The 144179-nt window shown below is 43.4% G+C and overlaps 2 protein-coding genes across 3 annotated transcripts in view; both read left to right on the top strand.

Moving 5' to 3' along the window:
* Window positions 1–50878, top strand: part of bicdl2 (BICD family like cargo adaptor 2) — a 53170-nt gene extending 2292 nt beyond the window's left edge. Inside the window, exons 2-12 of one of the 2 annotated variants that reach the window (XM_084320046.1) lie at window positions 9814–10106; window positions 11007–11199; window positions 12726–12873; window positions 14089–14304; window positions 26610–26726; window positions 28450–28596; window positions 30879–31031; window positions 33962–34036; window positions 44910–44992; window positions 45510–45624; window positions 48012–50878. In XM_084320046.1, the coding sequence (XP_084176172.1) occupies window positions 11126–11199; window positions 12726–12873; window positions 14089–14304; window positions 26610–26726; window positions 28450–28596; window positions 30879–31031; window positions 33962–34036; window positions 44910–44992; window positions 45510–45624; window positions 48012–48182 (1299 nt within the window). In that variant the 5' untranslated portion in view covers window positions 9814–10106; window positions 11007–11125 and the 3' untranslated portion in view covers window positions 48183–50878. The remainder of the gene's footprint in view (window positions 1–9813; window positions 10107–11006; window positions 11200–12725; window positions 12874–14088; window positions 14305–26609; window positions 26727–28449; window positions 28597–30878; window positions 31032–33961; window positions 34037–44909; window positions 44993–45509; window positions 45625–48011) is intronic. The other variant, XM_084320047.1, reaches the window with a different exon arrangement.
* A 16616-nt stretch (window positions 50879–67494) lies between these two features.
* Window positions 67495–140250, top strand: LOC311232973 (dixin-like). Its single transcript, XM_084319818.1, has 18 exons — window positions 67495–67559; window positions 75839–75968; window positions 77013–77138; window positions 80010–80238; window positions 95117–95193; window positions 95400–95488; window positions 96440–96523; window positions 96985–97038; window positions 99830–99880; window positions 100791–100895; window positions 102033–102086; window positions 107887–107952; window positions 109821–109967; window positions 113223–113280; window positions 127607–127703; window positions 132390–132498; window positions 133125–133186; window positions 137873–140250. The coding sequence occupies exons 1-18, from the start codon at window positions 67497–67499 to the stop codon at window positions 137970–137972; spliced, it is 1701 nt and encodes a 566-aa protein (XP_084175944.1). The 5' UTR covers window positions 67495–67496; the 3' UTR covers window positions 137973–140250.
* The last annotated feature ends 3929 nt before the right edge of the window (window positions 140251–144179 follow it).

Here is a 144179-nt window from a genome sequence, read left to right as displayed (position 1 = left end):
TAACCAAGTTCTGTTAGTTAGGGGTGACGCTTGGCATCACTACTGCACTATCTCGCATATGTGCACGCGCACTGAATAAAGACCACAAATGTACCTTTAATCCCAATATTTGTCTGACCACACCCCTCATCAGCTTACCTTCATAAGCAGGTGTGTGGTCACCTGCTCTCCTCCTTCCCAAGCTTTCACCATAAGGTGAGATCAAGGGCTGCAGCGGCCGTCTGATGCCAAGCGTCACCCCTAACTAACAGAACTTGGTTATAGCCATAACCTAACGTTCTGTTCCGTTAGGGGCTCTGCTTGGCATCACTACTGCACAAGGGGAGGCCAAGCGGAGCCGCTGGCTGACAAATACACCCCGCTGACAGCCCCCCACAACCATCAGAACAGGGAGGGCCGAGCCCCCCCGACCCCCCCTAATGGAGGGCATCCCCCCTATTAGGGGCTTCACGGGAGGGCGACGGACCCGACCGTGCGAAGAGGCACTCAAGCAACTCAACGCACAGGGTGAGCAGACCGTGGCTTGACCCCACGACTACACACACGCACAACCCGCATGCCACCCGGGAACGAACGGAGGAACAACCTCGTTACTGCCCCCAGAATCACGGGGCCAAGGGCAAACCCAACCCCGTGGCAAGGCCGTAGCAGCGGAGCGCGAAGGAAGACCCAGACCCACCAAAAGGACTGGACTCCCTGGAATGGGGGCCCGGAGAAGTCCATGATGCCAGCATCAAGACCCCACCAGGCGGGCACGTAGTGCCCCGCCCCCCACATCGCCAGCGTATTCGGACAAAGGCCCCTCAGTTACTGCACCTGGTATTCCCAGGCGGAATCCCATCCAAGTACTAACCAGGCCAGAACCTGCTTAGCTTCCGAGATCGGACGAGATCGAGCGTGTTCAGGTTGGTATGGCCGTAAGCTGAGCGGGCCCCGTCCCCCCCAATAGTACACCGCCTGGCACACTGACCCTGCAACAGGCAGTCAGCATGGCCGTAAGCACACAAAAAAGGTTAACCAACGGAAGCAGGCAGCGCACCGGGGAAAAACCAGGCAACAGGCTATTAACCCTAGCCTGGAGACTGCGGACGAGACAGGCGCCAGAGGGGACAACTGAACACAGCCGCCCCGGCGGAAGGAGCGTAAGCTGGCGGTGTTGCATGACCAAGCCTCCATTTAAAAACCCCCACCCAGAGGGGTCGAGGCAGAGAAGGCTGACACGATTGGCAGACGTCATGAACGTGCAGGGGCACCCTCAAACGGTGAACCCGGGAGTTGACACTGCTCCAACACACCAGGGAATCAACCACCTCGGTGTTACCCAATGCGGTGGTTGTTCCTATAACCCCTCAAGAAAAAACTCCAAAACACACCTGCGGGTATACACCGGCTATACCGCAGTACAAGTGTTTCAGTTTTCAAAAAAGGGTTAACCCAGGCCTACGGGTCGACGAAACATTACTTCGGACCGGGCCTGGCGGTACGGGAAGCACAGGGTCACCAGAGGAGGTCAAAAACCACCCCCACAGGCCCCTCTTCGCCATGCGTGAGAGAGGAGCGAAAAAGAACGGAGAACCAGCCCCTAAGCACACCGTACTTGGTATTCCCAGGCGGTCTCCCAACCAAGTACTAACCAGGACCAACCTTTGTAGCGGCCGAGATCCGACGAGATCGAGCGTGTACAGAATGGCATGGCTGTAAGCCATTACGACAGTGCTGAGTAAAAACGTACCCAACCAGGGTCTCCATAGCGCTTAACCCTGTGACACCCGGACCGACCTGGCATTTTTCCCCCTGAAAAAAGCCCAAGTCCCTCAGGGTACCAGAACAGCAGATCTGCATCCCCGGCGGACAACGGGTTCAACTGATCCGGACCAGCGCGACCAGAACCAGTCCCGTGCCCTAACCACGCCGACATGCCTACTCCAGGAGAAGGGCAGATATGCGTGTCGATCTTAACATGAAAAGAAGGCGCCACCCAGACGTTCAGGCGAACCGCGCCTGGTGGCCCACCCCAAGGGCGTGAGACCCCTCTACATATGTTCAGATCCATTCCGTCATCATCCCCCAGACATGAACGAGAATCCGTCGAAAAACCAACCCAGGTCGTGGGATTTGGTCGTCGGAAGAGGAAAAACCCCCATCTCAGTTGCTTTATAAAAACGCTGTTTCAACCACAAGCAACCAAGGCGTGCCAGTCAATCGCCTGTTTACAGCGAGCTAGCACTATACGTGCGTCGGGACACACCCCCATCAATGAACAGGCTATTTAGACCTGTCATTGAATCCCCAAGGCGCCCAGGGGAACGACAAGCGGGGTGTGACACTCCCTAACTCCAACACTTCTGGAATAGAAAAGAAGGAAGCATCAACAGTATGTATCCCAGTCTACACAGCCGGGGGTAAAAAATGTTCACATTTTTACATCCCACCACCCTCCCATAGGAAGGAGACGGGGATCCCCAGAGAGACTTCCCACGCGAGCTGTACAGATTGAAAAGAATATATTGCACCTTGAGCCATGTAAAAAATGGTTTTAGGGCTCTCCGGGGAAGAGGCACTGAACCCATACACACTCAATAATCGAATTGAATCGAATAAATATACAATAGAATAGGACCCTTCTAGAGGGTCCACTCACTTTGACAATCTGAGGAGGAAGGCTCTGTACTCTGATGGAGGCTCCCTCACATGGAAGAAGGAGTCCGAACTCACAGAAGGCCCGAATAGGCGCTTGGTGAGGAGGAGCCCTGACCACCCCCCTGAAACAGATCCATCACATGGACCCGAACAGCACACGGAAGTCCTACCAACAGAGACGCGCACGGTGACGTACTCTATGGCGGGGGAATTCCTGCGGTGCACACGCCCAATATACCAGGCCGTGGGACCAGGAAACTCCCTCCCCCCCCTCTGTAACGTGCCGAACCGCCACGTGACGGGAACCTTGAAGGACAGGGGGTGTACCCCTGACCGACAGAAACAAGGGGGAGAGGAAATGTTACCAGTTCACCCCTTTACGACCCCACACCCATGATACGATGTAATGACAAAAAGAGAATATGACACAGTCATAGTCAGCTCTATGAAGCGTTTGACAGCTCCACACAGCGCATGAGCTAACCTGCTATCTGATTTTTACTAAGGAAAAAACACAGAATAGAGAGGGCTCTAAGAGCCCCGGTCCAACATACACATGTGCTTCTGTGGCCAGTCCAACCCAGTTGTAGGTCACATGACACACACAACCCAACATCACCTACAAAAAATGGCAAAAACACTCAACAGAGGAACGCCGTTTTTCACAATGAGAGAATACATCATTCTCGATTAGTATCGGCCACAGGCCTTGCTAAGCACACACGACAGCGACCAAACCATCTTTTCTTTTAGGAAAATAAAGTTTCTCCAGCTGTTTTAGCACAACCTCAGCAATCAAGCTAAGGGTTACATCGCATCCCTACCACACAAAAGACACAATTAGTGCACAACATGTCTGATAGAAGGATGAAAAAGTCCCCAGGGAACCGGGGGGAAACACAATCCTCTTATTTTACCCTCAATACGGCCAGTTAAAACAGGAAACCCTGTTAATATGTGAACACACTGTTCATTGTCATCACAGGCTGAGAAAAGAACATTCTTTTACTCACTTGTCACCAAACATAGCTTCATAGGTTAGTTACCTTAGTTGTGAGTACACGGTACATATAAACACCATGATGTTTCTCACACAACAACCAGATCATTACATCCCGATTTGCACGGAGAAGCTAACTGCCAGTGACAAAAACAGCTCACACATAACCTGCGTCGTATTCCAAATGCATTGCAGCAACACACGTTTTGGGAAAAACATCGTTATTCACAATACATTTAGAAAAGTAAAACCAGAAGACGTGTTATAAGGTCTGGTCAAACCTGTTCCTACCCGGAACGTAGATCAGCGAAGTGCAGTCACAGACACCGTAGGAACACAGCCGCTCCTGTGTTGTTCGAACTGGGCAGCGTCGCCGCTCCAACCCGCACTACAGTCCTCTTTGTTGATGCAACCTTGCCGTCCTGGCTCAGGGCAGGGTCGACGAAACATCCCCTGTCAAGGATGACGTCGTAGTCAAGAGTGTAAAACATGTTAAAATCAAAGCACGTTCAACAGAATAGCATCAAGCTAACGGCCGCTCCAACCGTTCGGGCGCTACTGCTCCTGCTCGCGAGACGCCGAGCTAACGGCGCACGCGACCAGAAGCGAGCTCACGGCGGCGCGCGAGAAGCTAAAGCTACCCCGCGCCAGGCCATGGCCTATAGCAGCAAGCTAACGTTACCTAGTGATCACGACATGCTAGCACCGCAGCTAACAGCTGACTGGCTAACAGTAGGCCCACTAAGCAGGCCATGCAGCGATCCCAGCAGGCTAACGCCGCAGTTAACAGCTGACCGGCTAACCGTAAGCTAAGCAGCTATCACCTGAACATGTAAACAATGACATAACACTCACCCAGACAGGCCGCCGTTCTGAACCTCTCCTCACTTTTTAAGAGACAAGAGAAAACAAGATGTCAACACCGCTTTACAACGGTGATTTTACCAACACCCGACGGAATCAGCACAATACCAAACTGGCCTGTGTAGCTGACTTGAACATGGATCTGCCGCTATCGCACATCCATGCACATATCCCCTCGTGAAGAACACACCTTACCTTTTTGGATATGAAAGATGGGGCCTTAACACGGTGACAGAGAGAATCCACTCGTCCAGAACACACAGGGATCACCAGTGTTAATGGTCGCGGCCCACTAGTTAAAACTATAATGGTCTTCAGACCAAGGCCTTCTGTCGCCTAGGTGGCTGAACAAAGGACCCTAGCCTGGGGCCGGTTTCCATAAACATTGTCAAGTAGCCCCCATAGCACTAACAGACAAGTGAAGCCCGCCAGCAACAGTACTCACCCAACCTGAAACCCACCGCTTCTCACAACAGCGGCGTGTCCGACAGTTCAGCTGTGGCCTGACAGGTTTCACCCCAACAAACACAGCAAGGAACTGCAGTTGAGAAGCCTGCAGCGGCGTGCTCCCAATACGAAAACCGGTGGAGGGTTTTTAGAATGATCATCATCTTCCAGACACTCCAGTACGAAGACAATATCGCCGTATTTTCTCGAAAATAGTGAGAGAGAAAATAAAGATATGATGTCAACGTATCCTTGTTTCCCAAAGCTGCTCCTAAACCTTTCTTCCATCATGGTGTCAAGTGTGGGGATCTACCGAGGCACTTCTTCCTTGTGGTGAAAGCGAGAAGGAGGAGAGCAGGTGACCACACACCTGCTTATGAAGGTAAGGTGATGAGGGGTGTGGTCAGACAAATATTGGGATTAAAGGTACATTTGTGGTCTTTATTCAGTGCGCGTGCACATATGCGAGATAGTGCAGTAGTGATGCCAAGCAGAGCCCCTAACGGAACAGAACTGATTACCAGATGACACATGCAGAGCGGGGCATGATAATAGCGTAGGAATGTGAGGTGTGGAACTACAGTGATAATGGGAGCAGGTTTTCCGGTCAGAGAAACAAAGCAACTCCCAGACAAAGAACGCACCTGAGGGATACCATGCAATATTACATTACCCCCCCCCCCCCCCCCCCACACACACACACACACACACATACAAACACACACACGCACACACACGCACACGCACACACACTCACCACACACACACACACACACACACACACACACACACACACACACACACACACACACACACACACACACACACACACACACACACACACACACACACACACACACACATACACCACCAGGGTTGGGTAGTAATGGATAAGGGTAACAGGCTGGCCTAGTGCCTAGAGAAACCATCCCATAACCTCAACGTCACAGGTTCGATCCCTTCTATGACAGCTAACGTGTCCGTCTGTCCCTGTTGAAATGTCCTCAAAGAATAAATGGAACCTCTATTCTGGTTCAGACATCCCTGCAATACTAGAATATAAACCTCATGTGGGTTTACAAGCTCAAACAAACACTTTCTGGTTCACAAACACATTCATTGTCTGTGGAGCAGCTCCAGATTTTACATCCCGGTTACATCACAGATGGGGGGTTCTCTCCTCAATGTCTAACTTTAGGAGAGAGTGGTGTGTGTTTACTAATACTGACTGAACTATCATGGGGCACAGAAAGAACATATATGAATTCTTCTTAAAATGGGTGAATTAATTTTTTAATGTGATAATTACACAATTAAAATTGAAATAAATGATACATTTCACTTATTTTTCCATAGATTTTATTTAGGAAAAGTCATCTAAAAGTAAGTGGATAGAATGGTATATTATATTTTATTATATTATATTTAAACTGGTAAGTAATATTACCACGCTGTATTATGAGTAGGTGTTGCATCATCCGCCGCCATGGCCTCAGTTTCCACTCCTACGCCGACAACACACAACTATACCTCTCCACCAAACCATCCACCCAGCTCCCCCCACACTCCCTTGTCAACTGTCCACTAAATAAAAACCTGGATGTCATCTAACCTCCTCAAACTAAACAACAATAAAACTGAGCTCATGGTTGTGGCACCCAGGGCCCTGCTCCGGAAGGTTGGAGATCTCACCCTGGACATAGACGGCTGATCCATCTGCCCTTCCCCAAAGTTTCAAGTTTCTTTAATAGTTGTCATACAGAATACTTTTATACAAAATGCTTCTTACTGTTTCGCTCCAGAGACTGTGTTAGACAAGATAAGTATGAAATAAAATAGTATAGCATGTAAAATAGAAGTAAAAATAGAGGTCACAGTGTTCAGTATAGACATATGTACAATGTTCGATGCAGAATAGAAGTAACTGAGTTACCATACAATATACAATATACTATGCAATGTACTAATATACAATACTATATAGTGCAGAGCAGAAATGGGATGAGGTACAATTTAGGTACAATTTACAGTAAGGTGTACGAGTTGTAGTGCAAATCCTTTACCAATAAATATAAAGTGTAAAGTGTGTTTAGGTGTTCTAAAGTGTGTAAAGTGGGTGCTGCAGTGAGTTGTTTGTTTAAAGTGAGTGTGTGTGCGTGTGGATGTGTGTGCTGTGTGCATTTGATGGTTGTTGCATAGTGTTTATTGTTCGTGGCCTGGGGATCATCCAAAGGTCCGCAACCTGGGCGTCATCCTGGACTCCACCCTTTCCTACCAAGCCCACATCAGTTCTGGTACCAAATCCACCTTCTATCACCTCAGAAACATCTCCAGACTCCGACCATCACTTTCCGACTCCACAGCAGAGACCCTCATCCATGCCTTCGTCACCTCCCGCCTGGACTACTGCAACGGGGTCCTGTCCGGGGTTCCAAGCAAAACCCTGGACAGGCTCCAGTATGTTCAAAACTCAGCTGCCAGGGTTCTCACCCGCACCAAACCCTGGCAGCACATCACCCCCACCCTCATCCACCTCCACTGGCTCCCCATCAAATCCTGCATCACCTACAAAACCCTCCTGCTCACTTACAAGTCCCTCCATGCTCTGGCACCTCAGTACCTCACTGACCTCCTCCAACCTCACACTCAGTCACGCTCCCTGTGATCCTTGGACACTGGTCAGCTCTCCATTCCCCGAACCAGACTGCGGACCTTTGGGGACAGAGCTTTCAACATGGCAGTTCCCACCCTCCTCAAAACTCACCTTTTCAACATGACCTTTGACCCATAACTTCCTACATTGAATGTTGTGTCTCTGTCTACCATGTTTGTTATTGTTGTTTCTCGCCCTATTAGATTAGATAAGATTGGATTGTACTTTATTGTCATTATATTTGCATACAACGAGATTTGGAGTGGGACTCAAACTTAAGGTGCAGTAATAAAAAAGAACATAAAATACTATACAGAACATAAAATACTATACAAGAAACATAAATACTATACAAGAAACATAAAATACTATACAGAGACATAAAATACTATACAATAAGACAATGTTACAATACTGTACAATATACAAAATAACAATACACAAAATAACAATCACAGTGTCAGACGGTAGTGGGTGGGTATTGCACTGTGGATATTGCACTTAAGGGGGTAGGATGTTGCACAGTGTGGGAGGAGGGGGAAAGGGTGAATTATTGGTGCATGTTAGAGTTCAAGGTGGTGATGGCTCTGGGGAAGAAACTCTCTGAGCCTGTTTGTTCTGGCTCTGATGCACCTGTAACGTCTGCCCGATGGCAACAGGTCGAACAGGTGCAAGCCAGGGTGTGAGCTGTCCTTCGTAATGTTTTTGCTCTGTTGAGCCAGCGGGAGTTGTGCAAGTCCTTCGGGGAGGGGAGGGGGCAGCCGATGATTCTCTGTGCCGAGTTTATGACCCTCTGAATCGCCTTTCTTTTTTGATCCACTTTTTCTCCTTATTTTTCTCCCATCCCAATTTCGCCTCCCCAATTCTCCCTTCAATTCTCCCCTCCCCTGTCTCGAACGTTGCTAGACTATGCCTACCACTGGTCGGCTGCAGTGAGGACCAAGCCTTGCATCACGTGTCCCCTCCGGTACACGAGGAGGCAGCTGTCTTTTCACCTGTACAGCGCGATCTCTCAGTGGCGGGAGTAACGCATGGGAGGCTCACGCTGTCCCCGATACTTCCTGATTCTGCTGCACAGGCGCACCAACCGACCTGTAGGAGTCGCTGTCCACAACGTCCAATCCCCACCCACCAGCTTTCCCACCCCTAACACGGCCAATTGTGTTAGTATGAACGACCAGCCAAGCTGGTAGCAACGGCGAGAGCTGGGCTCGAACCCAGCATCTCCTGCGTTAGTGGCAAGCGCCTTGCCCACTGCGCCACTTAGCCGCCCTGAATCGCCTTTCTGTCTGCTTCAGTGCAGCTGGCGTACCACACTGTTATGCAGTACGTCAGCAACAGCAGAGCGATAGAAGGGCACCATCAGCTGCTCCTCCAGTCTGTTCTTCCTTAACACACTCAGGAAGTGAAGTCTCAGCTGGGCCTTCTTGATGACCCTGGTTGTATTTGCGGTCCAGGAGAGGTCAGCAGATATGAGGGTTCTGAGGAACTTGAAGGAGCTGACTCTCTCCACATCCTCGCCTGTTGATGCAGGGGGGTGGGGTCTGCACTGTTCTTCCTGAAGTCAAAGATGAGTTCCTTGGTTTTTGTGGTGTTCGGTGCTAGGTTATTCACCGAACACCACGCTGTTAGTTTCAGGACCTCATCTCTGTATGCAGACTCATCCCCCCCTGCAATAAGTCCAACCACCGTCGTGTCGTCAGCTAATTTGACGATGATGTTCTCCGGGTGGGCTGTACTACAGTCCTGGGTGTAGCGGGAGTACAGCAAGGGGCTCAGAACACAGCCCTGGGGAGAGCCGGTGCTGTGTGTGCGGGAGGAGGAGAGGTGTTTAAGTTTAAGTTTAAGTTTGTTTATTCATTTTTTACTCAGGGACAGTGCACATTAATGAACATCTTCAGTTTCCACATCAATGTAAATGTGCCAGATTTGAGCTAATTAGCTAGTTTCCATCTGTAGTCCCTGCCTACCATGCATGTCTTTATGGTGGGGGCCAAGTTTCACCTGGGGTCGGTCGGTCCCCAGACGGTGTATGCAAAGCGACCTTGGGTTTTATGAAAGGCACCATACAAAACCAAGTTATTATTATTAATATTATTATATTATCCAAGAGGGAAGTTGCACATGGCAACAATAATGAGAATGATGGTAGCAGTAATAGAAAGGTAGAAATATTTACCCCCCCCCTTTTTTTGTTTTCTCCTCATAGGTTTACTTTTCTATTTGAAAGCATGACATGGTTACCAGCAGACTGAGGGACCTGGAGCTTGCAGCGACCAGTGGAGACCATCAGAGACACCAACACGCCAGGTTACCCAGAGACACCAGTGGAGACCATCAGAGACACCAACACGCCAGGTTACCCAGAGACATCAGTGGAGACCATCAGAGACACCAACACGCCAGGTTACCCAGAGACACCAGTGGAGACCATCAGAGACACCAACACGCCAGGTTACCCAGAGACACCAGTGGAGACCATCAGAGACACCAACACGCCAGGTTACCCAGAGACACCAGTCTTGTTTCCATACAAACATTTTGATGTAATGGACATTGTTATTTAACCAGGCTAGAAGACTAAGAACATGTTATTTAACCAGGCTAGAAGACTAAGAACATGTTATTTAACCAGGCTAGTAGACTAAGAACATGTTATTTAACCAGGCTAGTAGACTAAGAACATGTTATTTAACCAGGCTAGTTGACTAAGAACATGTTATTTAACCAGGCTAGTAGACTAAGAACATGTTATTTAACCAGGCTAGTTGACTAAGAACATGTTATTTAACCAGGCTAGTAGACTAAGACCATGTTATTGAACCAGGCTAGTAGACTAAGAACATGTTATTTAACCAGGCTAGTAGACTAAGACCATGTTATTTAACCAGGCTAGTTGACTAAGAACATGTTATTTAACCAGGCTAGTAGACTAAGACCATGTTATTTAACCAGGCTAGTTGACTAAGAACATGTTATTTAACCAGGCTAGTAGACTAAGAACATTTTATTTAACCAGGCTAGTTGACTAAGAACACATTGTTATTTAACCAGGCTAGTAGACTAAGAACATGTTATTTAACCAGGCTAGTTGACTAAGAACATGTTATTTAACCAGACTAGTAGACTAAGAACATGTTATTTAACCAGGCTAGTTGACTAAGAACATGTTATTTAACCAGGCTAGTTGACTAAGAACATGTTATTTAACCAGGCTAGTAGACTAAGAACATGTTATTTAACCAGGCTAGTTGACTAAGAACATGTTATTCAACCAGGCTAGTTGACTAAGAACATGTTATTTAACCAGGCTAGTAGACTAAGAACATGTTATTTAACCAGACTAATTGACTAAGAACACATTGTTATTTACAGTAACCAGGCAACACATTCTGTTCACAGCAACACTTGGGGGAGTAGTTGCAGGGGGGGGGGGGGGTCACTTCCCTCCTGCCTGGATTTCGCCAGCTCAGGATTCAAACCAGCATCCTTGCCAGTAGATTGCTTCTCTGAAAAAGAAGATGGTCACTCCGAGGAGAGAGAATCTGTCCTCCCCCAGCCTGGAGGAGCCATTCTTTTCCCTTTTTTCATCAAGGTAAATAAACAACAAATATTATTTATATTATTATATTGAGGATCCCTCTTCATGGGAACTGAATTTTCTATTTGCTTGACACAGAAAATATATGTTGCATTCTCTTTTTTTTTACCACTCTTTGTTTTCTGCTCATAGTATTATGACTGTTTGACCCCTCCTTGTTTTATGCCCCTGGTATTATGACTGTTTGACCCCTCCTTGTTTTATGCTCCTGGTATTATGACTGTTTGACCCCTCCTTGTTTTATGCTCCTGGTATTATGACAGTTTGACCACTCCGTGTTTCATGCTCCTGGTATTATGACTGTTTGACCCCTCCTTGTTTTATGCTCCTGGTATTATGACTGTTTGACCCCTCCTTGTTTTATGCTCCTGGTATTATCAACCCTTTACTCTAAGCAGTCAAATTAAAGTTCTTCCATATGGCCCAAATGCATTGGTGTGATTGAAGTGTGTAACCCTTTGGTAACCCTTTCAGGTGTAAGTTTATTGAAATAGGTTCTCAGAATTGTAGTTATAGTATAATAGAATAGTTGCTACAACTAAAGTTCAATGGCCAGTAGCCGTTGTGACTGAATCCTTAGGATGTTAATATAAGGCTGGATAAGCAGGTCAGTAGGCCAGTAACGTGGTAGGGGTGGAGCTGGACTCTCTAGCGGTGGTGGTGGAGAGGAGGAGCCTTTCTAAGCTCCATGCCATCAGGGACAACCCCTCCCACCCACTATACACAGACTTGGCTGACAGAAGGAGCACCAACTTCCTGTCTATGGTACTTCTGATGAAGGAATATAACCTCTACTCTATTTATTCTGGTCTATGGCTCTTCTCTACAGCTTGGTTGGATAAAGGAATAGAACCTATCACTATTCCCGTCCATTGGGCCAGTCCTCATGCAGCGACTCGTAAAGTCTGATGTTTACCACCAGGAAGTAGAACGGTCGACCTAAGTGGCAAGTTTACTTATCGGGGACATTTCATCTTTTGTGGCACAAACATACGTTATTACTGTATGAACATGGAGAATCATGAGACATCATTGGAAATATGATACTGGTCTGCTGGGATTCCAAGATTTATCACTTTTCACATGAAAGAAATATTTAATCATTTGCTGAATCTACTGCCTTGGATCTGATCGGTTCTGAATCTGCTGCCTTGGATCTGGTCGGTTCTGACTCTGCTGCCTTGGATCTGGTCGGTTCTGACTCTGCTGCCTTGGATCTGATCGGTCCTGAATCTGCTGCCTTGGATCTGATCGGTCCTGAATCTACTGCCTTGGATCTGATCGGTTCTGAATCTGCTGCCTTGGATCTGGTCGGTTCTGACTCTGCTGCCTTGGATCTGATCTGTGCTGAATCTACTACCTTGGATCTGATTGGTCCTGAATCTACTACCTTGGATCTGATTGATCCTGACTTTCTGACATACTGTACCTATCACTTTGTATATACGACTTGGACACATGATACATGTACAACTTTTCGAAAAGTTGTTTGTTACTAGCTTTTGTTACTTGTCTCCTAGCACTCTGAGTCTGGCCACACCAGAGGAGATGGAGGACAGTGGGGGGATGGAGACAGATCTGATCCTGGCCGCGGAGCTCGGAAGGGCACTATTGGAGAGGAACGAGGAGCTGACTGCCACACTGGAGGAGCGGGAGAGAGAAATAGAGGTAAGATACAGAGAGCGAGAGAGCAAGAGAGAGGGAGAGAGAGTAAAGTCTTTTGATAGACCTTTTATTTTATTTGTTATTATTATTTTATATTAGCACCACAGCCACGTGAGGCTCCAACACAATTGATTGATGAAAACTTTATTAACAGATTGCAGAATGGGTACAATACAGTACGGCTCAATACACACAATTGTTAAGGGGATGCAGACCAGAGAAAGACTTTTGTCTCGTTTACATCAGGGTCCCCCATTTTCAATTCATTATGACATTTATGACATACACGACCGAGATCCTAAAAGAAAATATACATTCGAGGGGGAAGAAACTGTACATTGGAGGGGGTTACAATTCTTACACCTGAAAGGGTTAAAAGCAACACTTCAATCACACCAATGCATTTGGGCCATATGGAAGAACTTTAATTTGACTGCTTAGAGTAAAGGGTTGATACCAATCCTTCGGTTACCTGCTGTGTGCGTACATGGAGTGGTGCTCATTTAGTTCTGATGAAGAATTTAAACAGATTAGGACATCAACCACCAAGTGTTCACTGTATTTCATCAAGTCATCTACTTAGGTTAGGGTTAAAGGAATAGTCCTCTGGCTAGTTAGTCGCAAACCAATGTAAAGTCAATGGGGTTGAACTCCTGTCTGTACAAGCTGATTGTGGCTCACTGAAATTGACTTTGTCTGCACTGTGGAGTAGATTTCAGTTGTCCTCAGTCAGCTTACAGACACAAGCTTGACCCCATTGACTATGCATTGTTTTGTGGCTAACTAGCCAGAGCTAAAATGAGGTACAGCATAGATAGATTGTGCTCAGAACAAACTTGACCAATCAACATCTATACATCCCAGTCTCAATGAACATGATGCACCATTATAACATTATGTTAGTCCTTACAGCAGGAGAAACACATGTTTATAATGTTGTGTTGTTAGTCCTTACAGCAGGAGAAACACATGTTTATAATGTTGTGTTGTTAGTCCATACAGCAGGAGAAACACATGTTTATAATGTTGTGTTGTTAGTCCTTACAGCAGGAGAAACACATGTTTATAATGTTGTGTTGTTAGTCCTTACAGCAGGAGAAACACATGTTTATAATGTTGTGTTGTTAGTCCATACAGCAGGAGAAACCAATGTTTATAATGTTGTGTTGTTAGTCCTTACAGCAGGAGAAACACATGTTTATAATGTTGTGTTGTTAGTCCATACAGCAGGAGAAACACAGCCTGCAGAGGAAGGTGGAGATGTCAGATCTGGCGTTGGGCCAGAAAGAGGCAGAGTTAACTTATGACCTCACTGCTTTACGGGCCGAGCTGGAGCGACATCACGGCCAGGGGCGTAACCGGAGGAAGGATGAGAGTGAACAGCTGACCCAGCTAGCCAATCACAACCATCGACTGGTCGAACAGTTAGCCGAGGTGACATACTTCTTGTGTGTGTAATGTGTGTGTGTGTGTGTGTGTGTGTGTGTGTGTGTGTGTGTGTGTGTGTGTGTGTGTGTGTGTGTGTGTGTGTGTGTGTGTGTGTGTGTGTGTGTGTGTGTGTGTGTGTGTGTGCGCGCGCGTGCGTGCGTGCGACATCACAGACAGAAGCCATGCAGCCTAGCAGGTTTGGGAAGCCCTACCTTCAGAGGAAAATCTTTTCTTTCCCCACTCTCTCAATCCTCAATCTCTCTCTCTCTCTCTCTCTCTCTCTCTCTCTCTCTCTCTCTCTCTCTCTCTCTCTCTCTCTCTCTCTCTCTCTCTCTCTCTCTCTCTCTCTCTCTCTCTCTCTCTCTCTCTCTCTCTCTCTCTCTCTCTCTCTCTCTCTCTCTCTCTCTCTCTCTCTCTCTCTCTCTCTCTCATCATCACAGTTTAAATGGATAGTTTCTTTACATAAAGGGGTATGAAATACTTGCCAGTAGTGTAATGGATAAGTAGCCATTAGCTACGAGCCAGACAGCTTCAGACAGACAGCATACTGTGTTTCTAGTGAGCCAGACAGACAGCATACTGTGTTCTAGTGAGCCAGACAGACAGCATACTGTGTTTCTAGTGAGCCAGACAGACAGCATACTGTGTTCCTAGTGAGCCAGACAGACAGCATACTGTGTTCCTAGTGAGCCAGACAGACAGCATACTGTGTTCCTAGTGAGCCAGACAGACAGCATACTGTGTTCTAGTGAGCCAGACAGACAGCATACTGTGTTCCTAGTGAGCCAGACAGACAGCATACTGTGTTCTAGTGAGCCAGACAGACAGCATACTGTGTTTCTAGTGAGCCAGACAGACAGCATACTGTGTTTCTAGTGAGCCAGACAGACAGCATACTGTGTTCCTAGTGAGCCAGACAGACAGCATACTGTGTTCTAGTGAGCCAGACAGACGGCATACTGTGTTCTAGTGAGCCAGACAGACAGCATACTGTGTTCCTAGTGAGCCAGACAGACAGCATACTGTGTTCCTATGAATGAATGAATGAATGAATGAATGAATGAATGAATGAATGAATGAATGAAAACTTTATTTAACAGATTGCAGAATGGGTACAATACAGTACGGCTCAATACACACAATTGTTAAGGGGATGCAGACCTGAGAAAGACGTTTGTCTTGTTTCCATCAGGGTCCCCTAGTGAGCCAGACAGACAGCATACTGTGTTCTAGTGAGCCAGACAGACAGCATACTGTGTTTCTAGTGAGCCAGACAGACAGCATACTGTGTTTCTAGTGAGCCAGACAGACAGCATACTGTGTTCCTAGTGAGCCAGACAGACAGCATACTGTGTTTCTAGTGAGCCAGACAGACAGCATACTGTGTTTCTAGTGAGCCAGACAGACAGCATACTGTGTTCCTAGTGAGCCAGACAGACAGCATACTGTGTTCCTATGAATGAATGAATGAATGAATGAATGAATGAATGAATGAATGAATGAATGAATGAATGAAAACTTTATTTAACAGATTGCAGAATGGGTACAATACAGTACGGCTCAATACACACAATTGTTAAGGGGATGCAGACCTGAGAAAGACGTTTGTCTTGTTTCCATCAGGGTCCCCTAGTGAGCCAGACAGACAGCATACTGTGTTCCTAGTGAGCCAGACAGACAGCATACTGTGTTCCTAGTGAGCCAGACAGACAGCATACTGTGTTTCTAGTGAGCCAGACAGACAGCATACTGTGTTCTAGTGAGCCAGACAGACAGCATACTGTGTTCTAGTGAGCCAGACAGACAGCATACTGTGTTCCTAGTGAGCCAGACAGACAGCATACTGTGTTCCTAGTGAGCCAGACAGACAGCATACTGTGTTCTAGTGAGCCAGACAGACAGCATACTGTGTTCCTAGTGAGCCAGACAGACAGCATACTGTGTTCTAGTGAGCCAGACAGACAGCATACTGTGTTCCTATGAATGAATGAATGAATGAATGAATGAATGAATGAATGAATGAATGAATGAATGAATGAATGAATGAATGAAAACTTTATTTAACAGATTGCAGAATGGGTACAATACAGTACGGCTCAATACACACAATTGTTAAGGGGATGCAGACCTGAGAAAGACGTTTGTCTTGTTTCCATCAGGGTCCCCTAGTGAGCCAGACAGACAGCATACTGTGTTCCTAGTGAGCCAGACAGACAGCATACTGTGTTCCTAGTGAGCCAGACAGACAGCATACTGTGTTTCTAGTGAGCCAGACAGACAGCATACTGTGTTCTAGTGAGCCAGACAGACAGCATACTGTGTTCTAGTGAGCCAGACAGACAGCATACTGTGTTCTAGTGAGCCAGACAGACAGCATACTGTGTTCCTAGTGAGCCAGACAGACAGCATACTGTGTTTCTAGTGAGCCAGACAGACAGCATACTGTGTTTCTAGTGAGCCAGACAGACAGCATACTGTGTTCCTAGTGAGCCAGACAGACAGCATACTGTGTTTCTAGTGAGCCAGACAGACTGCATACTGTGTTCCTAGTGAGCCAGACAGACAGCATACTGTGTTTCTAGTGAGCCAGACAGACAGCATACTGTGTTCCTAGTGAGCCAGACAGACAGCATACTGTGTTCCTAGTGAGCCAGACAGACAGCATACTGTGTTCTAGTGAGCCAGACAGACAGCATACTGTGTTCTAGTGAGCCAGACAGACAGCATACTGTGTTTCTAGTGAGCCAGACAGACAGCATACTGTGTTCTAGTGAGCCAGACAGACAGCATACTGTGTTCCTAGTGAGCCAGACAGACAGCATACTGTGTTCTAGTGAGCCAGACAGACAGCATACTGTGTTTCTAGTGAGCCAGACAGACAGCATACTGTGTTCTAGTGAGCCAGACAGACAGCATACTGTGTTCTAGTGAGCCAGACAGACAGCATACTGTGTTCTAGTGAGCCAGACAGACAGCATACTGTGTTCCTAGTGAGCCAGACAGACAGCATACTGTGTTTCTAGTGAGCCAGACAGACAGCATACTGTGTTTCTAGTGAGCCAGACAGACAGCATACTGTGTTCCTAGTGAGCCAGACAGACAGCATACTGTGTTTCTAGTGAGCCAGACAGACTGCATACTGTGTTCCTAGTGAGCCAGACAGACAGCATACTGTGTTCCTAGTGAGCCAGACAGACAGCATACTGTGTTCTAGTGAGCCAGACAGACAGCATACTGTGTTCTAGTGAGCCAGACAGACAGCATACTGTGTTTCTAGTGAGCCAGACAGACAGCATACTGTGTTCTAGTGAGCCAGACAGACAGCATACTGTGTTCCTAGTGAGCCAGACAGACAGCATACTGTGTTCTAGTGAGCCAAACAGACAGCATACTGTGTTCCTAGTGAGCCAGACAGACAGCATACTGTGTTTCTAGTGAGCCAGACAGACAGCATACTGTGTTCTAGTGAGCCAGACAGACAGCATACTGTGTTCCTAGTGAGCCAGACAGACAGCATACTGTGTTCTAGTGAGCCAGACAGACAGCATACTGTGTTTCTAGTGAGCCAGACAGACAGCATACTGTGTTCTAGTGAGCCAGACAGACAGCATACTGTGTTCCTAGTGAGCCAGACAGACAGCATACTGTGTTTCTAGTGAGCCAGACAGACAGCATACTGTGTTCCTAGTGAGCCAGACAGCTTCAGACAGACGGCATACTGTGTTCCTAGTGAGCCAGACAGCTTCAGACAGACAGCATACAGGGGCCTTCAACTAAAGTATTTTAATCCACACCACAAAATGCAAACTAAAATGCAGACGATCACATGCCTCCTCCGATACATGTGGAGTCGCCAGACGCTTCTTTTCATCTGACAGCGAGGAGTTTCACTGGGGGAACATAACAAGTGCGGAGGTTCACGCTATTTCCCCCAGATCGCCCTCATGTACAGTAGGTCCGATTCTTGATTATTCTCTCAGACCGAAGCAATATATTGATACCTAGTATGTTTCTTGAAGAAGTATACTGTATTCTGTATACTTTTGTTTGCATGTTTGTTTGTGTGGCTTAAAATATTTTTGTTAAAGAGTAACTAAACACATTGTCATTTTGCTGCCCCCTAGTGGTTGATATTTTCACCTTGTTGCTTTGATCTCACGAGATAAAGCTGGGAACGAGGTTACCTTGTTGCACACTCTGCCCCGCCCCATTGTGGCGAGGTACTCTGAACTCACCAATTGGTGCAGAGTGTGAAATATTCACACTGGTATCAGGGCCCTCTAATTATTATTATTATTATTAGTAGTAGTAGTAGTAGTAGTAGTAGTAGTAGTAGTAGTAGTAGTAGTAGTAGTAGTAGTAGTAGTAGTAGTATGAGTATTCATATTAATACTACTACTATTATTATTATTAGATAAGATAAGATAAGATGATCCTTTATTGATCCCCTTAGTAGTAGTAGTAGTAGTAGTAGTAGTAGTAGTAGTAGTAGTAGTAGTAGTAGTAGTAGTAGTAGTAGTAGTATGAATATTCATATTAATACTACTACTATTATTATTATTATTATTATTATTATTATTATTATTATTATTATTATTATTATTATTATTATTATTATTATTATTATTATCAGTAGTAGTAGTAGTAGTAGTAGTAGTATGAATATTCATATGAATACTACTACTATTATTATTATTATTATTTATTATTATTATCAGTAGTAGTAGTAGTAGTAGTATGAATATTCATATTAATACTACTATTATTATTATTATCAGTAGTAGTAGTAGTAGTAGTAGTAGTAGTAGTAGTAGTAGTAGTATGAATATTAATATTAATACTACTACTATTATTATTATTATTAGTAGTTGTAACTGAGGGGTACAATTCCCTGACTGTATTAATAAGTATGGTATCATTAAACCACTACCGTCTTATGTACTTTAATTACTGGCCATACAGTACATGATATATATAATGATGAACACTTCCCCACAATGAATCGGTTCCACACAAAGTTGTAATCAAGTATTTATTGCAGCAAAAGGTACATAATATACTTTCTCTAGATGCGCTTATAAGGCAAAGGAATGTGCGTAGGCAAATCAACAACGAATGTCCATTCTCATATTACGCAGGAGATGATAATACAACCTGAATATTAGGAATTATATCTATGGTACTCTGGGGAGGCAGCGGGAGATTCTGGTAGGGGGTTCCCACCGGTTGTAAGCCAGCAGGGGGAGGAAATGTTCGAATGCAAAGTCTGGATCAGCGGGGACTCAATAAGCTCCTGCTATGGGAGGCGGTATATTACTCCCTGATCGGCAGACGAAAAGCAGCAGCTGTAATCCCAGTATGCGTGCAGCACAGGTGAAAGCCGGCCAGCCTCTCCAATAGAGACGGGCTCGAATGATGTTCCTCAAGGGTAGATCCCACAGTAGTGGGGTGTAGACGATTCTTCTCCGCTCCAACAGCCTGGTCCAAAGCAATAATAATAATAATCCAGCCGGAAAGGGGCTCTGCATTCACCGGTGTAGATCCTCCGGTGCGCGGTACTTCACATTAACTAAGTTGAACTTGACGTTATTCCACTAAGCAGTGACACTTTACTATCCTATTCGCACGCGGCTATAAGTGCTCTATTTAGACGCACAGTTGCTCACTTCACTTGGTCGTTGACTCGTGATGAAGGCTTTACTAGTAAGGAGCGAACGATACGTTGAACAAACGTATTAGGATAAGACAAGACTCTATTTTGGGGCAAAACGGGCCCTACTTCACCGCACGTCGTATCGTGGGTGAGGCTTCATTTGGGTAACTCGAACTCGAACTCGAACGAACTACTTCTGTATTCACCTGCGCCATATTTATATGCACGGCGAACAATCTAGTGCCAACCTTATTTCTGTCTCGTATTCCTGGGCAAAGCCGGGCATGTACAGACATGTCTTGACGGTGGCTTTGAACTCGACTCTGGGGGTATGGCAATGGCGCTGGTGGAACGCTATCCAATAAGAGAACGAAATATTATGGTCTGTACTAGGTTAAAGGGATATTCCGTGTATATGTACAAAGAATACACAAGGGATATCAAACGATATACAAATATTATGCAATATATATCAATCAGCAAATATATATATTCGGTTTAATCTGACCCTTTGTAACAGCCGCCTCCTAATTAGTCCCACCTAATTAGATAAGCAGAGACAGATTAACCGCACTGTCCACCACTCAATGTCCGCTGTGAGGGCAGGGCAGTTCACAAAGTCAGGGGTCATGGTCGTCATTAAGCGAGTCGGGGAGCCTTGGCGACTCTATCAGCCTCGCCACGGGTCGGTTGTAGGTCCGCCCTTGGACGAGCAATTCTGCCGATCTGACCTTTCCGTCGGCACCAGTGGTCACTTTGCTTACGCGGCCGGCCGGCCACGCAGCTCGGGGTAGTGACTGGTCTATGGTCATGACGACTGGACGGGATGAAGGGGGGCTTAGGAGGAAGCGGGCCTGAGACTGCTTTGATCTGTGCTTGGCTGTGCCTCCTCCTCCTCCGTCTGTTTCTCTTGTTTGCTCTGTACCCCGTCTGAGGAGGGGCCGGTGCCGGCCGCCCCGTCAACGAGTCGCTTGGGGTGCTAGGTTCGAGGTCAGCTACGTCTGAAGCGCAGCTGAGGGGGGTGGAGTTCCGAACTCCCTCTGGTGCCCACGGTTCTCTCACGGGCCTCTCGCTTAATGTCAATAGCCTCTGCTGTACGAGGGAGTGGCCGGTGTCGCTCGCCTTTGTGTGTAGGCAGCGTGTAGACGTGGGTTGACTGTCAAGTCCGTAGAGGGGGCCCTGGAGCGTCCATCCCAGTCGGGTCTGAACCGCGACTGGGCATCCTTTGGGTCCGATGTGGGCCGCCTCAATTGGGAGAATGAGGTCCGCGTGGTCGGAGCCGATGAGCAGGGTCGGTGTGGCGCCGTCGATAAGCGGTATAGGTAGTTGACGTAGGTGCACATACTTAGCCATCAGCTGTGGGATGGGGTAGGTGTACTGAGACAGGCCTATGTCGTGGCTGGTGAAGACGTTGGTTATACTATACTGCTTCTCGGGCTGGTCCACCGCTGCTATCTTGAAGGAGACCTTTTCACCTTTTATGGTCTTCTGGTCCCTTCTGATGGTGCGTATGGTCATGGTATCTTTGACACCCCGCAGGCCCAACTGGGCTGCTGCGGAAGCGAGGAGGAGAGTCTTTTCAGACCCATCGTCCAGGACGGCGTAAGTGTCCAGGACCTTGTCCTCGTAGCTCAGGAGCACTCTGACCACTTTGAGGAGCACTCGGGGGGTCCCGCTATGCTGGTCAATGTGGAGCACTCCTGTTGGTCGGTTGCCTTGGATCTTCTGGTGGGCTCCGCACAGTGCTGCGCGGTAAGCGGCGCCCGCCTGGGCCGCCTCACGCCACTGGTCAACTTGGACGGGGTTCAGTGTCTTATATTCGGCGCACTGTGCCAGCCAGTGTCCGCCGTCGCAGTAGGTACAGTAGGGAGCGGTCTGGTGGCTCTTCGGTACTGGTGCCACCGCCTCGGCATGGTACATTACCGCGACGGGCCCACTCTGTTGTCCTGGCTGACGCCTGTTGATGTCATGCAGGACCTCCAAGTGGGTGCCACCGCACCTGCTGCACTTCTTCTTCAAGCGGCACTCAGCTGCTAGGTGGCTGCGCGCGCAGCGGAAGCAGCGGCGGTGGTCCTTGATCCACTGACTCACCTCGTCCGTGGTCAGCTTCCCGAAAGTGTCGCATTGGTACAGCCGATGTTCTCCCTCACAGTACTGGCACTCAATTTTCCACTGGTCCTCTTTCGTCGAGGGGGTGTTGTGGTTCCTGTGCTGCGGTACTGATTCGGCTTGGTGCATAACGGTCACCAACCGGCGGTTATCTGTTGATCCCCGAGGTCCGAGTCTTGGGCTTGGTCCACTCCATACGAACGTGTCGAGTCGTAGGCTACTGACCTCCCTGGCGAGGAACTCAGATAGGTCTAGGAGGGATGCCTCTGGGCCGTTGGGGTCGCGGTGGTCTCTCTGCCGCCTGAAGCGCTCTTGTCGGGCGGGAGGGAGCTTCTCTAGTATCCTCTCTACATTAGAGTTAGCGTACAGTTCATAGATCCCTTTTTCCTTTTGGGACCCCAGCATCCCTACCAGGGACTGTACCTTGATAGAGAGGTCATCTAATGCTCTGTTGTCTCTGGCTGGGGGGAGACGGTCAATGTCTCTTATCTCCTGTATCACATAGTCCCATATGCGTCCATAACGTTGGTCGAGGGCTACTAGAGCCGCAGTGTATGGGGTAGTAGAGCTGGAATATGCCAGCGCTATATTGTGCGCTCTGGGCACCTTCAGGTGCTTGAGTAGGATAGCATACTTGTACGGTTCATCTGGTACGTCGGACAGCATAGTCTCTAAGCACATTCGTAGCTCTGTGTACTGTGCTCTGTTCTCGTGTGTGAAGTCTGGGAACGTCGGTGTGCCAAGGTACGATGCCATGGATGACTGGCACATCGGTGAGCGTTGGGGGAGAGGCCTCCTGGGCGAGTCTCCCCGTGCGTGTCGTCTTGGGCTGGTACTTGGTGGGTACCGAAGGTCGGGTACCCAGGTGCTGTTCCTCGGGGCTGGCGGTGCGTCAAACTCACCCGTGAGTTGAGTCGGGGGTTTGTAGCGCAGTGCCTCGGGGCTGACTTCTGGGCTGTACTGGACCTCCTGGTCCAGAGTACGTTGCTGCTGGTCGGGGCTGTACTGGGCCTCCTGGTCCAGAGTACGTTGCTGCTGGTCGGGGCTGTACTGGGCCTCCTGGTCCAGAGTACGTTGCTGCTGGTCGGCTTGACATTCCTCCTCTTCCTCTTCCTCTTCCTCTGCTAGGACCTGGAGTCTTCTGTTCAGTCTCTCGGCGTGGTCCGGTTCTTCCCGGTTGCTGGGTCTCGTATGGACCGGCCGGGGAGGGGGCTCGGAGACGTGGACAGGATCATCCTGTTGGCGGGGTCCCGGGTCGCTTGGTCGGGTAGGGGAATGCGTCCTAGACCCTTGTCGTGACGATCTCCGGGAGCTCCGTGCGGAGAGAGGGGGTGTCGCCATGGTGATCAATTTGTCCATGAGCTGCGCCTGCAGCCGGTCGCGCTCTGTCTCGCGCTGGGCATGGGCGGCGTCGCGCGCTGCTTCGCGCTGGGCATTGGCGGCGTCGCGCTGCGCATTGGCTGCGGCGTGCTGTGCATCGGCGCGGCTTCTCTCAATGTTCTCTTCCGTCTGGAGGCGTCTGGTCTCCAGTCTTATGCGGTCGTCTTCACTCCTTTGTTGCGCCTGGAAGCGCTCTCGCTCGGTTGCAGAATGTTCGCGTTCACGGAGGGCTTGCGCTTGGAGTTGCGCGTGAAGGCGCTCTCGTTGGTCTGCAGCTTGTTCGCGCTCGCTCGTCTGTTGCGCTTGAAGTCGATCGCGTTCGGTGGAGGCTGCCAGGGTGGCGATGAGTGCCTGCGCCAGCATCTTGTCCGCTTCGCTGGGGGAAGACACCGGCGGAGGTGATCGGCTTCCAGCAGTGCTCGTTGGAGATCCGTTCTCCTGTCGCGCTCCGCGGAGATCCATCTCCTGGGTGTGCGTCTCTTCTGGTAGTGGGTCGGGTTCCGTCCCTGGAGCGCTTTCTTTATCCTGGAGCTCTCCGGGGACTGTCCCGTTGGCGTTGTCGGGGGGTAAAGTCATGTCATGTCCCTCCTGGTCCCCCCCGTGAGCTTTGTCAGTTACGTTAGAACCCACTAGGGTCTCTACTGGCGGGGTAGCCTGGTCGGTAGGGTTGGACATAATTTTACTATCCGCTTTAGTTACTTTATCCGTATTTAACTTCCTTTTAAAGCTAGGTATTGGACTGACAACGTAGTCCTCTAGGTCAGGGGTTCCCAAACTTTTCAGGCCAGGGCCCAGAAAATAAGGCGTCAGAGAGCCGCGGCCCAATGCACATCGTCTGGCTTTTTTTTTGCCAGGTGACCGATTTTTTAAGCCAAATATCACTTCAATCCTATTAAGTTAGTTCAAGTTAGTTATTCATTTATATGTGCTATTTATGAGAGGGCTAACTTGTTGCAAAATAATAATGATAATAATAATAGCCTCATTAAAATACTATTGTTGCTTCGGTTGTTTTCAGCGTTTTATGTGCATAATCTGTTATTTAGTTTGAAATGTTCGTTGAAATAAGTAGATTTTTCGTTTTTGTTTATTTATTAAGTTAATATAAAACCATATAGTCACATTTTAGAATACAATAGAATAGAATTTTAGAATACAACTAGAAACACTGTCCTGGCCTGCTTCTAAGTTCAGTGACCTGACAAAAAAAAAAAAAAATAAGAAAAATATTTTTTATTTATTTTTTTTTAATCATCTCGCGGCCCACCCGTGGCTGCTCGCGGCCCACCTTTGGGTCGCGACCCCGACTTTGGGAACCACTGCTCTAGGTGAAGAGGTGGCTGCCGTCTGCGCTCCGGGCGATCTAGCTTAGGAGAACCGTTTGTGGAGTGTTCATCATCGGCCATGTCAATATTAATATTATATTAATATTATGCTAATTCTCTCCGGCTCGAAGGACCAATTGTAACTGAGGGGTACAATTCCTTGACTGTATTAATAAGTATGGTATCATTAAACCACTACCGTCTTATGTACTTTAATTACTGGCCATACAGTACATGATATATATAATGATGAACACTTCCCCACAATGAATCGGTTCCACACAAAGTTGTAATCAAGTATTTATTGCAGCAAAAGGTACATAATATACTTTCTCTAGATGCGCTTATAAGGCAAAGGAATGTGCGTAGGCAAATCAACAACGAATGTCCATTCTCATATTACGCAGGAGATGATAATACAACCTGAATATTAGGAATTATATCTATGGTACTCTGGGGAGGCAGCGGGAGATTCTGGTAGGGGGTTCCCACCGGTTGTAAGCCAGCAGGGGGAGGAAATGTTCGAATGCAAAGTCTGGATCAGCGGGGACTCAATAAGCTCCTGCTATGGGAGGCGGTATATTACTCCCTGATCGGCAGACGAAAAGCAGCAGCTGTAATCCCAGTATGCGTGCAGCACAGGTGAAAGCCGGCCAGCCTCTCCAATAGAGACGGGCTCGAATGATGTTCCTCAAGGGTAGATCCCACAGTAGTGGGGTGTAGACGATTCTTCTCCGCTCCAACAGCCTGGTCCAAAGCAATAATAATAATAATCCAGCCGGAAAGGGGCTCTGCATTCACCGGTGTAGATCCTCCGGTGCGCGGTACTTCACATTAACTAAGTTGAACTTGACGTTATTCCACTAAGCAGTGACACTTTACTATCCTATTCGCACGCGGCTATAAGTGCTCTATTTAGACGCACAGTTGCTCACTTCACTTGGTCGTTGACTCGTGATGAAGGCTTTACTAGTAAGGAGCGAACGATACGTTGAACAAACGTATTAGGATAAGACAAGACTCTATTTTGGGGCAAAACGGGCCCTACTTCACCGCACGTATCGTGGGTGAGGCTTCACTTGGGTAACTCGAACTCGAACTCGAACGAACTACTTCTGTATTCACCTGCGCCATATTTATATGCACGGCGAACAATCTAGTGCCAACCTTATTTCTGTCTCGTATTCCTGGGCAAAGCCGGGCATGTACAGACATGTCTTGACGGTGGCTTTGAACTCGACTCTGGGGGTATGGCAATGGCGCTGGTGGAACGCTATCCAATAAGAGAACGAAATATTATGGTCTGTACTAGGTTAAAGGGATATTCCGTGTATATGTACAAAGAATACACAAGGGATATCAAATGATATACAAATATTATGCAATATATATCAATCAGCAAATATATATATTCGGTTTAATCTGACCCTTTGTAACAGTAGTAGTAGTAGTAGTAGTAGTAGTAGTATGAATATTCATAGTAATACTACTACTGTTATTATTATTATTATCAGTAGTAGTAGTAGTAGTAGTAGTAGTAGTAGTAGTAGTAGTAGTAGTAGTAGTAGTAGTATTAGTATAATGAATATTCATATTAATACTACTATTATTATTATTATTATTATTATTATTATTATTATTATTATTATTATTATTATTATTATTATCAGTAGTTGTAGTAGTAGTATGAATATTCATATGCATATTATTATTATTATTATTATTATTATTATTATTATTATTATTATTATTATTATTATTATTATTATTATTATTATTATCAGTAGTAGTAGTAGTAGTAGAATTTGTATTCATATTGTTATTATTACTATATTACTATCCAGGCAGTGACACTGGAGCATACACTGAGGACGGAGCTTCGTGGTCTCAGAGAGGAGATGGAGGAATCAGACTTCAACCGAAATATCCGCCACTCGCAGCTAGACAACATCCAAGCAGAGGTACAGATCTCAGCTAGACAACATCCAAGCAGAGGTACAGATCTCAGCTAGACAACATCCAGGCAGATGTACAGATCTCAGCTAAACATCCAGGCAGAGGTACAGATCTCAGCTAAACATCCAGGCAGAGGTACAGATCTCAGCTAAACATCCAGGCAGAGGTACAGATCTCAGCTAAACATCCAGGCAGAGGTACAGATCTCAGCTAAAAATCCAGGCAGATGTACAGATCGCAGTTAAACATCCAGGCAGATGTACAGATTGCAGCTAAACATCCAAGCAGATGTACAGATCGCAGTTAAACATCCAGGCAGATGTACAGATCTCAGCTAAACATCCAGGCAGAGGTACAGATCTCAGCTAAACATCCAGGCAGATGTACAGATCGCAGTTAAACATCCAGGCAGATGTACAGATCGCAGCTAAACATCCAGGCAGATGTACAGATCGCAGCTAAACATCCAGGCAGAGGTACAGATCTCAGCTATAGACAACATCCAAGCAGAGGTACATATCTCAGCTATAGACAACATCCAAGCAGAGGTACAGATCTCAGCTAGACAACATCCAGGCAGAGGTACAGATCTCAGCTATAGACAACATCCAAGCAGATGTACAGATCTCAGCTATAGACAACATCCAAGCAGAGGTACATATCTCAGCTAGACAACATCCAGGCAGAGGTACAGATCTCAGCTATAGACAACATCCAAGCAGATGTACAGATCTCAGCTATAGACAACATCCAAGCAGATGTACAGATCTCAGCTATAGACAACATCCAAGCAGAGGTACATATCTCAGCTAGACAACATCCAGGCAGAGGTACAGATCTAAGCTAGACAACATCCAAGCAGAGGTACAGATCTCAGCTATAGACAACATCCAAGCAGAGGTACAGATCTCAGCTAGACAACATCCAAGCAGATGTACAGATCTCAGCTACATCCAAGCAGAGGTACAGATCTCAGCTACATCCAGGCAGAGGTACAGATCTCAGCTAGACAACATCCAAGCAGAGGTACAGATCTCAGCTATAGACAACATCCAAGCAGAGGTACAGATCTCAGCTAGACAACATCCAAGCAGATGTACAGATCTCAGCTACATCCAAGCAGAGGTACAGATCTCAGCTAGACAACATCCAGGCAGAGGTACAGATCTTAGCTAGACAACATCCAGGCAGAGGTACATATCTCAGCTAGACAACATCCAGGCAGAGGTACAGATCTCAGCTAGACAACATCCAGGCAGAGGTACAGATATCAGCTAGACAACATCCAGGCAGAGGTACAGATCTCAGCTAGATAACATCCAGGCAGAGGTACAGATCTCAGCTAAACATCCAGGCAGAGGTACAGATCTCAGCTAAACATCCAAGCAGAGGTACAGATCTCAGCTAGACATCCAGGCAGAGGTACAGATCTCAGCTAGCCAACATCCAAGCAGAGGTACAGATCGCAGCTAGACAACATCCAAGCCTAGCTTAAAACTCCAGGAGAGGTGTTTTTGGCCAACAGCTAATTTCAGTCTATGTACATTTCCCCGGGTGTGATATGAAGCAAGCAAAGCATAGTGGTTAAAGTTAACACTAATTGTGTATACTTTCTTAATACATAAAAGGTATACTATACTTTCTTTTTAACTTGGTGAAACATTTTGAATTTCAGTTTAATCCCATCATCCTGTTAATGCATGTCTCCTCCTGTCTTCCTTTCTTCAGAACAGAGTTTTACAGGAACGACTGGCCTGCATGGACAAGCAGCTAAATGCATCGCAGGATGACAGCGAGAAACTGAGAGTGGAGAGGGAGGGGCTAAGAGAAACCCTATCAGATCTGCTGGGCAAATTGAGGGAGAAAGAGGCAGAGGTAAGGACCAGGGACTGCTGCTTGGTAGTGTGTAAAGGCAGAGTTAAGGACCAGGGACTGCTGCTTGGTAGTGTGTAGAGGCAGAGATAATGACTAGGGACTGCTGCTTGGTAGTGTGTAGAGGCAGAGGTAATGACTAGGGACTGCTGCTTGGTAATGTGTAGAGGCAGAGATAATGACTAGGGACTGCTGCTTGGTAGTGTGTAAAGGCAGAGGTAATGACTAGGGACTGCTGCTTGGTAGTGTGTAAAGGCAGAGATAATGACTAGGGACTGCTGCTTGGTAGTGTGTAGAGGCAGAGATAATGACTAGGGACTGCTGCTTGGTAGTGTGTAGAAGCAGAGGTAATGACTAGGGCAGGGGTCGGCAAAAAAATATTTCATCAACTAAGATATTTAGTCAACAAAAGGCTTACCTGTATGTCTGTTATGTGGTGCGAAATTTGCGAACAATGAAAAATGTACTTTTTATTTTATAGATTTTCCACAAGTAAGGGAAGGACTCTAATAGAGCTGCATAGTTCAGGGTTTTATTTCAAAGTAGGTCTACCGATGCCAGTGTTTTTTCTCCTTTTCTGTGTTTTATTTCAAAGTAGGTCTACACATGGTATTCTTTTTTCAAAGTGGACTACTTTCTATTTTATAAATGTTCCACAAATAAGGGAAGGACTCAAATATACCTGAATAGTTCAGGGTTTTATTTCAAAGTCGGTCTACAGACACCAGTGTTTTGTCTCCTCTTCTGTGTTTTATAAAAAAATAGGTCTACACAGCCAGTATTTTTTTCTCCTCTTCATAAGAGTTTGAGGTTTTCCTTTGGTAAAAACAGGTAAAAACAGCAATTAAAAAGTAAAAAAAAAATCTTTTTGTTGCTTTATAATTCCATTAATGCAACAAACTGTGTGCTATAAGTATAAAGTATAATAAATCGCAAATTACTTTAGGTATGCGTTAGGCGTTTTATGCTAAATGTGGGGTATGCTTGGGGATATATAAAACGTTATACACTTTTTTTTGTGGGACGGGGGAAAAGTGGCTCTTTTGATAGTAAAGGTTGCTGACCCCTGGACTAGGGACTGCTGCTTGGTAGTGTGTAGAGGCAGAGATAATGACTAGGGACTGCTGCTTGGTAGTGTGTAGAAGCAGAGATAATGACTAGGGACTGCTGCTTGGTAGTGTGTAGAAGCAGAGATAATGACTAGGGACTGCTGCTTGGTAGTGTGTAGAAGCAGAGGTAATGACTAGGGACTGCTGCTTGGTAGTGTGTAGAGGCAGAGGTAAGGACCAGGGACTGATTTCAAATGTATTTCAAATTTTTAAAGGGAAATGCCATATTTGACCTGATGATATGTACAGAGCTGGCTGCGGGCTTATTTTACTCTGTAGTAAAGCAACTCTTATAATTCCCCTTTAAGGTAAGGGACATGTTGAATAGCTGCAACCAGCAGCTCTATAACTCCGTCTATTGGTTGGTTGGTCCACACAATTCCCCACCCACAGTTTTCCCCCTAGGAGGCTGAATAGAGGTCAAGTGTGAGTGTGGGTGAAGGTGTGTGTGTGTGTGTGTTCATGCCAAAAAGGGGACGTGGAAATGGGAGTGGCCTGTCGCAAAAAGGCACATCACTTCTAAACCTCTAAACTGCCAAGCTATAACATGGCCAAACTTTGTGGAAAGCTTGATCAGAGATATCTGCAGTTGCCTCCTTTCTCTAACTGGTCCAGAAAAACAACTACAAAATACTCCAAGATAAACCCACTGGGCTTTTCTCAGTCTGTGAGGATATCTTGCATTTTATGGACTTTTAACATATCCACAATACAAATTTGCAGTGAAACTTTGGCTCAAAGTCATCTTTAAAGATGTTGTTGTTCTAGTCTACAAGCTGAATACATTTCCTACCACACATAACCTTTACAAAGTGTGTGTGTGTGTGTGTGTGTGTGTGTGTGTGTGTGTGTGTGTGTGTGTGTGTGTGTGTGTGTGTGTGTGTGTGTGTGTGTGTGTGTGTGTTTCAACATTCAAGAGGTTTAATCGTCACATACATACACAATACAGTAAATGAAGGTGGCCATACCCGCCTTCGATTGTGCAAAAATACAATATAATAATAGAATAAAATAGAATAGATAATAAAATAGACATGATAAAAAGTTAAGATAAAATACAATACAATGCTAAGCTTACGAGTGTGTGTGTGTGTGTGTGTGTGTGTGTGTGTGTGTGTGTGTGTGTGTGTGTGTGTGTGTGTGTGTGTGTGTGTGTGTGTGTGTGTGTGCGCGCAGCTGGAGGAGGAGCAGGGCACGGTATTTGAGGTGAGGTCGATGAATCGATCTCTCCAGCAGAGGGCGCTACAGGACCTGGTAGAGGAGAATGGCTTGGGGAGCTCACACATGATACAGCCCCTGTCCCTCCTCAGTGAAATCCAGCAATCACAGGTGCACACTGTACGCACGCACGCACGCACGCACGCACACACACACACACACACACACACACACACACACACACACACACACACACACACACACATCGCACATGTACAGACAGTTTAGTGAAAGAACATGGTGCTTGAGTTTAGTTTTCAATAGTTGCCTAACAACAACAGTAGCCACGGCCCACGGCCAGCACTTCTGAGCTTCTGAAAGAGAGGTCTTCGGTGGACATGTGCACCTAAAGGTCACACATGTCTTTCAGAGAAGACAGGAGATACATTGGACATGTGTCCTGTTACGGTGATTTCTCTCTTAACCAGGGCGGCGGTGGCGGCAGGGACGACTTGTGAGAGCTGTAATGTCCCTGTATGTGGGAGCCACTACGGGAGTTAAGACAGTAGTTGGAACATCGGAGGATTTTGGCATTGGAGTAGGTGTGCACCAGGGTTCGGCTCTTAGCCCACTGCTCTTCATTACTATAATGGAGGAAGCAACAAGGGATTCACGAGGAGAAGGACCGTGGGAGCTGCTTTATGCTGATGATCTAGTGCTGACGGCAGATTCGGAGGAGGAAGTGAGGAGAATGTTTGTTGAGTGGAGGGATGGAATGAAGAAGAGGGGAATGAAGATAAATATCGACAAGACGAAGGTAATGATAACAGGGAGTGAAGGAGAGAGAATTCAGTCAGGAAGATACCCATGTGGAGTCTGTGGAAGAGGAGTGGGAGTAAACTCTGTGCTGTGTAGAGAATGTGACACGGTGTCACCAAAGATGTTCAGGTTTGGAAAATCTGAGGGGAATGAGGGATTTTAGATGCCCCACGTGTGAGAGGGAAGAGGAGGAGGTGGTTGGAGATGGTGGTCTAGTGATGGGAGGGGAGGTGCTGGAGGAGGTGAAGCAGTTTCGCTATCTGGGAGATGTGATGTGTGTATTGAGCCGTACTGTATTGTACCCATTCTGCAATCTGTATTGTACCCATTCTGCAATCTGTTAAATAAAGTTTTCATTCATTCATGTACTGTGAGGCGGGAGTGGAAAGGGCGCACGGTGAGGGCGAGTGTGGCGGCGGCGTGAAGGAAGTGGCGGGAAATTAGTAGGCTACTATTGAATCGAAACATAGATCTAAAAATTAGAGGAGGGATATATGAAGCAAGTGTGAGATCAGCTCTCCTGTATGGTTCAGAAATGTGGGCAATGTCAAAAAGGGTGATGATGGTGTTAAGGAGCTGTGATCGGAAGATGTTGAGGTATGTGGCGGGAGTCAGATGGCAGGATGGGAGGACCAGTGCCGAGGTCTATGAAATCTGTGGGGTCAGGGAAATTGATTTCAAGGTGAGATATGGACGTCTCAGGTGGTTTGGACATGTGAGAAGATCGGAGGAGGGGGGATGTTGAGAGGGGTGGATGAGATGATTGTGGATGGGCGGAGGCCAAGAGGAAGACCGAAACAGACGTGGAGGGGATGTGTGGGAAATTATATGAGGGATCTGGAGATACTTGAAGACATGGCACAAAACCGTGCCCAGTGGCGTAGAGTCATCGCCCTGTTCAACCTCACTGTAGTGGGAAAATAGGGACGTAAAACGAAGATGATGATGATATGATACTATCTCTAACATAGAATCACACTGTAAGGATGTTTTATTGTACAGTAATACATCTGTTATTATACTATCGCTAACATAGAATCACAGTGTAATGTCTTTCAATACATCTGTTCATAATGATACTACATCTAACAGAATCACAGTGTAATGATGTTTGAATACAACTGTTCATATGATACTATATCTAACGTAGAATTGCAGTGTAATGATGTGTTTGAATACATATTCTAACATATAATTTATCCATTGTTTAAGAAGATGCACTTTTCCATAACCTGCAGCTCATTTGGGTAGCTGTGACAACCCCTACGTACGTGTATCACTATGAAGTCATATTTTGATACGTTGGGCAGTTATGTTTGGTCCCAATAGGCAGTCTTGGTGTCAGAGTCTTGGTGTCAGAGTCTTGGTGTCAGAGTCTTGGTGTCAGAGTCTTGGTGTCAGAGTCTTGGTGTCAGAGTCTTGATGTCAGAGTCTTGATGTCAGAGTCTTGATGTCAGAGTATTGGTGTCAGAGTCTTGGTGTCAGAGTCTTGGTGTCAGAGTCTTGGTGTCAGAGTCTTGGTGTCAGAGTCTTGGTGACAGAGTCCCGGTGTCAGAGTCTTGGTGTCAGAGTCTTGGTGTCAGAGTCTTGGTGAAAGAGTCTTGGTGACACTGACAGAGTCCTGGTGTCAGAGTCTTGGTGTCAGAGTCTTGATGACAGAGTCTTGGTGTCAGAGTCTTGGTGTCAGAGTCCTGGTGTCAGAGTCTTGGTGTCAGAGTCTTGGTGTCAGAGTCTTGATGTCAGAGTCTTGGTGTCAGAGTCTTGATGACAGAGTCTTGGTGTCACAGGTACGAGTGGAATTTTATTATTTTCTTTGGAAGGATAAGCCCCTTGAGATGAAGCATCTCCTTACTAAAGTCAAGTCAAGTGTTCCTCTATTGATCCCCTTGGGGAAATGCAGGCACCATAGCAGCTTTGGAAGGAAAAAAAGACAATAATAGAAATAATAATAGTAATAGAAATAGAGGCAATATACATACTGTATGAGGCAATATAAAAACACAATACAAGGACAACTGACACAACAGTGAATACATAAAATAGTGATTTGACGCATGAGCAGCAAATTTTAAGATGACAAAATAAAGTTGTTTTAAATATGCCAAATGGGCAGCTTTCTACGGAACGCACAGAGAGGTAATTGGTATCTTATCTTCGTGTCTGACTCTGAAGACAGTAAGCATAATTCCCATAATGTTGGTGTGTTCCTTTAACAAGGACTATAGCACCTATTCATCATGTATTTATGAAACGTTCCCTCTTTCCCTCCTACCCCTCTATAGGCTAAAGATGTTCTGCTCACTCACTCTGCCGCCCTGCAGGCCAGAGACCATGAAATACAAACTCTGAAACAACAGGTATGTATCACTGCAGGTTTTTACATACATCAACTGTTCAGTCCATTTCTTTGTTGGGTGAAAGTCCAGTTCATTATGCAATAAATGATTGTCTGTGAAATCTTTTACATGATACTTGCTTAGTGGAAGATGATACTCAATAGAATTTCTCAATAACAATAACAGACAAAGACATCTATAATTTTGTCTGTCATCCAATCAGACTCGGACTTGTTGGTTTAAACTTGATTCTCTGTGTATCCCTGTCCTCCATGGCTCTTTGGTCCACCTTCTGTTTTGCGGGCTTTTATTGGGTCCCCTGTTTTGCATTATTCACAAACAGCCCTGGGACTTGTATGCAGGTATCAGGTGTGTAGCCTCTTACAACTCAAGCCAAATGACCAGACTGTGAAACCATATTTAAGGATGGGTAGGCTATAGGACGAGACGCCAAGAGACAGTGACCTACCATGTACACAGAATGAGAAGAGGATATTACTTTTAAAGGAAAACTCCAACATTTTGGGAAATTAGCTTATTTGCCATCTACCCTGGAGTTAGACAAGAAGATACATACCTTTTTTCTTCTCTGTGCATGCAGTAGGAGTAGGAAGACACGCACTAGCTTAGCGTCAGTCACTGGAAGTAGGTTCCTCCATTAGCCTAGTTCCCAACGTCTTCCTACTCCTACTGCATGCACAGAGAAGAAAAAGGTATGCATCTTCTTGTCTAACTCCAGGGTTCCCAAAATGTTGGAGTGTTAAGATACATACCTTTTTCCTCTCTGTGCATGCAGTAGGAGTAGGAAGACGTGCACCGTTAGCCTAGCTTAGCGTCAGTCACTGGAAGTAGGTTCCTCCATTAGCCTAGTTCCCAACGTCTTCCTACTCCTACTGCATGCACAGAGAAGAAAAAGGTATGTATCTTCTTGTCTAACTCCAGGGTAGATGGCAAATAAGCTAATTTCCCAAAATGTTGGAGTTTTCCTTTAAGATATTGAACATGAAGGAGGTGATGGATGTTCTATTCGGGCACAAATAGGAGAGGAGACAGTCCGAGCACTCTTGAGGAGAATAAAGATTGCCTATAAAATAAGCAAAATGTTGTTTCCTTTATAGGTCAACACAGGTTGCAATCTTTTTTAAAGCATCTCTCTCTCTCTCCTTCAATTTCTGGCATAGCTGTGTGTGTGTGTGTGGTGTGTGTGTGTGTGTGTGTGTGTGTGTGTGTGTGTGCGTGTGCGTGCGTGTATGTACGCTCAGGGAGCGAAATTAACTTTTTGACTCACCGGCCAGTGGCGGGTAGATGGGAAGAATCTACCCGCCAAGCATATTTCTTTGCCATTACCTGCCAAATTTTTTTGATTAAAAAAAAAATATATATATATATATATATATATGTGACTGGGCATGGGGGCGCGGGACTTGTTGAGTGAGGTAAGGTCAAATTTTTTTTTTTTTACATATTGTGAAAGTACAGATTCATACCTTAAAAATAAGCCATCACTTGAACATTTTGGTGGGATATTTTGCAAGCTACATCCTATAAATCATGGTGATATCAGTAAACGCATTCAGAGATGAATGGTCTTCGAACTTGTGGAGAGGTTCACACCTGTGATTTAATCAACTACAACCCTACCCAGAATGCATTGTATTCCATGGCCCCCCTCTCTCTGGGGACATTAACACCTTGCATCAGGCTCTTTTGTTATGGCAATGACTCTGTCTTGTGGCAAGTTGTTGTGGCAGTTGAAGTGTAAGTCTAAAAGCCTTGTAAGTCTAAAAGCTAAATGACTGTATTATAAGGAAAGGTTAACCTTCTGTAGTGTGGTAGTGAAAGGTTAACCTTCTGTGGTGTTGTAGTGAAAGGTTAACCTTCTGTAGTGTGGTAGTGAAAGGTTAACCTTCTGTAGTGTGGTAGTGAAAGGATTAACAGTAATAGCATAATCTCAATATATCTCTAACAGATTACTCATATTTCGGAATTATAACCACTCAAATCTGTGTTTGTTTGATACGTCTTTTTTCATCTAGAAAAAACGGATAAATAGTTTTTTTTACCATATTTCTACACATTTCCGCTGCCACATTACACATTATGAAATCTCGACGAAATACCTCTGAATAAGAATTAAAAAAAAAATTAAAGATTCGATGACTAATTCGGCCAGAAGCGGCTTTGAGGCGAAGCGTTACTAAGAGCTCATAGATACCTAAAAGTCCTGGTAGTGAAAGGGTTAACCTTCTGTAGTGTGGTAGTGAAAGGTTAACCTTCTGTAGTGTGGTAGTGAAAGGGTTAACCTTCTGTAGTGTGGTAGTGAAAGGTTAACCGTCTGTAGTGTGGTAGTGAAAGGTTAACCTTCTGTAGTGTGGCAGTGAAAGGGTTAACGCGCGCCTCATCTCTCCTGCCTCGCGCTGCACCACCAAGCACCAAGCAGCAAGCAGCAGCAGCACCAGCAGCATGCGCCGTACATTTGTAACGTCAACACAGCCCAGCTGTCAACTATGTTATTTAGATGTATTTAGCAATTAGGTTGCAAAAAATGCACCCTAACGAAATTCGTTCGCTCATAAAATTCTAACTGTGTTTTAATGGTTTTTAATTAAGTTAAAACACTCGTTTTATAACGGCCGTCAATGCCTCTTTTTTATCTTTTTTATTTAGACACTGCGTTACGTTGCTTATAACTTATAACATTAAGATAGTGTATTAACATTGTTATTCTCTCTCTGAGAAAGGAGAGCTAAATAATGTGTCTGTGTGTTAACACCTCTTAAGTACCAGTACTTGCTACCCGGACAGGCCGCACAGCCCGCGCGTGTAGTTTTTCTCCTCACGAGAGAAAATGTGTGGAACTATTATAACAATAATTACCTCATTTACAAGTTGTATTTAAGTTTGCAAATAAGGGCAAATAAGGGAACACATTAATGACAATTCAAATATGTAAAAAAAATCAAGATTTCGATTTTTTTGATTTTCTGAACAGCAAGACATTTTCTTCATTTCAGAGCACCTCCCCCTTGCGAATCAAATCGGGTTTGGTCACGTCGAGTCACATATTTTATATAATTTTTTTTTAAATAAAATATATATTATAATCATACTTGTAGTTGTATTATCTGCGAGACATCGCCACCACGCAATAAGTCAAAATGCACGCTATCTGCAAACAGCTCCACTGTCTGTGTGTATACTTGAGTAGCCTCCAGCTCCAGCAAGGATTCTCCGGCGATGCAGCTAGACCCTATACTAATACTCTACATTCAGCATGCAAGGATTCTCCGGTGCTGCAGCTGGACCCTATTGGTATAATGTTACGGTTCTTTGGTCAAATCACATTCATCAAGCCCTCAGCTAGAATACGCATTGAATCAATGTTATAAGACATTGATATCAGGAGCTATCTGTAGCTACTGCTAGCCTGCTAGATAACGTTAAGACAATTTAGTTTACTGGGACATATAGAGCTAACGTGAGCCAGCTAACGTGAGCTAGCTAACGAGGGAACGGAGGTATTATGCACTCGAGTCGACTATTGCTGGAGCATTTGTTGATATCAGCAGCTATCAGTAGCTAGCCAGCTAGATACCGTTAGACAATGCCTCGTCATGTATTAAACTAAAAGGGAATAGTTGACTGGGTCATTGTTTAAACAGTAACGGTAGCTCATGGAGGTCCGCTCTAGACTAGAGCAGACTGCCTCTGTGTTGATACGAGCAGAAGCCAATAGTATCCCGCTGCAGGGCTGGGCGGATATGACTTGTTGCCACGGTTTGTTTCAAAATAAGAGTATCATACGAACCGAATGTTGCTAACTGCCGGAGCCATCGATATTATGACTGGAACTGCGTTTGGAGCGGAAATGAGACCCGCACAGATTTTCAAAATAAGAGTATCGTTATGAACTACACGCCACACGGCGGGCAGACCTCTCAGTGGCAAGCGCCAAACGTAAAAACTGAGCGCCAATGGCGGGCTTAAATTTCGCCCCCTGTGTACGCTGCTGTCTTGATGGCTGTTATGCAATTGTGTGCGGGGGCATTTCAAAATGGTCTCTTCAAGTCAGAAGGAATATGCATTTTTTGTATTGTACATACTATTTTGTATTGTACAATGCATGACTCCTTAAATGTCGAATAAACATCTTGATCTCAGAATTTTTAAACAAAGTGGCCACAATTTGATTTGTAGAATATTTTGCTATGGACTAATACAGTACACAGGGGTCTAATAAGGTAACTGGAGCAAGCACTACCATCAGTGTTAGATTCTGATCAATCTGGCCAGTATCACGTCTTCTTGTGTTATCCTCTCTCCATCCAATTCCTCTGCGTTGTGTAATTTTAATGGTCCTGACGTCTCAGATCCTGGCTGATACAATCCTTATCTCTCCCCGTTAGTGCGATCCGCAAACCATAATAATTCTCCACCTTCATAAGAATTCGACACTTTGACACAGCGTAATACCTTACAAGGAGAAGCGTTGTTTATTGATATAAACAGAAGCCTCAGCTCAGATGTTAACAGATTGTATTGTCCTTGAAAAGTCTATTCTAATGATCTTTCGGTGTGTTCAGTCTATCGTCCTCCTGCTATTCAGTCCAATGGTGGTCAGGCCTGGTCTTTAGCCTAAACCCTCCTCGCGTTAGCCGAAGCTAATGATGATGTGTCATTCCACCCCCCCCCCCCCCCCCCTCTCCGTGATGAGAGGAGAGAGTCTCTTCTGGTTTCTTCCCTCTTAGTCCCAGTCAGATTTTAGTCTGCCCTACCCGGAACCACTGTCAGCTTTATAGGATCTTCGTCATAGCAACGACGGCCCACCCCTTTCTGGTTGTCATGTGCCGCGCTGTCATGACAACTGCTAATAACCTTTCACACATTTCAAAACGTTTCATTACTGTTTCATTAAGATGAACCTCTCTCCGCCCTGCTCTCTGGGCCCACACTCGCTCTTATCAACTTGTTGTGTCTTAGATCGGAATTCAAAACATTCTGCTCTGCTAACGCGGCCTGTGCCTGTGAAACCGCTGGTCCACCACCGTCTATATCATCCTGTGATGATAATGGTATTACCCTCTTAAAGCGTCTCTTTATATCAGTTTATAAACCAAATATACATTGAAAAACCACCAATTTCCCTCAATCAGTATTGTAAAAGTCCCATCATTTATGTCTATTGTTTCATAATATCAATGTGCACATGCCTGTCTACCCAGATAGTAAGAATTTACACATTATTATTAATATTAGAATATGGATCAATTCAATGTTTGAATTATTATAATTAGCCAGTCTATGATGAGACTTTAAAGTGGTGGTGATTTTCACTGCTTAGCTGGCGATGGTACATCTGTCCAGCCTTGGAAAAGGGCAAAATAGATCTCATGCCCAAAAAGGTTGCCCACCCCTGATTTAGACCATGTGACACAAACTCCATTGCTACCAATATAAATTTAAACGGTTTGAAACAGTAGAGGAAAAGTAACATAATCACCTAAATGTACAGGTTTCTCCCACTAGGGGTCATGAATATTAACAGCAAGTTTTGTGACTGTACGGCTGACACATTAGGAGCTGCTGTGTTCAATGAGACATGTCTGGAGTCCATCCTGCTGCTGTGTTCAATGAGACATGTCTGGAGTCCATCCTGCTGCTGTGTTCAATGAGACATGTCTGGAGTCCATCTTGCTGCTGTGTTCAATGAGACATGTCTGGAGTCCATCCTGCTGCTGTGTTCAATGAGACATGTCTGGAGTCCATCCTGCTGCTGTGTTCAATGAGACATGTCTGGAGTCCATCATGCTGCTGTGTTCAATGAGACATGTCTGGAGTCCATCCTGCTGCTGTGTTCAATGAGACATGTCTGGAGTCCATCCTGCCCGACTGTGCCGTCAGCTCTGTGGGCTCAGGTCTCCTCACAGCTGTTCCCCCACAGGCTGATACATCTCTAGCCCTGTATGAGCTGTATAGGATTGTGAATGGGCTGGAGAACTCACACCCAGAGGCTGTGTTCATTGTCAGACATAACAGTTAACAGAGCCAACATGAAGAAGGTTCTCCCAAAATACTATCAATGTTTCACTTTCCCCACCAGAGGCAGTGTTGCCAAATAGGAAATGTTAAATTATTGTCCCAGAGGCTTTAAATTATAATTCTTGGAGGAAGATTATCATCTGTATGCAAGATATCATCTGTATGCTTATAACAAATAGGCATACAGAGGGCAAGATTATCATACAGAGGGCAAAACAAATCATACAGAAAGCAAGATGATCGTACAGATATGATAATTATCACTCATTGGGTAACCCTGATGCGTCTATGCTTTTACCAACTCGTTCGTGTTTCCGGGTTCCTGTTTTGCGCTCTGATTGGCCGCTGACCTACGCTAGTACGCCCCCCTCGCTGTGAGCGTAGCAAGACGGACGCTGAAATCGAACAGCTGTTTCCGCGAGTACGCCCCCCTCGCTATGAGTGTAGCAGGACGCTCCGTGTTCATAGCCATTCATCTCTAAAGCTAACCACTATTTGTAAAAGCCACAACCACGTTACCATATTTGTAATAATGTAAATCATTGTGTCGTTGTACATATTGTGTATACAACGTGAGTAGCTAACGTAGCTTAGCTTGATAGCCGCCGTTCTCGAAACCTAACAATGCCCGATCTAAAATGATTCTCTCCTCTTTGTATACCTTTGTCCTCACAAGTATTCTGCCAGGGAACTTGTGGACACGACAATAGTAGTAGTTATAAGGTGTTTGAGCTTGTAACGTTGTACATATTGTGTATACAACGTGAGTAGCTAACGTAGCTTAGCTTAGCTTGATAGCCGCCGTTCTCGAAACCTAACAATGCCCGATCTAAAATGGTTCTCTCCTCTTTGCATACCTTTGTCCTCACAAGTATTCTGCCAGGGAACTTATGGACACGACAATAGTAATAAGTAATAACATTCTGCAATGTTAAATAACGTTTATCCATTCAACTAGCGGTACTAGGTAGCTAGCCTAGCCGCAATGCTATGGTCGATCCCATTCACGTTAGCATGTAAGCTAACAACAGCAGCGTTAGTGCAGCTAAAGGGGCTATCGTATCAACATGATGCGTGTGCAGTGCTTTGCCCCACAGGTCTGAGAAGAGGAGTCCATAAGTTCCCTGGCAGAATACTTGTGAGGACAAAGGTATACAAAGAGGAGAGAACCATTTTAGATCGGGCATTGTTAGGTTTCGAGAACGGCGGCTATGACCTGTGGGGCAAAGCACTGCACACGCATCATGTTGATACGATAGCCCAATTAGCTGCACTAACGCTGTTGTTGTTAGCTTACATGCTAACGTGAATGGGATCGACCATAGCATTGCGGCTAGGCTGTCAAGCTAAGCTAAGCTACGTTAGCTACTCACATTGTATACACAATATGTACAACGTTACAAGCTCAAACACCTTATAACTACTACTATTGTCGTGTCCATAAGTTCCCTGGCAGAATACTTGCGAGGACAAAGGTATACAAAGAGGAGAGAACCATTTTAGATCGGGCATTGTTAGGTTTCGAGAACGGCGGCTATCAAGCTAAGCTAAGCTACGTTAGCTACTCACATTGTATACACAATATGTACAACGTTACAAGCTCAAACACCTTATAACTACTACTATTGTCGTGTCCATAAGTTCCCTGGCAGAATACTTGTGAGGACAAAGGTATACAAAGAGGAGAGAACCATTTTAGATCGGGCATTGTTAGGTTTCGAGAACGGCGGCTATCAAGCTAAGCTAAGCTACGTTAGCTACTCACGTTGTATACACAATATGTACAACGACACAATGATTTACATTATTACAAATATGGTAACGTGGTTGTGGCTTTTACAAATGGTGGTTAGCTTTAGAGATGAATGGCTATGAACTGGTTGTGGCTTTTACAAATAGTGGTTAGCTTTAGCGATGAATGGCTATGAACACAGAGCGTCCTGCTACACTCGTAGCGAGGGGGGCGTACTCGCGGAAACAGCTGTTCGATTTCAGCGTCCGTCCTGCTACGCTCATAGCGAGGGGGGCGTACTAGCGTAGGTCAGCGGCCAATCAGAGCGCAAAACGGGAACCCGGAAACACGAACGTGTTGGTAAAAGCATAGACGCAACCCTAACCAGAAGTGAGCAAACGTTAGACCACTGCTACACCCCATTCATTCAGAGACTGCTATAAACCCCTCCTTACCACCCTGCCTTTTGGAAGGCTGATCATTGCTCCATTCTATTGCTGTCTGCATACAGGCAGAAACAGAAACACGAAAAAAAAAACGGTTTCCAGGGTAATTCACAAATGGAACAATGAGGCTGAGGGGGTCCGCCTGGGTCAGCCACCGTCTGCACCTACCCCAACCAGAAACCCTTGGTCAGCCAGGAGGTCCTCGGAGCGCGGACCACTGCATTCAACTCAGGTGACCCTGACGCCTATAAATCAGCCAGATATGACCTCTGGAGGTCCATCAGGGATGCCAAGAGAGACTACAAGGACAACGTGTAGTCCAACTACTGCAGCTCTGACCCCAGATGCATGTGGAGTGGATTACGCTGCATCACAGACTACAAAGGGAAAACAGGGACATTGTTCCATTCACCACATCTGTCCCAGACAAGCTCAACACCTTTTATGCTCAGTTCAATGTGGAAAACACCTCGCCCGCCACGAGACCACATGTGGGTAGGCGGGCTGCTACACTGACCTAGAAATGGCTGACGTAAACCCCCAAAAAGCTCTGGGGCCGAACATATTGCAGGCCGGGTTCTCAGGGTGTGCACTGACCAACTGGCAGAGGTGTTCACCAACATCTTAAACCTCTCCCTGAGTCCGTCTGTGGTCCCCATCCCCTTCAAGGCATCCACCATCGTCCCCATCTCCAAAATATCAGTGGCCTCTTGCCTAAACAACTACCGCCCTGTCACACTGACATCAGCCATCATGAAGTGCTTTGAGTGACTAGTCAAAACCCACATCTGCTCCTCTCTCCCTGACACCTTAGACTCCATTCAGTTCACATACAGACCAAACAGGGCCACAGATGATGCCATCGCCCTGGCGACACACATTGCACTCACTCACCTGGACAAAGGGAACACATGTGAGAATGCTCTTCATTAATTACAGCTCGGCATTCCAAACCATAATTTAGTCTAAACTCATGTCTAAACTTTCTGATCTTCGACTGGAGACCTCCATCTGCAGCTGTATATTGGACTTCCTGACGGGCAGGCCCCAGGTGGTAACATGGGCTCAGCCCCCTCCTGTACTCCCTGTTCACCTACGACTGTGCTGCCAAGCGCTATCATTACGTTTACTGACGACACAAACATCCTGTGCCTCATCAAGGACATTGATGAGACTGCCTATAGAGAGGAGGTGAAGACACTACCCAGCTGGTGCCAGGAGGACAACAACCTCTCTCTCTCAACATCAGTAAAACTAAAGAGATGATTGTGGACAACAGGAGACAGCAGGGTGGAGGACACCTCCCCCATCTACATTGGTGAGGCTGAGGTTGAATGGGTCAGCAGCAGCTTCAAGTTCCTGCACATCACAGAGGAACTTTCTTGGACACTACATACAGTACAGTACGTACACAGTGGTCAAGAAAGCTCATCAGCGGCTGTATTTCTTGAGGACACTGAGGTTTGGCATGAATGCCAGCATCCTCACAAACTTCTATAGGTGCATCAACAAGAGCTTGCTGATAGGCTGCATCACGGCTGGAACTATTCTGCCCACAGCCGCTAATCACTACAGAGAGTAGTGGTGGCGGCACAGCAGATCCCAGGCAACAGACTCCCAGCCATTCAGGATATCTTTCATCAGCAGTGCCCGCGGAAGGCACACAGCATCATTAAGGACCACATCCACCCAGCATGCAGACCGTCTGGCTGCACGCACCACCAGACTCAAAGACAGTTTTTACCACAAGGCCATCAGGCTTCTCAACTCATAAACCTGCAATGTTTACATAAAAATCAAACAAAAAAAATGTTGTGCACATTTAGTGGGACACATGCGCCTGCTTTTGGGGAAAAAATGTATAAATAGATGTTTAATAAAAATGTGAATCTGGCGGCACCCAGTTTGGGAACCCCTGCAGTGTGCTGCAATAACTATCCAAGGGCATCTCTCTCCACAGCCTCAGATGCTAGTTTGGCCACTAACTGGCGTCATACAGAAGCAGAAGCAGGCGCAAGTTGTCATATAGCTTATGCGTCTGTGTCTTTAACTCTGCTGAATGATCTTTTCATTTTAAATATTTGTAATATTTTATCTAGAAATTATTTTTATTGAAATTGTGTTTTCATTCTTTGCTCATACTGATCAGGAGTGGAATTCAATTAGGAAAATAGTGTGACTCATTTATCAGTGTTAAATATGCTACAAACAAAATGGTGTGCTGTTAAAGGAACACACCAACATTATCTCACCATCTTCTCCAGAGTCAGACAAGAAGATAGATACCAATTTCCTCTCTGTGAGTTCTGTAGAAAGCTATCCGGCTGCAAGCTAGCCTAGCTTAGCACAAATGGAAGCGGATACACTAGCCTAGCTTAAAACTCAAGGAGAGGTGTTTTTGTCCAAGAGCTAGGCTAGCTGGTCCATATCCGCTATCTTCTTGTCTGACTTTGAAGAAGACGGTAAGCTCATTTCCCATAATGTTGGCGTGTTCCTTTAACATGCAAATGACAAATAAAGTACAACTGTAAACTATAAACTGACACCGAGACAGGTTGGAAAACATACTGCAGGAGGTTCACATTCACATTCTGTCGTTTTAAAAGTATCAATAATAATACTGAAATATTAATATCCATGTACGTGCTGATAGTCCATCAATCATTTGCCTTTTCAGCTGCAGTCACAACGGGAGGAATTTGAATCTTTGAAAGAGCAACTGAAGTCATTTGGCAACAGCCCTGGATCACCAAGCTACAGGTAACACTGCAGTGACACACACACAGCACTAATTATAATTAACTTTTCATTTGGTTTTATAATCTTTTTATTTATTTTTATTAATTATTATATTTAGTTGTAAAGTTTTAGTTTTCCAACAGTCATGCCTGTATGTAGTGTTTTTCTCTATAGGCCTACATCACTTTTTTGCATATAAAACAGTCAGAAAACTGTCTTTGTTTACATTACTTTGTTTACGTTATTATTACTATTTCTATTATTATCTTATTTCATGCCTGTATCTCCCCTCTCCCCCATGCTGCTATGAAACCTGGATTTCCCCAAGGAGATTAATAAAGGAACACTTTCATTGACTTGTCACTAGGTTGGATAGTACAACATTTTCAAGCCAAACAATATTTGAGGGAAACTCCACTTTGTGAATTCCTTAAATTGAAAGTGAACTGATCCTAATGCTGAGCGGTAGCTTATCTGGCCCCATGCATGAGTAGAGGGTTCTTTGTTTCACAGCCCTGATACATCTGTGTCCATCCAGTTCCCTAGAAAAGGAGTTGGTTGTGGTTCGTCAAGAGAGGGACTCTTTGACTGAGCAGCTCTATAACACCATCCAACACAAGGTGGCGTTGTCCCAGGAAGTGGATGCGTGGCAGGTGAGATAGATTCTCCATGCTACATACTATATTGTCCATGCTACATACAGTACTATATTGTCCATGCTACATACTATATTCTCCATGCTGCATATTATGTTCTCCATGCTACAGCTACATACTATATTCTCCATGCTACATACAGTACTATATTCTCCATGCTACATACTATGTTCTCCATGCTACATACTATATTCTCCGTGCTACATACTATATTCTCCATGCTACATACTATATTGTATCCAATTTTCAGTATGTGATCTCTTAGTAGGAATGGGTCTCATTCCCGAAAATGTTTCAAAGATATATTCTGGAAGACTTATCTTGGAACCACTGAGACATAATCAATGACAAGTTCACTCTAAGTCCTGAACATGCTGGTAATATGTCTTAAGTGGCTGAAAAGGTCGCACAAATTATATGATCTGATATCTGTTAGGAGAATGGCATTCTGTCGTAAACTCGAAAGCGCGTTCCCGTTCACTGCATTTGCATACAAAACAACGCCTCCAGAGCTCCTTATAAGGCAAATAGTGACGCAGCTGTGTGCAAATGGAATGGCGGAAGTGCTTTGCGAGTCTTGCGAGCCGCGTGATTACGAAACATAGCATCAGTCAGTGCCAATCAGAGAGCGTCTCCAAGAAATGCGGCTAGGTTTCGTAATCACGCTTGCGCGCCATCAAAACTAGATTAGATTAATGTATTGGCATCATATACAGCTCGCGGTACACCTGCCGCAGCGCGCGCGCACACACACACACACGCGCGCGCGCAGTACTGTATATGAATGAATGAATGAAATATAATATATATAGCCTACGGCGGGCGTAATGAATGAACGCAGTATGGCTTATTATTCCATAATTAAGCCTATAGGATACTGTTCATTCGTAGGCGCACACAAGACTTGTTATGGAATATTAATGCAGTCTATTTCCAGCTTTAGTTCTTATTTATTTATCCACTGTCATTTCAGTGTTGGTGTATAGGCTATATAGTGTATTTCAATATAAGTTTAATTGATTAATGATATATTCGAAGGAATGCAGGTTTATAGCTATATCAACCCCCTCCAATGTACAGTAAATGACCAAGTATGGTTTTGTCAATATTCCAATGTACAGTTTTGCTTGTACAGTGTAAGTCTATCCGCCACCCACCCCTCCTACCCAACCTCCTCCAACAGTTTCTACGTCAAATGTACTCTCTTTTCTGGACTCTTTTTGTATCACAAACAGTACTGTATTTGCAAATCTGGTATGGCATAAATGTATAGATGTAGCAGTACTGTCTATCTGTGTCGTGTGTGTCATATGTTATGATGAATTGAAAATGGGGGACCCTGATGTAAACAAGACGAAATTCTTTCTCTGGTCTGCATCCCTTGAGCTGTACTGTACTGTACCCATTCTGCAATCTGTTAATAAAGTTTTCAATCAATCAATCAATCAATCAATCAATCAAACAAAGGTCTGTCCCATTGTATACCAATCAATGGGATACATTGCATGTTGACCTGCATTCTTTCAAATGTATATAATTAATCATTAAAACAGATGTGTAACAAATAAGAAATACAAATTCCACAGAAGGCATTAAATAATTATTATTTTCAATCATTTCACAATAATTGCATAATTGTGTTTGAATATCTGAGTAATTAAAGTAATTATACAGCTGGTTCAGATATGGTTAAGCAGCTGCCCTGTGATCAGATGAATCCATATTATTTATTTTTCCAACATCAAATGCGTAATTTCTTATTGTACAAATATTGTCATATTTATTTTAATTATGATTAAGTAATTAATTCCAAGGAGGCCTGTAGCGTTGACGTTAAGGAACACAGTCTGTCAAGTTATAATGAAATTTTAAATTAGTCAATCAATCATGAGATTTGATCGTGGCTGAGAGCAGATTTAAGAGTGCTACTCAGTGCTACTACAATTTGGGGACTCCCACTCCCAGCCCTAATATGTCTTAAATGGGCCGAAATCTGGCTAAGATGAAATTTTTTGTCGTAACTTCGTTCGGGAATGAGACCCACTGTTTACTGGATCTATAGCTCCTGGAAAAGTTTTAGTTGAAGATTCACAACTTGTAAACTGGGGTCTCATGGAAGTTGCCCGTGTTTACCACTAGTATTTACCACTTGGTTGGCCATTCCAGTGAAATCTTCTGGGTATAAACTCGGAAATGTCAGACTTTCTAAATTGACGAGGACCGGCCGAACACACAATATTACTCTGTACTCAGCAAAGCCATGATTTTCTTTAGCATAATACCATGCCTGCAAGAACGCCCCTAGCCCATGCCACCAGGCTAATCGGTTGCAACAACCATTTAATTTAATTTGATTTTAGATTTGTTTTTCTTTCCTTCTACAGGAAGACATGCGCTTGGTGATCAATCAGCAGGTGCAGCAACGGGAGGAGGAGAGACGGAGAGAGAAGGAGAAGGAAAATGAGAAGGAAAAACCATCAGGACTGCAGAGAAGCAAATCTTTGAGACTCAGGGGAAACGGAGGGTTCTTCTCGTCTTTGTTTAAAGACAAATGATGTCACTGGGCATTAATCAGCTGATTAACCTGGTGTGATCCTTTCTTTACGTACCTGAAACCCTACAGAATGTCACATGCTAACTTGGACCTGTGCTTGGTTCAGATGTCAAGTCAAGTCAAGTCAGCTTTATTTATATAGCACATTTACAATGACTAAAAGCCAACCAAGGTGCTTTACAGGTGGGACACGATAAAAAACACATACAATGCAGTAACAAATAAAATACACAAATATTACAGAAAAAGGTATAGTACACTAAGAAAACAAGAGCAATGTGCAATATAAAAAAGACAAGAAAATTTGATAAAAAAGTCCAGAGTCAGCAAACGTAATGTACAGGTGGCAGGCTAACTCTGGTCAAAGGCCAGGGGGAAAAGGTGCGTTTTAGGCAGTGATTTAAAGGCCTCTAGGCTCTGGGCAGATCTAATGTGGGGGGGTGGGCTGTTCCAGAGTCGAGAGGCAACAGCAGCGAAGGCTCTGTCTCCTCTGGTTTTGAGCCTGGTCCTGGGCACCTCCAGCAGCAGCTGGTCAGCAGACCTTTGGGCTCTGGATGGGGTGTGGTGGCGCAGGAGCTCAGCAAGGTATAATGGAGCCAGCCCATTTAGTGCAGCAGTAATTTAAAATCAATGCAGAAACGGACAGGGAGCCAGTGGAGTGAAGCCAGGACTGGTGTGGTCACGTTTTTGGTACCAGTGAGAAGACGCGCAGCCACATTTTGGACCAATTGTAGGCGACGGAGCAGCGACTCGTCAATGCCAACATACAGCGCCGATGGACCAGGGCCTAGCTTCCCAAAAGCCTTTTAGCTATAAGATCAACATGGATCTATGCTGACAGCATTAAGGCCTCCTGTATTTCTGTGGTAAATCTACAAAACAAAAGAATAAAACAAAACAAAACAAGAAACACAGTAATACTGTTGGTTTTACTATAATTAATTTAGTCTGGGAAGACTAGAACAATGTTAAAGTCCAGTGCCAGATTTTCCACACCTCCTCTGGGAGGCGCCAAGGAGCCAAGCTGTAGAATCGGGTCAACATGATATTTCTGATGATGTCTCATGATATTCATAACTTTTACAACTCGTAAACTCTGGTATCATGGAACCAGTTTACCACTGGTATTTATACCACTTGGTCGACCGTTCGAGTGCAACTTCCTAATGGTAAACTCGGAAATTTCAGACTTTATGAGTTGACGAGCGACCGAAAGCACGATATCCACATGAAATATGCCAAGTGTGAATAGGAACAAGCCATACATGCACATCTCAGGTGTGAAGTGCTGAACACAGTGCGGTCTGAATCTGAACCACAATCTTTATATAATAGTCCTGGCATTTACTGTACCTAAAAAAAATTGGGTCAACCTCACACACAAATTGCAACAAGCACAAACTCAGCGGATTGAGTGTCCTGGTATACGTTTTGAATGAGAGAAAGAAAAGTCCTAAGGAATTGTATCAAAAGAACGTTTAGAAAATCACGTAAATATGATCCTACCAAAAGCGCCTTTTTAGCCAAATGTTGGTGAGGTACAAGCCTACATTGTTGTGATGCTAGATTTGACCATGCTGTGTTGTTTCCTTGAAGCAAAAACCCCACATAGTAAATCAGTGATGAGAATTTAGTATGATCACATGATCACATCACATGGTCGATTCTCATCGTAAGCAATGGAGAGAAATAACTGAAATCAGCTGCTGATCAAACAAACCAATTAAAATCAAACTGCTGGTTAAACTAACCAATTAATCCTCTCCCACATCCCATTTGTATCTTTTTTAGGGGGGGGGGGGGGGGCAGGAGACCTTTAGGGAGAGATAGCAGGTCGTACAGTAGATGCCACATAACAACATATATTTTGGTTAGGCGTCCATTTTGAAGGTGTATGAGGTACAGGGCTTAGAACAGTATGGTGGAAGTGTATGATGGCCATTCCCATGCTCAATTATGTCTCATTATCTCATAAGTTGTTGCAGCAATCTTTGGGTTGATATTACACAGATTTTGTGCAAAATGTAAAAAAGAAATTACCAGAGAAACTTTCTACTGAATGCGTTCAGTACAAAGCCATCCAACTGTAAGCTAGTCTGGTTTAGCACAAATTAATGGAAGCGGATACGGACCACTAGCCTCTAGTTTAAAACTCCAGGAGAGTTGTTTTTGACATAGCTGGTCTGTATCCGCTTCGATTAATTTGTGCTAAACTAGGCTAAGCTGGCTAATGCAGTGCATTTCCCATAATGTTGGCGTGTTCCTTTAAGTTAGCATCTGTCTGTCTTTTATTGTCCTCTTCCCTGTTACATCCAGCTAATGTGTTGTAAAATATAGCATTCAAGTCAAATGTTTACAGATTAAATATTGTAATATAAAGGAAAATGTATATGTATCTAATGTTAGTTGTACATTATTTTGTGTCATTAGCCTACATAATGTATCTTTTGAAAATGAAAGTTTAGTGACCTCACTGCGTGTTTTGTGATCTATTTTTACAGTTGATTGTTCCAGTTGCCTTTATGCAAAGCACATTACAATACATGATTACATAAATATTTTATATGGGTGGCCTCGGATTTTATACAGACTGTTTTTTATTTATTTTTGCACAACTGTTTATACATAGGCCTGGCCAAGCCATTGTTAAAACTGCAATAATCGTTTGTAAAAACATAAAACTCATTGTAAATACTGTATTGTGTATATAAGAAAGTTGTTTTTTTTCTCGAAAAAAAGGAACAGAGGAATATAGGGATTTATGTTTTTCTGATAAATGAGAAAAAACGAGGGATGCTCGATATTGGCTTTTTTACCGATACCGATATAGCGATATTGTCCAACTCTTAATTTCCGATACCGATATCAACCGATACCGATATATGCAGGGTTTCCCCCCCCAAAAAATGGAATAATTTCAGGTAATTAACATTACATATCTCTTGTCGTGGAATTAACACAACATTATGCATACTTTTGACAATAAATAAAATCAGAATTTGTTCTTACTTGCTTGCCTGGGTAAATAAAGGTTATAGAAATGTAAAAAAATAAATAAAAAAATTGAAAACCGATACCGATATTTTCCGATATCACATTTTAATGCCGATATCGGCCGATAATATCGGTAGGCCGATAATATCGGACATCCCTAGAAAAAACTGATGTTGAGTATGTTTCTATCACCACAAAGTACAATTTCCGCCTAAACCAAAGCTATAACTGTAAAAAAGAATACTTAAAAAATATGGTAAATGTCTGGCAGCAACGGTTGCCAAATACTTACTGTCAAATTACAGTAAAATCAAATAAATTTACAGATTACAACCTTTATTTAATGGTTAATATTTTGATAAAAAGTAATTTACTGTATTTTTATGGCATTTACTTAAAGTAGAAAAACAAAAGTAATCTGTAAAATAATACAGTGAATTTCCTGTGATATTATTTTTTTCAGTGTATATTTATTTTAGGTAAATCAATTTTCCGACTACTTGGTGATGTAAGGCTTACCTGGTTCATTTTATGGGGAAAGGAGTGAGCATTCACAAAGCTTTTTTGTCACCTTTCCCCTATTCAGACTGGCTTAATGTGGCCTATTTCAGGGATTGGGGTAGTTCTAAAGAATAGTAAAAACATTTAAATAAAAAGATAAAATATAAAACCCATAAAATAAAATTTGACAACAATCCTTTTCATTAATGGGAGACCCTGAAGATACAAAAACCTTGTTGTGTTTAGTTTTACCTCAGGTAGGTATCTCAAAATATGAGGGCCCTTCCTGCTATACTAACTATACGAACATTAACACTAACCTAACTGGTGGACTCAGTTTTTCAAATAATGCATTACTGAATACTAATGTAATACTAATACTAAACACTGCAAGTGCTTTTATTAATAGCAGTATCACATGTTTTAGCCTGAGGCTACTGTAGATGCCTAGCTAAGGAGCTAGCCACCTAAACAGGTACCTTCTAACCTGTGTTCTCAATTTAGAAATAAAGCAGCAGTGTAAAAATCCTTCCCAGAGGGAATTATTTTCAGTTAATTTGCACAAAATATATCCATAGGATTATAAAGTTCAGTGTGAATTGCTTAAAGTCCCTGTGAAATGGCTAGCAGAATGCTATTTGGTTCCGCATTTCCTGTAAAAACACGATGCTAGGAAGAGACTTGTCATGGATATTGATTGCCATTTACAGTAGCCAATAGCAATGTATGCGTTATGGTCAACCCCATTAGCTAGCAATGTTATCAATGTTATGAATGTTACACAATGTTAACGTTAGCAAGCTATAATGTTGAACATTGGTTTCATTAACATGCAAGGCTGAGTACTATAGCTTAATGTCATTCTAGAAAGCATTTAATTGGACACAAAATGAGTATACACCTGTGTAGGATGACTCATCAACATTTCTTGAATAGTTTTCCAGGAAATTACCAACTCTAAAATACCACTAAGAATACCTACAAAACTACGATACTGGCGTATAGGTGGCAATCAGGCTCCACAACCAGGCAGGGCCAGGACGGGCCAACTGCTGTGTACTGGAGGAGCTGGGTTGTGGACAGTAACCAATTAATTTAATTATTTAACATCATGATTGGACCTGTTTCTTTTCACCACTTTTAGCTCTATTTTAGCCCTTTAGTTATTTTTATCCTTATGTATTTGTCCATCTTGTTTTTAACACATCTATAATAAGTGTATGTTAGGTATTAACTGTTTTTTCTGTTTTTAAATTGCTGTTATGCTGTAAAGGACATCTGAATCTCCCCTCTGGGATAAATAAAGGTTTTCAATTCAATCAGCGCAAGAGATTTGTGATCAAATAACTTATCTTTGATTTTGATTTCATGGGGCCTTTAAGAGTGGTAGTACATTTAGAAGTGGGGTTAGCATTGGCCTATATTCTATGATTACAGAATGCCAAGGAGAGAAAGAAAACATTAAAAAGCAGCTGAAAAATGCTGCGAGAGGCAGCTTCTCTTTGAAAGATTGCGTCCAAAGCAACAACTGGGGAGGAGATAAGGATAAAAGTATTTGTAAATCCTCACTGCTATACTGTATATATACACTAGCTTGTCTCTAGAGATTTCCGGGAACTAGTGGGATTATCTCATTCCATTTATTTCCCACTTAGTTTAAGTGAAGAAAGATTATTACATTTATCAGACTAAATAATTTGGATGGATATGTTTGCTAATTTCTTGACTGAATTCAGGGGGCAATATAATTAGTAGAAGAAACACTAAGTGATCACATGGGCTATCAATCTCTTAATTGCTTTTGTAGACATAATTCAGTTGAGTGGCCAGCAGTCAATACACCCTCACCTTGATGTGTTGTCACTGGATTTGGATCAGTGTGAATTAATGCTGACCCATCAGCTGGAATCAGTCACTCATGCATTAGTTATTAGCATTCGTTTTGTCACCCCATGTAAGTATTAAGTTTAAGTCAAGCTTTTGGTAAGATGTAAGATGGTAATTATACCATACAAATATAGCATGAAAATAACCAACATATCTATCCCTGTTTTTCTTTGGAGGTGAAATAAACATGTTAAACATTTGTTCCCTGTGTATTTTTTATCATAGAGGTGTGGTTATATCATAGTTTTTTTTTTTTTACAAATATAGCATGAAAATAACCAACATATCTATCCCTGTTTTTCTTTGGAGGTGAAATAAACATGTTAAACATTTGTTCCCTGTGTATTTTTATCATAGAGGTGTGGTTATATCATAGTTTTTTTTTTACGCTGATAGGGCCCCATGTCGTGCAGTAGGTGCCCTTTTTTTCTTTTAGCCCCTGCCCCAACAGCCTGAGTCTGCCACTGCTTAACCTACAAACATAATACTGTTCTGACAGCACAATATTGATGTAATTAAGATACAAAAATGCATACATTTATGAACTATACAAGGATGCTTTCATAGGATGGTTGGTCTTGCTGACATGTGGGTTCCAAGTCATTCTTTCAACTGCTATTGGCTTCCATTGTAGCACTGTGAACGAATCCCCCATATGGAATGTTAACTTAGGAGTACAAGTTACAACACCAGAGCAGGTGAAGGCTGGTGTGGTGGTGGTGAAAACCTTATCTGCAGGTACAGCAGCAGCCAGCAGCAACACTTGGCACAACATCAGAGCACAGAGTGTGTGTGAATGGGGCCAACTAAGTCAGTGTAGGAGGGACGATGGAGCGTCAGCTAAGCTGTCACAGCTCTATGCATGAGAGTGTCTTGCCAGAACTCGCCGACAAGAAACTATCATTACACATGGGCAAAACAGAGTCCATTCTCTTCGGTTCAAATAACAAACTCAGCAAGACCGACGGCTTCTCGGTTACAGTGGGTGACAATATTGTCACAAGGAAAGATGAAATTACCTACCTGGGTTCCATCCTAGAGGCTAATCTTTCCTGTGACAAAATGGCATCCAATGTAATAAGAAAAGTCAACCAACGAACTCGATTCTTGTACCGGATCTCCTCTCTGGTAAACAAGAATACCCTGAAGACTCTAGCAGGAGCACTCATTCAAGGGTACTACGACTATGCATGCACCTCATGGTACCAAAGCACCTCAAAGGCACTAAAAAACAAATTATAAACATCTCAAAACAAGCTGGTCAGACTACTGCTTGACCTGACTCCTCACCCCTGCCCACTTTGACAACCTAGGATGGCTTAGAGTAGACGACAGAGTACAGCAACTTGCAATGGGCCTGGTCTACAAGATACACTACGCGACTGTAGCAGGTATATATAAAATATACGTATGTACTGTTATGTATTCCACGAAGAATCCCTCCCTCACGTTTTATTTTAATTTGTTTTATTATCTTTTATTCTCAAAGTATTTTATTTTGAAATCGTCACTTCCTGCCGAAGTGACGTATTCCCCCTTGCACTTCCCCCTTCACGCCAGATTGTCTGGATGCTAGAAGGGGTAAGATGGTCGTTCAGTGTCTGTAAATATATCTGGTCTAAAAGAACGTATGATGGTTAAAATATTGTAAATAAGTTACCGGGCAATGAACCGGGTTATATATAATGGTAACTGTGTTAATAATGAGCAATTCTGTACTTGTTGTGATGTCATTTAGCTGTGGTGGCGAACTGTTGTGAGGACACATGTGGTTGAGCTAGTAGTAATGGCTGAGCAAAGTGTATGAGGCCGCCCGGTCTGAAATGTGTACCTGATATTTCCCCATTGCAGCATATGTGAGCTGTTGACGCCATCTGCTGGCCAATGTTAAATATGTGCCTATCTGGATGTCTCAACAGGTAATTTGAGATGTCTTATTGTTTATTTTGTATTATTTCATTGTGTTTTATTTTAATGTGATATTTCAGTGGATGATTCTAAACTGCAGATTGTCTGGGTGCTAGAAGGGAAATAAATGCTGAAATGGATCACGGCTGTCATCACTTCACATACACGACCGACATTAAAGAGAGTGGCCTTAAACCAGCTACATTGGTGCCGTTGACCAGGACGACGCAAGTGCCAACACCAGCTTGGTCGCCAGGAAGGGTCGTCGACGAAGAATAGCCAAGAAAAAAATGCTGTGATCACTAAAAAAACATTTTTTGCAATGAGGGTCAAGGCCAGCTTGATCATCGGAGGTCGGAGGAGGAAGAGGAAGAAGAAAAAAAAGGTTCCATTGAGATGGCTGTATTTTTGTCGAAGTGACTGTGTCACAGTTGAAGGAACATTGTGTTCTTTCTGAAAGAAGAGGACATTGTGTTCTTTCTGGGGAGAAAAAGAAAAAGAGAGGATGTCCAGTGAATGTCCATTTTTCTGTCTGTTTTAGAGGACAGTTGAGTTGTTGAAAAGGACTGGTGGTCAGTTTTTGTTTTTCTGTTTTGTTAAAGGTGCTGAAGCATTTGGGGAAAAAAATTTGTGATTAGTAGAATATATATAATTTTTTTCCCTTCTTTCCTGATAGCTCGTTTTGTAGTGAGAGAAGGAAGATGGATCCCTATGTCGTAGAGGGGAGTTCATAATTTTTTTCTGATGGTGATTTGGATACATGTAAATAGTATAATTGGGGATGTGGGATTGTTGATTGTTATTTGGTTAGCTGTTTGACAACAGTTGCGGTGGTGTGGTAAAATGGCAGCGTGCAGAGCCTGGAATTTTATTGTCGAACCACTGGAACTCTCTGCTTGGGGCAGAGCTGGTGCCCTGCAGTATACAGAGTCGGGAACTCTCTGTCATGTCACGGGAACTCTGTGCTTTGTGCAGAGGCCAATTTTTATTTTATTTTTTTTTCACTCCTTGATTTTCACGTCCTGTGTTTGTATCTAGGTGTTTAGGTTGTAGGGCGGGTTGCCGTAGTTGCTGCAGTTAGCTCACATCGTGTGGTCAAGGGGCAGTATACTGTAGTGACTGCGGTTAGCCTTTGCAGGGCAGTGTACTGTAGCGGCTGCAGTTAGCTCACACCGTAGAAACCGACGTTGTCTAGGTCAGTGATTCCCAACCTGGGGTCCGCGGACCCCCTGGGGGTCCGCCAGGGGGCGCAGGGGGTCCGCCAGACCACAGATGATTTGAGGTATTTTTTTTTTGTTTTCTTTCAGAGAAATATTTAATTAGCATATTTTTATCATCAGAAGCATGAATAGTCTCTCCACTACAATAAAACATAAAGATAAATAAATAAACATCTAGACATGATTTTTGAACGTTAACAGTAGGCTACCGGGTAGCCGCTAAAACGCAAATCAGTTGACTGTATCACTTTCCGTAGCTAGCCTAGCACGCTAGTTAACTTTCTCGGCTCGTCTGCAGTCAGCCGCCAGAGGCGAAAATGTGTGACAAACGAAAAGGAGATGACGGCAGCTCATCTGCAAAAAAAGTTAGGACCTACAGCAATCGCGAAAATTACATCACCATGGGCTTCACTGAGGGACCAGACAAACGACCTGAGTGTGTGATTTGTGGAGAAAAGTTGGCAAACTCGAGCCTGAAGCCTAGCAAGCTGAAGAGACATCAGGCGTCTAAGCACCCAGAAACCGTTGGGAAGGATCCAGACTTTTTTCGGAGGAAAGAACAGTCTCTCAAGGAGAACAAGCCCATTGATGTTAGAGTAGCGTGGAGCAGGGGTGGCAGTGATTTACAGAAGGCTACCGAAGCCTCCTTTGAGTGTTCGCTTTTAATTGCAAAAGCAAAGAAACCGCACAATATTGGCGAGCAGCTCATCAAACCAGCCTGCATCAAAATGGTTTAGAAACTGTGCGGCCCACAGGTGGCGGATAAACTAAAATCAGTACCACTCTCGAACAATGTAGTGAAAGACCGAATTGATAAGATGTCAAGTGATTGCGAGCAACAGCTGTCAGAAAAGCTTAGAAAGGGTCCATTTTCCATACAACTTGATGAAACTACAACTGTCGCAGACGAGGCTGTGCTCATCGTTTATGTGCAGTATATCGAAAATGAGGATCTGAAGCAGGACATTCTCATGTCAGTCAACCTTACTACCACCACTCGAGGTGAGGATATTTTTACTGCAGTGGATTCTTACTTCATTCAACATAAATGCAAACCGTTCACCATTAGGGCCTGATTTGAGAGGATGAATATAGGATTTGAATATTGGCCAACATTTTGAAATACATATGGTGCAAGATGAGATTTGTTGATTGAAGGCACAAGTCAAAGAAGCATAGTGGGTCTAATTATGATGCATATGCCTGTGTATAAGCAGTTTGTTATTAAAATGACAAAAAAAGTATTAAAATGACAAAAGAAAAGTATTTTATGGTATTTTATTAGGAGGGGGGTCCAGGAATTTGATGTTTGGGGGTCCCTGGGGGAAAAAAGGTTGGGAACCCCTGGTCTAGGTCAATGGGCAGTATACTGTAGTTGCTGTAGTTAGTGCATATTTGTTTAGTCTGTGTACACTTGTATCTTGCAATGTGTCACTGTAAGTAGCGTGTTTACTGCATGTGTTCACAAATGAGATAGGGGACTCGTATAGGCCGGGTGTAGGTTTGGTGTATAAGGCACCAAGCGATTCTAGGAGGAACATAGGACTGTACACCCTTTTGTTTTCTCTGAACCTGTTTGACAGGTAGCTTCTAGCTGATTCTGAAGATACGTTTCTTCATGTAAACCCGTGCCGGTTCTGACGTGTGTTGGAGGTCCCCGTTAGTGTGTGTCATGTCTGTCGTTCTGGATTTTAGTGGAATTCAGGGGGGGAGTATGTAGCAGGTATATATAAAATATACTGTTATGTATTCCACGAAGAATCCCTCCCTCACGTTTTATTTTAATTTGTTTTATTATCTTTTATTCTCAAAGTCTTTTATTTTAAAATCGTCACTTCCTGCCAAAGTGACGTATTCCCCCTTGCACTTCCCCCTTCACGCCAGATTGTCTGGATGCTAGAAGGGGTAAGATGGTCGTTCAGTGTCTGTAAATATATCTGGTCTAAAAGAACGTATGATGGTTAAAATATTGTAAATAAGTTACCGGGCAATGAACCGGGTTATATATAATGGTAACTGTGTTAATAATGAGCAATTCTGTACTTGTTGTGATGTAATTTAGCTGTGGTGGCGAACTGTTGTGAGGACACATGTGGTTGAGCTAGTAGTAATGGCTGAGCAAAGTGTATGAGGCCGCCCGGTCTGAAATGTGTACCTGATATTTCCCCATTGCAGCATATGTGAGCTGTTGACGCCATCTGCTGGCCAATGTTAAATATGTGCCTATCTGGATGTCTCAACAGGTAATTTGAGATGTCTTATTGTTTATTTTGTATTATTTCATTGTGTTTTATTTTAATGTGATATTTCAGTGGATGATTCTAAACTGCAGATTGTCTGGGTGCTAGAAGGGAAATAAATGCTGAAATGGATCACGGCTGTCATCACTTCACATACACGACCGACATTAAAGAGAGTGGCCTTAAACCAGCTACACGACCAAGGTACCCATGTACATGTCAAAATACTTCCCAAAGGTCAGTGAATACCACGATCACAACACCAGAGGGAGCTCCACAAATCATGTTAAACCCAGATTCGGCTCAAACAAGGGACTAAACACGTTTCGCAATTATGCCACATCAATGTGGAACGCCCTACCCAAGGCTGTAAAGGAATGTGAATCACTACCCACTTTCAAAAACACTCTCAAAAAACACCTACGGGAGACTGCAATTCAAAACTGGCCCCTACAAATGTCCTAACCTAGTTGTACAGTAAATTACCAAGTATGACTTTGTCAGTATTCCAATGTACAGTGTACAATGTGTGTGTGTCCCTACCCAACCCCCCCCCCCCCCCCCCCCCACCTCCAATGTACAGCCCCCAGCCACCCACCCACCCAACCCCACCCCACCCACCCAACCTCCTCCAATGTACAGTTTCTACGTCAAATGTATATACACTCTTTTTCTGGACACTTTTGTATCACAAACAGTACTGTATTTGCAAATCTGATATGTCATAAATGTATAGATGTAGCAGTACTGTCTATATGTATGTCATGTATGTCATATATGTTATGATGAATTGAAAATGGGGGACCCTGATGTAAACAAGACGAAATTCTTTCTCTGGTCTGCATCCCCTTAACAATTGTATGTATTGAGCTGTACTGTACTGTACCCATTCTGCAATCTGTTAATAAACTTTTCAATCAATTCAATCAATCAATCAACTCACGTCACCATGGACATATATCATACATGGCAAATCTATTGAAAAGAAAAACAGTGACACACACACAAGATGTTAGCATAGTGTCAGATGTGTTGACTTTCTTCAATTGATGTGGTTGAGACACAATTTAAGATATACACTGGATGGCAGTGGTGAATCTACAGAAAATAACTACCAGATTTTCAGCAACAAGAGATTATGGCTATTGTTGTGAAGGGCCAGATTAAAGCTGAGAATCTACGTTTATTGTTTTATATACCTTGTATATTATTTATATATACAAGTTATATCCCTTTAAGCCTGCGTTTGAATCCTAGTAATATTCACTTTCCTCATTGGATAATGTCCTTGACGTTCTCGGCGCCAGACGGCGCGCCCCTAAAGTCAGGTTCAAAGGCGAGCCTGGGCATGTTGGAACATGCCTGGAGCCGGCGCATTGATTCGACACGAGAGCTGAGGTTTGGCACTAGAAAGCCACTTAAGTATATATATCGTGGCAGGTGCGAACAGCAGCAGTTCGGTAAATCAGTGAAGTGTGAAGCAGTTCGTCTAAACAGAGTGTTGTGAACCACGTGCGAAGTGAATAGTAAAAGTGTCAGAGTTAATGCAGTAACGTCAAGTTCGACTTAGCTTAATGTGAAGTAAAGAGTCGTCATTTAGTGTGAATCGTGTTACAGCAGTTCGTTCTGTATGTAGCATTACCCAGCAGTTCGTTCGTTTAGTAACTAGTGAAACCTTAGCAAGTGTGCGTGGGCTTAGTAATTAGTGCCAGTACACGAGGAGGGCCTAGTCGTGGACCTACTGGACATGTGCATATTGGAACCTACGGCGGCTATTGCAGAACCAGTATTGGTTGGATTATAGTGATTGTGGAACGTACTACCTGGAGAAGAGCCTCGCTAATACCCACTGTCGTTTGGATTTAACCACCTTGAAGATTTACCTCAGGCTAGCTTCGAGGACCGAAGCTGGCTGGCTATCGTCATTGCTATCGGGCAATTGGATTACAGCTATTGCTTTGTTGCTGAGCATTTGGATTACAAGGACTGGATCTATACGAGAACCCCTTCTTCTTCAATTGAACAGACTGAGTATCCGAACATTCTTCTTTCCTCCAGAGCTTACATCTCTGGGAGGACACCCCCTGTCTCCAGCGGTACCATCGTTTCCCCCTATATTGCCACCCTACGCCAGGCGGCGTTTAGTCTAGTATCCCAGCTTAGGAATTATTCATTCCAACTGACGTTTGCTACTGACTGACTTTATTCATATTCTTCGCCATACAAGCGCGACCTTAATTCCCATTCTGTACCATTGCTGCATAATAATAAATATTCTAAATGATATTTCTTTGTCACCGTGCCGTATTATTTGTTGTGTCTGCCATAATTAACTGTACTTTCTGGCAAGTAATAATAATGATAATTAGCAGTGGTTTAATCTATCACAATCTTTAATACAGTCAGGGTTTTGTAACCCCTCAGTTAAAATTGGTCCTTCGAGCCGGAGGGTATCAGTAATCTTAATATCATATTAATAGTGATATGGCCAGCGGCGGACACTCTCCAAACGGCTCTCCCAAACTAGAGCGCCCTAGGCGCAAACGTCAGCCCCCTCCACACCTGGAGGACTACGCTTTCGTTTTACCTCCTAGCTTATCTAAAAAGACGTTAAGCGCGGATAAAACTAATAGCTTAAGCATGTCCAACCTAATCGACTTGGCGGCCCCACCAGTAGAGACCCCAGTGGGTTCAAACGAAACTGACTTAGCTCACGGGGGGGAACAAGCGGGACATGACGTGACTATACCCAAAGACAGCGCCACCGGGATAGACCCCGGAGCGCCAAAGGATAAAGACAGCGCCACCGGGATAGACCCCGGAGCGCCAAAGGATAAAGACAGCACCACCGAGATGGACCTCGGAACGCAAGAGACCCAAGAGCGCGCACCCGAGATAGACCTCGGCGCGCACCCAAGAGAAGAGTACCGCGTCTTAGAGATGGACCTCGGGCGCGGGAGAAAGTAAGAAGCAGCGCTCAAGAGATGGACCTCGGAGCGCGTAAAGAGAACAGGTCACCACCAAGTCCTGTCAGCGCCAGATCACCCCCATCAGTGTCATCCCCCAGCGAGGCTGACCAGAGACTAGCACAAGCCTTGATCGCCACGCTAACAGCATCCACGGAAAGAGACCGTATTTAGGGTGAGCGCGACCGTCTCCAAGCGCAACAACAGAGTGCGCGCGAACAGTCTGCAGTGGAGCGCGAACGTCTCCAAGCGCAACAACAGAGCGAGCGAGAACGCATCCGACTAGAAGAGAGTCGCCTCCAGGCTGACGCAGCGATGACCATCAGACTGGAAGAGAGGCGCCTCCAGGCTGAAGAAAACATTCAGCGAGACCGCACCAACGCGATGCACAGCGCGATGCCGCCAATGCACAGCGCGACGCCGCCAATGCACAGCGCGACATGGAGCGGGACCGCCTGCAGGCGCAGATGATTGAGCAATTACTCCAGAGGGCGACCCCCCACTCTTCCACCCGGAGCTCCCGGAGATCATCACGACACGGGTCGAGGGCACCTTCCCCTCCCCGACAAATCTACACGGGACCCAGCCAAAAGGAAGAACCTGCTTACGTCGCCGAGCCCCCTCCCCGACCGGTCTATACGGGACCCAGCCAACGAGAAGATCCCGCCTACATCGCCGAGAAACTAACTAAGAGACTCCAAGACCTAGCGGAGGACGAGGGAGGACAGCAAGCCCACCAGCACGAACCTATTTTGGACCAGGAGGCCCAGTACAGCCCCGACCTCAGCCCCGAGCCGCTGCGTTACGAACCCCCGACCCAACCCATGGGTGAGTTTAATACACAGTCAGCACCGAGGAGCAGTACCTGGGGGCCCGGCCTCTGGTACCCACCCAGCACTAACCCACGACCACCCGTACGGGGAGACTCGCCCAGGAGGCCTCTCCCCCTACGCGCATCTGTGTCCCAGCCATCCATGGTATCTTACCTTGGAACACCCACGTTCCCAGACTTTACGCGTGAGGACAGAGCACAGTATACGGAACTACGCATGTGTTTAGAGACTATCATGTCCGAGGTACACGACGAGTCGTATAAATATGCCATCCTCCTCAAGCACCTTAAAGTGCCCAGAGCGCATAACATAGCGCTGGCATATTCGAACTCAAGAACCCCCTACTCTGATGCTCTGGTGGCCCTCGACGCGCGCTATGGACGCATATGGGATTACGTGATCCAAGAAATACGAGATATCGACCGCCTCCCCCCAGCCAAAGACAATAGAGCACTAGATGACCTCTCCATCAAGGTGCAATCCCTTGTGGGGATGCTAGGGTCACAGAAAGAGAAGGGGAGATATGAACTATATGCAAATTCCAACGTGGAGCGGATACTGGAGAAGCTCCCTCCAGCCCGTCAAGAGCGTTTTCGGCGGCAGAGAGACCACTGTGACCCCCACGGCCCAGAACCATCCCTCCTAGACCTGGCTGATTTCCTCGCCAGGGAGGTCAGCAGTCTACGATTAGACACGTTCGTGTGGGGTGGCTCTGACCCTAAAGATGGACCGAGAAGGTTCAACGACAACCGCCGGTCCGTGACCATGATGCACCAGGCCGAGGCGGTGTCACGGCAGACGAGCCACAACCCCCACGCCAAGGAGAAGTGGAAGGCTGTCTGTCAGTACTGTGACAGTGAACACCAGCTGTCACAGTGCGACGCCTTCAAAGACCTAACTACAGCCGAAATAGGTCAGTGGCTTAAGGATAAACGCTGCTGCGCGCGCGGCCACATGGCAGCCGAGTGCCGCCTGAAGAAAAGATGCGGCAAGTGTGACGGCGCCCACCTAGAAGTCCTGCATGAGAGCAACAAGCGCCCACCAGGAAACCAAAGTCGGCCCATCACGGTGATGTACCAGGCCGAGGCGGTGTCACCACAGACCAGTCCTGAACCCCCCCCTGGTGTCCTGACTGTCGCAGCAGACACTGGGAGTCACGGTGCTACTCGTACCAGGCCGAGTCGGTGTCACCACAGACAAGTCACAACCCCCAAAGAGGCATGGAAGATCGACTGTTATTACTGCCACAGAGGACACTGGCTGGCACAGTGCGACGCGTTCCAGGGACTGACCATCGCCGAAATGGATCAGTGGATAGCGGCTGACCCCCCAGAAGCCCCTTACCGCCAATCACTGTGCGAGGCCCCAAAGAGAAGACTAGCCCTACAAGGCAACCCACCAACAGGAGTGCTCCACATCGACCCCACGTATAGTGGGAGCCCCCGAGTGCTCATCAAAGTGGTCAGAGTGCTCCTGAGCTACGAGGACAAGGTCCTGGACACTTACGCCGTCCTCGACGATGGGTCTGAAAAGACTCTCCTCCTCGCTTCCGCCGCAGCCCAGTTGGGCCTGCGGGGTACCAAAGAAACAATGACAATCCGTACTATTCAGCGAGACCTAAAGACCATAAAGGGCGAAAACATCTCATTCACAATAGCAGCGGTCGAGCAGCCCGAGAAGCGGTACAGCATCACTAAGGCATTTACAAGCCATGACATAGGTCTGTCGAGCTACGACTACCCCATCCCACAGCTGATGGCGAAGTACGCGCACCTACGCAGACTACCTATACCGCCCATCGACGGCGCCACACCAACCCTGCTCATAGGCTCCGACCACGCGGACCTCATTGTCCCAATCACGGCGGCCCACATCGGACCCAAAGGAGGCCCAGCCGCGGTTGAGACCCGACTGGTGTGGACGCTCCAGGGCCCCCTCTACGGACCTGCCAGCCAACCAACGTCCACACGCTGCCTGTACACAAAGGTGAGCGACACAGGCCACTCTCTCGTACAGCCCGTTGAGAGGCTATGGACATTAGACGCGATGCCTGGGAGAGAACCGTGGGCTCAAGAAGAGGGAGTTCCGAACTCCACCCCCCTCAGCTGCGCTCCAAGCGACGTAGCTGACCTCGAACCCAGCACCCCAAACTACCTCTTGATGGGGCGGCCGGACCCGGCCCCTCCTCAGACGGTGTACAGACAGAACAAGAGGAACGGACGGAGGATGTGGAGACACAACCAAGCACAGATCGACCAGTCTTGGGCCCGCTTCCTCCTAAGCTACCTACCATCCCTTCCAGCCCGTCAGAAGTGGGTAAAGGACAGGGACAACCTGAAGGTGGACACAGTCGTTATGATCATAGACCAGTCACTACCCCGAGCTACGTGGCCGGCCGGCCGCGTAAGCAGAGTGATTACTGGTGCCGATGGGAAGGTCAGAGCGGCAGAAGTCATAGTCCAAGGGCGGACTTACACCCGACCTGTGGCGAAGCTGATAGAATTGCCGGAGCTCCCTGACTCCCCTGATGACGACCATGACCCACTGACTTTGTAGATTGCCCTACTCCTCACAACAAGTATTGATCAGTGACTGGACTATTAATCTGTCTCCCTTAACTAATTAGGTGCGGACTAATTAGGAGGCGGCTGTTGTGAAGGGCCAGATTAAAGCTGAGAATCTACGTTTATTGTTTTATATACCTTGTATATTATTTATATATACAAGTTATATCTTTTTAAGCCTGCGTTTGAATCCTAGTAATATTCACTTTCCTCATTGGATAATGTCCTTGACGTTCTCGGCGCCAGACGGCGCGCCCCTAAAGTCAGGTTCAAAGGCGAGCCTGGGCATGTTGGAACATGCCTGGAGCCGGCGCATTGATTCGACACGAGAGCTGAGGTTTGGCACTAGAAAGCCACTTAAGTATATATATCGTGGCAGGTGCGAACAGCAGCAGTTCGGTAAATCAGTGAAGTGTGAAGCAGTTCGTCTAAACAGAGTGTTGTGAACCACGTGCGAAGTGAATAGTAAAAGTGTCAGAGTTAATGCAGTAACGTCAAGTTCGACTTAGCTTAATGTGAAGTAAAGAGTCGTCATTTAGTGTGAATCGTGTTACAGCAGTTCGTTCGGTATGTAGCATTACCCAGCAGTTCGTTCGTTTAGTAACTAGTGAAACCTTAGCAAGTGTGCGTGGGCTTAGTAATTAGTGCCAGTACACGAGGAGGGCCTAGTCGTGGACCTACTGGACATGTGCATATTGGAACCTACGGCGGCGATTGCAGAACCAGTATTGGTTGGATTATAGTGATTGTGGAACGTACTACCTGGAGAAGAGCCTCACTAATACCCACTGTCGTTTGGATTTAACCACCTTGAAGATTTACCTCAGGCTAGCTTCGAGGACCGAAGCTGGCTGGCTATCGTCATTGCTATCGGGCAATTGGATTACAGCTATTGCTTTGTTGCTGAGCATTTGGATTACAAGGACTGGATCTATACGAGAACCCCTTCTTCTTCAATTGAACAGACTGAGTATCCGAACATTCTTCTTTCCTCCAGAGCTTACATCTCTGGGAGGACACCCCCTGTCTCCAGCGGTACCATCGTTTCCCCCTATATTGCCACCCTACGCCAGGCGGCGTTTAGTCTAGTATCCCAGCTTAGGAATTATTCATTCCAACTGACGTTTGCTACTGACTGACTTTATTCATATTCTTCGCCATACAAGCGCGACCTTAATTCCCATTCTGTACCATTGCTGCATAATAATAAATATTCTAAATGATATTTCTTTGTCACCGTGCCGTATTATTCTGAGTGTCTGCCATAATTAACTGTACTTTCTGGCAAGTAATAATAATGATAATTAGCAGTGGTTTAATCTATCACAATCTTTAATACAGTCAGGGTTTTGTAACCCCTCAGTTACAGCTATGATAAAAGAAGGGCATCTTGATTTTTAGATCATTGCAAGAATGACTTTGAAGTTTGAACCATCTTGTCAAAAAGACAGATCTATGGTCCTTAAAAATCTTGGTCAAATTTAAACAATACTAATGATATTTCCATCATTCTTTGACTAAAAAACTATGGAAATATCATGACGCCATGATCGATACATTTAACTTTTTACATTTACATTATACCTGTTTGTGGAAAGGACCCACAAATTGATGCACATTAGTCTATGGACCCCCATTTGATCAGGCTTTAATGAGAAACCATGCAGTCTATAAAGGAAACCATCTATTTTTTTTTTTAGATGATTAAGTCCAGAATTCAGTTAAGAAAGTGAATCAAACCTGAATCAGAATGGTCCCTCTATTAATCTCAACAGGTCTGAAATTGGTGAATATTCCATAGTATAAATATTTATAGGCATGTTAGACTTTCTTTTTTGCCAAAATGTTTGGCAATGGGGGTGGGTTTCTTCATTGAGCGCGTATCCTTATTCGCTTCTAGTAGGCTAAATGAAATAGGTTTTAGGCTCCAGCCCTAGTAAATAGCCCAGGCCTACTAGATGCTCTCTATTGTTTGTGGTTCTGCATCCCTGTGTTCTATTGTGTTTTCTATCAATCTGCCTACCAGTCGTCTGTCAGGGTAAACAACGGGTGTCCAGACAGCGACAAGTAGCGTTAGTAACGGGGTTACACGCATCCCAAACACAGACCCAACCAGCCAACCTGCTAGTAACGGGACGTCCGGTCGACGTCCATGCCTTCTTCATACTAGACTGTACGTGTCTGAATGCTGGGAAATAAACTATGATCGCCTCGCTGTCTAAAGGGAGCCTGTTGGAGGAGGTGATACACGGCGGCTTGAATGAGGTAACGTTACACTAAGCGTCCTGTATGGAGTTATAGCGTTGACTAAGGGAGCACAACTAAGCCCCGAATCACAAGCACACCGGTTCATGTTCTGACCATTAACCAACTAGTAGTATGTTACTACTGGCTGGACTTATTGTGTTGTTATAACGCCTAACGTTAGGAAACATGTAACGTTAACGGTAACGTTAGCTAATGTACGCTAGAAAGAATGAAAAAGAAAGTGAGTGGGTCGAACTATAGCTAGCAAGCTACGGCTTAGCACCCGATAGTCAACCAGCCAAACCAAACCACACCACACAATGACTTAAAACAAACAAAATAGCAAAACGACTGCTAGGGTCCTTTCACACCAGCGACGCACTCCAGTCAGCTAACGTAGAGACCAGAGATACCGTACTCTAATAACCCTCTCTCTAGACCAGGCTCAGCAGTAACTCTTGATAATCTAAATCCACTCTCTCTCTACGACTAGGCTCAGCTGTAACTCTTACTTCTAGATACTCGAATACCTCTCTCTCTCTAGACTAGGCTCAGCTGTAACTTACATTATACTGTAATATCCCTCTCCCTGAATGAATGAATGAATGAATGAATGAAAACTTTATTTAACAGATTGCAGAATGAGTACAATACAGTACGGCGCAATACACACAATTGTTAAGGGGATGCAGACCAGAGAAAGACGTTTGTCTTGTTTACATCAGGGTCCCCCATTTTCAATTCATAGTGACATTTATGACATACACAACAATTATGACATCATGACATTTATGGCATAGGGACATACATGACAAACAGGTATATAGTACTGTTACATTTGTGACATATACGATATGCAAATATACAGTACTGTTACCCATAGATCCTGACAGAGAGTATGATGGGGAGGAGACTGTACATTAGGAGGGGGTGGGTGGGAGAGAAATATACATACAGTGGGGAGAGAATATACACAGTGGGGAGGAGACTGTACATTAGACGGGGGTGGGTGGGTGGGAGAGAAATATACATACGGTGGGGAGAGAATATATACATACGGTGGGGAGGAGAGTGACTATCAGGAGGGGGTGGGGGGGTTTGGACATTTACGGTGGCCAGTTTCGAATTGCAGACTCCCGTAGGTGCTCTTTAAGAGCGGTTTTGAATGTGGGTAGGGAATGGGATTCACATTCCTTTACAGCTTTGGGTAGGGCGTTCCACATTGATGTGGCATAATTGCTAAACGTGTTTAGTCCCTTGTTTGAGCTGAATCTGGGGTTAACATGATTTGTTGAGCTTCCTCTGGTGTTGTGGTCGTGGTATTCACTGACCTTTGGGAAGTATTTGACATGTACATGGGTACCTTAGTGGTGTAGTGTATCTTGTAGACCAGGCCCATTGCAAGTTGCTGTACTCTGTCGTCTACTCTAAGCCATCCTAGGTAGTCAAAGTGGGAGGGGTGAGGTGGGTTCTAGGAGTAAGGTCAAGTAGTAGTCTGACCAGTTTGTTTTGTGATGTTTGTAATCTTGTTTTTAGCGCCTTTGAGGTGCTTTGGTACCCAGCGTTTCCGTTAGCCGGTAATTACCGGTATTTGACCGGCAAAATATGTTGAAGTCCGAATATTTAAATCTCTCCGGTCATAATGTCCGGTGAAAATAATTCCTCTAAGCACAATTTTATTATTTGAATTGTATTAAAATAGGCTAAAATTAAATAGCCTATGCGATGAACGAAACAATCATTACATTTGTTTCATTGTTGCTTCACTCTGATAAAGCGCGGATGGCGCCGCTCAGATGTGAATATTTTTTTTCTTTCTTTTTTTGAGCCTGTCTGGCCACCATAACGACAAACAGGTATACGAGCGAGAGAGAGAGATGGCCAAACAAGCTAAGCTTAACAAATATTTCATGAAACCAAGCACAAGCAGGTCTAATAATAATGACAACGAAGATGAGTCTTCTGAAGTCACAGAGACCGCCGATGCCGTGGTGGCTCCCGCGGAAAAGAAACAGAAATGTCGAGCGTTCAGGCCCGAGTGGAAAGTTAAATTCTCCTGGCTGAGGTGCGACATTATAGTCTAGTAGTCTAGCCTATGATGTACGAGAGATAACATTGATTGAACGTACACAAACTACACTTTATTGATTGAACCACAAAGAGCATCCCCAGTCTGCTGCTACCGTTGCGAGCCTCGCAGACGTCCACCTGTTCCAATGGGGATCTATCAAAGTCGAACCAACCAGACGACCCCGCTGTTCTTGCAGGTACAAAACGGATAGGCACAACGAGAAATCATATGCAACTGTTGGTTGACTGCCGTGTCACATAGTAATGCATATTATTGATTATAACTAAATGTAGGCTATAATGAAATCAACAAATGCGTTACGAGCATGTGGCTCGTCCTCTCTGCATGTGGCGACGAGCTAGCAAACGAGGCAATGTGATGATCAACTACAGTTTGCTGTGTGTGAAGTTGAACATTATGATATGTGTGACGTGTCTGATACAACGAGGTGAAGCGATGTCGACTCGAGATTAATTTGGGGGTGCGTGTGACAGCTGCTGCAGCGCAAGCCTGCGGGGCGGGAGCTTGATGCTGGATTAGCGTATCGCACTAACTTGGGAGGCGAGAGATAGTAATTTGATTCTGCAAATCAATTTCTCATTCTTCGCTTGATGTAATTAATACAAATGTCCAATATAACGGAATTCGTTAGCTCATAAAAATGTGATTATAACAGACTGCTGTTTAAAACTCTGACCGGAATTTCTCGAATATGTCCGGGGATAGAAATCTTGCAGGACACCCAGACCGGCACGAATATGTTCTAACGGAAACGCTGTTGGTACCATGAGGTGCAAGCATAGTCGTAGTACCCTTGAATGAGTGCTCCTGCGAGAGTCTTCAGGGTATTCTTGTTTACCAGAGAGGAGATCCGGTACAAGAATCTAGTTTGTTGGTTGACTTTTTTTATTACTACCTTGGATGCCATTTTGTCACAGGAAAGATTTGCCTCTAGGATGGAACCTAGGTATGTAATTTCATCTTTCCTTGTGACAATATTGTCACCCACTGTAACTGAGAAGCCGTCGGTCTTGCTGAGTTTGTTATTTGATCCGAAGAGAATGGACTCTGTTTTACCCAGGTGTAATGATAGTTTGTTATCAGCGAGCCAGGTGCAGATTCTGCCGAGTTCTGAGCTGAGGGTTTTTTCAACCTGCAACTTGTTCTTGTCAGAGAACAATTATGCTCAGCTGTAACTCTAGCTACTGTAACTCTTACTTCTAGATACTCTAGGCTCAGCTCAGCTGTAACTTATTATCTTACATACTGTAATATCACTCTCTCTAGACTAGGCTCAGCTGTAACTCTTATCTTACACTGTAATATCCCTCTCTCTAGACTAGGCTCAGCTGTAACTCTTATCTTCTAGATACTTTAATACCCCTCTCTAGACTAGGCTCAGCTTGAACTCTTATCTTCTAGATACTCTGTGCACTTCAGCTGAACTCTATGCTGCAAAAGTGTATTCTTAAACACTTCTGCCTTGGATTCCATTAGTCTTTTCACAGTATGCTTCTCCAGTAAAGGTGCAAAAGAAAAGTCAAGCATTGTCTTTATTGGATGAAAACATATTGTTAGCTAGCTGTCTAGCTCTGCTCAGTGACACAATGCAAGGGCGGTAAACAATGAAGCTCTGGCTTTATGAGGCCATAACATGTTTATCATGTGAGCTGTTACACCCAAATGAGGGTTATATTCTAGTATTGCAGGAATGTCTTAACCAGGATTACAACCTAATTTGAATGGAAGACTTAAAAATGCTTGATTTAAAGGGGAACTATCTTATAAATGGCCTTTTTCAGTGTTTAGCATTGTTTCCTAGCTATGTGGACTTATATTAATATGATCTATGTCTCTAATTCTCATATTGGCGCATTCTTCCAATTCTCCTCTCACAATATTCACCCTCACTGAACTGAGTCATCTGAAAATGTGATGATTTGTGATGTCAGAGAGACACTGCTGCATGATAATGTTCAGGCGAGGCAGTGGTTTACCATTGTGGTTGGAACCCAGGCTCAAAACGGCTTAAGATCTTGAGGTAGAAAAATGCTGTTTTTGAGGACTTGATTAGAAATACAAAACAATTAATTAAAAAAAATAAAAAATTACAGAGGTGTTCCATAAACTCACAGGAATTGTGTAAAAGTGCCCAAATAGTGAAAGAAATAGTAAAATAGTTCCCCTTTAACCCTTTGATGCATACAGTCACGCCAATATGATGATTATAATAAGTCCCTGCAAAATATGTTTGCATTATTAAACCATGAAGATGCTTTAAAAAATTATTAAATTAAAATGTACTAAGAGTAGTCTACTGACACACTAATAAAAAAAAATTATTTACATCTAAGACAATTCTATATAAAAACTATTGGGTGCCTAAGACTTTTGCACAGTACTGTGTTTTCTATCCACTTTAGCCAAACACACACACATATATATATATACACACTACTGTGAAAAAATAATAATCACACAAAGGGATAATGGCTTATAGCAGACTTAATGATTTTAGAATATTTCAGATAATGAAATGAAATGTTTATATCATCAACTATCCAGTTAGTATTTATACTGTAACGTTTGGCTACTTTAAATCATTGAATGTAGAGAGAGAGAGAGAGAGAGAGAACGCGTTTGCGTTTTGAGCGTATAAGCTGCCGTAGGCGATGGTGTCACACTCGAATGTAAACACAGGAAGTTGAACACACGGAGATTGAAACTGGATGCAAGAAACGAATAACCAATAAATATGAAGTTATCTTTAAACCTCTGTTGTTAAGCGTCGTCAATATAACCCACCCCCTTTTCTCAAGAATGGAACTAGTGTAGTGGAGTCCGCTTTGAACGCTTCCAGGGTTAGCAGCTAAGAGCTAACGCTAGTTAGCTTAGCCTAGTTATGGTTTAACTTAGCAGCCCATTGCTCGCGTCGACAATTATATTGCATGTCATTGAAGGTCCGCGCTGGTCTGTGTAATGAAATTACAATTGCATGTCATTTAAGGTCCGCGCTGGTCTGTCTATAATGATGAGAGGAACGCTCTGCACTAAAGCAAGTCTCATATCAGCCGCGACGTGACAACATATACTCGATGTTCACGATATAGTAATTTACTACATCTCACGTAGAACAAGCCGCGATACATCGAGTATACTCGATATATCGCCCAGCCCTAGCGTGCACACACATATACCATCGATCATCTAGTGTTTATTTGAAAACGATTTATAAATAGGCCGACAAATGACAACGTTCTAGAATATTCCAGTAAAAAGCGATTATCATAGAATGGGTTGTTTTTTCCGCGAAAACTAGTGATTTTCAAAATGCTATCAAACGGAAATGAAGCGATAAAAAAACAATCTGCCATGACAATGTTGACTGGAAAATGAGTCTTTGATAAGCGACGGGCAGATTAGACACATAGCCATAATTTAAAACATAGATTAGGCGATATTAAGTTAACATTGGAGTGGGTTTGGGCATTCAAGGCGGTAAAAAGGAAAACACGGACTGGCTCTCAAAGTGTTAAGGAAACTTTAACAAACTCCCTAGAGCACTCATGTAGCTGCTTCTTCGTGTGCTAACACCATGCTGCCACTATTGTTCTGTTGTCTGTCAGTTGTTGTTGTTCAGTTCAGTTGTTGCTCTGTTGTCCTGCCTTTTTAATAATGTTCATTTGTGGTTTTGTTTTTATTTATTTTATTTTATCCCCCATCCCTTTTCCCTTTTTACCCCCAAATAGGCCGTTATTGAAAATAAGAACTTGTTCTTAACTAACCTGCCTAACAGTACAAATAAAGGTTTGATGATGATGAGATTATAAACAGTTTGGTTTGACTCAGAACATTATTTTTTTCTTCAAAGTCATAACCAATGAAAATGTGTGTTTTAAACATGATGCTAATAGCAGTAGGGCCGTACCATACCACCAGTTAAACTGAGGTCTTAAACATGATTATAATAGCAGTAGTTGCAGTACCATACCACCAGTTAAACTGAGGTCTTGATGCTAATAGCAGTAGCGGTACCATACCACCAGTTAAACCAAGGTCTTAAACATGTTGCTAATAGCAGTAGCTGTACCATACCACCAGTTAAACTGAGGTCTTAAACAAATTGCTAATAGCAGTAGCTGTACCATACCACCAGTTAAACTCAGTCAAACCTTTATTTATTCTCGAAAAGGACAATTTAGGTCACCCTCATTTTCAATGTCGTCGAGACTTACAGACATTTCAATGCATAATTTTTTTATAATAATAAAATAATAAATAATAACAACTCTATAGCTCCCTTCACACATGGACCACAGCCCAAAGTGCCCCACAGCAAGTAGCACGAAATAAACATAGGCATAAAATCAGCATACAGTCGATAGAATAAAAACAATGTATAAAATGCAGACATAAGAATAGGTATAAAAGACAATAAAAGTAGTGCAATGTAGAACATGCAGACATAAGAATAGGCATAAAATAAGTACAATAAGTACAGTGTTGCTCGAAGGCATGTTGAGTTGAACTTGAACAATATTTTTTGTATAAGCTGGAAAACACCGCAAATCCATAGCCCTGAAGTCTTACATGTAGTACAGGTCCAAATTTTATAAAAATCCGTTCAGAAATGAGTCTTCTAGAGACATCCGGGTAAACCGTGTGCCATGAAAAAAGCTCTCTATCTCTCCATTTCCTCATCCAAGTAAATTCATTCGGAATTTGTATCACTTCTGTTGTCTTCGCTTGTCAATTTTCACCTAGATCCCTGATTCACACAGGAAAGATATCACTGGAAAGCTACACTCATTGTTTGCTACAAGTTACAACGCTGACCAATCATTTTCGCAATCGGCGGATGATTGACTTCTGCAGCCTCGGGAGTCCAGGGTGATAATCTGAAAAAGTCGCACGCCTGACATATCCGCATGTAACTCGAGAACCAAGGGACGGATTGATGTGGCATTCGAACGGCAACAAATAGCGCTTTAATTCGGTCATTTATGAATGACCAAAAATGCAGCCCGAGCCTTCAGACGCTCGCAAAATGCAGTGAAGCCGAAATTTAAACTTAAAAACAATGAAACCCGGACATTTTCATGAATTTATAAAACCCCCCCGGACGCCCCGGACAGGGTGTAAAAAGAGGACATGTCCGGGCAAAAGAGGACGTTTGGTCACCCCTAGTGTATAGTTTATAACGTTAGTAGCTAGCTAGCTTGCTAGCCGGCATTCCCGAAACTCCTAACATGCCCCGATTTAAAATGGTTCTCTCCTCTTTGTATACCTTTGTCCTCACGAACAAAGTATTCTGCCAGGGAACTTATGGACACGACAGTAGTAGTAGTTATAAGGTGTTTGAGCTTGTAACGTTAACGTTAGTTAGCTATCGTGGTAGCCCCTTTCGTGACTGTGATGCACCGAGTGCATCAGCCGGCCGTGACGTGTAGCTAGCTAGCTTGCTAGCCGGCATGATGTGTGTGCAGTGCTTGCCACACAGGTCTGAGAAGAGGACCTGCACATTTTACTCGTTCCCGAAACTCCTCTACATGCCCCGATTTAAAATGGTTCACGACAGTAGACATAATGCTAACGTTAGCGGGGTGACATTAACGTTAGCTAGCTAGCTTGGTACTATCAGCTGCCCGTGACGGGGAAAAGGCGACAGCCTAACAGACTACTGGTAAGTGTAGTTCTTTTTTTACGACAAATTAAAAACCTTATAACTACCTTTGTTTCAACCAAAAATGCTTAAACAATCATGTTAGGGGTAGAAGGGAACTCATTCTGTGCAAAAATGGAAAGCTTGCCAATGTTCATGCGGCAGAATTGTTACAATAGCCGATAATCCATTTTCCCAATGATAAATCCCTATACGGGTGGAACAACCAGTGACGTCAGACTACACCTCCCTATAGCAGTAGCTGTACCATACCACCAGTTAAACTGATGTCTTAAACATGATGCTAATCGCAGTAGCGGTACCATAACACCAGTTAAATTCAGGTCTTAAACATGATGGGAGATCCAGGGAAGAGAAGAAGAATTAATGATGCAGTTTTACATTTCGATACACTAAAAAAAACATTTAGTAATGAGACCGTTACACCCCCTAGTGTTGAAAACTTGAAATCATCAACCTCCCATCACTATATGTGAACCTACAGAAGGTGAACGTCAGTGTCTTTTGATGAGGTTTAAACTGTGTGTGTTTACTACATTGCAGCAGCAGTTGACCACCTACGTCTCATGGGTGAACTGTCAGCTGCGGAAGAAGCCGGGGCTGAGACCCATCACGGATCTCAGACACGACCTGCAGGATGGCGTGGTGCTCACTCACCTCATCGAGATCGTTGGTTTGTACAAAAAAATGGGGGGTTGATCTGTGGCCCTTATGAACAGCTGACCTGAAACTCCCTTGGTCTTAGTCCTCCACCACACCCTCACACCCTGCTACTGCTACTCTTCTACCTCTGTATTCTGTACGCAAAATTCACATAATTGCAATTCGATAGCCACTGAGAACTATTTGGCTACTAATTGAAGATCGCCCCCACCCGTGAACATTTGGTTTTTACTTAATATTGGGAGTTATTAACTTAACTTTATATCTGTGAACAAAAGCATTAATTCCCAAAGTTACATTGTTGATGCTTGAAATGTCTCAGCTTCCACATTAACATATGGTTTTGTTTTGACTTAATAGCGAATGTGAGATAATGCAACAAGCAAGCTAGCTGGCTGCTAACAGCTAACGCTAGTGGACCAGGCGAACATAAAGCATCCATTCTGAAAGTTACGATGCTTGAAGTGTGTGAACTTAGTGAAACAAAATGGCAAACGTACAAAACGTTGCTACAATATAACATCTCCGGTCTTTCTTTCTTCATCTTTCTTTTCTCTATGCTATTAACAGACTACTGTGCTACCTGGCTAGTTAGCGAGTTGTACCCAGCATGCCGTTCAGTGGTGTAACAGTTAACAGGGGTCCCCTCTCAATACACTACACTACACAGTGTAGGTGCCAGTAAAAACAAGGGACAATATATATTTTCTATATTTGCGTAAACTATTCGATTTTTTATAATGTAATGAATATTTGAAAATTAAATAGATCTAGGCCCATCCCTAGTACATAACTCGCAACACTGGACGATTATAGTGAATTTCTTTTTTTGCATCAGATGAAATACAACAATTTGATAATAAATGAGACACAGAATTGTTGAATTTAAATTCACTAATGTTAGCTATTAGCTAGCAAGGTTGATTAAATAAATATGGAGGGTCCCTTTTGGCAGGTATCTTAAAAAGTCTTGAATTTAACTGCTCGTACAAGGGGTGTTCTTGATTATTGCTGTTATTTCTATTAATTTCCATTCAATTCTCCATTCTGTCAGCGGGGGAGGTGCTGGAGGGCGTGCACTTGGCTCCGCGGGACCCAGAGGAGAGACGGGAGAACGTGGAGAGAGTCCTCCAGTTCATCACCTCTAAACACATCCGCATGCCTAATACGTCCGCTAGAGGTAAACGACAGCCACAACATCCCCATCACACTCTACTCTAGTCTCTTGTTTTATCAGTGGCAGCAGGGGGTCATTTTAGGTGTTTTTCAAGTCCATTTTATTTATATTGCACCTTAATGTACAGAACCCTTTACAATTACCTTAAAAACAAATGAAGTTTGTATCAAACAAGAAATAAAGATACAAAATAAACACAACAACAAAGCATATTAATCATAGTTAAAAGCACGTTGGCCAAAAACACAGAGTTTTAAACTAAGCCAGCTGATCTGTATCCACTTAGCTTAATTTGTGCTAAACAGCTGCTGGATGTGATTTTAGGGTGTATGGTGGACTCTCCATCATAACTGTGAAGCACCATTTAACCCTCTGAGACCTACATATACCTATTTTTGTATTTTGGGAGATCTTTAGGGGGAGATAGCAGGTCAACATAGGTTGTTGGAGTAATTCCTTGGGTTGATACCATTTGTTACACATATTTGGTGCAAAATGTAACCATTTTTGACTACTCGAGAATTGATAAACATGGTCAAAAATCTTTCCAAATACTACATATTTACATAGGGCTGCAACAACAACAATCGACGAATCAACAACTAATTGATTATAGAAAATGTTGCCAACTATTTTTATAATCAATTAGTTGAGTCTATGTTATGCTGCACCTCCATGGCCTGTTGTTGAAGCAATATGATGCATAGCAAAGCCTGTAAACATTTTGTGGTTTATGTTTTGTTATTATTTTATGTTATTATTTTAAACCATTCAGCTCCTTCCAAACTGAATACTTCGTTTTTTGCTATTCTATTTTTATTTGTGCACTCTTGATGGATAGCATACATTTACATTTCCTTTTTGTTTTATAACTGTCAATATGCAAGTTGCTTTAACACTTTGATTGCCCAACCCGAGTTTTCTCGGGTTTACCCCCCGCGGGTTGAATGCCCACTCACGAGAATTCTCGTATTTTTCGTCTCCCAGATGGTAATTCACCCTTTTGGATTGAACTCAATGAAAATGAATGAGAAAAAAAATCCCGGACTCCACATTTTACTTCTCACTCACGCAGCCGGGGTCGATCAGCTCCACTCTGGAGCCTCAGAGCAGCGGGGATTCGTTAGTACAACAGCATGTTGATCAGAGCGATGGCTATGAGAACAATGGACAACCAAGCTGAAATTAACGTTAGATTGCTCGTACCTGTGGCCGATGATAATCCAAAAAGAATATTCCAATTATTTGATTGCCATCTGCTAGATCGTATGTCCATTTGGCCCACGTCATAACCCCCAAAAGCATAATAATTCTGGCGTCCCGAAGGCGATTCCCTGGTACCAATGGATATGTTATGTTGTCTGCTCTGGTGCTGCTCTCTGCTCTCTGGTGCTGCTCTCTGGTGCTGCTCTCTGCTCTCTGGTGCTGCTCTCTGGTGCTGCTCTCTGCTCTCTGGTGCTGCTCTCTGCTCTCTGGTGCTGCTCTCTGGTGCTGCTCTCTGGTGCTGCTCTCTGGTGCTGCTCTCTGCTCTCTGGTGCTGCTCTCTGGTGCTGCTCTCTGCTCTCTGGTGGTGCTCTCTGGTGCTGCTCTCTGCTCTCTGGTGCTGCTCTCTGGTGCTGCTCTCTGGTGCTGCTCTCTGCTCTCTGGTGCTGCTCTCTGGTGCTGCTCTCTGCTCTCTGGTGCTGCTCTCTGGTGCTGCTCTCTGCTCTCTGGTGCTGCTCTCTGCTATCTGGTGCTGCTCTCTGGTGCTGCTCTCTGCTCTCTGGTGCTGCTCTCTGCTCTCTGGTGCTGCTCTCTGGTGCTGCTCTCTGCTCTCTGGTGCTGCTCTCTGGTGCTGCTCTCTGGTGCTGCTCTCTGCTCTCTGGTGCTGCTCTCTGGTGCTGATCTCTGGTGCTGCTCTCTGGTGCTGCTCTCTGGTGCTGCTCTCTGCTATCTGGTGCTGCTCTCTGGTGCTGCTCTCTGCTATCTGGTGCTGCTCTCTGGTGCTGCTCTCTGGTGCTGCTCTCTGCTCTCTGGTGCTGCTCTCTGCTCTCTGGTGCTGCTCTCTGGTGCTGCTCTGCTCTCTGGTGCTGCTCTCTGGTGCTGCTCTCTGGTGCTGCTCTCTGGTGCTGCTCTCTGCTCTCTGGTGCTGCTCTCTGCTCTCTGGTGCTGCTCTCTGGTGCTGCTCTCTGCTATCTGGTGCTGCTCTCTGCTCTCTGGTGCTGCTCTCTGGTGCTGCTCTGCTCTCTGGTGCTGCTCTCTGGTGCTGCTCTCTGCTCTCTGGTGCTGCTCTCTGCTCTCTGGTGCTGCTCTCTGCTCTCTGGTGCTTCTCTCTGGTGCTGCTCTCTGGTGCTGCTCTCTGCTCTCTGGTGCTGCTCTCTGCTCTCTGGTGCTGCTCTCTGGTGCTGTTCTCTGGTGCTGCTCTCTGGTGCTGCTCTCTGCTCTCTGGTGCTGCTCTCTGCTCTCTGGTGCTGCTCTCTGGTGCTGCTCTCTGCTCTCTGGTGCTGCTCTCTGGTGCTGCTCTCTGCTCTCTGGTGCTGCTCTCTGGTGCTGCTCTCTGGTGCTGCTCTCTGCTCTCTGGTGCTGCTCTCTGCTCTCTGGTGCTGCTCTCTGCTCTCTGGTGCTGCTCTCTGCTCTCTGGTGCTGCTCTCTTGTGCTGCTCTCTGGTGCTGCTCTCTGCTCTCTGGTGCTGCTCTCTGCTCTCTGGTGCTGCTCTCTGCTCTCTGGTGCTGCTCTCTGGTGCTGCTCTCTGCTGCTTCTCTCTGGTGCTGCTCTCTGGTGCTGCTCTCTGGTGCTGCTCTCTGCTGCTTCTTTCTGGTGCTGCTCTCTGGTGCTGCTCCGTGTTTCTTATTCGCAGATGACGCTGTGTTTTGTCCCCCTCCCCCTGTGCACCAGACATCGTGGACGGCAACCTGAAGTCTGTCATGAGGATGATCCTGGCTCTGGCTGCCCACTTCAAGCCCTCAGCCAATCACAGGGCCGGAAGAAGCGGGAGGGGCTCGGGCCAACACTCAGCCAATCACAGCCCTCTCTCCACCATCGCTCTGGCACAGGGCGCGGCTGCCGCGTTAGCGACAGCGCGGCACGACGCATCTCAGCTAACTCGCCACACGCGCCTCCACAGGTACGCAGACTGCAAACATACACTTTCATTCTTCCTCATGTTTTGCTCTCAATTTGGTACCTAGAAATACATATACAGCAAGTATGACATATACAGTTTCAAAACAATACTGACGGGAAATTAAAGAGATACATGATGTTTTTAAAACTTACCATAACCTAACCCTCACCCTCACCCTTGAAGGGATAGAACCCGAGCCCTATTTCATACTTACAGAATGATGGTGTTGATTGGTAGAGAGTTTATGCTGTGGAAATGCGCTTACCGTCTTCTCCAGAGTCGTAGATACCAACAGTGTTGGGCAAGTTACTCAGGAAGTGTAATTAGTTACTTATTACTGATTACTCAAAATGACTTTACTGATGTCCAGATGTTAGCTGCGTCCTTGGAATTAACACAACAAAAGGATTCAATCTTATCAATTCTATCTATTCAATCTATCTCTCTCCTTTCTCTCTATATCTCTATTTCTCTGTTTCTCTCTATATATCTCTGTTATCTCTATCTCTATATCTTTATCTCTCTATCTCTGTTATCTCTCTCTATCTCCATCTCTTCATCTCTGTTATCTCTCTATATATCCTATGTTATCCCTCTATCTTTCTGTTCTCTCTCTATATATATATCTCTGTTCTCTATCTCTATCTCTCTGTTCTCTCTCTATCTATGTTATCTGTATCCCTTTCTCTCTGCTCTCTCTCTCTATATATTTGTTCTCTCTCTATCTCTCTGTTCTATCTCTATCACTATCTCTGTTATCTCTATATATCTGTTATCTCTATATCGGCTCTCTATATATATATATATATATATATATATATCTGTTCTCTCTCTCTCTCTCTCTCTCTCTGTCTGTCTGTCTCTCTCTCTCTCCCTCTCTTTCTGTCTGTCTCTCTCTCTGCATCTGTGTGTTTTCTTTTTGTTTATTTCTGATTGTGTGTGTCTTAGTTGATCTGTGTGTGTGTTGTGCAGATGGTTGTTCTGTTGTCTGACCTGCATGTGACAAACCCTCCAGCACTCCCAAATTACCCCCTGCCCTGTGTGTGTGTGTGTGTGTGTGTGTGTGTGTGTGTGTGTGTGTGTGTGTGTGTGTGTGTGTGTGTGTGTGTGTGTGTGTGTGTGTGTGTGTGTGTGTGCATGTGTCTGCTGTTCAGTGGAGACTTGAGGATTATAGAGAGAACAGCACAGATCTTTATTATTCTTCTACATCACATGTCTGCTTTGACGTCAGGTTAGGTGTGTGTGTGTTGTGTTCATGTGTTTGCACAAAGTAGTGATAGAGATTGTGAAGAAGAGACTCATTCATGGGGCTCCTTCATACACATGTATTTTATTGTAAATGTTATTGTAAATAGTTTGAGCAAGTTTGTGTGTTCATGGTGAGGGTGGCTTTTTTGCATAGTACCTGCCAAGGCATGTTTGTAACTTGCTTTTTATCAACATTAAAAACGATATTTTTATTGCTTCTCATTGTTGTTGTTTTTTAAAGCCTTTCAGTGCACAAGGTATGGCCAGCCATGTCACATTTGGTGTCAGAAGTGGGATGTCTCCCCTAGTCATTTTGGGGGCACACAGATTTGAAAGGCTTTTAAACAATTAGCATGTCTTTGCACAAGAGAAGACACTGATGCAACACCAGTGCTAAGCAAGGTCCAGCAGGTGTGTCTTGCGGAGGAGCAGCGGAGCCCGGTTCAGGGACAGCTGGAAAGGCCCTCCAGAGAGGGAGTAGCTGTTCTGGTCCTGCCAAGTTCCAGTGCCCAAGATGCAGCAACATGGGAAGTCCAGTGGAGACAGCCCATAGCCCTGTGTGAGGAGCATAGTGTCTTGGCCCTGAGGAGCTGTTATGACAGAAGGGGAGAACTACAAGAGGCCCTGTGTGAAAGGGAGGCTGTGTTCTGAAACTGGATGGGAAGCTGCATGGTGCCGTCATGTTATACACTATACTTAACTGGCGAAAATGTCTCTTCAAACAGACTTGGCAGTAACCTCCTTGTCTCATCAACGGTTGGTTTGATGAGACTGGATAAGGGGGAGGAAATGTGAAGAAGAGACTCGTTTATGGGGCTCCTTCATACACATGTTTTATGGTAAATAGTTTGAGCAAGTTTGTAGGCTATGTCTGGTTTGTCTACAATTCATTATTCATGTGTCACAATAATTCAGTGCTACATTAAGGTCAAACCTTAAAACAGTAACTTGACATGTCTTGTTTGTCGGGAGTGATCTTGATTAGTTGATCAACCAAGGCCCGACAACACACGTTAATGTCCCCATGGGCCGGACACGTCTTCTTTAACACTTTGGGTGCCGGAAAACGCTTAAACACGTCATTCCCGGCCATGCTCAAGTTGCCGAACAAAAATCTGGGATCGGATTCATATTTCCCCTCCGCTGGCCTGAGATCCACCAGGAGGACCCACTGAGCTCTCTGGCGGTTCAGGAGCGCCATCTGGTGGCCGATCGGCGCAATCGCTTAACAGGAAGTGCCGTAGAGGTTGTGCTGGTCGGCCGTATTACTTCCGGGCACTCGCTATAGGTCCCGGGACTCGATCTCGACACACTACATAGCGATCGATTGCCAATAACTGGATAAACAACATGATTTGGACTTTCTCTATAGACAAATAGAGCCGGCAACCTACGGTTGATAATGAATTTAACCCATGGCAGCCAAAGTGTTAAACAAGTCAAGAAGAAACATTAGATGGCAGGTATTAGGGGTATATCCTGTATAATACATTTAACTAAATGGTGATTTCATTGGATGTGCACTGTTAATAATGCTTGTATATCTTATCGTGTGTTGTCATGTTTGTTTATATGTTTGTTTAAAAAATAATAAAAAAAATAAAATACAAAAAAAGAAGAAACATCACAATAAATCAAGAACAAAACAAAAACACCATAAAGTCCAAACTATTTAAAATAAATGCAACACTCCCAGACATACCCCACGCGAAGGTAAGGAAAAACTCACTAAAACCTAGCAATAGGGAAAAATGCACCACAGGCAATGTGGAGAGAAACCTTAGAAGGGCCATTCAAGGGGGGATCTTGCTTCTTAGATGTTGGTGATAGTAGTGCTGCAATAAAACAGGCAAAACAGTTGGTAAGCATGCACTCATATGTGTAATGAAACACAAATAAGTGCATGCAATAGCAGCTGAACATTTTGAAAGATTTAACAATAGAGCTGATGGCGGATCTATGAGGCAAGGGGGCCGCGCAGAGAGGCTCGCATCTTCCTGGTCATCATAGGCGGCGCGTGAACCGGACATTAGGGTAGGTTTTATAGCGTGTAGCGCGCAAAATGTTCCCTTTTTTGTCAATACACACACCCACTAGGCTATGCGAGGCGAGCCCCACTCATTTAATATATAGTGCAAATTAAGTGTTCAAATGAAGGCATCCAATAATAGATTAACCATTGTCTTACCTTAATGCAGCAAAATGCGACGTTTCGTCTTGGCATCAATGATCTTTTCTGCTTTAACTTTGTCTGTGAGATCACTTTCAATGTGAAGCAGACTGGCACATTGTTGTTCTTAGCCAGTTTTGGATGTGATGTGCCTCATTGCTGAGAAAGACCGTTCACAACTTGAATCACAAGTTGCAGTGCTGACAGCAATGAAGGGAAAGTTTTTCGTAATTTAGATCTCATCATGCTTTGAAAACAATGTACATACAGTAGCTCTAAAACGTGTCCACGATTTGATGAACTCGGACTCTCATCATGTCCTCTTAGAGCAAGCCCTTGTTTGCCAAGATAAAACAACATACAGCCTCAGGTGATCGGTAGTTATGCCCAGGGCCAGCCCGGTGCAGCTTCTAAATTACTTTGTTTATATGCCTTGGAAAAATACTGTATATCCATTTTGCTTTTTGAAATTTTACTCAAAATAGTGCGCTGGTGTTCGCTACAAAGCGATCGGCGGGCTGAAATTCGGAACGCAGATGTTTGCTTTACTCGGCCTGCGAGATCAGGATGATCATGTGAATGATGTGATTGGCTACATTATTTAACCTGAGCCTATGCGTGATTGGTTACTGCCTGTACCTGGAATGTTAAATGCTGCCACGGATTGACACCTTCGTCGTTGACACCTCCGCCAGCGGGCTGCAGCACAAGACACACACAATAGCCAGCAGCCTGCACACATTATATATACATTTAAAAATTCCCAGCATAATATTTTGGGTAGGCATAGCCTAGCATGGCCTTATATACCCGCCGCCTATGCCGGTCATCATCACGGGACATCGAACACTCCGGTCATCACTCCGAGACAGCCACTCACAGGGAGACGGGGAGACGGGACAGGCATTAGACAGTTCGCGTGATTGTGATGGGCGGACATAGCAATAGATACAAGTGGTAAGCATATATATGAATAGAATAGATATATGTAGTAAGCATATTATGTGAATAGAATAGAAGTACTTAACCCAGCAATGAACTCCACGTCTAAACCATGTTGACAGACAGAACAACAGACAGAAGACGGTAAGAAGCTGATCCATGGCCTCGGTGGTGCACGTAGAACAGTCACTGCAATCTTGGCCAAGACCCAGAGACATCCACCACCTTGGTCAACACTACGAGACAACCAGGTGTGTTCATGATGAGGGTGGCTTTTTGCATTGTACCTGCCAAGGCATGTTTGTAACTTGCTTTTTATCAACATTAACCTCTTAACATTCCGAGGGCCCGCCGCATGTTGTAGTACATTTGCCGTTTGAATCCAATTTCGGGTTATAAAGAAAAAGAAAATGGGCGGCTAGGTGGTGTAGTGGGCAAGGCACTCGCCACCAGTGTGGAGACGCTAGGATTCGCGTGTTCGAATCCAGCTCTCCACATTGTTTTTCAGTTTGGCTGGTCGTCCGCAGTAATACACATTGGCCGTATTACGGGGAGGGAAAACTGAAGGGTGGGGATCGAACGTTGTGAACAAGCGACTCCTACAAGTCGGTTGGTGCGCCTGCGCAGTAGAATCAGGAAGTGTCGGGGGCAGCGTGAGCCTCCCACGCGTTACTCCTCGACACTGAGAGATCGAGCTGCGCAGGTGAAAAGATGCGACTGCTGTTACCTCAAGTACCGGAGGGGACTTGTGCTATGTATGACTTAGTCCACATTGCAGCCGGCTTGTGGGAGGCAAGAAACAGCGTTCGTGACAGGGGAGGGTTGAATTGGATGATACGAAATTGGGATGGGAGAAAATATGTAAAATGGGAGAAAAAGTGGATCAAAAAAGAAAAAGAAAATACGTTTATTTCAGTATGTTCAAACCTCTGTAACTCTATTACAGTAGCACTCAGAGTGATTCAACTTTTCAGCTTTCAATTTACTTTGGGTATGCAATTGACAGGCGTTTTATGCTAAATTTGCAGGACTTGTCACAGATATGCTAAATGTAGGGTTGTTGCCTAGAGTTTGTTTTTGTGGGGCAAGTGGGGGGTTGGTTTTCTGGTTTTGTTTTTGTTTATTTCTTGTTTTTAAGGAGATGGATTGGTCCATTCCCCTTAGTATTTTTTTAATTGATTGAAACATGTCCAGCTGAGAGGGAGACAATAATTAAGTTTTCTATTCTATGAGGCCATTATTTGGGCTAAGAAGGAGACAAAGCAGTTAACTGTTCTACTCTATTCTATTCTATTCTATTCTATTCTATTCTATTCTATTCTATTCTATTCTATTCTATGAGGCCAGTATAGACCACAGCAGTGATATTCCATTAGTCCTGCCCTCTGGTGCAACTGTGCCATAGGATTGTTGTGAACAAACTAGGGTTGCAAATTGTAAGCACGTTCCTAACGTTAACGATCAATTAATCAATTAATTGTAACAAAAAATACACAATTTACCAAAGAATAACAAATGTATTTGTTTCCTCAATCAAAAGGTTTATTTCCACAGCAGCAACATATTGCATTCTCAAAACATTGCATGGCATATGAAACATAGCAATGTAGAGGCCTAGACATATTAAAACACATTTGTGTCGACTTTAAGTGGAGTCTACAGTTTTGTAGTCTTATATGCTGCATATGTGACTGCAAAAAAAAATAAAAATGCCACCCGCTAAAACATCTAATTCTAAAGCATGTATTTAACAAACTCAAACTTTTTCTAAGGATGGTTTTATATTAACTTAATAAATAAACAAAAACGAAAAACCTACTGATGTCGTAAATAACCGATTATGCGCATAAAATGCTGAAAACAACCAACTGTACTAACGAAGCAACAATAGTATTTTTAATGAGGCTGTTATTATTATTATTATTATTATTATTATTATTATTATTATTATTATTATTATTATTATTATTATTATTATTATTATTATTATTATTATTATTATTATTATTATTATTATTATTATTTTACAACAAGATAACTTACATAAATAGCCTGTCTCACTGACTCACATGGTCCCGATTCCAGCATATCGACATGGTCAGACGGGGGCGCATGCAGCCTGGTCAGTCCAAAAACACTCGCTCGGATGGTACCGATGCCGTGGGTATACAGAGGTACTGGCATGCCAGCTTTGCCAGCCTGGGGAATCTCCCTGCATTGACTTTCCACCAGTCAGTCGGATTTTTATCCAGGGATGGGGAATGGCTTCTTTGAACTGTTACACCCGGCAAACTTCTAGTTAGCAACACCGCAGTGGTGACTGGCCAGTCCTCGATGATACCACAAGTGACAGTAAAATAGCTTTCGGTCGTCAGGGCAGTCCAGCTGTCTGTCGTCAATGCAACCTTGCGAGCAGCTGTAACGTTAGCTAGCTGCGTGAGCAACTCCCAACTTTGCATCGGTGTAGCTCTCCTCGATGCGCAAGGTGGTTGTGCCTCAGGATGGGATATGGTATGCTGGCTCAAGCAGGTGTATCATTTGCCGAAATCCTTCGCCGTCAACCATATCGATCATGTCGTTTTCGATAAATGCTCAGACTGACTTGGGTTATTTTTTCAAAATCAACGCTTCTCTTAGCCTGCTTAATTTAGCAAGTTGCCTTTGCTCGTGTTTTTTCCCCTCGCTTATTTTCCAGACACAGAGGTAGTTGTCTCCTCGTCATAGTCATATTGTACCCTCTATCTGTTCATGAAACATGCTTTGAAAATACACCATTCTACTGACGGCTACAATGTAATAAGAGACAGACAACATTGTAACATATCATTGTTTGATAGTAGATCGAGTAAATGGCATGTGTTCGAGTAAGTCCTTAACGATCAATCATTCGATCTTCGACTAATTGTTAACATTCCTAGAACAAACACAACTCATGTATTCATTTAAGGCTGAACAGAGTAGTAGCTCAGAGTAGGTGGATCTGCAGTCAGCTGAGCTCAGAGGGATGGATCTGCAGTCAGCTGAGCTCAGAGGGATGGAGCTGCAGTCAGCTGAGCTCAGAGGGATGGATCTGCAGTCAGCTGAGTTCAGAGTAGGTGGATCTGCAGTCAGCTGAGCTCAGAGGGATGGATCTGCAGTCAGCTGAGTTCAGAGTGGGTGGAGCTGCAGTCAGCTGAGTTCAGAGTGGGTGGAGCTGCAGTCAGCTGAGTTCAGAGAGGGTGGAGCTGCAGTCAGCTGAGTTCAGAGTGGGTGGAGCTGCAGTCAGCTGAGTTCAGAGGGATGGAACTGCAGTCAGCTGAGTTCAGAGTGGGTGGAGCTGCAGTCAGCTGAGTTCAGAGGGATGGAACTGCAGTCAGCTGAGTTCAGAGTGGGTGGAGCTGCAGTCAGCTGAGTTCAGAGAGGGTGGAGCTGCAGTCAGCTGAGTTCAGAGAGGGTGGAACTGCAGTCAGCTGAGCTCAGAGTGGGATGGAGCTGCAGTCAGCTGAGTTCAGAGGGAACTGCAGTCAGCTGAGCTCAGAGTGGGATGGAGCTGCAGTCAGCTGAGTTCAGAGGGAACTGCAGTCAGCTGAGCTCAGAGTGGGATGAAGCTGCAGTCAGCTGAGTTCAGAGAGGGTGGAGCTGCAGTCAGCTGAGTTCAGAGTGGGTGGAGCTGCAGTCAGCTGAGTTCAGAGTGGGTGGAGCTGCAGTCAGCTGAGTTCAGAGAGGGTGGAGCTGCAGTCAGCTGAGTTCAGAGAGGGTGGAGCTGCAGTCAGCTGAGTTCAGAGTGGGTGGAGCTGCAGTCAGCTGAGTTCAGAGTGGGTGGAGCTGCAGTCAGCTGAGTTCAGAGAGGGTGGAGCTGCAGTCAGCTGAGTTCAGAGTGGGTGGAGCTGCAGTCAGCTGAGTTCAGAGTGGGGTGGAGCTGCAGTCAGCTGAGTTCAGAGAGGGTGGAGCTGTAGTCAGCTGAGCTCAGAGAGGGTGGAGCTGCAGTCAGCTGAGTTCAGAGAGGGTGGAGCTGTAGTCAGCTGAGTTCAGAGAGGGTGGAGTTGTAGTCAGCTGAGCTCAGAGAGGGTGGAGTTGTAGTCGCCTGCCTTGAAGACAGTGGCTGCTCTCCAGTCATGAGTCAGGGAACTAAAGTCACCTCTGCAACCACTACACAAGGCACATGCTTATCTTTCACATTATCTTTTACGATGCTGAGCAGAGATTTAGTTTTTGGTTTTTAAAAGGCACATCTGAACCTAAATGGGGGGAACACAGATTAAATGGTAAGACAAACTGTAATAATTTCATACTTCTATTCTATTCTATTGGACATTCATTCACTAAACTGCATCCAGATTAATTAGTGCTGTGGTTGGTTCTTCTGCTGGGGGACAGATTAATTAGTGCTATGGTTGGTTCTTCTGTTGGGGGACAGATTAATTTGTGCTGTGATTGGTTCATCTGTTGGGGGACAGATTAATTAGTGCTGTGATTGGTTCTTCTGTTGGGGGGGAGGGGGTGCAGATTAATCCGTCCTATGATTGGTTCTTCTGTGGAGGGGGGTACAGATTCATTGGTGATGTGATTGGTTCTTCTGGTGAAGGTGCACTATGTAGTTTGGGGAGAGAAAAGTTTCCTTTTGCAGAGGAAAATTAGCAATTAGTTTACAAAACATTCATTATGCATGTAATTATACTTTATGTCATCATAAATAAAAACTACATAATTCTGAGGTGTGGTATTAATCATAACTTATTTAAAGCCTAGAAGAAGATAAACATAGTTTAAATCCATTATAAAGTGTAGTCTCTAGGGCAGGGGTGCCCAACCTTTTTTGAACCAAGATCTACTTTTTTATTTACCACCTAGCCCGAGAGCTACCAGCCAAAATTTTATATTGTAAGCCGCCATTTGAGGCTTTATAAAAGCAGCATAATGAACACAAATCTGTCAGTGCTGAGTCCGACCTCATCTTAAATAACAAACAGCATTGCTTGTCGTAGTTAACAAAGAGAGGAAGAGTTGATTAGTTAATTTTTTATTTTTTTTTAATAATAATCGAATTTTATTAATCAAGATCTACTTGAAATCAGCCCGCGATCGACCTGTCAGTTGGGCACCACTGCTCTAGGGCTAGGCGATGGCCGGTTTGAGAAAATAAAAAGATGAATAAAAAAACGTACTGTCTTCTACTATCATGCACTTTTCCACTAAATAATGTTCCTTGTCTATATTACTACCTACTATTAATATATGTCTCTACTACTATGCACTCAACACTGCAGAGCCCAAGTTTCAACACTGTTTGATGAACAATGGGCCTCATTCACGATGCGATATAAGAACAGATTTCCTCTTATTTTGTTCTTAACTAGCATTTTTTCTTATTTTGTTCTTACCTGGGATTCAGCAATGTTTTCTTATTTTTGCTTTTCTCTTAGGCAAGACCACATTTTAAGAGTGTTCGAGAGCACTCTTACCCATATAAGAAACTCTTTACATTTTTTAAAAGAAAGCCCATGATTGGTCAATTGCCCCCAAATACGACTTTAAAAACGTGTTTTATTAGGTATTATAGTAGTATGTCCTACTGTAGAACATGACATATTAGCATGATATCTCATTTAGTAATGTCAATACTGCGCGATTGGCTCTTGACAAGCGGCATTGCACTGTTCGGCTTTGCACTGCACCATGCTGATCCATTCAACAGGTAGCACGGAAGCGATTTGCAACTGATCTCAAAATGAGATTAGATTAAAATGTATTGTTATTATACAGCACAAGTACAATACACCATCCAACCAGAGTGGATAAATAAATGCTCCATCAATAAATAAATGCGTGGAGAAAAGGCTTAGTGAGGCAGCCCCACTGCATGAGCGTGCGCGCACGCGCACATGCACACACACACACACACACACACACACACACACACAGTGCAGTATTGACATTACTAAATGAGATGTCATGCTAATATGTCATGTTCTACAGTATGACTTACTACTATAATACCTAATAAAACAAGTCATTAGAATAATAGAAGCCTACTTTGCTGGAACGATACATTTCGCAGGTATACATTATGTGTGTGTGTGTGCGCACGCACTTGTGTGCTGAGACTGCCTCACTAAGCCGTTTCTCCACCCATTTATTTATTGATGGAGCATTTATTTATCCACTCTCGTTGGATGGTGTATTGTACTTGTGCTGTATAATAACAATACATTTGAATCTAATCTCATTTTGAGATCAGTCGCAAAAAATCGCTTCGGCGCTACCAGTTGAATGGATCAGCATGGTGAATGGCAATGCCGAACCTCGCCTTATAAGGAGCTGGCGGGGCGTGTCTGTATGCAAATTCAATGAACGAGAACGCGCATTTCAGTTTAAGAATGAGTGGGATTTATCATTCAACACACCTGGGTAAAAATATATTTGGACGTTAAGAACGGGTTGATGAATACGGCGATGGCTTTTCATATTTTTCTCTTAACAGACTGTTAAGAAAAAATATAAGAAAAATATAAGAGAGAGTTAAAAGAGTATTGGTGAATGAGGCCCATTGTTACTCAGCTGAAAGAGTTGTACCCTTCCTGCTGACTTCATAGTCATATAGAACTTGTAAGTCGTGACTCGCTTTGGATAAAAGCGTCTGCTAAATGACTAAATGTAAAATGTAATATATACACTATAGTGTTTGTCTATAACTATAACTAATGATGCATCACCTTCCGCCTCCAAAGCCAGGACAGGAAGTAATGTAATGGGCCCTGGTGTTTTGAGGCCAGACCCTTGAGGCTGCGGTTACATTAAAGGGAAACAACAACGTTTCATTTTCACTTTTCTGAACGTTGTTGTTTATGCGTCGTTTGTCTCCTGTATGCGCGGGAGGTATTTGTCACGTGCACAAGCCAGACAGAGAGAGAGCACATAGCGTCGTCAGCCTGTGACTGCAACTTGTTCCTGTTTGCGGACGACTCAGCCCTGCTGGTCTCTGACAAGAACAAATTGCAGGTTGAAAAAACCCTCAGCACGGAACTAGGCAAAATCTGCATATGGCTCGCTGATAACAAACTATCATTACACATGGGCAAAACAGAGTCCATTCTCTTCGGTTCAAATAACAAACTCAGCAAGACCGACGGATTCTCAGTTACAGTGGGTGACAATATTGTCACAAGGAAAGACGAAATTACCTACCTGGGTTCCATCCTAGAGGCAAATCTTTCCTGTGACAAAATGGCATCCAATGTAATAAAAAAAGTCAACCAACGAACTAGATTCTTGTACCGGATCTCCTCTCTGGTAAACAAGAATACCCTGAAGACTCTGGCAGGAGCACTCATTCAAGGGTACTATGACTATGCGTGCACCTCATGGTACCAAAGCACCTCAAAGGCGCTTAAAACAAAATTACAAACATCACAAAACAAACTGGTCAGACTACTACTTGACCTGAACCCCAGAACCCACCTCACCCCTGCCCACTTTGCCAACCTAGGATGGCTTAGAGTAGACGACAGAGTACAGCAACTTGCAATGGGCCTGGTCTACAAGATACACTATACGACCGGGGTGCCCATGTACATGTCAAAATACTTCCCAAAGGTCAGTGAATACCACAACCACTACACCAGAGGAAGCTCAACAAATCATGTTAAACCCAGATTCGGCTCAAACAAGGGACTAAACACGTTTCGCAATTATGCCACAACAATGTGGAACGCCCTACCCAAAGCTGTAAAGGAATGTGAATCCCTGCCCACATTCAAAACCGCTCTTAAAGAGCACCTACGGGAGGCTGCAATTCGAAACTGGCCACCGTAAATGCCCAAAACCCCCACCACCTCCTAATAGACAGTCTCCTCACCACCGCATGTATATATTCCCTCCCCGCCGTATGTATATTTCCCTCCCACCCACCCACCCCCTCCTAATGTACAGTCCCCTCCCCATCATATGTATATACTCTGTCAGGATCTAGGGGTAACAGTACTGTATATTTGAATACCGTTATGTCACAAATGTATCAGTACTAAATACCTATATGTCCCTATGCCATAAATGTCATGTATGTTGTGTATGTCATAAATGTCTATATGAATTGAAAATGGGGGACCCTGATGGAAACAAGACAAACGTCTTTCTCAGGTCTGCATCCCCTTAACAATTGTATGTATTGAGCCGTACTGTATTGTACCCATTCTGCAATCTGTTAAATAAAGTTTTCATTCATTCATTCATTCAGCACGCGTGTGCATGTGTGTGCGCCTTGCGTCGCGAGTGCCTTTTACACACACTCCTCGTTCAGACAGATAGAGAGCACTTTTTTCTCCCGCTCCAACACACTGGCATTTAGTACAATACACAGGTGCGTGGGCTCACACAGCGCGATAAAAGGACATATAATAAAAATACTATCAAGTAAATAAACAGTGTAAAGATATATCTCTTATATATCTCCGTCACATTTAACCGTGGAAAGAGAGAGCGGGCATGCTCTGATGGACGACATTGAACAAGTGTACGCTGCTCGACAAGTTTTTAAATGACATTTTATGGACGTCTGGAGTTGAAGCAGACCGTCAAACGTATTCCATAGGACAAGAACTCAAGAGTCTCTTTTCTTGACAAGTGGCCAACGAGGTATTTTATTTCTTTTGAGCAAATTAATTTAGTTTGATGCGTGAGCTAAGCGCCTTTGTATTGTAAGTAACCGTTGCATTTGTACTGTGTTCATTCAATAAATATAGTTCTCACGGCGTGAGAGGGACGAGGAGTTGTGATGATGAGATAATAAAAATGCCCGTTTATAAAGAACCGACCTGTGTCCGTGTCATTGGGGAGAGAGCTACAGCCTACAGGTCTATCGGTCTACATTACGCTTGTGACGGAGACAGACTTTTCGGAACCTTCATTTGGGAGAAATAAATTATACGTTTAATAATAAGTAAGACAACGGATACATTTAACGAATTCCATATAAATCGATAGTTTATTATCCGTGGCCTGCCGTGTGTTTTTGACTTAAGTCTAATCATTAATCTGGACCTTCAGAACAGTTTGTCTCGAACATTGGCTATAGGCTTCTAAAACAATTGAATAGGCTAAACTTCGTTTTAAACTTTTTGAATTCACATTTCTTTAGTTTGCAATAATGCAACTGCAAGCCAATGTTCCGAGACATATTACCTTTTATTGGTTAGGCTGCTATTTGAATACACCGTTTAGCCCTAAATTGTGGATTCAAATAGCCTAACAATTACAAATAAAAGGCAATATGTCTCGGAACATTGGCTTGCAGTTGCATTATTGCAAACTAAAGAAATGTGAATTAAAGAAGTTAAAATGAATAACAGGCTGAAAAAACAATTAGCCTGTTTAATAGGTTAAACAGTGTCAAAGCAGTTACGTGTCTTTTACTCTTGAGCAATCATATTTATTAGAGGCTCTATTTTTCGTAGACGAAAAATACACCAGTCTAGATATCATTTTTCCCGACATAATGCTACCTGCCTCGACAAAATCCGTGACTCGGTTGCGATACAGATGAATTATCTTCTCAGAATAGTATAAGTGGCTATCTTTTATGCATATTTTACATCTTGAGCAATAATATTTGCGTCTTGTTCTAGCAGCGTTCTGTGATATCATCATCATCATCTGTCATATCAAAGGCACGCCGACGTCGGTGTCTAGTGCGCATGGGCGTTGGGCGTGAACGGCTCCGTATACCGGCTCGCTTTGTTTACATGCCACCGTTCCAAGGGAGTTTTGACAACGAAAACCCCCTTTGAGCGTTGCTGCTAGGAAAACGAAAATGCCAGCTAAAACGGCGTTGCCTTTTAACTTGGACATGCAAACGAAATAATTAGAAAATTAAACGTTGTTGTTTTCCTTTAGTGTAACCAAGGCCTGAGTTAACAGGGGCACCTATACTTAATGCAGTCCCCTATTTTGCACTTCTGAACAACAACAAAACAGAACTAGAAATGTCCCCCCAAGTCAGGTAATAGAGGCCTTGAACAGAATGTTTATGTAGTTTGCAACATGTTTGCAACATGTAGTTATGTAGTTTCCAACATGGTTGTCTGTAGCATAGCAACGTTTTTCTGTACATTTGCATTGATACAATTGCATGAGAAATATATCATCAAAAACATAATAAGTCTGTGTCTTATTACTGGATCTTGTGAAGCAAAACATAATCATTTGGTGTCTTATTACTGGATCTTGTGAAGCAAAACATAATAATTTGGTGTCTTATTACTGGATCTTGTCAAACAAAACAATCATTTGGTGTCTTATTACTGGATCTTGTCAAACAAAACAATCATTTGGTGTCTTATTACTGGATCTTGTGAAATATGTCACAGTGGAACAGTATGCTTTTCTAGTGTTTTACCTACTCTACCGCTGCATGGAAATCCGGCATTTTCTTTTGAAAGTGGTTACCAATGGTTACAGGCAGACTCAAACATTCCATGCCAAGCCTTTCTTGATGTGGCTCCTCCTCCTCATGGGATCTCTTTCTTTTCTCTTCCTCTCCTCCAGCCTCAGCTCCATCAGCCCACTCTCCTCCCCCAGGGCTCCGCTCCCCAGCCAATCACCACACAAGCAGGAAGACAACTGTGAGTTCTGGCCAATCACAAACCACAAAGCATGGATTTAAATTTAAATGATTGTACTTTTCACAGCCCTGTTGATTTGGACATAAGGAGACGTATGGACGACACAGTCTATTAAAAGTGTAAAGATGTGTATTCCCTGTCTGTTTCTCTATATGTATGTGTGTATATCTCTTTCTCTCTCTGTGTGGGTGTGTGTATGTATGTAGGTGAGCAATCTCAGCTGTGGGCCGATTCTCTGAATGAGACTCTGGAGAAAGAGATACAGGAGACCCACAGAATGGTGTCTACCTTACAGGTAACATCCCCACCATTCAGATTCCAGGGCTGTACTCCCACCAAAGTAATTCTCAGTTGACCAATAGTCATAATAGGATTGTGTTGACTAATGGCTGAGCCTTGTTTTCCTGCTGGCTGAGCCTTGTTTTCCTGCTGGCTGAGCCTTGTTTTCCTGCTGGCTGAGCCTTGTTTTCCTGCTGGCTGAGCCTTGTTTTTCTGCTGGCTACGCGTTTTTTCCCTGCTGGCTGAGCCTTGTTTTCCTGCAGGCTGAGTCCTTGTTTTCCTGCAGGCTGAGCCTTGTTTTCCTACTGGTCGAGCCTCGTTTTCCTCCTGGCTAAGCCTCGTTTTCCTGCTGGCTAACCCTTGTTTTCCTTGCTAGCTGAGTCCTTGTTTTCCTGCTGGCTGAGCCTTGTTTTCCTGCTGGCTGAGCCTTGTTTTCCTGCTGGCTAAGCCTTGTTTTCCTGCTGGCTAAGCCTAGTTTTCCTGCTGGCTGAGCCTTGTTTTCCTGCTGGCTGAGCCTTGTTTTCCTGCTGGCTAAGCCTTGTTTTCCTGCTGGCTAAGCATTGTTTTCCTGCTGGCTAAGCCTTGTTTTCCTGCTGGCTAAAACCAACTCCTCAACAACACAGAGTGCTACCTATCCATCCAGTTTGTTTTGATGTGATTCACCTAGTTTTGCAGATATTTGATAGATAGTGATAGAGATGTCACACCAGTACTAGAGCTGAATGGTGCTCAAAGCACCAAAACAATACATTTGAAAATACTCAGAGGCATGATGATAGCATGGCAGCACACCCTGCTGGTGAAAACGGGAATTGATGAGGATTTTCTTCTAAACCAAGTATTGTACATTTGTTGGCAGTGTGTCATAATATCTAACAAGAGTCGATTATTTAACCACATTAACATGCTCTAGCGTTTCATTTCCTGTCCGTTTATTGTGTTTGTGATTGTGACTGTGTATCTGAAGGCTCTTCTCTTGCACGGCTCGCTGCCTGAAGATGAACAGGAGGCATATCTGATTCTGGAAGACGGCAACGCTCACCAACAAGTGGTAAATGTTGTCAAGTTTCACATTTATTTGAGTGTAATTCAGAATCATCAAAAAGAAGCGACTTGGAAACAAACCTATGCATACAAAAAGGGAAAGCCCTGAATTCACTCCTTCCTGCTGTATTTATTCATATAGCTTTTTCTAAGCTTTTTGTCTTCAGCACAGATCACCTTTCTGTTTCCCAGCCCCCCCTCTCTCTCTCTCTCTCTCTCTCTCTCTGACTTGGAAAGCAACCCGTATCAGCTTACATTCGTGTTATCTGTCCAATTTGGTTCCCACACCTCTCTCTCTCTCTCTCTCTCTCTCTCTCTCTCTCTCTCTCTCTCTCTCTCTCTCTCTCTCTCTCTCTCTCTCTCTCTCTCTCTCTCTCTCTCTCTCTCTCTCTCTCTCTCTCTCTCTCTCTCTCTCTCTCTCTCTCTCTCTCTCTCTCTCTCTCTCTCTCTCTCTCTCTCTCTCTCCAGGTAGTGTTACAGAGTCGTTTGGACCAGAGTATGGAGGACAATCAGGAAATTAAGGTAAATAAAAACCCTTCCAACCATACAGTATAGTAAGACTGCATTACATGGACTTAACCCTTCGAGGTGTACGGTCACCCCGGTACACCTAAATGTAATGAGAGTGACCCGTCGATTCTTCTGTATGATATATATACTACGTAGTACTAAATGTATGGAGACAGGAGAGTGAGACGTATAGTCTACTGTCTATTGTTTGATGTACTAAATGTATGGAGAGAGTGATACATATAGTCTACTGTCTATTGTGTGATGTACTAAATGTGAGTCATATACATAGTGAATCTATTGTTTGTGGTGCTGTCCCTGTATTTGAGGTCCATAGTATTGACCATAATATTTCTATAGGGAGGTGTAGTCTGACGTCACTGGTTGTTCCACCCGTATAGGGATTTATCATTGGGAAAATGGATTATCGGCTATTGTAACAATTCTGCCGCATGGAAATGGAAAAGCTTTCCATTTTTGCACAAAATGAGTTCCCTTCTATAACTAACATAATTGTTTAAGCATTTTTGGTTGAAATAAAATTTGGCGATTTCTTTTTATGATTAATTGCGAATATTTTCATGTTGAGCTATAGATTGTGGATGAATAAGCACAGGTACACCATGCCAATGTTAATGCTTTATTTGTTTTAAACGAGACGATTTAGAAATGGGCAATGGGGAAATACATTGCGTTGGAACAGAGGGTGGAACACGAAAAACGGCAATGACGTAACCACTACACCTCCCTATAGTGATCCATTATAGTATTTCTGTACTAACTGATGTGTACAAAAACACCACACAAATACGATAGTTTTACTGTAGTTCATTTTCGTCACTGTAGAACTCTGTCATGAATATTTAACTGGTTTTGTGTTGTCTGTTCTCCTGTAGCCATGCCTCCCAGTATGGAAAGTGAATATTTAACTGGTTTTGTGTTGTCTGTTCTCCTATAGCAGGGGTGTCAAACTCATTTTCACAGAGGGCCACATCAGCATTATGGTTGCCCTCAAAAGGCCAAAGACTGTATAAATGTTAATGTAATGTAAAATAAATGTAGCTACACATTTACATATTGTTAAACATGGTGTTTCTGTATTTATTACTTATTCAAGTTATACATATTGCATATTCATTTGCATAAATGTAAAAATATATGTTAGCTTATGTTATTTTAACAAATAATTTTAGTTTATCAGAACCCCATATTACTCCACCAATCAATGATCAAACCATTCAAGTAAATAACAAAGAAGAATATCATCAAATACAAGCTATGACATTAAGTTTGTTCAAAACCTTTTTGTCACAGTCAAGAGGGGCAGAACTAACAACTGTGAGCTGCAAAGAACACGTGGGACAGATGTAGCAGATGTTACAAAAACAAATGGCTGCACACAACCTTGCAGAGGCCATACATCCAACTAATGGAAGATAGTTTAATTAACTTTAATTAACAGATTGCAGAATGGGTACAGTACAGTACAGCTCAATACACACAATTGTTAAGGGGATGCAGACCAGAGAAAGACTTTCGACTTGTTTACATCAGGGTCCCCCATTTTCAATTCGTAATGAAATTGCTATTATGTGTCTGCATGAACACACAACTGTAACTGTACTCAAAAATAACAAAATAAGGGTTGTCTCAGTTCACAACTATATTGGTCAAGTTTTGGGTGGGACTTGTTTGCGTCCCTACAGCTTCTTATTCAATTGAGCGAGATGCTCGGTTATGTCACACAGCCAGTTTGCATCTGACAGTTCAGACAATATTTCTTCAACCCTTTGTTACCTATTCCGCCTGGATCTTTTTTGTATTTTGGGCTGTAAAATTGTCAAAGAATGTCTGAGGAGTAAGTGCTTTTGGCTTTTTTCCTTTGTTACCTCAGATGTTCAACATACATGTATGTGTAAGAATGTGTAATAACTAAGGCTGTCAAAGTTAAAGCTTTATTAACGCATTAACCCACAATTATTTTAACACTGCTATTTTTTAACCCAATATTAATGTAAAAATGTTTTTTTTTTTTTTTAACCTGAGCTCTTGGGGGGCCACATCAAATGACGTGGCGGGCCGGATTTGGCCCGCAGGCCGTGAGTTTGACACCTATGTCCTATAGCCATGCCTCCCAGTATGGAGAGCGAATATTTAACTGGTTTTGTGTTGTCTGTTCTCCTGTGCCCTGGGCTGCCTCCCAGTTCTGACTTGACGCTCAGAAGTCTTGAAAACTCTATCATCAGCACTATCAGCTAGAACATTGGTTCTAAACATGTGGAGTCGTGAAAACATATACAAATACATCATTGTGTTTATCATTTTTGGTATAGGTCATCTTTTCTTGTGAAATTATGAATATTTGAAGTCTAAAGCCCCCCTCCAATCATTAATCAAATTTAAAAGCCTGAAAAGGGGAAATAAAAATCATTATTTTGTGTCAAAGTTCAACATTCTGTCTGCGCTTGACTATGTAGGTGTAGGGGGGACACAAACAGACATCCCTCTGTTTCTAGGGGTTGCGACCCAAAAATACTTTTAGACTATGAAGACCTATTATAATATAGTGTTAGACTGAGTTTATAATAATATTATCATGTTAGACTGAGATATTTATTCTAAGCCAGTTCACTGCATTAATACCTCTTGGTATTGTTGTTACCGGTACAATTAACACACAACGCCTGGAAAAATAACATAATCAGAAGAAAATCGATTTGGAATCAGAAAAGATAAAATGGTGATTATTACAGTACATGAATGGTTTGATTGACAGTTGTGTGTTATGTGCTGGTCATTACAGAGAGAGCTCCTGCGCTGTAAGGAAGACCTGAGGACTCTGCAGGGAGCCAAGGTGACCTCACACTTCTTTCTCTTCAATCATTTCACAACAATATGACTTTATAAACTTTACTCAATTGTGATGTTAGTATCTGCAAACCTAGCTGTCGTCAACCAGTTATTAGTGAACTTAAGTTCAATCGGTCGACCACTAATTCTGTCTAGGGAACAGAACCACTGATTCTGTCTTAAGGAACAGAACCACTAATTCTCTAATTCTGTCTTAAGGAATAGAACCACTAATTCTGTCTTAAGGAACAGAACCACTAATTCTCTAATTCTGTCTTAAGGAATAGAACCACTAATTCTGTCTAGGGAACAGAACCACTAATTCTGTCTTAAGGAACAGAACCACTAATTCTGTCTTAAGGAACAGAACCACTAATTCTGTCTAGGGAACAGAACCACTCTTCTGTCTAGGGAACAGAACCACTCATTCTGTCTTACGGAACAGAACCACTAATTCTGTCTAGGGAACAGCTCGGACTGCAGTTGGTTTCTTGTTTGCTAGCAGTGTTTGCTAATATCAACAACTGAAAGGAAATCAAATGCAGCAGCATTTAGGATGTTTATGTTGGCAAGTTGAAACCGTCTATATTAATCTATTCTAGAGTCTAGACTATACGCTCAAAAAGAACACACTTAGGTCATCATAGCCCCAAAGGGGATGCTTTGTAGAGGACATGTTTACAGTAGGTTTGTCATCAGTGCAATGCAACCAAACCGGCTACTCTCTTAAATCTGTTCATAATTTGGGTATCTGGTATAATCTCAAATCCACTGGTGTGTGTGTGTGTGTGTGCGTGTGTGCACGTGTGCGTGTGTGTGCGTGCGTGCGTGTGCGTGTGTGTGTGTGTGTGTGTGTGTGTGTGTGTGTGTGTGTGTGTGTGTGTGTGTGTGTGCGTGTGTGTGTGTGTGTGTAGGAGGCCCAGCAGCGGCGGCTGTGTGTTCAGGAGACGTCTATACTACAGATGAGACAGGAGCTGCTGAGATCCAGCATGATGCAGGAACAGCTCAATAGCCAAAACGTATGGTCCACACTGAACACCAAAACAATACAATATCTCAACATATGATCCACACTGAACACCAAAACAATACAATATCACAACATATGATCCACACTGAACACCAAAACAATACAATATCTCAACATATGATCCACACTGAACACCAAAACAATACAATATCACAACATATGATCCACACTGAATACCAAAACAATACAATATCACAACATATGATCCACACTGAACACCAAAACAATATCACAACGTATGATCCATACTGAACACCAAAACAATACAATATCTCAACATATGATCCACACTGAACACCAAAACAATATAATATCACAACATATGATCCACACTGAATACCAAAACAATATAATATCTCAACATATGATCCACACTGAACACCAAAACAATATAATATCACAACATATGATCCACACTGAATACCAAAACAATATAATATCACAACATATGATCCACACTGAATACCAAAACAATATAATATCACAACATATGATCCACACTGAACACCAAAACAATATAATATCACAACATATGATCCACACTGAATACCAAAACAATACAATATCACAACATATGATCCACACTGAATACCAAAACAATACAATATCTCAACATATGATCCACACTGAACACCAAAACAATACAATATCACAACATATGATCCACACTGAACACCAAAACAATACAATATCACAACATATGATCCACACTGAACACCAAAACAATACAATATCACAACATATGATCCACACTGAACACCAAAACAATACAATATCACAACATATGATCCACACTGAACACCAAAACAATACAATATCACAACATATGATCCACACTGAACACCAAAACAATACAATATCACAACATATGATCCACACTGAAGCTCCGAAATAAACACTCAAACCTACTTTTGGTGCACCATGGAGCAGTTTTCGCTGTTTATTTCAGGACTTGTGTGTGTGATTGATACCTACCAACCTGGCATTGTCTGACACCCACCTCTTTTTGGCCTCAGTGTGCTCCTTCCTAAAGCAGTAAGCTGGTGTAAAGCAACATTTCTACATCACAAAACCCAGAAGTAAAAAGTGTAAAAAAATATTTAATCCTTGTTTTTGTATCCGGTAGGCGGAGCTGCAAAGGAAGCTTGAGGAACGGACCAGGCAGTGGAGTGAATGTCAGGTAAGAAACACTACAGTTCAACACACGTTAATGTCCCCATGGGCCGGACACGTCTTCTTCAACTCAATCAGCACCGGAGCGATATGCATGATGTGTGGTTAAAAGGCTGACGCTCTAAAGTATAGGAATACGTGGCGGTGTTTGCAGGGCTATAACTATATTCTATATTATAGCTATGGATACAATACTATGGCCCATTTGACATCGAGTATCTATCGTTCAATATGTGAAAAAGAAATAATTTTTTCATCCATACATTTCCGTTTTATACCATGGTGAATATAAGTATGGTTTTAGAGCGGTCTAGGGTCATTCCTGGGAGGCTGGTAATAGCCCGCAACGCGTATTATACTAAATGCATTGGCGTTTCGTCCCTACACACGTTACAATAAAAAAATCAAATGAATATGATATGGGTATTATGTTCCATCATGAATGCATGAAAGGGGGGGGGGGGGGTCGTTAAAGATTATTGATTACCAGTAACGGCATTCGTATTGAACGCTAAAAACGCTGATCAGCTGGATCGGTATGAAAACCTTGCACAATCAAGCCAATTATCTGATCGCCATTCCAAGTATTGATGTCCATCGTGTCGCCAACATAATCCACCACACAACATGCATCGGGAGTATTTGATTCTTCTCAATCCGAGTGTTATAACCGCTCGTCTTGCCCGGAGAAAAATAGCCGACCCGGACCAGAGCATGTGAGCGGAGCGGCGCGGACGAGAAATCCGTTCTTCGCTCTAGACGGCTTGTTCCGCTCCGCTAATCGCTCATGTTGATCCCACCGCCACGCCACTCAGCGCTCCGCCCCGCTCACCTTCATTTACGAATCAAGCGATCCCCGCTCCACATCGCTCCACAGCTCGCTCTGCAGATTTCTTTTTGGAGCATGATGTAAATTAGCTTGATTTGACCAAACTACAACAGTCTACACCCCCTGGGCAGGGGCGTATCTAGACCCAGCACTTCAGTAGGGCACAGAAGGGCACCAAAAACTATGAAATTTTTTTTGCCGATTTTGACGGGTTTGTGGGCGAAAATGGGTGGATTTTGTAACTATTTTTTTTTTAACTTTATTTCGGTTTTAGGGTTAGGTTAGGGTTATGTTATTTCATTATTTTGGGGAGCCAGCCCCCCAAACTCCTGAAATGCATAGAAATCTATGAAATAAATAAAACAATCTGACATTTATATTAAAAAGAGCTAGCCCCCCAAACCCCTAAAATACATAGAAATGGTTACTGGTTACTATATATATAGTCAAGAAAGCATTTAGTCATACTTAAAGTTTAAAGTGCTTTACTTGCATTGAACATTGCATTGAACATTGAACATTGAGGAGACATCATTAGAAAGCACAATGTATGTTTCCATAGTTACGCATATTACACACAATTGTACATCTCCGCTGAACCAAATGATCACACAGCTATAAACTCCATTTCCGCCTGTCTCTTAGCAATAAACAAATGGATGACGAACAACTTCCTAAAATTAAATGAGGGCAAAACTGAAATCCTACTAGTCGGTCCTATAACAAAAAGAGAAATGTTACAGAGCAATATGGGGCAACTTACTCCTTGGATCAAACCCAAAGTTACAAGTAAATAACCTACACTGGCTTCCGGTAACATTTAGAATTGATTTCAAGGTCCTCCTCCTTATATACAAAGTATAAACATTGCGATCATCTACTATTGAAGGTTCCAAGCCACAGTCTAAAGAAAATCGGGGATGCAGCCTTTGCTAACTATGCACCAAAGTTATGGAACACACTACCTATGGACATTAGGGAAGCTAGATCTCTTAATATTTTCAGAAATAAGCTAAAAACGTACCTCTTCACCATAGCCTTCGAATACACCCCGCTGTTGATTGTACTGTAGCACTATTTTACTCTGGCCATTCTATTGCATAATTTATCTATTCTACTATTCTATTATTGCACTGTATTATTGGTGTGCAAACCAGTCAACTTACAAAAAAGAGCCTGTTGGAGGATTTCAACAAGATAAATGCGACAACATTGCAAAATATTTCACTATAATATTTCAAAGTGAAGTAAAAAATATTATAATAATTATTTGATCATGTTAAATTATCATTTGATCATGTTAAAAAAGGGGAAATAAAAAAAAATTGTAAATTTTTTATTTATTTATTTTTAATCAGTGGGGCACAGATGATCATCAGTAGGGCACGTGCCCTACTGATAGTGGTCTAAATACGCCGATGCCCCTGGGCCCCTTAACAATTGTTTTTATTGAGCCGTATTGTAATTGTACCCATTCTGCAATGTTAAATAACGTAATATCCATTCAACTAGCTCTACTAAGCGATGGTAGCTAGCCTAGCCACAATGCTATGGTCGCTGCCATTCACGTTAGCATGTAAGCTAACAACAACAACAATGGCGGAATATACTTTGGTCTAGCAGGATGTGAGTGACGGTTCACCCTTCTCATTGGTTGAAAATTGCCTTCATGTTTGTACATCGCCACCTGTTGCTTTGGCATTGTACTACATGTATATTACATCAGTGTTAACCCACTGTGAGCGGCCCGGAGCGGATTGGAGCGGAGGAGAACTCTCGCTCCGGAAGTCGCGCCGACCCATTTTAAAACCCACTCCGTCGCTCACGTCAAAACCGCCTGGCTCCTCCGTTCACATGCCCTGACCCGGACCCATATAATCGACACACAGCCCAAGACACAAGGTTTCAAAGGGTGCTCAATACCGCCACCTGGGAGACTGCGGCCGGTATTGCACTTTGGCGATCCCAAGATGATTCCCCATGTTAACCCCGACGTCCGTGTCCCTGTAATGAATGGAAATATCGAATAAAAGAAATAACGATGAAAACTCGACTTTTCTCGGGTTTGGCGCTCAAGCGTTTGCGAGTAAACCCGACTTTACTCGGGTCTGACGTCCATTGAGTTAAACAAGTCAAGAAGAAACATCACAATAAATCAAGAACAAAACAAAAACACCATAAAGTCCATTTTTTTTTTTTAAATAAATGCAACACTCCCAGACATACATACCCCACGCGAAGGTAAGGAAAAACTCACTAAAACCTAGCAATAGGAAAAAATGCACCACAGGCAATGTGGAGGAGAGAAATCTTAGAAGGGCCGTTCAAGGGGGGAGCTCCCTTCTTAGATGTCGGTGATAGTAGTGTTGCAATAAAACAGGCGAAACAGTTGGTAAGCATGCACTCATATCTGCAATGAAACACAGATAAGTGCATGCAATAGCAACTGAACATTTTGAAAGATAAAGAATAGAGCTGATGGCGGATCTATTTGAGGCATATTTAAAAAAAAAATTACTTTATGGTGTTTTTGTTTTGTTCTTGATTTATTGTGATGTTTCTTCTTGACTTGTTTAAAGAAGACATGGGGACATTAACGTGTGTTGTCGGGCCTTACAAATAAATGTGATTTGATTTGATTTGAGAGTTCCCATGTCGTGGGAACTACTACTACTGCAACTACTATTGCTACTACTACTACTATTACTGCTGCTTGATAGATTTCAGTGTTCTTCAGCCTCTAATCAACTCGTCACCTGCTGCTCCGTGACTTCCCTCTGCGTTGTGTTTGTGTCATCGGTACTTGGTTATCTCACTGGCTGTCACACACTGTATCACCCCATTGGTGTATCCATAATCGGAAGAATCGACACTGGCAACGTGATCTCTTTCATTAGATCATGATGTTTATTTTCATAAACATAGACTTGTACAAGATGGAAACACAGTTCTGAAAGTCCTTGAAAGTCTTTGAAGAAACTAAATTCATTATTCTAATGATCTCCTGTCACCCGCTCTGTGGTTGTTGCGGCCTAGCTGTTATCCAAAAAGCCTTCCCTGTTAGCCAAAGCTAGCTCGTGGCAACCGGAGGGTGGGGCCACGTGTCCCTTCCCCCCACCCTCTAGCTCCTGAGGTCTCTGTCCACGTCTACACGTTTCAGCCTCGTGTCCTAGTCTAACTTACACCGCAAGAAACTCACAGCTCATAACATCCCCCCCCCCCCCGCCCTCTCGTTACTAAGTGACACGATACCATGGCAACGGTGCTCTGGTCACCTTTGACAAACTCATCAAACGCTGTGGTTACCCTGCCCCCGTCACTTCTATGTGACGACTGCCCCAGCGCTGCGGTAGATATCTCATTCACCAAGGACTTACGACAAAAAGGGCTTTCTCTTTTTGGGATTCACCAACCGTCCCAATAAAACATATATAATTAATATTATATTATAATTAAGGCTGTCAAAGTTAACGCGGTATTAACGCGTTATCGCCCGATTCTATTAACGCCACTATTTTTTTTAACTCACGCAAGAGAGAAAGAGAGCTGGGAGAGTGTGTGTGTGAGAGAGAGAGGGGGGGGTGATTACTCAGCCCTTGTGTGGGTGAATGTAACAAGTTCCTAACGTTTTCTTTCCCCTATTATTTCATGCACACTTTATTCATTGTTTTAAATTATTATTTTCTTTTAAGTTATTTTGTGCATCACTCTGTTTTGAATTTGATGTAAATTTGTAATGCATGAGGGTCATCCTTTTGTGTTAAATGGCTGCATAAAGCAAGCATTTGTTGACTCATGTTGATAAGAGTATTAAAACTTGGAACTTGAAAAATATCTGTTTAAGGTAGATACAAAAAAACAATCTGATTAATTTGCAATTAATCGCGAGTTAACTATGGACAATCATGCGATTAATCGTGATTAAATATTTGAATCGATTGACAGCACTAATTATAATATATTGTCTATATTCATGTCTTGCCCGAAAAGGTCTCAAATGGCCCTAAGAGAAAGCCCTTTTTGTTGTAAGTCCGTTGGAGAATGAGACCCAATGACCTTTGCTCGTTGGTTATCTTTGGGGCTTGAGAGCTCAACTGATAAAGGGCCCTTGTCTGCAGTCTGACTGGAGACACACATACATACATACATACATACATACATACATACATACATACATACATACATACATACATACATACATACATACATACATACATACATACATACATACATACATACATACATACATACATACATACATACATACATACATACATACATCTGTCCTCTTCAGCGTCTATAGTTATAATATCGAATATCTATAGGTTATTTACCTTACCGTAATTCCTCTAATAGTAACCCCGGCTTGTATTTGTTTCAACTGTAGCGGGTACCAGGCTTGTATTAGGAGGAGGCCTGTATAAGAGGGAGGCCTATATTTCAAATGGATCATAATGAATAAATCAACATTTTGTGTCAGTTTGAACCCAGTAAAATGTACTGGGTTCATTTATTGAAACCAAGTACTGTATGAAATAGTAAACAGTGCAATTACAGGTGGTCACTGGTCATTTCAACGTTTTCAAAGTGAAATCAAGTAACTAGCTCAGTATGCAGCTCAGTATATTAGTAACCTGGCTTGTATTAGGAGGCCGGCTTATAATTGCTTAGCTCAAGAGTGCACCCGGCCATTAATAGAGACCCGGCTTGTATTTGAGACCCGGTTACTATTAGAGGAATTACGGTATATACACATATGAAAAACCTTGAATCTCACATGCTGCTACTACTACTATTATTGTTATTACTACTACTGCCACTACTACTAATGTTCTTACTTAGGTAATACTTTATTCAGTCATTTGCATGAGGTTCTTCAGTGTGAGCTATCACATGTAAAAACAAATACATGTGAATGGCAGACTTGAAGGCAGAGCATAATCCATTCCCCAAGACTTCATAATGTGTCTATTTACAGATTCCTACCAACTCTCAAAACAATGGATACTCTCACTGTGGGAACCCGTCTGCATCATTGTCAGGGGTAAGTCACCAACTACCATTCTTAGTTACTGGGCCACAGCTACAATGTGGGGCAGGGGTAGCTTTGGAGATAGTGTTTTGATATTTGGACGGACACTATTCCAAAGCCACTGCCATGGATTTGGCTCAAAGTGTTAAAGTAAAAGCTTAGTGGGTTATCTATAGTGAGTCTGATACACGTCCTGACTTCCTGTACGTAGGAAACAATGTTGCCAGGAAGCTTGGATTAGTTGGAAAGTTATCAGCTGGGTATTGTACCACAAAAGTTAATATTGTGGAAAAACTAGAACATCAAATTACAACTACGCCATAACAGTAACAAACGAGCCGATGAGCACCATTTGCGATCCATGACGTGGCTTTGGAATAGTGTCCATTCAAATATCAAAGCACTATTCTCAAAGCCACGCTGCCAACTAGGGCTGTGTGGTATGCTGTATTTTAAAGGTATATTTTATTTTGTAATTCTGGTTCATTTCAATCTAGACCCTATTTTTCCATCAACTGTCATCATACCCATCAATTCCAACAATTCTTCAATTGGACCACAAATTTGTTCTTTCTCAGCCTGCAGGAATACTTTCACTTTTTATTAACAGCCTAATGAAAGCCTATGAAGCTTTTTCTCTTTTTATAGCAATGCTCTATGGCAAATTCATTAAATAAAATGTCACCTGTGAAATTGATCTAGGCTTTCACTCACCTGTTGTTGTTTATTCAGGAAACAATATTTTTGAGATGCATGAGGGAGAGAGCAAATATGGGTGGATAAAACAGTTCTGTTGAGCTATACGAGTGACACACCAGTCTCCCTCTACCTGAACCCAACTTCATTCAACACCAGTCTCCCTCTACCTGAACCCAACTTCATTCAACACCAGTCTCCCTCTACATGAACCCAACTTCATTCAACACCAGTCTCCCTCTACCTGAACCCAACTTCATTCAACACCAGTCTTCCTCTACCTGAACCCAACTTCATTCAACACCAGTCTCTCTCTACATGAACCCAACTTCATTCAACACCAGTCTCCCTCTACCTGAACCCAACTTCATTCAACACCAGTCTCCCTCTACCTGAACCCAACTTCATTCAACACCAGTCTCCCTCTACCTGAACCCAACTTCATTCAACACCAGTCTCCCTCTACCTGAACCCAACTTCATTCAACACCAGTCTCTACCTGAACCCAACTTCATTCAACACCAGTCTCTACCTGAACCCAACTTCATTCAACACCAGTCTCTACCTGAACCCAACTTCATCCAACAGCATTATTGCCAACAATTCTTTACTTTGTAAAGATTGTGTTCATTGATGATTTAGGAATAATCATATTGTCCAAGATCAGTCATATTGGAGAAGGCAAATCATATCAGCGCCCTTCAGATTAGAGCAAGTGGGAATGGTAGTCTACAAGATAGCAAGGCAACAATATATAAAGGCAACAATGGTAAGCAGGTACAGAATAACTTGTCAAATTAATAGAAGCAGATACGGACCAGCTAGCCTAGCCTGTTGGCCAAAAACACCTGTCTCTGAGTTGTAATATAGGCTAGTTGTCCGTATCCGCTTCTATTCATTTGTGCTAGGCTAGCTTGCAGCCACATAGCTATCTAATGAACACACAGAGAGGAAATTGGTATCTATCTTCTTGTCCGACTCTGGAGAAGACGGTAAGCACATTTCTCATAATGTTGGAACCTAATGACATCACAGCAGCATCATGAATGTCCACCATTGACTTTGATTTTGGTGGGAATTAATGCTATTTATTTGGTGAAATATTCTAACTGCATACATTCAATTATTACTGATTGAATCAGTCTCATCACATTTGTATATGTGTGTGTATGTGTTGTAATCAGGGTGAGGAGTTGCAGCTGGTGAAAGAGGCTGTGAGGAGTCTGAGGGGTAACTTCAGAGACCATGATCCCCAGCAGCACACCCTGGACACTCTGGAGCAAGGCATTGCGTCGCTCACTGACAGACTGCGGGTCCTACAGACATACCAGGTAACACAGATAAGCTATATAGGAACCTTTAAACCTATTTCAGAATGTGACATTTGACAGGAATAGAGGTCTGTCATCTGTGGAAAGGACCCGCCCACTTTTCTGCTGGTCACTATGGAGACTTTGAGATTGCTATGGAATACAGGCTGCACCATAGACTGTCTGGGTGTGGGGATCCTGCTTCGTCTGGTGACACTAGCTGTGTTCTAGACCTGGGGAGTGAGGTTCCACAGTGACACTAGCTGTGTTCTAGACCTGGGGAGTGAGGTTCCACAGTGACACTAGCTGTGTTCTAGACCTGGGGAGTGAGGTTCCACTGTGACACTAGCTGTGTTCTAGACCTGGGGAGTGAGGTTCCACTGTGACACTAGCTGTGTTCTAGACCTGGGGAGTGAGGTTCCACTGTGACACTAGCTGTGTTCTAGACCTGGGGAGTGAGGTTCCACAGTGACACTAGCTGTGTTCTAGACCTGGGGAGTGAGGTTCCACAGTGACACTAGCTGTGTTCTAGACCTGGGGAGTGAGGTTCCACAGTGACACTAGCTGTGTTCTAGACCTGGGGAGTGAGGTTCCACTCTGACACTAGCTGTGTTCTAGACATGGGCCCTCATTTATCAACGTTGCGTACGCACAGATATGTGCGTAACCCGTGCATATGATAATTTCTAAGCAAAGTGTGGGACTTATCAATTTGAACTTGTGCTTGACTTTGTGCGTACATCTACGCACAGCTCGGAGCATGCGTAGCTGCCGCCCGGTGGTAGAATATGTTTACAACGCGGAAATAAGTACTGACTGCGCTCCGCGTAACTCAACTCGTTATTATTTTGCGCATAGATTGCAGAAATACGGGAACGTTTGATTATATTTAAAAGGCTTTGCCATTGTTAAACGTAATAAGTGGAACCCTGAAGCTGTAAGCAGAATACAAGTCATATGAACACCCACGATATAGTGTTCTTCCCCCTTCCTATAAGAAAGAATAAAAAACGCATTGCAACGAGAACAGAGGTTATTTGTTGAGTTTATAAAACCCTTGCAATAAATGTTTTTTAAATTAATGAAAAGCATACATGCTCTGGATACAGAGCATATATCGTGTGGGTGATATGACTTGTATTCTGCTTACAGAATTCCATGTATTTAGTTTTACAATGTCAAAGCCTTTTAATATAAATCAAAACGTTCCCGTATTTCTGCAATCTATGCGCAAAATAATAACGAGTTGAGTTCTAACAAAGAACGTATTACATGCTGGGTAGGCTGATAGAGTAAACTATGATATGAATATGAATATGATATGATATAAAGGTATACTGGTCCGTCCGAGGATAGCAAGGAGTCGGATAGCCATTAAATGCCATTTGAGAATATAGGCTATTAATGCAAAGCGACGGCCTATAGCCTATACATATTATTTAATGTTTTTTTTTTTACTTTATTTTTTAGCGTTTATCGCTTTTTCTGGTCAAGCATGACCGACAGAAACAGGTTGAAATGGGATGTAGAGCAGGGGAAGACATTCTGAGAAATGACGGCGGGTCCGGGAATCGAACTCGTGTCCCCCAGATCCGTGACGAGCACGGTTTTCCCCGACGCAGAAATAGCGCCGAGATATGCGGTGAGCTACGGGAGCTCCCCTATTTAATGTTTTCATAAGCGTAAAGATACAACAGCTAGATTAATGATCAAGTTGGTTTACTGTATGCAGGGCTTCGCTGGGCTGTGCCATGTGTTATTAAATATGCGCAAGTTACTGTTGCATAATGTAGGCTATGGCTGCTATTATATGTAATTCATATAGGCTACCTAATACCGACAACAAAATAGATTGTATGCCTCTAGTACAAATCATATTATACCCGGTAGCCAATCGAACAGAACGAATAAAGGCATTCATATTCCAGCATGGTTATAATGACACACTAACGCCAAACAGTGGCTAACGAACGGTCTTTATTAGTATTTTGAGCTGTCCAGGCAGAATTGCAGCAATGGTCTTAGGGAGTCTTGATATCTGACATCACCATGTACAAGTCCGCCAGCCTGTTATTTATCACATAACACAGGTTGTGTCTTCTTGGTTCCGTGAACAATCTCGCTCATGGAGTTTCTCAGAGTTTGCTCGGGTCAGTCCATTATTTCACATCCCATGGGGGGTGTTTCATGACCATATATGGATAATCATGCACTAGCATTGACGATAGAACAAAGAGGTATTTATCAACACGGAGGAGCGTAGGACCTGTGTACGCACGGTTGATAAATCCCAATATTTCTGTGCGTACACACATTCTAAATTCTGTGCTTATGTACGAACATAGAACACTTTCTAAGAATTGTTGATAAATGAGGGCCCTGGGGAGTGAGGTTCCACTGTGACACTAGCTGTGTTCTAGACCTGGGGAGTGAGGTTTCCCCCATTGTAGCGGCCCAGTGAAGATCAAACTATTAAGTATTACAGCCAAACTGTATTATGTAGGTTCATAATCTTTGAGAGGAATAGATTATTTAATCATTTTACTGTTATAACCAAAACAGGTAAATGTTAACTTTTATATTGTAAGGTTACTATATCCATGAGCCTCACTGATCTTCGGCTAGTCACAATAGCACAAAATAACAAAAGGTCCTAGAACGACCAGGTGACTCTACAGTCTGCTCAGGATAGGTGTATGTGGTGCTGTGTCTTGGTAAAGGATAGATGTATGTAATGCTGTGTCTTGGTAAAGGATAGGTGTATGTAATGCTGTGTCTTGGTAAAGGATAGGTGTATGTAATGCTGTGTCTTGGTAAAGCATAGGTGTATGTGGTGCTGTGTCTTGGTAAAGGATAGGTGTATGTGGTGCTGTGTCTTGGTAAAGGATAGGTGTGTGTATGTGGTGTTGGGTCTTGGTAAAGGATAGGTGTATGTGGTGCTGTGTCTTGGTAAAGGATAGGTGTGTGTATGTGGTGCTGTGTCTTGGTAAAGGATATGTGTATGTGGTGCTGTGTCTTGGTAAAGGATATGTGTATGTGGTGCTGTGTCTTGGTAAAGGATAGGTGTATGTGGTGCTGTGTCTTGGTAAAGGATAGGTGTATGTGGTGCTGTGTCTTGGTAAAGGATATGTATATGTGGTGCTGTGTCTTGGTAAAGGATAGGTGTATGTGGTGCTGTGTCTTGGTAAAGGATAGGTGTATGTGGTGCTGTGTCTTGGTAAAGGATAGGTGTATGTGGTGCTGTGTCTTGGTAAATGAGTGTCCTCTCTAATGCAGGGGAGGGGGAAGTCTCCAGGACGCAAAGCTATACCTGCAGACACCTGCACTAGCACAAGTAAGAGAGGACACACACACACACGCACGCATACACACACACACACACACACACACACACACACACACACACACACACACACACACACACACACACACACACACACACACACACACACACACACACACACACACACACATATATATACACATATATACACACCATGTTTTCATGCCTTGTAGGGACATTCCATTGACTTAATTGTCTAACCTCTTATCCTAGCCTGTAACCTTAACCTAACAATAACCCAATCCTGACCCGTATCCTAACCATAACCTAACAATAACCCAATCCACCCTTATCCTAACCTTAACCCAGTGCTTCTCAAACTTTTTCTGTCAGGCTGACTAAAATATTTTGGCCCCCCCCCCCCCTCCCTCGCCCCAACAAAATAGTCATGAAATGGGCCATGTTTAAATTGATTGAAATAACATCAATATCGTGACCTTTCAAATTGGCCCTATATTTTGTTTTCAGAGCTGTCATGGATGAAAAGCCAGCTTCACACAGATACTGTATGTGGTGCTGAATGGTAGCAACACCTTAACTGCTGCATCATGAGATACTTGGTGGGCCATGAGATAAGATACTTGTTACTCAGCACCACACTCTGAAACTAGCTCTCCAGGTGGTATCAGATGAGATTTCAAAGAGTTCTTCCAAGAGTTTGGATGGAGATGTGTCAGGAAGCTTTGTCTCAATGTTGTCTGTAAAGGTTTTTTTGTCCAGAGTAACTTGGTGATCCTTTTCTGTGTTTTATTAAATAATGATTTTCAGATTTTCAGAAATGGTATTTTCATGGAGAACAGTGCAGCTGCAACAGATAGCACTTTAGTGATAATTTTCTGTAATCCAAAAAAAAAAAAACGTTTTTTTTTTTTTTTTTTTTTTTTTTTTTTTAATCTCAAGGTCCCCCCTGTCATGCCTCTGCGCCCCCCCTGGGGGGCGCGCCCCCCACTTTGAGAAACACTGCCTTAACCTAAGAATAACTCAATCATGACCCGTATCCTAACCATAACCTAACAATAACCCAATCCACCCTTATCCTAACCTTAACCTAACAATAACTCAAACCTGACCCTTATCCTAACCTTAACCTAACAATAACTCAATCCTGACCCTTATCCTAACCTTAACCTAACAATAACTCAAGCCTGACCCTTATCCTAACATTAACCTAACAATAACTCAAGCCTGACCCTTATCCTAACCTTAACCTAACAATAACTCAATCCTGACCCTTATCCTAACATTAACCTAACAATAACTCAATCCTGACCCTTATCCTAATCTTAACCTAACAATAACCCAATGGTAACCCTTATCCTTATCTTAACCTAAAAATAATAACCCGATCCTAACCCATATCTTAATCTTAACCTAACAATAACCCAATCTGGTGTATGCAAGTGTTAATATGAAAATAAAACTAAGGAAACCAAACCTACAATCAAACAAAATAGCGTTGTGTCTCTGAGGAGAGAGAGAGAGAACTGAACATCCCTATTATAGTGATCAGGGTTGATGCCTCTCCTCCTGAGATTAATGGATTCACATTAATGTCTCATGGCTCATTCTCCTGGAAACACAGGACAGATCACACACTCACTCACTCACACACACACACACACACACACACACACACACACACACACACACACACACACACACACACACACACACACACACACACACACACACACACACACACACACACACACACACACACACACACACACACACAGTTGTATATCTGTGTACTGTCGTGTACTGTATGTCATAAATGTCATGATTAGATTAGATGATTAGATTAGATTTTTATATCTGTATGTTGTGTATGTCATACATTGAAAATGGGGGACCCTGATGTAAACAAGACGAAAGTCTTTCTCTGGTATGCATCCCCTTAACAATTGTGTGTATTGAGCTGTACTGTACTGTACCCATTCTGCAATCTGTTAATTAAAGTTTTCAATCAATCAATCAATTCAATCAACACACACACACACACACACACACACACACACACACACACACACACACACAATATCACAATATCACAATGAAGGACCCCCACCACCCCAACAGTCAGGCAAGCGCCTCCGCATACACGCAGCAAGAACAGAGAGACTCAGGCTCAGCTTCTTCCCCCAGGCCATCAGAACATTGAACACTGATCTCTCTCCACACACAAGCACACACGAACACACACACACACACACACACACACACACACACACACACACACACACACACACACACACACACACACACACACACACACACACACACACACACACACACACACACACACACACACACACACACACACACACACACACACATTCTGCACTCTCTCACACACAAACAGCACACATTCTGCACTCTCTCACACACAAACACACCACAAGTCACTTTAAACACATAAGAAAAGGTCACTTGGCTGACTTCCAGTTTGAGATGTTTGGGTAGACGGCCATTGAAAAGAGCTCCCGGTCAAAGAACATCGAAAAAGGAAGTTAAAATATCTAAAACAAAATAAAAAGTGAAAATTCAATGATAAAAGAGAAAAGGAAGGATGAACGCGAGAAAAAGCTAAAGAAAAGCGACCCCAGAAGAAATACAAGCACCGGAGGAAAGTTATCGACACGAGGAGGTGACGCAGGAGGTAAATCAAGCTAGCATGGCGCAAGGCGACAGAGCAGAGGTGCCCACTTGGGTAGAGGAGCTACAAGCTAGCATACAGACTAGCATCCAAGCTAACACGCAGAACATTCAGAATAACATCGACAGACTCAGAGAAGAATTAAAGAAGGGTCAGGACGAGCTCAGAGAAGAAATAAATAAGACACTCGAGACAATGGATGAAAAGTTACAGAAACAAGAGAAAGACATAAGGATGTTAGAAAAAAGGACGGCTGAAACAGAGGAATGGAATACAGAAATACAAGGAATTCTAATGGCGACGCTCGAACAACAAAACACGATGAGAGAAAAGCTAACGGACTTGGAGGGGAGGTCAAGGAAAAATAATATACGAATATGGGGACTGAGAGAAGGGATAGAAGGAGACTCGATGACCAAATATGTAGACAACCTAATTCGAAAAGAATTAGAAATGTCAGACCTCGCCAAGATAGAGATTCAAAGGGCGCACAGGGCCCAGGCGCCGAAGCCACAGACAAACAGACCACAGAGAGCAGTTATAGTTAATTTCTTGAAATTCGAAGTCAAAGAAAACATTCTCAGAGCAGCCTGGCAGACGAAGATGGAGGTGGAGGGACAGAGGATAACCTTTGATCATGACTATTCAACAGAGGTGGCTGTAAAATGTCGGAGCTATGTAGAAATAAAAAAGGCTTTGAAAGAGAAAGGAATCAGATTTCAATCACCAATGACCACGCTGAAGGTCCATTGGAAAGAAGGTATCAAGGTGTACAACGACGTGCAGGAAGCGACAAGGGACATGAATCGGAGAGGATGGAAGGTGCCGGGAGGAGAAGGAGAGAGACCGACGCTGATGCAGAGGTTGGAGAAGGCGCGCAGATGGACCAGAGTCGAGGGGCGAGGACGAGGAGAGGAGGACGGGAAGGTGACGGGGATCTGAACTGATTCAAAGCGGATCAACTGAGAAGAACGACAAAAAGACACAGGGGAGGGGAGCAGAGAGGAGACAAGAGGGAACACTGTGATCCAAGGAGGGATAAGTACAATACAATATCAATATGAAAGACTTACCAATATAAACGTTGAACAGATATGAAAGAAACACAGAAGTACACGTGACACACAATACGAGGGAATATGAACACGAGAATAACTTATGCAAAGATAAGATGGTATAATACGTATGAGATAATTACAACAAATGTTATAAAAAAGGACAAGGAAATTCAAGAAACACACTGGGAGAAATACACATTGGACTGGTATACACGTGACACACACAATACAAGTAAATGTGAACATGAAAATGACTTATGCAATGAGAAGATGGTAAAGTACATACGAGATAATTATACCAAAAGTTATAAAAAAGGACATGGAGATATGTTGGGAAAAAACACATGTTGGACGGACATGAAAGAACCACAGGATTACACGTGACACATAATACAAATAAACGGGAACATGAAAGTGACTAATGCAGAGCTTTGACCGGGAGCTCGGAGGTCACACACAGAACAAGTTGGACATGTATAGTGCACATCTTCTTGCCACTAGGGGGAGCCCTCTCACTAGGAGAGCCACTACTCCCCACCCGCCAGCGAGGGAAAGAGGGATACGACTGAGATCCTCTACTACAGGGATCGGCAATAGGCGGCCCGCGGGCCGAAATGGGCCCGCCAGCAATAATTTCTGGCCCGTTATTTTGAGAATATGATGTTTATTTTACGCGTCTTGACGCCAGAGTGTCTTTTGAAGCTGTATCTATCTATTCATCATATCTATGGCTGTCACTATAGCCAATTGAAATGCTAGAAATGGTCACATGGACTGGGAGAACCAATGGAATTTCACTTTCACTTCCGCGTTTGGGATGCCGGCGAGCGAACGTTTGCAAAAACAAAACAAACGTCTTTGAATAACTTTTTTGCAACGGGGAAATATGATGAGCCAGAAGAGGAGCCTACGACCTATAAAGCTTATTTTAATAAACAGGAGTCATTCTTAAAATACGGGTTTATCGCAACAGGTAACTCTCGCAATAAGCAACCGGTGACTCTCGCTTGTTGACATGGCAACACGAGCAAGCAACTGTGTTCAAGTTGGGTGGGCATTCAACGCGAGCGGACATTTAACATGTTATTAGCATGGATTTTTGAGGACCGAAGCAGAAACAATAAGTCCAGGGCAGGGCTGCCTGCATTATGCCGGTGAGTGTTGTGTTTTAATAATAATAATACATTCGATGTATAATACACCCGCCGTGGTGCTTAAAATCAAATGCACCCTACTGATCTCGATTTATAATGCGAGCACCTGCATTAAAATCAAATGACTGATCTGTTCATGTGTAATGCACTGTGTGAGAGGCACTTTATAATAGAAAAAAAACAGTGCAAACATGTATATGTCGTTTTTTTTTTACAGTTAAAAAATTTTCACTTATCATTGGCCCGCCACACAATGGCTTGGGGAAAATTTGGCCCGTGGGCGAACCTAATTGCCGACCCCTGCTCTACTACCATGGAAGTACCAAATGTTATTGTTGATGTTATTGTTTATTATGGTTCTATATATGTAAGTCAGACAGGGATAGCAGTGGCTACAACCACAAATATTATTTTATGTGACATGGGTAGAACGGGAGAACATTTGGAAAAGAAATATGACACAAGTTAAGGGTATCAAAATGATGTCGTTGAATGTTAATGGTATGAATAGTAAGGTGATGACGAAACTTAAGAAAGAAGAGGCGCAGGTTATCTTCTTACAAGAAACACATCTAATATCACAAGAACATGAAAAACTGAAGAGATTCGGGTATGAGAATTTGTTTTATAGTTATTTTAAACAGAACCTTAGAAGAGGAGTAGCTATACTAATTACGAACACAGTGAAGTTTGAAATGATCAGGGAAATAAGGGATAAAGAGGGGAGGTATGTAATGGTCAAGGGGAAAATGGAAGGTAACACTAGTGAATGTGTATGCTCCACCAGAAAGTGAGAAATATCAATTTGAAACAATCTTTGATATCATAGCGATGGAAGGGGAAGGGGTCCTAATCTGTACAGGTGATTTTAATGTAGTATTGAACTATAACATAGACACGACAAGCACAAAGAAATGGAGGACAAACATTAGCAAATATATGAATATACAAATGACAGAATTAGGAATCATGGATATATGGAGATAAATGCACACACTAGACAGAGAATACACACATTATTCACATCCACACACAACATATTCAAGGATAGACTATTTTCTCATGACAACAGGGGACAGATACAGGGTAGAAGACTGCAGGATAGGGGTAACGGACATATCAGACCATAGCGCAATATATTTGACAGTAAATCTTAAAAGTAGACGGAGAAATACAGTTTGGAGACTGAACGTAGGGCTATTAAATAACAAAGGTTTGGTTAACGAAGTAAAAGGAGACATAATTAGATACAGAGAAGAAAATGACAACGGAGAGGTTGACCCAAACATTTTATGGGATGCACTAAAGGTAGTAATACGAGGAAAATTGATAGCAAAGATGGCATTACTCAAGAAGGCCAGAATAGAGACATACCAGAACTTAATAAAGGAACTGAAAGAATTAGAGAAAGAATACCAAAACTCAAAGAACCAAAGGACACTTAGAGAGGTAAAGGACGTTAGAGGAAAGATAAACAAAGAACTGCTGACAGAAATAGAGAAGAAAGCTAGATACATGAAACAGACATACTATGAAGGAGGACCAAGAGCGACCAGACTTTTAGCTAGACGAATTAGGACACAACAAAAACTGAACACAATACACACAATAAGGGACACGAACACAAACAAAATACTAAGAGAACCAGCTGAAATAGAGACATTTGAAGAATACTATAAGAAACTATACACACAACCGATAGCGGCAGGAGAAGAGGAGATAGAAATCTTTTGAAAAACTAGATTTACCGTCGATAGGGAAGGAACAGAACGAAATATTAAAGGGGCTATGTATTATAAATGTCATTTTTCAGTCTCTAGCATTGTATTATAGTAATAGGAGTTCGTATCAATGTGTTTTAGTGTCTAAATACCATATTGGCGGATTGCTCAGATTCAGCCCAGCCCCTTTCGTCCTGCAGTAAATCAGGTAATTTTTTTTTTGAACGGCCAATATGCGTCATACGGCCGCTGGGTGATGCGATTGGCTCTGTGGTTGGAGCAAATGCCCGCCCCCATTCTACCTAGACTAGACAGCGAGTGGAAAGAAAGAAAGAAAAAAAAACACAAGCTGCCGCGAACTCTCATGAGCCGAGAGGGAGAGAAAGGAAGAGAGAGGAAGGGAGGGAGAGAGGGGGGCTGTCTTTTTTTTTCTCTCTCTCTCTCTCTCTCTCTCTCTCTCTCTCTCTCTCTCTCTCCCACCCCCTCCCTCTCTCTCTCTCTCTCTCTGCCGCACGCGGACTCATCACCGAGAGGGAGAGAAAGGAAGAGAGAGGGAGAGAGAGATGGAGAGAGAGGGGGCACTTGGGGGGGGGGTACCTGCCGGCCGCGCGCCACAGACCCGCAAACGGGAGATTGAAAGAAAGAGAAAAAAAAAAACACAAGCTGCCGCGAACTCTCATGAGCCGAGAGGGAGAGAAAGGGAGAGAGGGGGGCTGTCTTTTTTTTCTCTCTCTCTCTCTCTCTCTCCCACCCCCTCCCTCTCTCTCTCTCTCTCTCTCTCTGCCGCGCGCAGACTCATCACCGAGAGGGAGAGAAAGGAAGAGAGAGGGAGAGAGAGATGGAGAGAGAGGGGGCACTTGGGGGGGGGGTTCCTGCCGGCCGCGCGCCACAGACCCGCAAACGGGAGATTGAAAGAAAGAAAAGAAAAAAAAACACAAGCTGCCGCGAACTCTCTCTCTCTCTCTCTCTCTCTCTCTCTCTCTCCCTCCCTCCCTCTACCAGTGCAGACTGTGGACTGATTGTCACTCAAAGTGCTTATGGGCGGAGCCAGGCCATAACAGCCTGATTTCTTGAGACAGAAAAATTATGGTTTTGAGTACTTAATTAGAAATATAAAACAATGCATTTAAAAAAAAAAGAAACTTACAAATGTCTTCAATAGACTAACAGGAATTGTGTAAAGTTGCCCAAATAGTGCTAGGAATAGCAATACATAGCCCCTTTAAACGCAGAGATTACAGAACAGGAAGTGGGGAATACGATCAGTAAAGCAAAGAACAGTAAGTCACCGGGTAGCCACGGATTCCCCTCTGAATTCTATAAAATATTTAGACATGAACTGAGCCCCATATTAGAAGCAGCATTCAGACACACGATGAAAGAAGGCACAATGCCACCCTCATGGAAAGAAGCCATAATTACTACAACTCCAAAAGAAGGGAAAGATAGAGAACTATGTAGCAGTTTCAGACCAGTGTCCATACTTAATGTAGATTACAAGATGTATACATCAATAATATCCAAAAGATGAGACATTTATGACAGATATTATAGACCAAGACCAGACCGGATTCATTAAAGGAAGACAGACACAGGATAACATAAGGACGACAGTACAGATAGTAGAGGAGATACAAAAGGAAGGAGGAAGTGCAGTATTAGTTAGCCTAGACGCAGAAAAAGCATTCGACAGTGTGAGCTGGATATTTTTATATAAAGTATTGGAGAAATTTGGATTAGACAAAAACGCTACGAAAACAATTAGGGCATTATATCAAGAACCGACGGCAAGGATTAAGGTAAATGGTAGTCTGACGGACCGGAGGAGTGGGTGGGGGACTGAACAAGCAAAACTGTACAACTGAACAAGCAAAACTGTACATTGGAATATTGACAAGACCCTACTTGGTCATTTACTGTACATTGGGGGGGGGGGGGTTGTGTTAGGACATTTACAGGGGCCAGTTTAGAATTGCAGTCTCCCGTAGGTGTTTTTTTAGAGTGTTTTTGAAAGTGGGTAGTGATTCACATTCCTTTACAGCTTTGGGTAGGGCGTTCCACATTGATGTGGCATAATTGCGAAACGTGTTTAGTCCCTTGTTTGAGCCGAATCTGGGTTTAACATGATTTGTGGAGCTCCCTCTGGTGTTGTGATCGTGGTATTCACTGACCTTTGGGAAGTATTTTGACATGTACATGGGTACCTTGGTCGTGTAGTGTATCTTGTAGACCAGGCCCATTGCAAGTTGCTGTACTCTGTCGTCTACTCTAAGCCATCCTAGGTTGTCAAAGTGGGCAGGGGTGAGGTGGGTTCTAGGAGTAAGGTAAAGCAGTAGTCTGACCAGTTTGTTTTGAGATGTTTGTAATTTTGTTTTTAGCGCCTTTGAGGTGCTTTGGTACCATGATGTGCATGCATAGTCGTAGTACCCTTGAATGAGTGCTCCTGCCAAAGTCTTCAGGGTATTCTTGTTTACCAGTGAGGAGATCCGGTACAAGAATCGTGTTTGTTGGTTGACTTTTTTGATTACATTGGATGCCATTTTGTCACAGGAAAGATTTGCCTCTAGGATGGAACCCAGGTAGGTAATATCTTCTTTCCTTGTGACAATATTGTCACCCACTGTAACTGAGAAGCCGTTGGTCTTGCTGAGTTTGTTATTTGAACCGAAGAGAATGGACTCGGTTTTGCCCATGTGTAATGATAGTTTGTTATCAGAGAGCCATATGCAGATTTTGCCTAGTTCTGAGCTGAGGGTTTTTTCAACCTGTAACTTGTTCTTATTATGCCTATTTCAGTCTTTACCTATATTATACCACAAAAACAATTCAGAGAATGGGATAGACAGATATCAAGATTCATTTGGGGGGGGGGGGAAGACCAAGGATCAGATATGTGACTCTACAACTACCAAAGGAGAAAGGAGGAATGGCAGTACCCAGTTTAGAAGACTATTACTATGCAGCACAGCTTAGGGCAGTAGCATGCTGGTGCAATGTGAATTATGAAGCCAAATGGAAAGATATAGAAACCAAAAGAGGGATTCAAAGTGCAGGCACTAATAGGAGATAGGGAGCTGTTCAGAAGACAGGAACAACTACTAGACCCAATGACCAAATTCACTATAAATATATGGAACACAATAGTAAAGAAATACAAGCTAGAAAAAGAATCCAAGATACTGAGATGGATAACACACAACAACAAATTCAAACCAGGGATAGACGACCATGGGTTCAAAAGATGGGAACGGGGGGGGGGGGGGGGGGTAACAGCAATATGTACAATGATAGAAGGAGGGGAGATGCAGACTCTACAAAAATTGAAAGAAAGATTCGGACTAGAGAATAGAGACCACTTTAGATATTTACAGATTAGAGATGACTATAATAAAGAAATAAAACTATAACTAATACTCTACATTATTTACTTCTTTGCAATATAACGACTCGGCTCGACTGGAATCTCAAGTTAATTTACTAAAAATAGAGATTAACGCCATTTACAGACAACAATCTGAAGTACAAATACGTAGCACAAGACAACAGCATTACTCTCAAGGTTCCAAACCAAGTCACCTACTAGCTACGCGATTAAGAGTTAACGCAACATTTGCAGATATAACCTCCATTAAAGCACAACAAGGACTTGTAACAGACACCAAAGAAATAAACACGACATTCAAAGAATTCTACTCCAACTTGTATAAATCAGAAACAACCTTCGATCAAAACAAAATGGACACATATCTTAATCAAATTAACCTCCCCAAACTTTCAGAGGATGATGCTAAACAGTTAGAAATACCAATCACACTAGAGGAACTCAGGAAGGCCATATCCGAAATGCAAAGTGGTAGGGCTCCTGGTAGAGACGGTATCCCACCAGAAATGTACCTCTCATGTTGGGACATAATTGGACCCCTATTACTTAATATGATTTTATACACAGTCAAGGAGGGGAACTTTCATAAGTACGACAATATTGCACTCATAACAGTCCTCCTTAAAAAAGACAAAGACCCCACTGAGTGCGGTAGTTATAGACCCGTAAGCCTCCTCGGAACCAATATCAAACTGTTCTCTAAGGTATTAGCCATCAGACTTCAAAAGCATATGACGTCTTTAGTTCATCCGGATCAAACTGGCTTCATAAGAAACCGTTTGATCACTGACAACATAAGACGATTACTATACGTACTAGATGCCAGCAAGGACGACACCACACCCAAGGCGATGCTGTCCCTGGATGCAATGAAAGCTTTTGATAGGCTGGAATGGTCATATCTATGGGCGGTATTAGAAAGGATGGGGTTAGGAAAAGGATTCATTGATATGATTAAAGTATTATACAAAGACCCATCGGCCATGATTACAACAGGTATAATCACCTCCGGAATATTTCCGGTATCACGCTCTTCTAGACAGGGTTGCCCTCTTAGTCCCGGACTATTCGATTTATCACTAGAACCTTTAGCACAATATATAAGACAATCCCAACTCATAGAACCAATCGTAATCAAGGGCACACAACACAAAATGTGTCTATATGCGGACGACGTAATACTGTTCATGCAAAACCCTAACACCGCAATGCCTTATCTTCTCAAGTTGATTAATGACTTTGGCGACCTATCGGGATTTAAAATAAACTGGCCAAAGTCGGCTTTCCTTCCACTGAACGCCCCTGCAAAGAATACAAGTCTTCCAGAAGAAATACCAATGGTTAAACACTTTAGATGCTTGGGAGTTGAATTATTCCCTACCATAAGCCAAACGGTGAAACACAATTACATAGAAATCCAAAATAAAATAAAATGCGACCTTGACAGGTGGTCAAAACTTAAAAACTCAGTACAGGCACGGGTTTCAATAGTTAAGATGGATGTCTTACCTAGAATCAACTTCATCAGCTCAATGCTTCCGTTACCCCCTCCAGATGGTTACTGGAAAAAATTACACTCTTCCGCATATAAATGTATTTGGAATAACAAACCACCACGTATAAAAAGATCCACCGCACAGAGAAACAAAGCCGACGGAGGGATGGCAATCCCAAATTTTTTCCACAATTTTAAGGCGTACACTTTAAGACCACTGACAACCTGGTTTGAACCTTAAGCATCAGTATCCTGGAGAAATTTAGAAGTAAATATAGTAGCACCACAGAGACTGCAGGACATAGTATACACCAAAATATCTGAATATTTGGCCCCATAATTACACATGCGATCCGGATATGGCGTGAAACACAAAAAAAATATTCTAATCCACATAAAAGGCATAATCATACTCCCTTATTCAATAACAATGCACTCCTGATTAGAAAACGACCTATAAGATTCCCTAGATGGGAAAAGCAAGGCATACATACATTAGGAGATGTTTTCAACAAACAGGGTATTTGTAGCTATGATGAAATAGAAAAAAAGTTTAATCTCACCGGTTCCACATATCTTTTTTACGCACAATTATTGTTATGTTTGAAGACTCACTGTGTTCCATTAAGGATACCAATTGCACACCACAGATACCACAAATGTTTCTATGAAAGAGAGACATCGAGAGGTTTTGTATCAGATTTTTATCATCAATTACTAGCGGCTTCGTATGAAACCCTCCACCTAGACTCTGTTTGGAGGAGGGATATACCAGACCTAGAAAAGATTTTGATTGGCAAGAAGCCTGGGCAAATGTTCGACTTGCATCAAGGAACCCGGACCATCAACAAATCAATCTTAACTATATTCATAGGACATACTTGACTCCTATAAGACTGAACAGAATGGGTCTTAAACAAGACTCCAAATGCTCCTTATGTACAAATGGGGACGAGGGGACATTTATGCACATGTATTGGGACTGCCCACCAGTTAAGATATTCTGGGAAGAAGTGACCCAGCAATTATCAAATCTCTTAATTCTGAATATACCTGTACACCCCTCTATATTACTGCTGAATGATGTTTTTGAATATGCAGTACCTATACAACAAAAGAGATTGGTTTTATCTGGTATTACAGTGGCTAAAAAACTGATAGCATCACGATGGTTTCAACCGGAAAAAATGTGCCGAAAAGTCTGGATTCTTACATATCTCGATGTGATTTATCTAGAAATATCTACAGCAAGAATTTTGGGTCTCAATGAATCCAAATTGACAATGTGGTTAGAAGTGGTGGAGAGAATAAAAGCTAGCATTTAATGGTAGTGTCTGGTTAGGAGCGAAGGATAATGGATGGATTATCCATGGGGGGGTCCAGGGCGGGGGGTGCGAGCAAGAGCATATGTGTGTAGGGGAATAGATAGCAGGTATTAGGCGTATATCTTGTATAAGACATTTATCCAAACGATGAGTTAACTGATTACAATGCTTGTATATCTAATCGTGTGTTGTCATGTTTGTTTATGTGTTTGTTTAAAAAATAATAAAAAAAATTTAAAATAAAGAAAATAAAGAAATAAAACAAGACAGAGACAAAGAACAGAATGGGATCATTAAGATAATGGTAAAAACATATGAAGGAAGGAAGGGGAGGGTTATATCGGCACTATATCAGGCAATAATGGACAGTAAGGAAATTACAACCTTGTATATAAAAGAAAAGTGGGAGAAGGAATTAGAAATAGAGATAACAGAGGAGGAATGGATATAACACATGCAAGATACAACAATCAACCACAGGATCAAGGATATGGAGGGAGTTTGGGTGGAAAAACATAATTAGATTCTTTATAACACCAGAAATACAGGGCAATTACACGCCAGCACAGAAACCATGTTGGAGAAAATGTGGACAAGAAGTAGCGAACCACACACACATATTCTGGGGATGTCAGAAAATAAGAAAGAGATAGGAGAGATAATAAATGAAATAGTAGGATACGAAATACCCCAGGCAGGCCAAGTATTGTATCTGGGGAACCTATCACAGGAAGGAATTCAGGGGGAAGACAAATACTTGATTAATATACTATTAGTAGCAGCCAAGAAAGCTTTGACTAAACTGTGGTACAGAGTAGAAGCACAGACAAAGGAGCAATGGACAGATAGTAGGGGGGATACAGGAAATGGAGAGAATCACACATGCTGAGGCTACAAGATGAGAAATTTTAATCAAAATGGGAGAAATGGGAGGAATATAGGGAAAAAAAGAAACGACATCACAGAAGAATGAAAAGGAAACAAAGAAAATAAATTTAAATGTAAATAAACTATGAACGGACCGATGACCCCATGTCACTATATGTTTACTTTTATTTATTATTTATGTCTTTTTTTACTTGATTTAGATGTTATTTTCTTATAATTTTGTCTGTCAATTGTAATGTTGTTGATGTTGATGTTTGTAAGTCAAAAGAATTGCAAATAAAAATGTTAGTTAAAAAAAATCACTTTAAAGGAAAGGAAAAAGGGAAAAAAAAACATAACTGGATGTTTTTGTATAGCATAGTTAGGATAGCATAGTGACAGAGTATAACTATGTTGTATAGTAGTGTACATAGGACTCATTACCTTTTTTATTTTATCTTAGTACTTTTATCATGTCTATTTTATTACTATTCTACTTTCTATTATTATTTGTATTCTTTGCACAATCGAAGCAGGCATGGCCACCTTCATTTCACTATATGTCTTGTGTATGTATGTGATGAATAAACCTCTTGAATCTTGAATCTTGATATCCCTGCTTGTTTTGACCATGTGTGTTTTTGTTGTGTATATCTTAGAGGTGTGTCATTCCAACAGCAGTTCTGCTGTCTCCACTAAAGTGCTGTATTTCACCGGACACTCCGCCACGCCCTCTATGACACACATCCCTAAGAGGTCAGTATGGTGTCGGTGTTTCTGTGTGTCCATCATGTGTGTTTCTGTGTGTCCATCATGTGTGTCTCTGTGTGTCCATCATGTGTGTCTCTGTGTATCCATCACGTGTCTCTCTGTGTGTCCACCATGTGTCTCTCTGTGTATCCATCATGTGCCTCTCTGTGTATCCATCATGTGTCTCTCTGTGTATCCATCATGTGTCTCTCTGTGTATCCATCATGTGTCTCTCTGTGTATCCATCATGTGTCTCTCTGTATCCATCATGTGTCTCTCTGTGTGTCCAATCTGTCCATCATGTGTCTCTCTGTGTATCCACCATGTGTTTCCACCAAAATAATCAGCGACCTAAACTCTGACAAGAATAAGGTCTCCATCCTTATCCTGCTAGATCTCAGTGCAGCATTCGATACATTGATCATGATATTATTGTGAGGGCTGTGGGTGTGTGTGTGGGTCATGAGCAGAGAATAGGGACTCTAAAAGTTATACGTGAAATGAATAACCACAAAACTGCTTACGCAGACGTTTTAGGAGAAGGGGAAAAATAAACAACACAAAATAACCTTTACAGGTGGAAGCCTCAAAGTGAGTATTTAAGAAAATAAGTAAAGTCCAAAAAAAACAGGACGACACTCATTAACTCATTCAACGCCAGTCACGATGATAGTCGGGTTAACTCGCCATCTCTTGAGCGCCAATCACGAGGATAGTCGGGTTTTAATCGTTATTTATTTTATTAGCGATATCCATTCATTTTCATCCATCCAGCCTGATGTTATCGTTGGGAATGGGTCTGAGCTCGCAAAAGGGCTGGTATTGCACTCCACTGGGAATGGTATCGTTTTTTTTCTGGGACGATCCAAGCCGTGCGGGCGGCCTATTCTTTATTCCCAGCGGAAGAGTGCTGCCGAGTGCTTCCGCGTTTTCCCTGATTGGCTGCGACACGCCCCGCGGCAGCGCGGCAGCCGCGGAGCGGAGCGGCAGAGCTTGCGGCATTATGTAGCCGTAATCCCTGATGTTTTTCATTCGCCGCTTAGCTCAACTGGTATGCTGCCGTGCTGTGGATCCTGCGGTCCGTTGGTGACAAGTTCGATTCCCTTCAATTTAAATTTTTTTTTTTTTAACATGCATTCTTTCGCCGGTTAAGTTTAGGCATGTTAACTTTAAGCATTGTTTCGGAGTTGGTTAAGGTTAGAAGGGTTAAGTTTAGGCGCTGTTAAGGAGCTGGTTAAGGTTAGAGTTTGTCTTAGAGAATGGCAATATTCTTTCGGAGTTGGTTATGGTTAAGGTTAAGGTTAGGCATTGTTTCGGAGTTGGTTAAGGTTAAGGTTAAGGTTAGGCATTGTTTCGGAGTTGGTTAAGGTTAGAAGGGTTAAGTTTAGGCGCTGTTAAGGAGCTGGTTAAGGTTAGAGTTTGTCTTAGAGAATGGCAATAGACAGCCTATTTCCGCACTGCCGCTCTCTCGCGCTGCCGCGGTCACATGGGCGTCGCAGCCAATCAGGGAAAACGCGGGTGCACGCGACGCACTCTTCCGCTGGGAATAAGCTACACGCGTGCGGGCGTGGTTTAAATAATCAGGCGAGGTAACCTGATTTCAACTATATATCTACGAGGCTGCCCCCCACCCCCCCTCATATGTAATGCTGTTGAATGTGGCACGGACTTCCGTGCCCAGTACTTCAAATAGCGATCAGATAATTGGATTATTTCTTTTGCATTACATCAGATACAAGGTAAGAACGTTATATATAAATTTGATCGTTTATCTGATATGTATTTCTACCCCGATCGACGCTGTATCTGTGTGTGTATGTGCGGCTGTTTTCCTTTGGGTGCAGGAGGTGGGGGGGAGGGGGGCGCCGCGCTACGAGGACCATTTCATGTATGCACGAGGAAGGACAATAATGATGATCTAGCATTGATTTCAGGAAGATTCGATAATCAGCCGAAAAATTACAACGTGTTTTATGTATTCCACTAAAGGGCTATTAACGCGTCTTTCTCTGGAATTACTAGAAATCACCAAAACTATACTCGTATTCAAAACGGTATAAAACGGAAATGTACCAATGAAAAAACAATCCGTTTTGTACATGTTGACTGCAAGCAACTCACTGATAATCGACGAGTGTATTAGACCCATAGCCATAATTTAAGATATATTTTAAGCACTCGCAAATCTCCCTGTCCTCCCATTGATTAAAGCGGTGGCGCTCTAGCGCCCTCTCGCGCACTTAAGCGTGGCGGTCAATGAGTTAAAGAGGTGTAGAGAAAAAATAAATAAGCCACAAAGGCAACTCCTAAAAACAGAGTTTATATTGAAAACATAAAACAATAGACCTCCACCAAGGGAGTTTATATGCAAAGGACAGTTCCAAAAGAACAAAAGAAAACACTACCATAAAGGGCTCAGCCTCTATAAAATAAAGTGTAAACTAAGCCAGTAGCCGAAAACAAGGATGGCTACAAAAGAAGGCTAAATGCTGAATAGGGCAGCACTACACTTAAATATAATGAGCCTGAACAAAAGTATAGCCAGCACAAGGAAATTAATTAGCAGTTGACACTGCGAGATCCAAACTTAAATAGACTCAACATGGCCATAGGCACAGCTGCACTGAATCAGGTGCAATCAAGCCCACACACCTGCCGACCCATGAGGCAATTAACCACAGGGACCAGGGATTGACAGCTATCCCTTACAGAAAGGTGAAATAAAGCAAAAATAGATAGCTGTCCCTCACAGAAAGGTGAAATAAAGCAAAAACCATGACAATTCTAATCAATCGTCTTGAAACCCTTGTCGGTTTCTCAGACGATGTGCTAAACTGGTTTAAAACATACACCAGAGGGAGGAAGTTCTATGTTAAACTAGGAGGCAATAAATTATGTCTGAGATATATGATAACACCTATGGGGTTGCACAAGGGAGTTGCCTACCTTTACTCTTTTCCCTTTACATGTTACCACTGGGTGATATCATCAGAGAACATAATGTAGTTTCCACAGCTATGCAGATGATACACAATTGTACATATCTGCTGAACCAAATGATACAGCTATTAACTCCATTACCGACTGCTTATTGGCAATAAATAATTGGATGAGTAAAAACTTCCTGAAACTAAATGAGAACAAAACTATAATTAATGTTAATTAAGAAACTGGGAGGATTAACCCCTTGGATCAAATTTGAGGTCACAAGTCTTGGGGTTATCATAGATTCAGAACTGTACTTCAATTCCCATATTAACAAAGTGACCAAAACATTGTTCTTTCATCTCATAAACATAGCAACTACTGTAATGCACTTTTCACAGGTCTCCATAAGAAAACCACAGAGAGGCTTCAGCTCATCCAAAACTCTGCACCCGACTGCTAACCAAAACCAAAAAGAGAGAGCACATTAGTCCAGTCTTAGCTGCTTTACACTGGCTTCCTGTATCGTTTAGAATTTACTTCAAGGTCCTTCTCCTTGCATACAAAGCCCTAAATGAACAGGGACCTACAGTAGCTACATTGCCAACACACTAATAAATTACATGCCAGCTGCTGCATGACTTGTCATACAGAACTTGTAAGTCGCTTTGGATAAAAGCGTCAGCTAAATGACTAAATGTCAAATGTAAATGGCCTACTAGAGGCTCCCATAAACAGTCAAAAGAAGATCGGTGATGCAGCCTTTGTCAACTATGCCCCAAACTATGGAACAAACTGCCCAAAAACATAAGCCAACTAGCTAAACTATCTCTTTGCTCAGGCATTTAAATAAGATATCAGGGAGACTTGATATCTTGACACAAATTGTATTTGTGTATGACACATGAATTTACTTCCTGTCAAATTCATGTGTCAGTTCCATGCACATTTGATCTTACTACCTCTTATGCACTGTAATTTAGAACTGAACACCATTTCCGCTGCATTAAGAGTGATGCACTGCTCTATTGTTAAGTTAAGAGCGATGCACTGCTCTGTTGTTCTATAAAGTAATTTAGAACTGAACTTTGTAAAGAAACTCAAAGTGTTAAGAGCAATGCACTGCTCTGTTCTATAAAGTGTTAAGAGCGATGCACTGCTATGTTGTTCTATAAAGTAATTTAGAACTGAACTTTGTAAAGAAACTCAAAGTATTAATACAGTCCCCCATTTGGGGCGGTTAGGTGGCCGAGCGGAGATTGCGTTCGTCACCAGCCCCGGAGCTGAGCTGGATTTGCCTGTTCGAATCCAGCTCACAGCTCCGGGGTTGTCACCAGCTTGGCTGGCCGTCTGCACTGATACAATTGGCTGTATCAGAGGGTGGGAGAAGCTGGCGGGGTGGGTCCGGGTCGTTGTAAACAGCGACTCCTACAGTTCGGTCGGGGCGCCTGCTAAGCGCGGATTGGACGTGAGGGGGATAGTGTGGTCCTCCCACACGCTACGCCCTCTCAATGAGAATCCGCGCTGCCAGGTGAAAAGAAGCGGTGATTGGCTGGACGTGTGTCGGAGGAAGCACGTGGTAGCCTCCACTCTCCCAGATGATCTGACTGTGGGGGGTAAGTGCGCAGCGACCAGGAAGGGACTGGGAATTGGCATACGACTAACATTGGGATGGGGAGAAAATCGGAGGAAAAATGGAGGGGGAAAAAGACCAAAAAAAAAATAAAAAAAAATACAGTCCCCCATTCTTTGACTTGTGTTGTTCAGGCTGGGAGAGGTGACTCTGAGGGACGTGAAGGCGGCCGTCGACCGAGAGGGGAATTACAGGTACCATTTCAAGGCCCTGGACCCTGAGTTTGGCACCGTGAAGGAAGAGGTAAGTGAGGGAGACAGTAACCTCCGTAGAGGGGGATGTTTAGTCTGGTTTTAGTTGGGGATATACCGATACTGGTATGGGATATCAGTCTGATAACGGAGGGTATCACTATCAGATAATTTTCCCAATACTAAAATCACATACAAATAACCATGTGTAACATGTCAGATATCAACGCAAAGTGTGGGAAGTGAGGTCCAAAAACACACCTGCAAGTACCACTTATAAGTGCAGCAAAGAGAATGAAACAGAGACCTTCGAGTGCATTCCTAGTTTTAGTTTGATGGTTTAAGGGACATAGTGCATTCCTAGTTTTAGTTGGATGGTTTAAGGACTGGTTTTGGTTCTTTTAAAGACACAATAAGCTACTGGCTCTGTTTACCTTTTTACTAATTGATTTCATTAGCTATTTGTAGCTGTCATGTGTTATTATTATTCCTTGTAACAAAGGCTCAGAGAAAATAATATTTTCTGAAACATTGTATCTTCTATTCTATCTATTTTAAAGGCCAAGCCAATTTGATAATGTGTTATTTTGTCTTTGTGTTCCATTGCAGTTTCTGTGTTTTCTCGTTGCTCATCATGACCTGCTTCAGTGTTGGTTTACTTTGTCTCCATGTCATCAGGTGCTGCTGGACGAAGCCCTCATCCCAGGCTGGGAGGGGAAGATAGTGACCTGGCTGGAGAGGTACACACACACACACACACACACACACACACACACACACACACACACACACACACACACACACACACACACACACACACACACACACACACACACACACACACACACACACACACACACACACACACACACACACACACACACACACACACACACACACACACACACACACACACACACACACACACACACACACACACACACACACACACACACACACACACACACACACACACACACACACACACACACACACACACACACACACACACACACACACACACACACACACACACACACACACACACACACACACACACACACACACACACACACACACACACACACACACACACACACACACACACACACACACACACACACACACACACACACACACACACACACACACACACACACACACACACACACACACACACACACACACACACACACACACACACACACACACACACACACACACACACACACACACACACACACACACACACACACACACACACACACACACACACACACACACACACACACACACACACACACACACACACACACACACACACACACACACACACACACACACACACACACACACACACACACACACACACACATACAATATCAAACACACACACACATGCAATATCAAACATACACACAATATCAAACACGCACACACATACAATATCAAACACACACACAATATCAAACACACACACAATATCAAACACAAACACACAATAACAAACACACACAATATCAAACACACACAGACACAATTTCAAACACACACACAATATCAAACACACATACATACAATATCAAACAGACACATACAATATCAAACATACACACAATATCAAACACACACACACAAGATCAAACACACACACACAAGATCAAACACATACAAAATCAAACACACACAATATCAAACAAACACACACACACAATATCAAACACACACACGATACTAAACACATACTAAATCAGACTAACACAGACAGTCGAAAACAGATCCAATGTAGATTAAATTAGACCTTATTGTTGGATCCCTGTGGGATCTATCTGTATTGAAGTAAATCCCATTATAGAGCCACTCAAAGTCCCCTAATGGACACAGCTTATGATTGTTACATGTGTTCAGACCCAGACTGATCTAGTCAAGATCAAAGTCTTTTCCCAGAATAGGAATGCAAATCTTCACAAATTATAGTGATATTGTATTGATAGTGAAAATAATGTTGCGGGGCTACGAGAGCGTGTATGGAATGTGCAATAATTTTAATTGGCGCACAAGTGCAGCCGCCAGTTCAGTCTCCCTATGTGGCGTATGTAATTTTTCACTAGTATGGTCATTAAATTGGTATAACATTTAGCTCTAACTGGTATTAAAAAGGCCTTAAAAAGTCTTGAATTGAACTTGTTGAAACCTGCAGATATGCTGGTGTACACACACACATACACTTTCACACTTTCATGCTAAATTTCAGCCAAAAACGGTGGCTGCTAGTGGGTGACTTGACTTACTTGACTTAAACCCTTTTGCTCTTTGGGGAGCATAGGTCATTCATGAAATCTCTCCAGCTGGTTCGGTGTTTTTCTCTGCTTCCTTCCATGATGTTCTTTCTTCCTTGAGATCCGCCTCGACAGACCTTCTCCAGCTGTTTCTGGGTCTTCCTGGCTTTCTCTTCCCCTGTGGGTTCCAGGTTAAGGCCTGCCTGGTTGTGTTGGAGGATGGTTTTCTCAGAGTGTGTCCAATCCAGCCCCATTTCCTGCGTTTGATTAGGGTTTCAAGTGGTTCTTGTTGAGTGGTTTGCCAGAGCTGTTCGTTTGTGATGGTGTTTGGCCAGTAGATTCCCAGGATCTGTCGTAAACATCTGTTTATGAAGGTTTGCAGTTTGTTTGAGGTTGCTTTTGTTGTTCTCCATGTTTCTGCTCCGTATAATAGAACTGATTTGACATTGGTGTTGAAGATGCGGAGTTTGGTCTTTGTGGAGATGTGGTTTGAATTCCATGTTTGCTTCAGTATTAAAAATGCTGTTCTTGCCTTCCCTATTCTTGCTTTGATGTCTTTGTCGCTACCTCCGTCCTTCCCCACGATGTTTCCCAGGTATGTGAAGGTGTCCACCTCGTCCAGTGCTTCTCCGTCCAGTTGTACGGCCTCTTCTAAATTGTGGTTCATCTTCATCTCCTTTGTTTTTGCTTTATTGATGTGTAGTCCTGTGGTAGCTGCAATTGTGGCAAGTTTTGTGAGTTTGGTCTGCATTTGTGTTTGTGTGAGAGGAGGACTATGTCGTCGGCAAAGTCTAAATCCTCTAATTGAGGCCACATTGTCCACTGAATGCCCAGATTTTGTTCGGCTGTGGTTTGTTTCATGATCCAGTCGACTGCCAGAAGAAAGAGGAAAGGGGACAGTAGGCAGCCCTGTCTGACTCCTGTCTCTACTGTAAAGCTGTCTGTGAGCTGGCCGTTGTGTATTACTCTGCAGGATGATTGTAGGTACAGGTGTTGGATGATGGTTATGAACTTCGTTGGGATACCGTAATGTGCCATGAGTTTCCATATAGTGTCTCTGTCTAGACTGTCAAATGCTTTGTGGAAGTCGATGAATGTGAGGTGGAGAGATGTGTTCCATTCCAGGGTCTGTTCTATGATAATGCGGAGGGTGGCAATGTGATCTGTACATGATCTGTCCTGTCGGAAACCTGCTTGTTCTTCTCGGAATTCTTTGTCCACTTCTTTGGACAGTCTTTCCAGGATGATCCTGCTCAAAATCTTCCCTGGCACAGATGTGAGCATGATGCCCCTGTAGTTGTTACAGTTCAGGTTGCCTTTTTTGGGGAGCTTCACCAGGTATCCCTCTGCCCAGTCGCTTGGCACCTTTTCTTCATCCCAGATCTGTCCAAAGAGTTTGTGGAGTAGTGTTGTTGCCATTTCTGGGTCTGCTTTTATGGCCTCTGGGGGTATTCCGTCAGGTCCTGGTGCTTTATTGTTTTTCAGTTTTTGAATGGCCTTTTTTATTTCTTGTTTATTGGGCTTGTTGGTGTTGACCGGTAGGGAGTGTACCGCTGGATGGATGTTGGCTAGCGCTGTCGGTTTGGGTCTGTTCAGTATGTCTCTGAAATGTTCTGCCCATCTCTTCAGCTGAGCCTCTTGCTTTGTGAGTGTTTTTCCTTCTTTGTCTAATATTGGTCTGTCCGGAGTTTTGCGTTTATTAGCCAGTTTCCTTGTGATGTCGTAGAGTTCCTTCATGTTGTGTTGAGCTGCTGCTTCTTCTGCTTGAGTTGCCAGGTTGTTGATGAATTGTTTTTTGTCGTTCTTGATGCTCCTTTTTACCCGCTTGTCTGCCGTGGTGTAGTCTTGTTGTGCTTTTACTTTTGCAGCTCTTGTGCGACTATTGTTGAGAGTGTCTTTGGCTTGTTTGCGAGTCTGAATTTTCTGTAGTGTTTCTCCTGTCATCCACTCCTTGTGGTGCCTTGTCTTCCTCCCACATGTGTCCTCACATGTCTCCGTCCATGCCCTCTTCATGTTCTGCCAACGTTCATCGATGGATTGATGTTCTTCCAGTTGGCTCAGGGGGTGGAACCGGTTTGAGAGACTGATTTTAAATTTCTCTCTGGTGTTCTGATCTTGGAGGAGGATGACATTGTACCTTGTACTGACTTTTTTTGCAGTGTTGGTGAATTTCTTGAGTTTTAACCGGAGAGTTCCTATCAGGAGGTGGTGATCTGTAGCTGCATCGGCTCCTCTTTTCACTCTAGTGGGTGGGGACGCGTGAATACTTTCCCTAAGGTGGTTGTCCTTCCGCATTCGGTTTGCGCGATCTGATTGGCCACTGACCTACGCTATTACGCCCCCCCTCGTAAGTAGAGAGTCGGCGCTGCACTCAACTGATTCATTCAACAGGAAGCGATTTGCGAGTACAATACACCATCACGCCAGAGTGGATAAATAAATGCTCCAGAAATGAATATGCGTTTTTTTCGTAACGTTAAATAATCTATCCACTCTGGTGTCCCAAAAAGGACAATAACACCACCTTATGCATACTGCACCTTATGTGAATACTGTGATACTGTGAATACTGTATATTTCAGTTGGTTAGATAGTCAATTCTATTGACTTATTTGTTTACAATGGTCCACATATGGTCCACAGGCAGGGGACTAACCAGTTGAGCTATACAAGCTGTCATGAATTGTTACTGACTAATCCATCATTTACACTTTTCAAGTGCCAATTGCGGTCGTCGTCCATTATTTGGCATTAATAAATCAGATATCATGCGTCTGTGCTTTTGTGTGTGCGCTCTCGCGCTGACTCGTTAAGCCTTTCCCTACGCATATTCATTTCTGGAGCATTTCTTTATCCACTCTGGCGTGATGGTGTATTGTACTCGCAAATCGCTTCCTGTTGAATGAATCAGTTGAGTGCAGCGCCGACTCTCTACTTACGAGGGGGGGCGTAATAGACGTAGGTCAGTGGCCAATCAGATCGCGCAAACCGAACGCGGAAGGACAACCACCTTAGGGAAAGTATTCACGCGGTGGGCGTACTTTTGTGAACCAATCAACCAACCAATAGAGGGAGCTATAGAGCTCCTGGTCGCAGCTAAAAAATAACTACAACACTTCCTCATCCTTCTCCTCTTTCCTCTTTTAGACCAGAGATGGGGGACACAGAGGATCCTGTGGAGAGACAGCGGGCCGTGGAATACTCCGAGAGACGGATATGGACCGACGGAAGAGTGGACCCTTTATGAGATTGGACTGTTGTCATGCCCACTGGTAGCCTAATTCTGCCTCTCCTTGGCTGCGTGGACCACTGGGACACACCTATACTCTAGCAGCGCTGAACAGCTGCTTGGGAGGGAGGTGCTGGTCGTAGCTCTGCCTGCTTCTGTGGGATGACCTCGGTTTGAAGCTTCCTCCTTTTTGAAGTGGCCATTTCTAATGTATACAATATTTAGTTCCAAACGCACATTGTGATCAGATGAGAGACATTCCAAGAGGGCTTCTAGCAACAGGATAGGAGCTGGTAGCTTACATTGCTTAGCAACAGGATAGGAGCTGGTAGCTTACACTGCTTAGCAACAGGATAGGAGCTGGTAGCTTACACTGCTTAGCAACAGGATAGGAGCTGGTAGCTTACACTGCTTAGCAACATGATAGGAGCTGGTAGCTTACACTGCTTAGCAACAGGATAGGAGCTGGTAGCTTACACTGCTTAGCAACAGGATAGGAGCTGGTAGCGTACACTGCTTAGCAACAGGATAGCAGCTGGTAGCTTACACTGCTTAGCAACAGGATATGAGCTGGTAGCTTACACTGCTTAGCAACAGGATATGAGCTGGTAGCTTACACTGCTTAGCAACAGGATAGGAGCTGGTAGCTTACACTGCTTAGCAACAGGATAGGAGCTGGTAGCTTACACTGCTTAGCAACAGGATATGAGCTGGTAGCTTACACTGCTTAGCAACAGGATAGGAGCTGGTAGCTTACACTGCTTAGCAACAGGATAGGAGCTGGTAGCTTACACTGCTTAGCAACAGGATAGGAGCTGGTAGCTTACACTGCTTAGCAACAGGATAGGAGCTGGTAGCTTACACTGCTTAGCAACAGGATATGAGCTGGTAGCTTACACTGCTTAGCAACAGGATAGGAGCTGGTAGCTTACACTGCTTAGCAACAGGATAACAGCTGGTACCTTACATTGTTTAGCAAAAGAGTGGAGGACCAAAATGGTTATTGTTTAAAGATCCCTTCCAGATGTATTTTAAAACCTTAAATGTTCTATATTGAATAACAATTTGTATTCCACCAAATTGTCCTCTTTAAAGTAATGTTTGTATAAGAGCATACTCCAAGTCATGCTATATAGTGGTATTCTGTTTATTTATATGTCCCTTGCATTGAAATGAATGAGAAAAAGAAGCCTGCACATTGATGGATTTACATGATGGATATACAGTAAGCCCTAGAGCAGGGGTCGGCTATTAGGTTTGGCCACGGGCCAGATTTTCCCCAAGCCATTGCTTGGCGGGCCAGGATCAAAAACAATGGCTAATTTAATATAGTGAAAAAAGACAACGTTTTTCTCTGGTCTGCATCCCCTTAACAATTGTGTGTATTGCGCCGTACTGTATTGTACCCATTCTGCAATCTGTTAAATAATTCATTCATCACCTTAAAAAATTCATTCATTCATTCATTCATGAACAGCAGATCAGCTGTTGCAGATCACCGCGGCGCGTGATGAACAGATCAGAAGACAGAATGCATGAAAACACGACTCACCATACCTTGTTTGTTGTTAAGTCCTTCAAAATCCCTGCTAATGTTTGAAACATGTCACATATCCACTCGCCGCCCTCCAATTCCAGATTGGCGTTGAATGCAGCTACTTTATCTGCCAACTTGAACACAGTTGTCATCATTTCCTCGTTGTTGTTGTTGTCGCCACATATTATGCAGAGAGGACATCGGCTCGGCACGCAAAAATCACCGACCTGTTGCGATAAACCCGTATTTTAAGTATGGCTCATGTTTATTAAAAGAAGCGTTATATTTCCCCGTTATCCAAGCTATCCAAAGATGTTTGTTTTGTTTTTTTAACACATTTTGTTACTCGCTCCATCTCGAACGCGGAAGTGAAAGTGCATTAGGGAAATATACACGCGGCCCGGTGGGACTATTCCATTGGTTCTCCCAGTCCACGTGACCATTTCTAGCATTTCAATTGGCTATAGTGACAGACATGCTTTTGATGACTACCGGTAGATAGATACAGCTTCACAATAAAAGACACCCTGGCGTCCCGAGTGAATATTTCCTGCGCGTAAAATAAATATCATATTCTCAAAATAATCTGACGGGCCAGAAATTATTGCTGGCGGGCCAATGTCGGCCCGCGGGCCGCCTATTGCCGATCCCTGCCCTAGAGCCATTTCACAATATTGTGAAGATAAGTCTATTAGATCACAATAGACTTGTCACAGCCTTAATAATAGCCTATGTCTTTGCCTTCTTTAATGAGGTTGACTTGTACATTTAATAAAATAATAATAATAATGTATTGTTGGTGATGGTGGTTTAAGGGTAGGGGGGTAATTCTTTCATCAGATTTACCAGTGAATATAAGTGTCATGCTGCCTGGTGCGCATGCGCTGTGACACCAATGGCGGAAATACACTGCTCGCTCTGTACCACTCGTTTTGTAACAATGATTTAAAAGGTTTATTAGCAACTCTGAGCTTTCAGACCCCAGCGTTTCGCTGTGTTAAACCCATATTGTACGCAGGGGCGGACCTTCCTACAGGCGATATAGGCGGTCGCCTAGAGCGCCACCCAGAGGGGGGCGCCAAAAAAAATTAAAAAATATATTTTTTATAAAAAAATTTAAAAAACAATTTTTCTCTGTGCAGTTTTGGCGCCCCCCTCTATATCTGCAACCATTATTTTTACATAAAAAAAATTCTAACATAAGGGAAAATGAGCCAAAAATCTAAAACGCTCGGTCGGTCTGAGCCTCAGCTTTAGGTGTTCACAGTCAGAACATGCTAGAGCGCTGTGCATTGATGGGTATCGGTCAAGTGTTTATAGAATTGAGCGTTGAGGAAAGAAAGACTAACGTTAGAGGGGGGGGGGGGGGGGGCGGCGCAGTGGTGAATCTCGCCTAGGGCGCCAAATGTGCTAGGTCCGCCCCTGATTGTACGCTGGGTATCTTTGAAATTCATATCTGATATATTTTTGACCCATCCCCAGCCAGTCCCGGCGCCATGGGCGGGCATTAGGGGGCCCGGGCCCGCCCACTGAGTCAGCTGTGCCCACCCTGGTAAAAAAAAATCTTTTTTTTTCTTTTTTTTTTCAATCAAAGTAAACTATCCAAATCCTTAGTCGGGGACAGCCCTAGTGGGCACTGATGTCAACAACAACACTACTGAAGCTAGCACGGCACTCTGTGAGAATTCGTTTTCTACCCTCAAGAACGTCTTTACAGAACATCGCCTTAGTATGCTTCATCGACGCAACTAAGGCCATTTTAATTCAGTTGGCATTTGAGAAGGACTTAACAAAAAAGTTCAGGAATGAGTGGAGGGGCAGTGTTTTAAGAAGATTTCACTCTGTCCCCAAACACCGCTTGCCTCTTATGATGGTGAGTAGCCTGTGGAGGAATTTTGTTTGCTTTTTTATGCACCTTATTTTTGTCAGTTCAGTTCAGTTTGTCAGTGAATTCAGAAGTGTTGAATAAATGGAGACTTTTCAAAGATATAGAATAGAATAGAATAGAAATGTATTATCCTGAGGGAAACTTGACACTGCAAATCACTCAACATTAAACATTTAGACAGAACAAGTCACAAATAAGAATAACAAAACAAATGGCCTAAGAATAGAATAAAATGAAATAGAATAAAAATAGAATAAAAGATACAGTAAATAAATACAGTAAAATATACTGAAGTCTACAGTAGGTGTAGGAAGATGGTAATTGTCACTCTGTGCTCAGTGATGCAGTGAGGCACAGTGATGCATTGTATAGTCTGATGGCTGTCGGAATGAAGGACTTCCTGTGCCGTTCAGTGCTGCATTTAGGTAGTGTGAGCCTATAACATGCTCATCCTGTCAGCCAAGTATGTGTATAGTGGGTGGGAGGGGTTTTCCCTGATGGCCTGGAGCTTAGCAAGGTTCCTCCTCTCCGCCACCCTCGCTAGAGTCCAGCTCCACCCCAACCACGCTACTGGCCTTCTTGACCATCTTATCCAGCCTGTTTGTGTCCCCTGCTCTCAGTCCGCTGCCCCAGCAGGTCTGTTATATATATATATATCAGTTCAGTCTGTTTTTGTATAAGTGAAAGTTCTTAAGATAGAGAGAAATTAGATTTTTCAATTGCCTCTCTGCTGTTTAGTTCAGCACCGTGGGCAGCGCCAAGCAAGCCACAGCGCCGCTGTCCCAGCTGAAACGTATAAAAGGGAACCTGTGTTGAAAAACCATTGTGCCCCCCCGAGAACATTTTATGCCCCCCCACTCATTTGTTTCTGCAGCCTGGTCTGCCCCTAGCTCAAAAGCAGCACTTGGTTAATATGAGCCTGGTAGCGGCATAGCTGAGAGTGACTGCGGTTACAAAAGCCCCTGGCTTGCAGATCGCAGTCACGTAAGGGGCTAGTGCTGCTCATCATCTACAGGTGAATGTCCGGCCTCATAATATTGATTTTCTTGACTGTCTCGAATACCTTTTCTTGGTCGTCTGCTTCTGCACCAATTACATGATGATATATTCAAAGCTTCGCTATGATGACAGGCAGTGGGGGTAAAAAATGTATAAAGGTCTAAAGACCTTAGGCCTACTATATTTTTAACATACAAAGGTTTTCAGTTCAGTTCCAATTCATTTAAATGTAGGTAAACAGGAAACGTTTTCTTTTTTTTATGTGTTCAATGCAAGCTTGCAAGTTTAGTTGTCGTGCATACATTGGAGCTCTAATGAATGGAAGATGAGTCTTGTCTGAAGCCTTTGAATGAATGAATGAATGAAAACTTTATTTAACAGATTGCAGAATGGGTACAATACAGTACGGCTCAATACATACAATTGTTAAGGGGATGCAGACCTGAGAAAGACGTTTGTCTTGTTTCCATCAGGGTCCCCCATTTTCAATTCATATAGACATTTATGACATACACAACATACATGACATTTATGGCATAGGGACATATAGGTATTTAGTACTGATACATTTGTGACATAGGCGGTATTCAAATATACAGTACTGTTACCCCTAGATCCTGACAGAGTATATACATATGATGGGGAGGGGACTGTACATTAGGAGGGGGTGGGTGGGTGGGAGGGAAATATACATACGGCGGGGAGGGAATATATACATGCGGTGGGGAGGAGACTGTCTATTAGGAGGTGGTGGGGGTTTTGGGCATTTACGGTGGCCAGTTTCGAATTGCAGCCTCCCGTAGCTTAATTAGCAGTACAGAAGCACTTTCCTTCTGCAATCCACGATCCAGTAACAAATGTCACTTGCAAGAGCTCTGCCATTTTGAAACTGATTTCAAATCGGATAATTGCTAAATTCTCAAAATAGGGGAGACAGGTCTGTGTACATTTTGATAGTTCGTTTTTCGTTTCAAACGGAAATACGGAAAAAAAACTGAAAAACGAGGTTTTTCCTATTTCCGTTTGAAACCAAAATCGAAAAAACGGGACAAACAGAAATATGGAGCTGTTTTTCGTATTTTGGTGTCAGAATCAAATGAAAAAAGGAGTAAATAATGGGCTGCGTACGTTTTTGATAGTTCGTTTTTGATGTGAAGAATGGAGAACGGAACCACGTGACAAGTACATTTTTCAATATAAAAGCCATGCACGATCTAACGTTATATGTATAATGTTATGAATAAATACATGCATACAGATCTATACCAGGGTAACGTTATGATACATACATTTTTTGTTTTGTGCATTTTATTTAGACATATTTTATGTGAAGTAATAGCCTAATATGGAAATATAGCCTGTGTGGTCCGTGTACAACCTCGATTCTTGAATGGATCAATAAGCTGTGACATAGTCGACAAATCATATTGATTTGCAGTAGGCAGGCTTTTTATTTGATCAACAGAAAAATAACAGACTTTGTTAACTGTGTAAATACATGTAGACACTACAGTAAAGTGTGGAAAAACATATCTAATCTAAAACTATACTTACAGAAACTGACCAGCAGGTGTCGCACTGTCAATTATTATTATATGTCACATAATTATGGCATCACTCAGCCAAATGTGCTTTCTTTTTCCTCAGAAATTTCATAATGTAGGCTATTTGGTCTAACGACTGAGTTTCCACTGTGCTGTATGCAGTGGCGGCCGGTACATTCTTCTCCATGGGGGGCGCTATACCAAACATTTTGCAAACATGTACCACGCATTGGCGAATATTTAATTATGTACAACTA

This window comes from Notolepis coatsorum (assembly GCF_963971535.1).
Source record: "Notolepis coatsorum genome assembly, chromosome: 8".
NCBI lineage: Eukaryota > Metazoa > Chordata > Actinopteri > Aulopiformes > Paralepididae > Notolepis > Notolepis coatsorum.
The sequence above is the reverse complement of the archived record's forward strand: the minus strand, read 5'-3'. Positions and strand labels throughout refer to the sequence as shown.

Excerpts from the sequence above, each read along its gene's own strand:
- LOC311232973 (XM_084319818.1), top strand. The coding sequence starts at position 67,497 with ATGATCGCCTCGCTGTCTAAAGGGAGCCTGTTGGAGGAGGTGATACAC. Across the intron at positions 80,239-95,116 it reads CGCCACACGCGCCTCCACAG|CCTCAGCTCCATCAGCCCAC; the intron begins GTACGCAGACTG and ends CCTCTCCTCCAG. Across the intron at positions 95,489-96,439 it reads GAATGGTGTCTACCTTACAG|GCTCTTCTCTTGCACGGCTC; the intron begins GTAACATCCCCA and ends GTGTATCTGAAG.